This window comes from Carica papaya, chromosome 1, assembly GCF_054855325.1.
Source record: "Carica papaya isolate Zhongbai chromosome 1, ASM5485532v1, whole genome shotgun sequence".
Taxonomy (NCBI): Eukaryota; Viridiplantae; Streptophyta; class Magnoliopsida; order Brassicales; family Caricaceae; genus Carica; species Carica papaya.
In genome coordinates this window covers 16,959,667-17,086,140 of record NC_142309.1, presented here as the reverse complement: position 1 = coordinate 17,086,140, position 126,474 = coordinate 16,959,667, and the positions used below count along the sequence as shown (strand labels likewise).

The window sequence follows — 126,474 nt, the reverse complement described above, 5'->3', positions numbered from 1 at the left end:
ACACACTAGACTCGGGCTCCATTAGCGACCTTAAGCAATTTCACACATTCGTTGATTCAAGAAATACCGTTTTATCATTATTGAACTTTAATACCGTGATAGAAAATAGGGTGAGGGGTCCTTACTCGTTTCGGGGTCCGAACACGGCTCCACAGTGCGCCTACAGGCTGTCCCTAATTTTTCCTGAATTTTTTCCGGGAAACTGAAACGTACTACTGGTACCTGCACGTGTTCCAAAAAATCCCAAATTAGACCCAGGGCCCCTTTCGGCCAATATCGCAATTCTGGCACGGCGGCGATTCACCTCGGGTTGGCCGTTTTCGGCCGTTTCTGGCCGAATTCGGCCACACTTACATCGGTCCCTGTGATAAAACAACCCTAGGGCCCTTGGGGGGCCAAAAAATTGCGAAAAACTGAAGCTTACCGGCGGCGGTGTTCTCGGGTGCGGCGGCTCTCCGGAGAGGTTCTTGTTTTGGTGATTCGGCTCCGATCAACCTGTAGAGAAAAGAATGGTGATCACGGTGATATAAAAATTGCATCAAACAGAGGCTGGGAAGGGCCTCATCGGAGGCAAAAACCAAGGAGGGGCGCGGCGGCGCCGCTAGGTTTCGGCCGTGTTTTTCGGCCGTTTGGCTGGGATTTTGGCTCCAATTTGGCCACAGGGGAACTCAGCGTGGAAAAATGAGTCGGGGGTATGAAATTTACCTCGATCGGCGGTCGAAAAACTCCCCGGTGCGGCAGCGGGTGGCGGCGGCTGGCTCCTTCGGCGTCTGGTTTGTCTTCTCCGGCGAGGGCAGGCGGCTAGGGTTTTTGTGGTCAGGTGTGGGGGTTCTATTTATACCCTTTTACCTTTTGATCTCAGCCGTCCATTTTGATTGAATCTAGGTCGTCCGTGCGCGTGCATCTGGGCCGTCTGTGCGATTGCATCTGGGCCGTCCGTGCGCACGCTTGATCTGGGCCGTCCGTGCGCGCGGGGACGCATCTGGGCCGTCCGATCGCGCTCACGCGGATCGCCCATGTGGCTCGTTCCTTGGTCGACATGGTCTTGCCACGCGGCAGTTCCTGGTTGGCCAGGGCTGCTGACTGGACCGCTAACGTGGCTGCTGACGTGACTTTTTTTAAAATTAAACTAAATAAATAAAATTAATAAAAATAATAACAAAATGCTGAAATTATTTGGGCGTTACATAACATGAGAGTACATTGGTTTAGCTCTACAAAAATTTTGATCACATTATTTGGCATTGTTTTTTTAAAAAATTGTAACGGCCCTGAAAATTTAAAATGAAATATATGTATTAAAAATGTCAAATGTGGAAGCGTAATAAAAATTTTGATTAACATCCCTTACACAAAAACTAAAAACGTGCTCGAAATATAAAAGAACAAACTAACTAATAGAGAGATACTCGAAAATAAGAACTATAAATGTAGCTACGGAATCTTTAGGCGTCCCCTTCGCTGTCTTCCTACGGAACGGGCTCGGGAACAATGTCTTCCTGATCTGAAATGGTTAAATAAGGAATGAGCTACACCAGCCCAGTAAAGACATCACATTATCTCACTGCCACGGAGGTAAAGGTGGGTAGAAAATACAAAAAAGACCAATGGAGCATAATTTATAACAAATTCTTTTATCAGTAATAAAATCCTTTACTGTCCACTTACCTCGGTGAGATCCATAAAACAACATATGAAAGCAATAACATTATCATCATCATGAAATCATATGAACTGTATAACATAATACTTACCACACCTTTGCATTTCAATCATTAAACAACATATTTTCCTCATTTACCAGCCTACTGGTATCCATGGGGATCCATAGGGGTCCCGCTACCCGTGAACCCTTAACATTTATAACCTGATTCCAGAGCCGTCCCCATACCCTGTTCGGTATGGGCACCAAAACTATGAACCTCAATACCCCGTCCGGTATGGGCGCCAAAACACATAAGGTCTCCATACCCCGTCCGGTATGAGAGACCACGTTCCCGATAGGGTTCCCTACGGACCCGGTCCGTCCACCATCTCCCAAGATATCTAGTCAGGCTGTCCACATTATCCACTTATCAATTCACATGATCTTTTTACCATTTTTCTTAGTTTCAATCATCCAAGCACACACAACATGTAAACCAGTAATGGACACCAAACAAGACAACACAGTATCAGATTCATCATCATACAAACCATAATAAAAGAAACCACGATCCATACATACGAGACCATAACGTAGTTACATCAAACATCATGCTGCATTTAATACTGAAAATTAGATCAAACAATAACAGACCAACATTGTATCAGACTCGGGCTCCATTGGCAACCTTAATCACTTACACATTTATAAAGTCACACAGTACAGTTTAATTATTTATTTAGCTTTAATATCGTGATAGGAAATAGGGTGAGGGATCATTACTTGTTTCGGGGTCTGAATACGGCTCTACAGTGTGCCTACAGGCTGTCCCTAATTTTTTCTGAATTTTTTCCGGGGAACTGAAACGCACTACTGGTACCTGCACGTGCCCCAAAAAATCCCAAATTAGACCTAGGGCCCTTTTCGGCCAATATCACAATTCCGGCACGGCGGCTCCGCCGTGCTCCGGCGACGGTGATTCACCTCGGGTTGACTGTTTTCGGCCACGCTTGCATCGGTCCCTGCGATAGAACAACCCTAGGGCCCTTGGTGGGCCAAAAAATTACGAAAAACCAAAACTTACCGGCGGCGGTGCTCTCGAGTGCGGCAGCTCCTCCCGTGTGAGTCGCATTTTGATGTTTGGCTCCGATCAACCTCGATCGGCGGTCGAAAACTTCCCCGGTGCGGCGGCGGGTGGCGTCAGCCGGCTCCTCCGGCGTCTGGTTCTTCTTCTCCGACGAGCACTGGCGGTTAGGGTTTCTTTGGTCAGGTGTGGGTGGGGGTATTTATACCCTTTGCCTTTTAATCTCGACCGTCCATCAAGATTGAATCTGGGTCGTTCGATCGCGATTTAATTGAGATTAAATCTGGGCCGTTCATCGCGATGCAATCTGGGCCGTCCGTGCCTGATTGAATCTGGGACGTCCGTGCGCGTGAATCTGGGCCGTCCGTGTGCACGTTTGATCTGGGTCGTCCGTGTGTGCGGGAACGGATCTGGGTCGTTCGATCGCGCGCACGCGGATCACCCACGTGGCCCATTCCCTGGTCAACGTTGCCTTGCCACGCGACGCGTTCTGGTTGGCCGGGGCTGCTGACCGGGCCGCTGACGTGGCTGCTGACGTGGCACAACTTTTTAAAAAATCCTTTTGACCCACGGTTTCTGATTTTCTTTTCAAAAACACCCCCAGAATCTAAATTTTCACCCCTTTTTTCCAAAATCAATTTCAATTAAATCCAAATAATATTTTTACCCAATTTTATCATTATTTTTATTTTTATTTTTATTGAATTAAATTAAAAAAATTCAAATAAATAAATAAGAATAAAAATAAATAAATAAAAAAATTTTATTTTTATTCGGGTGTTACAAAAATAATTTTATAGTCAACAGTTCATGCATAAGTTTACAATTTGAAGTGTTATATGAGTTAGATGAATTTCCTATTTGATATTAATCATAATTTACTGACTTTTTTTGCTTATCATATTTTCTCAAATAAAATTTTTTAAAGATAAATCTTCTTATAAAATTAAATTTCATCTCCTTTTATGTTGAGAAAATTATACAAAGTCGATTACTTAATTTTCTTCCAAAGTTGTCAACAATTTTTACAATTTTGCTCAAATTAATTTAGATTAAAACATCAAAATTTACTTGTCTTATAGAAAGATATTCGGAAATTTTTTTGTACTATTTTTTTTATTTAAAATATCTATGGTATTCAAAATTGAGACAAATTTTTTTGTATTTTTTAATTTTCAAACATATTATTTTTCTATATTAATATAGTATGTATCATGTTAAATTAGTTTATATTTTTTAAAAAAAGATTATTGAAATAGGTGTCGTATTGGTGTTGTATAATTACTCATATCAGTGCTTTTAAATAATAATATCAAAATATTAATTAATTTTTAATTAATCTTCTTCTTTTTACTAAAAAATATGCATTATTTTATGTTTATTCTTATTTTTTATTAGAAAAATATAATAATTGTTATCTTGAACTCTGATATGAGCAATACTAATGTTTCTTTACTAAATTCTTACAAGTTCGTCCTCAAATTTAAGATGATAGTCTTTTTTTTTTTATCTATATCAAGAATTATTGTCGATTGAAAGTATAACAATTGTTTACGTCTTATTAAATAAAAAATTAAAATTAATTAATTAATTACTAATATTATTATTTTAAAAATATTGACTTGAATAAATAATGACTACAAATTAAAATAAATTTATACGTAGTTTGACATGTTACATGTGACATCAATATACAAAATGATGTGATAAAAAATTAATAAAGATAAAGAATTTTCTCTCTTTTTAAAAGTATAGATAAAATTTAGAAAATAAAAAATAATATAAGAGAAAGTTTTGAACATTTTCACATAGTACAAAGAGAATTTTAATATTATAAGTAATTTTTTTTTTTCACTTACATGTACTATAAGTGTATAATTATATGAATAATTATTTACTTATATACATAATAATTGTATAAATAATTATCATCAATATGATCATCTAATTTTTAAGACTATTATACTTTAATACATTCATCTAATTGGGACTGGGATTGAGATAATTATCAACTGTTGGAGTAATTTTAAATCAAATTGTATATATATTCTTTATTTTACAACCTCATTCAATTATCTTTTAATAAAAAATTTCAATTGCCATAAAAATAACATGGTTGGTAGGCCAGAAGCCTGCCAAGTTATAAAACCAATAATAGCTCTGTCACGTGTGATGATTGGCTACTCTTCAAATTTGGGTGACATAACTATTATTCTCTTTGCATTACTAAGTTACCACCCAGGTATTTTATTTTATTTTTTTCTTTAAATTTGTAATCTAATTTATTTTATCACCTTTTTAATGATTATTATTTTTTATTGATTAGAAAAATATATATTATTCATCACTCAGGATAAAACATTTATAAAATACGTTTATTTTTTATTTTATAATATTTGCAGCTATTTTTTAATAAACAAAAAAAATTACAAAATTTATCAAACCAGTTTTATCTGAATTTATTTAAAATATTAATTCTATCATTTATATCGTATTTGAAAAATAAATCCCGTAGAAGTTATTATTAGAATTAAATACAAGTAATTATAATTTTTTTTTTCTAATTATAAAAAATTGCATTAAATTTTTTAATATTTAGCAACTATTTTAATTTAAGAAATTTAATTGGTTATAGAATATATATATCATAGTTTATTGAGGTAAAATTTAAGGTGATGACTGAAGTTCAATAAATATATTAATAAATTATATTTAAATAAATTAATTATTATTCATTTATAATACATTAATAACTTTTACGTATTTAATAATGTAATACTCGGACCGAAAATTTAGTTTGGGATTAATTTTAAAGTTTTAAAAAAATGTATAAAAATATAACTTTTAAATTTATAAATTTTGTTTAATGTAAAATTAGGAAAAAATTAGGTTGAAAGTTAAATTGAAAATAATTTTGGAAAAAAAGATATGAAAATTTGGGTTCTGAAGTATTTTTGAAAGAAAAATCGAAAACTGGGAGTTAAAACGCAACTAAAGAAAATTACGCCACGTAGAACTTCCCAGTCAGCAGCCCCGACGAATCGGAGCGCTTCGCGTGGCAAGGCATGCTGACTTGGTACCACGCGGGAGGCCACGATGGCAATCCATGTACCCGCAATCGAACGGTCCGGATGCGTTCCTACGCGCGTGGACGGCCTGAATCCGTTCCCTCCTCAAGCGTGATTAGATGGTCGCGATTAAACGAGATGAATGGTTCAGATTTAAGGGAGACGGGTATAAATATCTCGCATCATACCAAACCCAAACCCTAATCGCCAACCTCCCATTAGAGAAGAAGAACCAGTTACTGGAGAAAAGAGCCAACTGCCACCACGCCGGAACTACCTCCGACCGTCAAAAAAGGTAAAAATTCTCTTATCCGTTCGAAATTTGATTCCAAACAACCTCATGGCAAAATTGGAAAAAAAAAACAGCAAATGAGCTGAAAATAACGGACATATTTTGGCGGTGCTGCCGCGGACAAAATCCAAAATCGCCTCTGATGAGCCCCTTCTCCTGTCCCGTTTCGTGCAATTTTTTCACCATTGTATTTACCATTATGTTTTCTATAGGTTGACCGAAGAAAAACGCCCAGCCACGAAAGTGAGCCGTCAGAGCTGCCACACCGAAAAATTCCACCGCTGGTAGGTTTTTGTTTTTTGACTTATTTCAGCCAACTAAGACCTCTTAATGTGTTTCTCGCATGAATTTGTATAAAATCGGTCGAAACCGGCCAAAATTGGCCAAAAACAGCCACTTCAATACAAACCGTTGCTGCAAACAGCAATGCCGTCATCGGAGCACAGCAGTGCCGCTGTGCTGAAATTTCAAAATTGATCGAAAAAGGGTTTTAACACTGATTTTTTATTTTTTTAGGTATTTTTAAGTACGTGAAACGTGTTGTAATCTCCGTAAGAAAATTCAAGAAACCCAAGGACCACCAGTAAGCGCAGTTAAAAGTTCGGTGTTTCAAACACCGATTCTAATAAGAATCTCTCACCTTATTATAACGATTCCATAAATTTCAAAGGAAATAAATTATAAATCTAGTGCGGAAACGAAATAAATAGTTAGGGTTCACATTTCTTACATATAAACTTAACGTCCCAAATAGTATTACGAGAATTACCCATTTGAAGGAATATAAAAAATTAAGGAAATAAACGGAAAACAAAATGAAATTGGCATCCTACTCGTAGCCCTCTTGCGGCTCGGGCTTTGTATCCTGGTCTTCTTGATATGAAATGGTTAAATAAGGAATGAGCTACACTAACCCAGTAAGAATATCACGCTACTCACCGACACAGAAATAAAAGTTGGTAAAAAATCAAAACAACTAATGGAGTACTTAATTAAACAAATACATTTATTAATAATAAAACTATTTACCGTCAACTTACCACAGCGAGATTTATAAAAATAACCTGTAGAGATAATAACATAGCACTTATCATGATTTTATATGCAATCGGTAACATGCACACATTACGAATCCATATTTAATAAATCAAACAACAACTGTCCCTTTTCACCAACTTGTTGGTATCCATAAGAGTTCATAGGGATGTTCCCGCTACGCGTGAACACTTTTTTTTAACATTCTTAATTAACGGGCCGTCCTCATACTCCGTCCGGTATGAACACTAAATTATTAAACCTCAATACCCCGTCCGGTATGAGGGTGAAATGGGTCGTCTCGATACCTCGTCCGGTATGAGTGCCAAATTACCAAGTCTCGATGTAACACCCACAAATTTTTTGTTTTAATTAAATAATTAATAAATATAATTTTTATTAATTTATTTTATTTTATTATATTATATTTTATTTTATTTGGAGTAAAAAAATAAAATAAAATTGATAGAGGATTAAATTAAAAATAATTTTGAGGAAAATATGTGAAAATTTGGGTTTTAGGGGTATTTTTAAAAGAAAAATCATAAAACAGGGGTTAAAATACAATTTAGAGAAGTTTTGCCAAGTCAAACGGCCGGTCAGCAGCCCTGACCAACCAGGACACGCTAAGTGGCAGAGACACTGACGCGGGAGGCCACGTGGGCGATCCACGTGCCCGTAATCGAACGGCTGAGGTTCGTTCCTGCGCGCACGAACGGCCTGGATGCGCTCCCTCCCAAATGCGATCGAACGGTCAGATTCAAACTTGATCGGACGGTTCAGATTAGATCGCGATGGACGATCCATATTGGATCGCGATGAAGGATCCATATTCACTCCCTATTTAATCGCGATCAGATGACCCAGATCAAATGCGATGAACGATCTAGATTAAAAGCAGACAGATATAAATAACCCCCATCCACACCAAACCCTAACCCTAGCTGCCAGACGCCGTCGCCAGAGAAGATGACCCAGCCGCTGAGGAGCCGACCGCCGCCACCCGCCGCCGCACTGAAACCCTTTTCGACCACCAAAAAAGGTAAAAACTTCCCCTTTTACATGAAATCCAATTTTAAGCTCACTCGTGGTCAAATCGGAGCAAAAAGACCAGCCAATTGGTCGGAAAACACTAGCGAAGCCCGACAGCGCCGCCACAGGCAATTTTATAAAATGCCTCCGATGAGGCCCTTCTCGATTCCCGTTTTGCACAAGTTTTCTACCGTTGTGATCAACGTTTTCTTCTCTACAAGTTGACTGAAGCAAAATACCCAACCGCAACGTGAGCCAGAGGAGCCGTAGCACCGGAGAGCCTTGCCGCTAGTGAGTTTCAGTTTTTTGTTTTTTTCGACCAACTAAGGCCCTTTAACGTGTTTTTCGCAGGGATTGATTCAAAATCGACTAAATTCGGCTGAAAATGGGCAAAAATAACCAACCCGAGATGGATCACCAGCATGAACAGCGGCACCCTCGCTGGAGCACGGCGGAGCCACCGTGCCAGAATTCCAAAATTGGCTGAGTGGGCTCTGAGACTGATTTTGGGTTTATTTAAAATATTTATAGGTACTATTAGTGCGTTTTGATTCCCGGAGAAAAATTCAGGGAACCTAAGGAGCCCCCATAGGTGCAGTAAACAGCTTAGCTTTTCGGGCATCAAAATTGAGTAAGGATCTCTCACCCTATTCTCTATAATATAACTGAAGTTTAAATAAATAATAATATGGTATTTTATGCGATTTTAGTAAACATGCATAATTAATTACGAATTACTAATGGAGCCGGAACCAAAAATTATCTACTGCTGTTGTTGATTTTTTTTACAATTTACCTGCATGATGGTATCTTATTTATTCATTTTATGGTTTTGAACACATGTATGGTTGGTTTTATGTGTTTATTGTTGAATCGAAAAAAATGAAGTTTAAACGGTAACGAAACTGTGTAATTAAATGATTAGATGAAACGGCAGCCTTACTGGATATCCTGTGAGATGGTGAACGGATCGGGTACATAGGGAACCCTATCATGAACATTATCTCATACCGAATGGGGTATGAAGACTTGATAATTTGGCGTTTATACCGGACAGGATATGGGGACGACCCACTTCACCCTCATACCGAACGGGGTATTGAGATTTGGTAAATTGGCGCTCATACCGAACGAGATATGAGGATGATCCATAATTGAGAATGATAAATAAAAGGGTTCACGGGTAGCGGGGGCATCCCTATGAACCCCCGTGGATACCAGCAAGCTGGTGAAAATAGTGGTAGTTATTGTTTGGTTTATTGATAATGAATATGGATTTATAATATGTACTATGATGGCTGATTATGCATTAAATGCTGATCTGCATGATATTATTATTCTTACAGGTTGTTTCCATAAAATTCCACTATGGTAAGTGAACAAGAAACGATTTTATGATTGATAAATGAATTTGCTAAATTTAATGCTCCATTAGTGGTTTTCGATTTTATACTAGCCTTTACTTCTGTGTCGGTGATATAGTGTGATATCTTTACTAGGTTAGTTTAGTTCATCCTTTATGTAACCATTTCAGATCAAGAGGATCAGGTTCCCGAGCCCGATCCGCAAGAAGATTGCGAGTAGATGCTAGATATTTTTTATTTTTCGTTTTTTTCCTTATTTCTCATGTTTCTCTTAGAGAATGAATTCTGTAATGTTGTTTAGTACTTTTAAGCTATTGTGTAAGGAATGTAAAGCTTAACCTTTTATTTTGCTTCCACACTTAAGTTATTATATATTTCATTTGGGTATTTTCGGAGTCGTTACACTCGATACCCTGTCCGGTATGAGATAACGTTCATAATAGGGTTCCCTATTGTATCTGGTCAGTCCACCATCTCTATTTTCCAATTCAATCGTAATCACATAAATAAACAAATATGCATCATGGAATGTAATCATCTCTCAGTTTTTCAATTTAACAGTAGTCACATAAGGCAATAATACATGCATTCAAAACTATAAAATCGATAAACTAGATATCATTATGCATTCAAACTGTAAAATAAATTGACAGACATCAATATAGAATAATTTCCGGTTCTGGATCCATTAGTAACCCCTAATTAATTATAGATATTTTATAAATCACACAAATACCGTATTATCATTTATTTAGATTTCAAATTCATAACAGAGAATAGGGTGAGGAATTTTTATTCAATTTGATTGCCGAAAGGCTAAACTGTTGACTGCGCCTACTGGCGGTTCCCGAGTTTCCTGAATTTTTCTTTGGGAATTAAAATGCACTATAAGTACCTACAAATATCCCAAAAAATCCAAAATCAACCTCAGGGTCTAATTTTTGCCAATTCTAGAATTCCAGCACGACAGCTCCACCGTGCTCCGGCGACGGCGCCACCGCTTGCGGTCCGCCTCGGGTCGGCTATTTTTGGCCATTTTCGGTCGAATTCAGCAGATTTTGCATCGATCTTTGTGAAAAAATATGTTAAGGGGCCTCGGTTGGCCCAAAAAATATAAAAAACTGAAACTTACCGATGGCGGGGCTCTCTAGTGTGGTGGCTCCTCCAGTTCACGTTGTTGTTGGGTGTTTTGTTCCGGTCAACCTGTAAAGAAGGAAACCGTAATCACAATGGTTGAAAAATTACGTCGAATGAGAATTGGGAAGGGCATCATCGGAGGCGTTTTGTGAAATTCCTCACGGCGGCACCGCCGAGCTTTGCCCGTATTTTTCGGCCAGCTAGTCTTTTTGCTCTAATTTGGCCATGAGGGTGTTTAAAATTGAATTCCGAGGAAAGGAAAAAAAATTTTAGCCGTTGGAAGTAGCTTCAGCATGGCAACAGGTGGCGGCGGCTCTCATTCCCCACGACTGGGTCTTCTTATCCAGCGAGAGTGGCTGGTAGCTAGGGTTATAGTTTGGTGTGAATAGGGTTATTTATATCCGTCCCCATTTAATCTGGGTCATTCATCGCGTTTGATCTGGACCGTCTGATCGCGATTAAATATGGAGTGAATCTGGGTCGTTCATCGCGATCTAATCTGGACCGTTCATTACGATCTAATCTGGACCATCTAATCGCGTTTAAATCTGACTGTCCGATCGTGTTTGGGGAGGGAACGCATTCAGGTCGTTCGTACACGCGGGAACAGATCTAGACCGTTCGATCGCGGGCACGCGGATTGCCCGCATGGCTTCCCACGTGGCACCGCGTCAGTGTCCATTGCCACGCGGTGTGTCCTGATTCATCGGGACTCCTGAAAATTCAGTGTTTCGAACACCTATTCTGATAAGAATCTCTCATCTTATTCTCTGTTATGGAATTGAAGCTTAATAATCAATAATATGGTATTTTGTGTAATTTAAAAAATTTTGAAAATAATTATAGGTTACTAATGGAGCCGGAAATCGGTTAGTCATTTATTTGTTGTTCTGTTTAACTAATGGTTTAATTTACAGCTTTAAATATATGATGATATTCTGGAATGGTTAATTGATTCGATTGTACTTCCTTGATATATATATTGTTTATCTTGCGTGATTACAGTTGATTGTAAAATTGGTAATTAATATGCAAACGAAAAATTGATTGGTCATGTGCATTAATGAATGGTACCCTTATTGGATATTTTCGGAGATGGTGGACAGACGTGGTACATAAGTAACCCTATCGTGAACGTTGTCTTATACCGGATGAGTATTGATGGATGATATTTTTGGCGCTCATACCGGACGGGGTATAGGGACGGCTAGTTAGTAAACAATGTTGAATATTGATTCACGCGTAGTGGAACATCCATATGGGCCCCTAATACCAGTAGGGAAATAAAAAGGAAAAGTTATTGTTATTTCTCACTTGAATATGAGATTGAAATGTTATTTGAGTTATTGTCTCTATAGGTCAATTTTAAAAATCTCGCAATGGTAAATACATGCAATAAATAGTTTTCCTTATGATAAATGAATTTGCTTAAATCAAAAGCTAAATTAGTTGTTTTTATGATTTTTACTAACCTTCAGTTTCTGTATCAGTGAGTAGTGTGATATTCTTACTGGGTTAATATAGCTCACCCTTTTATTAACTATTTCAGATCAAGAGGACCAAGACCCAGTTCTCGATCAACAAAAAGGTTGTGACTAGTTCACAACTCATACTCCTTCAAAAGCTAGTGAAGGTCGTTCTAAGATGTCCAGTTGTTTACTTTTCATTTATTCTTTTAGAAGAGACATTCTCGTAACCCTATTGAGTATTTTAAACTATTGTGTAAAGAATGTAAATCCTAACTCTATTATTCCGCTTTCGCATTCAATTTATGTCTTTTTTTTTTTAAATTTCGAACCTTTACAAATAAAATTATAAATTATAAACTTCAAACAAATAAATATTTATTCATTACTTGTAAACTAAATTATGATGTCTGTACTTAATTAATGCAACTCAGTAAATTAAGAAAAGTACAATATTCGTGGCTCCAACCACACACATATATATTTGATATATATATATATATATATTTTTTTTTTAAAAAAGAAAGTTTGTTTGTATTGATCAATTAAGTTGTTGGCTAAAATTATACACAACTATAATAGGACCAGTGTGGCAAATTAATCCGTGGCTAGTAATACTAAATACACATAATAGAAAACTATTATTCTTGGCTCCAAAATAAAAGTACAAACATTTTTTTTGTAACTTTTTGGTTTAATAGAAAACTATTATTGAAAATTAAGTTATAAATACTTGCATCTTATAATATAATCAATTTTAAAAGCACTTGAGATATCATATTATGTGTATATATAATATTGATGTGATGTCTAATGCAGATAAAAAGAATTAAAGATATTACTTTATATAATCCATAGAAAATTATATATGATTCAAAAATAAACTCTAATTAAAAGTTTTAGAAAATGTCAATAAATTTTGAGTTTTATTGTAATGGCCCCGAAAATTTAAAAAAGAAATGTATATAAAGAATATAAGTGCGGAAGCAAAATAAAAGGTTCTGGTTAATATCCTTTACACAATAACTTAAACGTACTAATAATACTGAAAATAAGTCCTCTAAAGGAAAATATTGGAAATGAAAGACTATAAAAGAAACTAATAAACATCTAGATATCTACTCGCCATTTTCTTGTATATCGGGCTCGGGAACCAAGTCCTCCTGATTTGAAATGGTTAAGTAAGGAATGAGCTATACTGGCCCAGTAAAGATATCACACTATATCACTGTCACATAAGTAAAGGTTGGTAGAAAACTAAAGACAACCAATGGAGCACAAGTTTAAAGTAAATTTATTTATCAATAATATTTACCGTCCACTTACTTCAGTGAGATTTATAAAAACGACTCATGGAAATAGTAACATCATAAATATCATAAATTCATATATAATCCGTATCATAGTACATGTCATACTTTTATATTTAAATCATCAAACAACAGTTACCCTCTTTTTATCAGCCTACCAGTATTTGTGGGGATCTATAGGGGTCCTTGCTACACGTGAACCATTTCTTTAACAAACTTAATTCTCAGGGCCGTCCCCATACCCTGTTCGGTATGGGCCTTAAATAATAAAACCTCAATACCCCGTCCGGTATGAGCGTTAAAACATTGAAAGTCTTCATATCCCATCCAGTATGAGACAACGTTCCCGGTAGGGTTCCCTATGGACCTGGTCCGTCTCCCATCTCCTAGGATATCTAGTGAGACTGTCAACTTATCCATTTATCAATTCACATACATTTTCTATTTTTTCCTTAGTTTTCCGTTTCCCACATAAACATGAATACTTAAACAAGTAACGAGCATCCAACAAAGGAAACATATCATCAAATTCACAAAATCAAGCCATAATGAAGTAAACAGTTATTCATGTATTCAAAACCCTAGAATAAATAAATCAGATACCATACTGTATTTAGACTGTAAAATAAATCAAACAGGAACTGACAGAGAAATATGTCCGATTTGGGCTACATTAGCGACCGTAATAATTATGTATATCTATTTAATTCATAAAAATACAGTTTTATCATTTATTAGACTTTAACCCCATGATAAGAAATAGGATGAGAGGTCCTTACCTGACTCGAAGTCAAAAACTGGATTTTTTCACTACGCCTACGAGCAGTCCCTAAGTTCACTGAATTTTCTATCGGGAACTGAAACGCGCTTACGATACCTACACATATTCCAAATAACTCAAAAATCAGACCCGAGGCCTATTCGGCAAATTTCAAAATTCCGGCACGGCAGCTCCGCTGTGCTTCGGCGATTGTGCCGCTGCTTGCGGCGGCGATCCGCCTCAAGTTAGCCATTTTCGGTCGAATTCGGCCGAACTTGCATTGGTTCCTGTGAGAAAACACCCCTAGGGCCCTCGGTGGACCGAAAAAATACCGAAAACTGAAACTTACTGGCGGCGGGGCTCTCCGGTGCGGCAGCTCCTCTGGCACAAGTCGTGATTTGGTGTTTTGCTCCAGTTAACCTGTAGAGGAAGGAACGGTGGTCACAATGGTGTAAAAATTACATCGAACGGGAATCGGGAAGGGCCTCATCAGAGGCAAAAATTGAGAAAATCCACGGTGGCGCCGCTGGGCTTCGACGGCGTTTTCCACCAATTAGCTGGTGTTTTGGCTCCGATTTGGCCACAGGTGGGTTTAAAATCGAATTCTGAGCAAAGGAGAGAATTTTTACCTCGTTTGGCGGCTGGAAAGTGCTTCGGTATGGTAGCGGGTGGTGGTCGTCGGCTTCCTGGTGGCTGGACTGTCTTCTCCGGCGAGGGCTCTGGCGGCTAGGGTTAGGGTTTGGGTGTGGATGAGATTATTTATAACCTTCCGCTTTTAATATAAACCATCTATCGTGATTTAATTTGGACCATCCGATTGCGATTAAAAAAAAAATGAATCTGGGCCGTTCATCGCGATACAATCTGAGTTATCCGTGCGCGATTCAATATGAGCCGTCCATGCGCATGCAATCTGGGCCGTCCGTGCGTGCTTTTGATCTGGGCCGTCTGTGCGCGCGGGAACGGATCTCAGCCGTTCTATCGCGCGCACGCGGATCGCCCACGTGACTCCTTTCCGAGTGGCCTCCCGCGTCAGCGTCTCTGCCACGCGGCGCGTTTTGGTTGGTCGGGGCTGCTGACCGGGCAGCTGGCGTGGTGTAATTTTTTTAAATTGTGTTTTAACCCCCGGTTTTCAAATTTTCTTTTAAAAATACTCTCGTAACCCAAATTTTCACTCATTTTTCTCAAAATTGCTTTTAATTAAATTTCTAAAATAATTTTACCTATTTTTATTATTATTAGTATTATTATTTCTATTTAATTAAATTAAACTAAATTAAAACCATATAAAAATTCATATATTCATATAAAAATTACAAAAAAAATCAAAATAAAATAATACTAATAATAATAATAATAATTGGGGTATTACATTTATACTATAACACCATTAGATAATTTTTTAAAAATTTATTATGCATTAATATAAGAATCAAAAAATATTTTTGATTAATGAGTTTGTTTTCAAAATACATTATTGAATTATAAAATGGATATATGTAAATAAAGTTTGTATATATTTTTTTTAAAATTAATTTGTTCGAAATTCCTAAAACCCCCAAAATTCAAGTTTCAACTTTTCCGTAAGGGTATTTAGGTAATTTCACTTTCCTCTATCGCTACCAGCAAAACCTGTCAAGGACTTTATACACTGGGCACCGCTTACCGACACGCGCCTTCACCTTTCTTCCCTAAATAAACCAGATCAAATTAAGTGAATACTTAATTAAGAACATCTTCTTAATCAATCCACTCTTCCCTTGGAAAGATAAATAAATAAAACACAAAAATTTCATTTTTCTTCCATTAACAGAAAAGAAATATATATGTAAAAAATTTCACAGTTCAAATTTCTCTGTATTCCTCTTTCGTCTCTACAGACTCTCCATTTATGTGTATATGGAGTTTCTCTCTCCTGAAGTGAGTGACCGATAAGAGAGAGAGAGAGAGAAAGAGGGAGTAAAATGCGAGAATGGCTCAGTACAGGCAATCGGGAAACGAGAGGTTTGTGGTCCGTGGAGGCAACCACGATCTCCACTACCACCAGCACCACCACCACGTTAACGGCGCATCTTCGTCGGATCACATCTCCATCGGGATTCGTGCCGCCAGCAGTGGTTCGTCTCAGCACGGCAAGCCCGGTCGGGGCCGCCGATCGGCGCGTTCTGACAAGAGCCGCGGCATCTCCAGCGCGATCGTCGTTGTCCTCTGCCTCGTGCTCGCTGTCACTGTCTTAGCGTACTACTATATTTCTGGTTACAATAATAATGACGATATTAATGATAACAGTAAAGGTCAGTTTGTTATTTAGTTAATTTGTTGATTTTTGTTTGTGAGTTTCGTTATTTGTTTGCTGAGGAAGTACGAGAAAGGGATAAAGAAAGACGAACAATCTCGTATTTTAACTTTGCTTGTACCTATTTTATTGGCATCAAGTCGGGTAATATTCATTCTTTGCTTCAGGGACTCAGGGTAGAGAGTGAAGGAAGCGCAAAAAGAATTTCTTCTGATTTGTGACTAATGTGAGAGCTAAATTTGTTTAGGCTAAGTTCACTTTGGAGAAGATGTAATTTTATTAAGGTGTGCGCTATGGAAATCCTGGGACTCATACACGTTGCATATTAGTTTGGCGTTTATTTGATAATTTGAGATATGATTTTATGAATAAAAACTCATGTAAGCTATGCATCAATCTGTCGTATTCTCATTTGAATGGATATGCTTATTAGTTCTTACAGCTACAAGATAGAAAACTTTGGTGTTTTATTTTCTTCTAGTACTGCAACTACTACTACTACTCCATAGAGATGGAGGGGGGAAACTGGCTAATCACTCTGTATATATTGGTGCAGAACTTAATACTTATCATGCTGATGATGATTTAAGGAACGATGGTGATTTTCTTACAAATGTGACAAGGATGGAAACTGTTAAAGTCCTTGGGTTTGGCCAAGGTTCAGTATCTCATGGCCGAGACTCGAGGTATTGGGATAGGGATGACAGGAGAAGGGATGATGACTACAATGAGGATGTGCTGGAGCGTTCAAGCATATCTTCCCATGATGTCTCTCAAAATAAGGACCATGTATTCAAAATGAGGAATGAAAATTTAGAGATCTCTCTTGATGATCCCGTTAAAGGTTCAGGCCGGAAAGGGGGTGGGTTGTACAATGAAGCTGGACGTAATGAACTTAAAAAATATGAAGCAGAGTATGAAGCTTCTTTGGGAAATGGGGTTCAAACCAGAAATGAGCATGGGAATAGTGATCAACTATTAGATGGCAAAAATTCTGAATCACATCATGAGGATGTTGATTCTGATGCTGAGTACAGTAATGCAATTGACTCCCATGACTTCCGAATGGAAGAATATGATGATTCTTCTAATGACAATGAGGAACACTTTGATGTTGCGAAAACTCTGAGTGAAAAGTCAGATTTGGTTCATGCTGGAACCAAGGATCAGAAGATTACAAAGGAGGCAGGGAAAGCTCTTTCTAAACTATCTGGGGAGGAAATTTCATCTGGTTCTGAAGGTTCTGGTAATTCTGATACAAATTCTCGACGTGTCAATGTCAACAGTAATCAGTCTACAAAGACATTGCGCTTAGATACCAAAAGAAGACCTAGACGCCGCAAATTTTCTGGTAGCTCTTCTTCTCCCTCCCCCGCCCCTCTATTGATCTATCATTATATATATATATATATATATATTTTTTTTTTTAATTTCTAAAATAGTTTTTTTGGCATTAGAGTGATTTGTCCCAGAACTTTTTTTTTTTAAGAAAATTCATTTTCCTGTTTGATCTCTCCATTGTCATTGGCAGATAATACTACCATTTAGGAGATCATGGATAATTAGGATAGGGTGAAAGGGATGTTGATTTCTTTACACCTTTATTACTTACATCTTCATTTAAACTTGACAAATGCAGATCTTGTTATGTTATGTCTGGGTACCAGTATTCACCAAAAATTTAAAAATAAGAATAATTTCTTTTCTCGAATAAGCATGTTTACTTTATTGGTGCAGTGTTGCATTGTTGCTTTCTTCTTTCTTTTGTTCTCTTCTCCTTGACTGACATGTCCTGTTCAAATTCATCAGGCTCTTGTGAGATGAAGCTCTTAAATTCTACTGCACATCTGGTAGAGCCTTTAGAAACTCGAAAGTTCGCTAGATTTTCCTTACAGTACATAGAGAAGGAGGAGAAACCTTTTGTTGAGGCAGAGTGGGAACCTAGATTTGCAGGTCATCAGAGCTTACAGGAACGGGAAGAATCTTTTTCGGCCCGTGACCAGAAGATAAATTGTGGTTTTGTTAGAGGTCCTGAAGAATTCCCTAGTACTGGATTTGATTTGGCAGAAGATGATGAAAATTACATCAGTAAATGTCACATTGCTGTGATCTCTTGCATTTTTGGAAATTCTGACCGGTTGAGGGAGCCTGCTGGTAAAATGGTATGTGATAATCTTTCTAGAGAAATATACTAATGGCCTATCAAGTTGTGTGCCTTATTTTTTCCCTGCCTGTTACCCATAATCAGCATGTTTCATTCTGACATGTGATGAATTGATATGTCCCAAATTTCATGTTGGACTTATATGGAACTTAAAAATATTTGTAGGTTATATTACTTCTATGTTATTGGTTGAGACATATAAAATGGGACATTGCATCATTATATCACATTCGCTTTCCGTCTTTGATCCATAACTACATATGTAGTGTTTGATATGCTTTCTATTTAGCTTACCTGGGAGCCAAGAAAATGTATTGATGCCTGACCTCCTTCTGTTCTTTGTGAGATGAATGAGATTTAGATGAAATTAGACCATTTATTACAAGGTTTTCTTGTTTGCTGCTGTATCTGCCTTAAATTACTATTTTACTGCAACTATACCCTCTCTCCTCTTTCACATGCACAGTGACATGCAGAAACAGAAATTCATGCATGCATGCATAGTCGCAGAGGAGGAAAAAGGAGAGAAAGCTACTATAATAACTGATTCAACAATTAAAGAAAACTTTTGCCAGCTTCCTTTTAGTTCCATTATGATTCTTGTTCTACCTTTTGGGGCTGGAGGATGGGTAGTACATAAAACAAAGAGTTCCTGAGTGACTGACAATCACTCCTAAATTTAGTTTTAACAAATCCGATTAGATTCTATACTTAAAAAAGATTTCAGAGGCATATTATTTGCATCTTCCATTGCCATGTCTGAACTACATGACCATTTTAAGGATTGAACTCCAAATCTAAACAAGCTGTATTATACCTTAATAACAAAAACGCAACTGCAAACCCATCAGCAAAACTTTCTATTCCTTTTTTGAAATTATGTTATTTTACTCTATGTGCCGGAAACTGCATTTTTCTTTTTTGCCAGTTGTATCACGTAATAAAGACATAATATGGGCATCAAATAAATGGTTGCAATTGACATAAATGTCAAGACCTGGGTCTCTATAATGGTGGTAAGTGTTTACTCCAGGGGATTGCATAATATGTTAATTTGGTGTAACTTTTCAAGCGCTTTGATTTTGGATAATGATTTTCTATATTATTAGCTACAAATCAGTTTTTTTTTAAAATTATTTTTTATTTTTTTTATTTTTAATTTCTTAGTAAGATTATGGACAGCTTAACTAAAATGATGTTGCTGACCTAGGAGATTGTTAATTTATATCTTAATTTCGCCCTGTGCATCTTTTTTTTAAAATAATCCACCCTGTGCATCCTGGTTAGTGTCTGTGTTTTCTTTTCTTCTATTATCTACTTGGGTGCTTTTTGGTGAGTGTGCCTGTACCATTTTGTTCTGTTGTTGATCCATTATGTCTGAGGAGGCCAAATTTGTTGCTAATGTTTGTGATGCAAGAAAATTGGTGCAATACAATGAAGAATTATAGATGCAAATTTGTTTTGTTTTTGTTAATACATCGATTAGTTTAGCTCCACAGACATGACACATAAAGTAATTGTGGGATCAACATTCATGCTAAAGTTCCTTTGGTGTTCTAGACTCTATTTCATAGTCATTGCATGTGTTTCAAATGTGTCAGAATAAATCTTTTCAGACTCTTTATGATAAATATTCATCAAAAGCCAACTTCTATCATGCATTGTCTGTATATATGGTTGATTGGATGCCATTTTATCATACTTCATAATATATATTTAGAATCACTTTTCGATATAAATGGTGAGTTGTAATTGCCAATAGTGGCTCAGTTCCTGTTTTCTTTTAAGTTTAGGTAAGTCGTCTCTCAAGGAAAAATGTATGCTTTGTAATGTTTATGGATGAAGTTACTCTGCAAACACTTTCTTCAGAAGGTCATTCGCCAGATAGAACGGGATTTATTGGTCTGTGGAAGATAGTAGTGGTGAAGAATCTTCCTTATTTAGACATGCGGAGAGTGGGCAAAATACCAAAATTGTTGCCACATCGGCTATTTCCTTCTGCCAGGTGGGATGTGAACTAGTATGATACATGCAATTTTTTTCTCCTATAAGCAGTTAATTTACATATACAGACGTGTGAATTTATTTATCATTAGTTTGTTATGTTATTTCTTCAAAACCACTTCATTGATTGCAATATAAAGGGTGAATTTTGCCATATCATCTCTTTTATTAGTACTCAATTATCTCTTTAAAAATAATTTAATAACTGCAATATATGGTTACATAAGCACTGTGAGTTTGCTATATGCTCTTTATTAAGAACAATTTTTATGTGGAAAAACTGTCTAGCAACAAAAATCTGTATATTTCTTTGTCTCATGATTTGCTATCTTATCTCTTGAAAACCAATTCAATGATGGTTATATATGGTTTGGAAAACCATTTTATTTTGCCATACCATCTTTGCTATTACTAATTTTGATGTGGAAAACAGTGTCTGGCAACAAACATTCTGTTTAGACCTTTTTTTTGTTGTTTTGGGAAATCACTACATAATATGTACTCAGATGTACTATTTGTTTCTTTCATCAGATTTGCTATATTACACCGTTTTCTAAAGGTTTCTTCCTTAGCTTGATTCTGGTTGTGAGACTATGTATGGAAACTTGCACAAATTCATAACAATTATTTGTTAGTTTGTTGTAGTTTCCAGCACGCAAGTAAGTTTCGGTGGTTTATCTAAATGTCCTGCATATTGGATATTTATCAGGTATTCAATCTGGTTAGACAGTAAACTGCGTCTTCAACTGGACCCACTGCTCATCTTAGAATACTTCCTGTGGCGGAAAGGGCACGAATATGCCATTTCTAATCACTATGATCGGCATTGTGTGTGGGAGGAGGTTGGACAAAATAAGAAGCTAAACAAGTATAATCATAGTATCATTGATCAGCAGTTTAAGTTTTACCAGGCTGATGGGCTGACAAGATTTAATGCATCAGACCCTAACAAGCTTCTTCCTAGTAGTAAGATGTTTTTTCTAGGATGAATGCAACTGTCAAAAGATGCACACAAACACAACAATTTAAAATTCAGTTGGAAAAGATTATATTTTCTTTTTTATAAAGATATGCTTTTTGCTATTCATAGATGTGCCTGAAGGGTCTTTTATTGTAAGAGCGCACACTCCAATGTCAAATTTGTTCTCCTGTCTCTGGTTCAATGAGGTTGACCGGTTTACAAGTCGTGATCAGCTAAGTTTTGCATACACTTACCAGAAATTGAGAAGAAAGAATCCTGAGAAACCATTTTATCTCAATATGTTCAAGGTAGAGAGCCTATTGTCAGGCAGTAAAAATTTTAAAATTTTGGCAATTTTATTTCTGTCATCAAGTCAAAAGGACGACCAGTTATAAGTTTGCAATTCCTTCGTATTGTTCTTAACCATTTCTTAAATATCAGGATTGTGAGAGGAGAGCCATAGCTAAGTTGTTTCGTCACAGATCAGAGGAGAAGCGGAACATCCGCCAGCAAGCAACGGAGTAAGATGTGATGTAATGACTTCCTGGGGAACAGGTCCATATTATATACTAATGCTCGGTCATGCTCATTCATCTCCTGGTGAGAAGGGATGTGCAATTGCGTTAATTTTACAAAGTACCGGCACTGGCACAATGGATATTCTATATTGCGGTTAACTCTGTGAATGTGGAAATCTATTTGCATTTGGTGGGGAGGTCAATATTCTAGCAGTCCCACCGATTCAAGTGGTTAGTTTTCTTCGGAAACATCTTTTATTGAGTTCATTCTGTTGTACCCAATTTATTCTTCATTAATTGCTTCTTGATTTGAGCTGAGGCAAGCGAATACATCCTACACTCTGTACCACTAGAAGAAGTTCCATTCTTTTGTTGGTATACTGTAAAAAATTTTTGGTGCATCCAAACTTGTAAGATTACATGGTCAACTTTATAATTAGTGATTTGTTGTGACATCAGATCACGTGTTCTGATAAAGAGCATGCCTTAGAAGGATCTCTTCTGACTGTCAAACAGTAAACTATTTGTGGCCTATTTTCTTGGTAGCTAATGCTAATGTATACTTTAAATCTTCCTTGTTTTATTCTCTTAACTAGATTGATTCTTTGTTTTGCTAGTCGTGTGAGTTGTGGATGTTTTGCCAATTTATCAACCAAACTAGTTTAACAGTGAACCGACTGGACATTTATGTTTCGCCACTTTGCAATGTAGGTTTTTTGCTACATGCCCTGTCTGTAGTGTGTTGTCTTCTCTTTTGTCCTTTTCTTTTGGGGTTTAGTTTGGCGTCATGAAATATTAGAAGTTGAAGAGAACAAAAGACCAGCTATTTGAGTGATGATCAAAGGCGGGGAGAGAGAACATGTTATCCTCTTGTTTAATCCGGAATTTGTATCCCCACTTCACAGGTGACAGTAGCCATTGTTTTAAGTAGCGTGGCTTATTATCTCAACTACCTTAATGGCCTTTGTTAGTAGATTACTCTTGTAATCTAGAATTTTTAATTTTAAAAAATAGCTACTATTTTGAAGAATCTTGAATAATAAGAAAATCTTTGTTTATAGTATTATATTACTTTACTACGATACAACTCAACGTACTAACTTCCAAAATATAGCCTTACACATGCCCTTGTACAGTACTTTGGTACAAAACTTGTATTAAGTAAATTCTGGAACCTCTGGAAATCTGGAAAATGTACTTTTTTAGTACTAGAATCTGGGAACTCTGGAACTCAAGAGCAATTCTAGAATCTCGACACAAAGTTTTTAGTAATCTTCGGATATGCTGCAGACCTATGTTCTCAGTTACCTTAGAACTCTGGCACTTTTATCTATAACCATCATAAGACTTCGGAACAATCTCAGGATCTCAGACTTTCGCACAGAACCCTATGCTGTCTCAGATCATAACATTATTCACATCCCTACGAGAACTTAGTGTAGTCTTGGGGTCCCAAAATGGTTAGAGCAGTTTTAGACGTCGGGCTTTGTCTCGGGATTCATAAGTAGTTTCAGTAGATGTTGCTTTGGAGTCTTGCCATACTCCTAGAATCTTGAAGTTGTCTTTTAAGACTTGGGCTCGTAGTAAAAATAAACTTGGGAGTTCAAATTGTCTAAAATTACTATTTATTACTACTTTAATATATAATAGATGAAAACAAATTTTATTTAGAGTTAAAATTTATTTACAAAAGTGAGGTTGCAACCCTTATTGGTTCTGATAAGTAGTTATATAGATACATCGACACACGCGTGCTCGCGAAGAAACTAAAGTGACTATTTAAAGCTAGAAATGAAACAGGAATTAAAACTAAACAGAGCCTATGAATATTACTCTATATATTCTGAAATACCTAGTTTTCCCTACCCAGTATCTTATTCCTCCCCTTTACAACTTCCCCAAACAACTCAGTAACTGCATCTTCAAATCTGTCCAAACCCTCTCTCAGAACCTCACATCTTCTTTTCATCAAATCAACACTCCTCACAAAGTTTTCCTTAAGCATTCCCTTCAAGACCTCTTCTTTTACGCCCAAAACTGCCCTCTCCGCCATTATAACCTCAACCAAAATACAACTCTCAGAAGAACAATTCTCACCACTATAACCAACAACAAGTCTCCTGAGCAAAACTGAAAGCATCTTCAACGGCGGAAACTTGATACTACTACTCGATAATAACTCATCGTCACCTCTCAGTGAAACTGGGTAAATCACTGCGGAGAAAAGAAGCCTACATATTATCTTCATGGAGCTTTGAATCATATAATGGCCATAGAGAAAAATACGATCAACACCTATCTTCCTCTTGGTAAATTTTGTCAGCTTGAAGAAATTCAGCACATCTTCAGGCTTCTCAATTGACTTCCGGAACTTCTCAGTGTCCCTTCCAATCTTGTCAATCTCTTCGGCAATGTTCTTGTCATCTAGACCCGGCAATCTTTTGGCAGCCAAATCAATAACCAGACAGTACCTGTTGATGGAACTGATGGCTTGCTTTAACCAGTTGCATAAATCAAGAAGACATAAAGTCTGCCTCATGTACTCATCTGTTAGGAAACATATGCTGCTTGTTAATGGCTTTTTTCCTTTCTGGTGAAGAAAGCCAAGTGACAAGCTGTGTAGTTTTCTGAGGAGATCGGTGGCCTGAACACACCATTGTAGAGAAAACAATCTGGAGGAGTACTTTTCTTGGTCGGCAATTAATAGGGTTTGAAGCTGTTGGATGTCCATGGCCAGAGAAGAAAATAACCCGCCACCCTCATCCTTGTTGGTGGTGGAAGAAGAAGAAGAGGAAGAAGAGGAAGGAGAAGAAGATTTTTCTCCAAAAAATGAACGAGGAAAACACTTGAGAAACAACCTTCCCTCCATGTTCTGAAAAAACTCAGATCTTATATATCTATAGAATATATATGGTATATGTGTAGCGTATGTACGTAAATGTGTATGTATGTATATGTAGGTAGGTACTCTGGATCAATCAAAAAAGGAAGTAGAGGATACGAAGATTTCTTTTTTATGCGTGGATCGTTTAGCTTTTGCCAAACACTTTTTCTCTTGCTAGGTGGAAAAGAATACGTGAAGGTAAAATATTTTAGTAGAATAAAAAGACTAATTTACGTATTGGGTCATCTAGTTTTAAACTTCATTTCAACTTAATACGTTGTTTAAATTTGGATTAATTATTTATTCCTGAAGTTTGGATGTCACAAATATTTCAATTAATTAGCTATTCCACTCAGCTAGCTACTATTGAGCCACAGTATCAGTTTACTTCCTAAACTATATAAAATATAAATAAATTAAAATTTTAATTAAGACTAGTATTTAATTTTTTATAGCTTCCAAACCATATAGAAAACAAAATATAAACAAAACTAAAAGAATTTAAGCTAAATTTAACAAGTCTAAAATTTGAAAGAGCAACTTTAAATTGAAATTGTTAAAAATAATTTTTTATTGATATATTTTGTTGAATATTATAATTAAAAGTATTCCAAAACAGAAAAAAAAAGGATAATTAATGATAATTAATTACAAAGATGTAATTTATTACATGTTGATTTTCTCTTCAATACATTGATTTATTTTGTCTTTAATGTCCTGATTTACTTCCTAATTAGTATCTTAATTTACATTGAAATATTTGGTAGGTAGGTTTCTATGTTAGAGAGTTGGTGAAGCATTTCTTAAAGTGGAAGGATTAAAAAGGAAAGAAAAGGGGTCTAAAACCACACCACTTCTACCAGAGTTTTAAGCTTCTAAAATGTTATTTTGTGTTCAACAATCTTTTCTTCTTTCCCTTCCCACCTCTTTTTTTAATTCGTTCTCGAGTGATTATCTTCTTTTTTGAATTAAAATTCAATCTCTCATAATCCAATTTTATATATTGATTTTATGAACTTAAAATTTTATTATTATCTTAGTAGAATAATACTACATAAGAATTAAATCAAGTATTGAAATACAATAAATCTTTTTTCATAGGGTTCATACTATTCAATATGATTAGATTAGCTCGTAAGATTCATTCGGGCACGAAATTTAGTAGGTATAAGTGAAATCGTATTATTTTAAAAACCATCCATCTTTCAAACATTTCTTGTTTTTTAAAAAAAAAAAAAAAAAAAACTTAAAAGACACAAAAAAAATAAAAATAGAGTAATAAACAGATTAAACCTTTTTAATCCATATATATATATATTGTTTATATAGATATAATATAGGTTAAACAAGTTAATTTGAATTTTATATTAGTGAATTCATTTGACTATTTACAATAAATATAAATTTATAAATAAATTGTATATTAGTTAATTCGTGTACAAGTTAAAGATATACTTTTTATAAGTTTATATTTAAGTTGTAAGTAATTTATTAGACGTAAGAGATTAAATTAAAAATGAAAGATTCTATCAATATAATTCATTCATTTTTATGTAGTTACAAAATAAAATTCTAAAGTAACAACGTGGATTAGAATATGCATAGTTGTACGTAGAGGATTCAATAATATTATTGATTACATTAAATTAAACGTGATAAGCATTCATTTACAATGATACCAAGGTATTTATATTCATTCATTTACAAAAATAATCTAAATTTAATTCATAAAACACTTCGTTTTGAAAATTAATGTAGTAATAGATTATTAAATTAAAAATTTTAAATATCTAAAAATCTCGACCTCCTGTTTTGATTCTAAAACATGCTATAATTGTTATATCCGATCAAAGGAAAAAATTAAAAAAAAAAATTCACATATATATATGTATGTATGTATGTATGTATATAACTGCTTATGAAGCATGTATGTACGCAAAGAATTACAAAATTTTTATCTAAGAAGAAAACTGATAATAAATTAATTATTCATAAACAGTAATAATCACACCACTATGTTTTTATATTATTATTATTTTAATAAATTTATCAATTGTCTCTTTTAAAACAATTAAGGATACAAGAGGACGGGGTTTGGAGAATGACACTCAAAATTGTAGAGACTGTCACTTACCAAAACAACAACTCTTAACTACATGCGTATATAATAGATATATATATATATATATATATATATATATATATAAATCCCACATCACAAATACTTTTATTTGTTTTAATTTTAAAATTATTTCTTTTAATTGTAGTGCATATATACGTATAAATATATATATATATTTTTTGTGTTTAATAAATTATAATTATGTTTAATTATAATAAAATGTTTATTAATTATTTATAAACATGTTTAAATAGAAATATCTCTTATAGTGAATTTTTATTTTTATTTTTTTATGTATTCAATTATTTTCTAACATAAATATTGTTATTAGTTTTTCCCTAAACTAAACTAATGACTTGTTACTTTTCTTCTTGTGAGAAAACAAGTATTAAAATGAATTAAATTATGGGGCAGATAAGAGTAGGGTATAACTTTTAGTGCAATTTGTTCTTTTTTATTTGGAAAAGAGGATGAGAACAAGTAATCAACGAATTAAGTATTACTTTTTGGATGTGATTATAAATACGAAAATTCATGTAAGTTTGAATCAATGAGCTTTTCCATAAGTAGAATTAGATGCTTTTTATCACTTCCAACTACCATTTTAATAATATATAAATATTAACAAATAATCTCTATTTCCAAATTAAGACTTAGCAATAGCACTAAAGAAATCAGCAAATTCACATCCCTTGCATCAATTGATGTTAGAAGGGGGAAAGTTTTTCAAGTTAATTAAACAATGTGCTTTAGAAGATGAAATGTTTCTTGAATCCATTTCCCTGCATACAATTCAAAGGCAATACAAATTCTGGAATTAACATTACAAATTCAGGAAGCTCCCAATACATTCTCAATTTTCATCACTAAAACAGACAAAAATATGGTTATCTGTCTTCCTTTCTATATATATATATATATATATATGTATGTGCAGTACTGTACAGTATATTTAACAGTGTAAATATATAAATAGTAATTTTTTTCAAATCACCAAGATTGAACCCAAATGCAAGGATAACTAAAATACATACCAAACTGCTGCTCAAATTAGATGAACCCTTCTTGATCTTTACCACAAATCAATCAGAATCCAAGAAGGCCATAATCTACAACTGAAGCTTTTCCCGGCAGTTATAAGCGCCATGCATTAGAGCGCTGAGAATTATGAAGCAAGAAAAGCTTCTTCATCACCTTGATAAAGACCAACAAGCTTGGCTTCCTAGGAGAAATCATGGCAGCACCAGCACCAGTTTTCGACAACTTCAAGTCTATGACGTTCACCTTCATATTCTTGTCCCCTCCAGATGGAAAACTGTTAGATTCCTTCCTTGAACTGTAACTTCTCTTCAATTCCTCATTGAAATCTTCCCACAACATGTCCATCTTTTCCTCTACTTCATCATCACTAACCATGCTTGAATACTTCCCAAAATAGGAAAAGCTTTTCCTTTGCTTATTACCCCTGGTGGGTTCTGAATTTGATGCAGCGAAACCATTGTTTTCCTCTCTTCCTGCTCTCAACTTATCACCTATCTGTTGATGGAAAGAATCAGGGGAGGCAGCAGGGGAGAGATGCCATAAAGGCGGGGAATCGATGCCGCAATCAGTGATTGTGGGGAAGCTAAACTCCTCAGTAGTGGCGGCCATGACTTGGTTGCAGAGGTGTCTGTAAAATAAGAGATGGGAAGGAGAGAGGAAGAAGCTGCCGTAGAGGTTGGAGGTTTGGTAATGGTGGTTGTTGCATTGGAAGCTTTAGTTCAACTGCTTTCTTACCGGTTTCTTGGTGTACAGTGAAGAGAATCTTATATGGGTTGGTTGTCCTCTCAACGTAGATGCTTCAGACAATTTTCTAGGCACCAGGCTCCTTGATCTGTCTTTTGGACCATCTATCAAACATTTGGTGTGCTAACCTTTTTTCTCACACCCAGAAGAAACCAACCAGAAAAATGAAGAAAATTCATTGGAAATCTTATACTGAGCATGATTAAGCTAATGGGTTTTTCTTCTTTCTTCTTGATTTTTAGTTTGGGGCCACAAGAATTTAATAGGTGGACTTTTCTTATATCATCCAAACGTGGCACGGAGTGTTTGGTAATATATTAAAGGTGATAAAAAAAAATATTTTTTCTAAAAAAAACCCATAAAATCTTCAAGTGGATAGTTAGCAGCAAAGCCAAAAACGTTTACATGTGAAAAAAAAATAGAGGTAAGGAGCATCAAATCATACATAGCGCCGGATTAGTAGGGAATAATCCACCGAGCAGCTTAATTTTTCCAAGTTGCTATTGACTTTGGATCTTTGAAAGAGGTTTACACAATAGACTTCTTCAGATAAGCCAGCAAAATTGCTCTTCTACTCCAAATAACAGTCAACATCTTATGCACAGAAATAATTGGAATCGTTTAACAATTTTATCATGCCATTATTCTCTTCTTCTATGTCTGTAAGACTTTCTGAAAATCATCTTATAAAATAAAGTCTAAAAAAACAAAGAAAGGACAATAATCTTATTGTACTTTTTAAACTTGGCACAATTCAAGATCACTTTCTTCCCCCCCCCCGGCGGTTATTTTACATAAAATTATTGATTTTTTTTATTTGTATGAGTAAATTTCTCAACACAAGCACAAAGAAATTTGAAATTAAATTACTCAAAATTAAATTATATACACATACACAATATGATAATGTATAAATCTATGATTTTATATACAATGACAAGAAGCACAGATATCAGAATTTTTTTTTTTTTTTGAAATGAAGAGATATCAGAAATTTTGAAACCGTTAGTTGACTTAAAAATTAATAATAAACTAAACTTCTTATCATAAAACAAAATGTTAATTCTGGAATCATTTTCTCTCTTTTTTTTTTTTTAAAAAAAAAAAAAAACAAATCTTGGCATGTGGGATATGGCTGAGGCTAGGAGGAGAGGGTAGTACATCAACATAACCAACCAAACAGCTAGAGTTTCTGATAACTCAGGCACAACAGCATCAGAATCCCGACAGATTAGACAAGACTGTTATCAATCACTAAATGGATATTCAACTATAGCATTCGAACTTACCAAAAACCAAAACACTAAATTTATATTAGAACAAAATGGATAAGAATACCTCTGCCTAAACGAAGCAGGTCCATTGTCAACCCTCTTTCTCAATTTCAAAGCCATGTTCAGAAGTGTAGGCTCATATTCCTATTTATAAAAGTGAAGCAAAGTTTAATCATATATAACAATATGCTCATGTTACAATTTTCTGAAGTAGATTCTTCCTGGGGAGAAAATGAGGGAGAAGTTGGAACAAAGTATACATTGCAGAAACTGAAGGTGATCCTCGCATATGAATAAAGGAGAGAGTCCTGTGATGTTCTTGTTCATTGTCTTCCTGAAGGATAAAAATGGGTCTAACCCAAGATGTCTAATAATATACAGATGGCGAATGGCCGCAAATCCTCCCTCCCCCAACACGAGCAGTAGAGCAGACCAATAAATCAAAGAATACACTTACGGTGATCGCAATGATTCTTGACGTCGAAGAGGAATACCATCAGAAATAAATTCATCATCTTCTGAATGCTTAGGAAGGCGGATTGGTAAACCTGGGGACGAACCTGTAAGAAGAGTGCAATTAAAGCATTCTTGAACTAAATCATCATGGAACCGTGATAGAATAAACAACTGACGGAAAAGGAGTGAACCCACCTTCAACCATATCTTTTGTTTTGTGAAGAAGAAATGTCCCTGCAAGAATTGTTACAAACCCACACATCTCGGTGACAATTTGAGTTGCATTTTGTCCATCCCAGTCCTGCGTAAGAAAAATATCATAGAATTTTGAGCCAACTTCATAATAAACCTAAAAGAAAACTAAACGGATTATCTGAAGTGTGAAAATGTAAAACTATCGGGAGAATCACATTCTTTTTTTTTTTTTGAAATAAAAGTATAAAATGTTGTTGCTATGTGCACCAAAAGGTGCAAATCATGTACAGTTATTTACAGCTTAATCCTCCAAACAAAATGTGTTCCTAAACAACTGAACCATAACCGGAGGATGACCCAAAAGCAAAAAATCTAGGGTCCTGAGCCATCTATTTTTCAGTACATCAAAACCCCTTATGTCATCTATCCCCTCAAAAGCTCTACAATTTCTTACCTTCCACACAAACCACAAAATACTTGAGAGGGATAACGTCTGTGCCAAAATACAGCAGCCTTTCAGACTCTCCCAAGTCCCAATCTCCTCTTTACCAAGCCCGAAATAACCCAGCTAATCCCTAGGCATCTGTACACCTCACACCACAATGGATAAATAGCAGGACAGTGAAACAGAAGGTGACAGCAACTCTCTTCGGCCTGTTTGCAGAGATAGCATGCATTAACCAAAGTAAATCCCCTTCTTTTTAATTTATCAATTGTTAAGATACACTCCCCTGCTTGCATCCAAGCAAAAAAAGAAACCTGAGGGGGCACCTTCACTTTCCAGGTCTGCTCGAACGGGAATGGATTCCTTGAACCATCATCATACAGTTGTGCTGTAACTTCATTCTGCATCAATCTGTTGTACCAAGATTTTACTGTAAACAAACTTTTTTTAGTGATATTCCACCAAGGCTTATCCTCATTATCGCCCAAATTAATTCCAGATAAGACCTTCATCAAGTTTTCATACTCCGACAGCTCCCAATCATTTAAATTACGGGTCACCACCACCTGCCATGTTCCCACATCAATCTGATTTCTCGTAAAACAATCAGAAACACGGGCTGCCTTGTTGGTAATTGCATAGATAGTGGGAAATCTATCTTTAAGCAGACCCCCTTCCAACCATTGGTCATTCCCGAAACTGATCCTATTTCCACAACCCACCTTCCAATTAATTTGATTCAGCGAGTTTGCTTGGGAGGACCACATTCTTATTTATTGACTGTGAGAATCATGCTTTAAAGTAAGTCAAGAGTGTGTACAAATATACCCCTTCTAAGAGCATGGGGTGTATTTAATACTTGTGTTCCTATTGGGAGCATATACAAGCTACTTGTGTTCCTATTAGGGACTTTAAACCTATTAGCCTAATTGGGAGCATATACAAACTCCTATCTAAAGTTCTTTTGCTAGGAGATTGTCTAAAGTGCTTGGCAAAGTTAATGGGGAATGTCAATACACTTTCGTCGAAGGACGACAGATTTTAGATGCTGCTTTGACAGCGAATGAAGTGGTTGATGAGTTGGTTTCGGGGGGTAAGGATGGTTTAATTTGCAAACTTGATACGGAGAAGGCATGTGATCACGTTAATTGAGATTTTGTTGATTATATGTTGAAGAGATTGGGTTTTGCTCGAAAATGGAGAGAATGGATGATGTTCTGCATTTCTACAACCTCATTCATGGTTATGGCAAATGGTGGTCCCTCAATATTCTTCAAAGCCACTAGAGGATTAAGGCAAGGGGACCCATTATCCCCCTTTGCTCTTCATTATTGTAATTGAAGCATTTAATGGTTTACTAACCAAGGCTTTGGAGCTTCAACTAATTAGAGGTGTAAAGGTGGGGCAGTGGTGATAATTCCACTGTGGTTTCTCACTTATTTTTTGCCGATGATACACTTATTTTCTGTCAACTGGAAGTTGGGATTTTAAGGCATTTAAGCTGCACCCTACTATTCTTTCAGGCTGTATCGAGGCTTAACATCAACTTGTGTAAATCGGAAATGGTGAGATTGGGTAATAGAATCGATGAGACTAGGCTGTCTAAGGTTTTGGGCTGCAAGCCGGTTAACCTTCCGATAAAATATCTGGGCCTTTCCCTAGGGGCCAAGTAAGGATATGAAAATTTGGGAGCCGGTCATTGAAACTTTTGAAAGAAGATTAGCAAGATGGAAAAAGAATTTTTTATCCAAAGGTGGTAGGTACACTCTCATCCGAAGTACCCTAACAAATCTCTCAATCTATTACTTATCCACCATCACAATACCAATTAAAATTGCTAAAAGGCTAGAGACCATCCAGTGTAGATTTTTGCGTGGTGATGAGGAAGGTAACAAAAAAAATATCACTTGCTTAATTGGGCTGAAGTTAAAAACCCTGTCCCAATCTATTTTCAATGTATTCAGTACTTATAAATAGGGAACCCTAACATAATTAGTTGATAGACTAATCATATGGTTATTATACAAACATTGAGTTATTGACTTTATTATAGGAATTGAGATCTACAATTTTGGCTTTTATAAATTTTCTCTAAATATGTGTTCGAGCTCTTCTTTTCCTATATCAATTGGTATAAGAGTCTAACTTCAATTTTTTTCACAGTACCATAATTCTTCATCCAAACTTCAAAACCTACTGCCAGGAAAGGAAAAACAGTAGCCTTGAAGACCGCCAGCTACAAGCATCGCTGGCTGCCACTGGAAGGTAGGCATAACTGCTAAGGCCAACCATACAGAGGCAACCGACCGCCCTACCTACCAATTTTCAGCTCTTAACTTCAACGGAAACAACAAGATTGGCCAGCAACACATTGAACCCTGCTGCCTTGGTGCAACTCAAGCTTCCCAGCCACCTAGACAACCACCAACCCCAAATCTGGGATCTCCATCAATGGACATCTCATATCCAGAAAATGCCAGACGATTGCTGAAAAGGTGTGCATGGATCTCATGTACCGGAGCACCAGTGAAACTTTCGTAAGCTGTTTCTGGAGCCGGCCACCACCTGAGTCAATCTGTTTCTGGAGGTAAGCAATATCTTTTCAGTGATTCATTATTGAGCTGAGCTGTTTCAAGCCAAAACTGAGCCAAAACTCAATTTCTTTGGTAATTTTCGAACTGTTTAGTTGGAGATTCATTTAATGATGGGTTGGATAAAATGTGTTCGGTTTTTTTTTTTTTTTTTTTTTAAAAATAATACTATAAAAGCGTCAAGAGGATGCATTCTGTATACAAAAATATTACATGCCAGTCAAAAGTGTGCTTGGATTTACTTTGTTAAACATTTTTCTTAACATATAAATAGGAACTATAGATGGATTTAAAACATGAGTGGAATAAACCGTGTTCTTTTAGTTACATTCCGTTAGTCATATGATTTAGTTACGCAGGATAATCTACAAGATGATTTATATGAAATTCTTGATTAATACATATATATATTGAGAAAATTAAAATCAATCAAAATTATGGAAAGTTGCAAGCTTCTGACTTGTAAATTTTGTGAAGATAATATTTCGGCATGAGGATGGAAAGGCTCTTAAATCTAGAAAATCTTGAATCTTTCTTATACAAGAACCTCACATATTTGAAATTTTCTATAGAACAAGATGAGCAAGTAAAGGATAAAAAGTTGAATGCATTAGTGATAGCAAAAGTTTATGAAATGGCAAGCAAGGATATTGCTCGGGGATAAAACAAGGATATTCTAATTGATTTGGGATTCTTCTATTTATAGATTTTTCATGCCAAATTGCTCTGTTGCTCCTTTGGTATCTATAAAATGTTCATATGTAGGAATGTATATATACATGTATACTTACATTAAGGACCGCTGGTGTTGTTAAGACAGCTGGGTGCTCTCTATACTAATTTTTTAGTTTTTTGTTAGCATCTTTTAACCGTTTTTATCTTGGCCAAAGGTCTTGTATCCATGTAAGATAGAAGAAAATTAGAAGATTTTTTCTCGTCACACAAATTTTCTCTCCTTGTTTTCTTCATGGTATCAGAGCCGCAACTCTGATCCAAAATTTTTCATCATCCGACTCAAGCCAAAATGGCCATGGATAAGCAAAACTCCTCTCACATTGATCATGTCTCGAGTTCCTTCAATCAAATACCTATCAACAATTCTCACATTGACTAGACACCTTCATTTGTCACTGGACACAGACTGAATGGGAGTAATTATCTTCAATGGTCTTCATTCGTTCTCATGTTCATCCGAGGGAAGAGCAGGGATGAATGACTTACGGGAGAAGCTTTTCAACTACCAACAGATGATCTAAGTGCTCGTTCATGGAAGGCCGAAAACAATCTGATAATGTCTTGATTAGTCAACTCAATGATGACAGAGATTGGAGAAAATTTTTTGCTGTATGAAATCGCACACGACATTTGGGTGGCCGCACGCGAGTTTTACTCCTACCGAGACAATACCTTTGCCACTTTCGAAATCGAGACTCAGCTGCACAACCTACGACATGGGGAGCTCACTATAACACAGTACGACAATGCACTCTCTCAACACTGGCAGCAACTCGATGTCTTCGAGGAACACCTGTGGAATTGTCTCGAAGACTCAAACTCTTCAAAACTTACACTAAACGTGAAAGAGTTTTCAAATTTTGATGGGACTCAACAAAAACTTGGATGAGGCTCGTGGTAGTTCTGGGTACAAAGCCCCTGCCGAATCTTAGAGAAGTTTTCTTTGAAGTACATCGAGAAGAGAGTAGAAAGAAGATCATGCTCGGTGATTTTTACTCTGGCACGAACCCGACGGACACAACTTCTGCTCTTGTTGCTCAGAGGAAGCAGTTGCTCAGTGAACCTTAGCCTAGTGCCCTAAATCACGAGCACGCCTCTGCTTTCGTCGGGTGTACTTCTGAAGCTGGAGGAGAGAAAGGGAGACCCTAGTGTGATTATTGTAAAAAACCGGGTCATATTAGGGATAAATACTGGAAATACATGGCAAGCCAGCAAATAGGAAAAATTACAAAAATGACACTCAGAACAACATGGTAATTTCAGAAGAATTATCCCCTGCAGCCAATACTATCGAGAGCTCTCCCTTCAGTCCAGCCCAATTAGAGGCCCTCATGCAAATGTTTTCTCAGAAGGGTATTCTTGGTAATGCTTCTGTTGCTCAGAGAGGTAATTGCTTACTCAGTTTATCTGCTTACTCTGTAAAAAAACAAATGTGGATTATTGATTCAGGAGCATCTGATCATATGACCGGAGGCATTACACTCCTTCATCGGTACAGTGAATGTAAGAAAATCTCATCCATTAGAATTACTAATGGAACAAGTTCTAGAGTTGTAGGAGTTGGCTCAACCACTATATCACTAAATTTGATATTGCAGTCCATCCTTTATGTGCTTAATCTAGACTGTAATCTATTATCTGTAAGCAAATTATGTAACGACTTGAACTGTATTGCTAAATTTAGCAGTGACTCTTGTGTTTTTCAGGATTTGACCACGTGAACGATAATTGGCATTGTTAAGGACTCAGAACTTTATCTTCTACCAGTCAAAATCTTATCTCCTAATAGATAAACTTGAAGTGCAGTATGTGCTAATTCAATATCTGTAAGATGTTCTAATATTGACGAATCTATTATATTATGACATTATAGATTAGGACATCCAAACTATATGTACTTAAAACAACTATTTCCTACTTTATTTAGAAATAAAAATTTAATTTCATTTCAATATGAAATATGTCAATTCTCTAAACATACTCACAATTCATATCCCAGTATTGCTTACAAACCCTCAAAACTCTTTGCATTGATTCGTAGTGATGTCTGGGGACCGGCACGGGTAAAAAATATTACTGGCACAAAATGGTTTATCTCCTTTATTGATGATCACACTAGAATAACCTGAGTCTATCTGATGAAAGAAAAATCTGAGGTTGGCGAAATCTTTCAAAAATTCAACACTATGATTCAAACCCAATTTCAAACAAAAATACAAGTGTTGAAAATAGATAATGCATGTGAATATTTTGCATCCAACCTAAGCAAATTCCTTTCTTACCAAGGTATTGTCCATCAAAGTTCTTGTCTCTATACCCCTCAACAAAATGGTATGGCCGAAAGGAAAAATAGGCACATCCTTTAAGTATCCATCTCACTCATATTTACCACAAATATCCCTAAGTACCTTTGGGGAGAGGCTATCCTCACAGCCACATACCTAATCAACAGAATGCCCTCCCGTATCCTTAAGTTTAAAACACCTTATGATTCACTACTTCAAACCTTCCCAACATTGCACATCCTTCACACAATTCCGTTTAAAGTCTTTGGTTGTTCTGCCTATGTTCACATTCACAGTCATCTCAGAGGGAAACTTGATCCTATAACCCTCAAATATGTTTTTGTTGAGTATTCTAATTCTCAAAAAGGTTACAAATGTTTTTGTCCTGTAACCTGCCGGTTCTATAACACTATGAATGTTAACTTCTTTGAGAACCAACCCTTTTATCCCACTCTTGATATTCAGAGGGAGACATCTGGAACTCAGGAATATCAATTGTGGGATGTGAATATCCCTCCTCTACAGACTCTGTTGACAACTTAAGAAAAAGATTCTGTCCCTGAAACCACCAAAGAATCTGAACCTATCACAGAGACTGATAACATATTACTTGAAGTTAGTGAGTTGCGTGTCTATACAAGGAGGAACAAAACTGAGATAAATATAAAGTACCTAAACCATCTATACTCTGCCATGACTCAACTCCTGGATGAAGCACCTAGAATAACACAGGTAATGAGATTTCTGACTCTCCTGATGATATTGGTTTACCTATTGCATTATGAAAGGGTGTTCATTCTTATACTATGCATCTTATGCAAGATTATGTCTCTTATGACAAGCTGTCTTCGAAATATCATGCACTTGTGAGCAAGTTTGATAGCATCCCTCCTGAACCAAGAATAATTCATGAAACTCTCAAGATTCATGAATGGAATGCTGCTATCCAAGAAGAAATTTCAGCCCTTGAGAAAAATGGAACATGAGAATTATATGATCTACCTTCAGGGAAGGCTCCTGTTGGATGCAAGTGGATCTTCAAAACCAAGTACAATCCTGATAGTAGTGTAAACCGCTACAAAGCTCGACTTGTTGCTAAAGGGTTTATCCAATCATATGACATCGACTATCGAGAGACATTTGCTCTTGTTGCCAAGCACAATACAAGTCGGGTATTATTCTCTTTAACATCTAATCTTGATTGACCTCCCTATCAACTTAATGTAAAAAATGCTTTCCTTAATGGTGACCTTACAGATGATCACAGTAAAGAAATTCAGAAACTGAAAGACTTTCTAGTTAGAGAATTTGAAATCAAAGACCTTGAGTTGCTCAAGTATTTCCTTGGAATGGAAATTGCCAGATCCAAGAAAGGAATTTCTATATCTCAACAGAAGTACATCTTATATTTCCTGAATAAAACAGGTATGCTTGGTTGTAAACCTGCTAAGATTCCTATGCAAACAAATACTAAACTTGGTTCCACAAGTAACAGTGAACCTATTGATAAAGAAATGTATCAAAAGCTTGTAAGCAAATTTATCTACTTGACTCATACAAGACCTAACATCTGCTTCACTGTTAGTATTGTAAGTCAGTTCATATCTCAACCTACAGAAAAACACTTGTGTGCTGTTTATCGTATTCTGAGGTATCTAAAGACGATACCTAGACAAAAATTATTCTTTCAGAAGAATATGGTCAGAAATATTGAGATCTATACTGATGTTAATTGGACTGGATTTGTGACAGACAGAAGATCCACATCTAGTTACTGCTCTTATATTTGGGGTAATTTAGTCACTTGGCGTAGCAAGAAGTAATCTGTTGTATCAAGAAGCAGCGATAAAGCTGAATTACGATCACTTACACATGGAATATGTGAGGGAATATGACTCAAAAAGATTCTACTAGAACTAAGATTTTCTGCTTCTATTGCAATGAAGATTTGGTATAACAATCAATCAACTATTAGCATAGTCAAGAATCATGTGCACCATGACAGAACTAAACATGTTGAGATTGATAGTCACTTCATCAAAGAAAAAATTGAAAATCCGAATGTGTCACTCCTATACATCCTGACTGGTCAACAAACAGCTGATATACTCACCAAGGCACTACCAAAAAAGGAGTTCAATAATCTTGTATCCAGTTTAGGGTTACTTAACATTTATGTAACTTAAATTGAGGGGGAGTGTAGAATGTTCATATGTAGGAATGTATATATACATGTATACTTACATTAGGGATAGCTGGTATTGTTAGGACAACTGGGTGCTCTCTCAACTAATTTTTTAGTTTTTTGTTAATATAATTTAACTATTTTTGTCTTGGCCAAAGGCCAATATATTTGGCACATTTTTACCCATCTAAGATAGAAGAAAATTAGAAGATTTTTCCTCGTCACACAAACTTTCTCTCCTTGTTTTCTTAAGTATCCATGATTTTAGAAACATTCTTGTTTTCACACCATAAATCTCAACTTTTGCAAGCATTCTTGTTTCTCATGATAATTCCAAAAGATTTGGGAAGTTAATGCCTCCCCTAGAGTGGCTTCTTTTTTGTGCCTGGAAACAAAGGGAAAGTGTACTTACCCTAGAGAACCTTATTAAAAGAGGGAAATCATTGTGAAAGGGTGTTATTTTCACAAGAGACCAGTGGCTTCTTTTTGTCTATGGACTATGCTGTATAGCCTTTTAGGACTGAGTTGTGGGAAGATAGGTTCTATAAAGGATGAGATACGAACTTGGTAAGGCATCAACCGTGATAAGTGTTACAAGACCATAGTTCTTATCCCCTTAGTTGGCTTATGAGTGATAAGGAAGGAAAGAAGTAGCAGAACATTTGAGGATATAGAAACTACTTTTAACAGGTTAAATATTTGTGGTCGCAAATGATGGGCTTTTTGATTATAAGGTAATCTTCTTTCTTCTTTTAAGGATATTGGGGAGCTTACTAGTATTTTGATAGCATTGTAAAGTTCTTTTGTACATAGGTTGCACTCCCTTGTTGCATATTCATATTCTACTCCTTTTTCCCCCCAAAAAATCCCAACTTTCACAAGCTTCAATTGTAAGGAAGAAAACTTCAATCTTCATATTCTTTCTATTTTGAAATTTCAAGAGGCCAAGTTTTCACCATGTGGTTGTGGAAAAAAGGGCCTGAAGTGGTATATGTTTAATAGTGAAAGATATTTATGCAATTGTAATGTTTATGTATTGTTAAGTTATTTAGCTTATTTACGAATTAATGCTTATAAGTTTATTACTACTGTGAGTTTAATATTTCATACTTAGTTCGGATCCTGTTTGGTTATTCTCTATTTTAGATTATCCCAAATTAACTAGCTTACTTTCCTATTAGTAGAATCTCTAGATATATTTAAGAATTCCTATTTTGATTGTATTCTGATACCTATAATAGCGTAACCTAGCTTGGTTTTTTGATAGACTGTTTCAATGAGTATTATACAAATATTGAGTTCTCGAATGATTATTAAGATTCCAAAACTCCAAATTTGGTTCTTCATAAATTTCTGCAAGTATTGTGTCCAAGTTCTCTGTGTACTACATATTTTAAAAAAAAGTTCTCATTGTACTACATTAGATAGCTTGGTTTAAGGTAATTTATGACAGGTTAAGTGCATATGGTGTATAATCTACAGCTTGATGGGGAGTATTATAGGTTAAGAAGATATTTCCTGCTTAGTTTTTTTCCTATTTAATTAGTTTCTAAAAAATTTCTCAATTCTCCAACGATTTTCATAGATTTACCCTATAAATATCCATATATATTTTCTACATAACACAAAACAAAGTTACAAGATTTATTTCGTCACTTACATCCTACTATGATATTACAGTTTCATTCCCTAGTTATGTTATTTCCAAATACATTGTAAAATGTCAAAATTTATCAAGATAAAACCAACACATAGAAAACAATTTGAGATGTAATATCAGGAATCAATTCTGAACAAACATTTGGAAATTATCAAGATAAAAAACAAGCTCATTTAAGAAGCATATAGTCAATATCCCCTTTTAAATGGACATTCGAAGATAAATTTAAAAATAAGTACCATACAACAAAAACAAATATAAGGTAAGTGCATTCAACCAGCTAAAACACTAAAATGTAAGAGACTTTCCTTTTCTCTAAGTTCAATATCTACTCAGTTGAAAAATTAAGGATCTATTTAATTCTCCCAAGCATATTACCTTAAACATGATGACACTAGCCAAAATCGTAAGTGATGTAAACATCACATAATATATAGGAGATACAACAGCCGTGTTGAATGTATCAAGAGCCTGCAAGTTAAAAAAAATTGCCAGGTTGATTTCCTTTAAGTTTCACAAAAACTAGAAGCATGAATTTAAATGCGCATACAAACATGCACAAACATCTTTATTCCTTCCCTATACTGTGTATAAAGTAATCCTCGAGTAACATATTGCGCTAATAAAGATAAAAAATAGAATGACCATTCTTGTGATCATTGAAATTTGTGTTGAAAATAGTGAAATTCGAAAGACTTCCAGCATCAAGGAACAGATTAGCCCAATGGTTATCTCTTGTCCTCTCTAGGAAGGGTCATATTCTACCATTGATTCATGCAAGAATTTACTCTACTAAAAGGGGGGAAAAAGAAAAAGAAGTTCTCTGCAAGAAGTCAACAACTCTCTTGAAGTGGCTTTGGAAATTTATGTATCTTGAATGATGCTTGTTGAAGGCCATTATTAGCCTTATACGAAGAGGACGGAAAACTGCTACAAATAGGGAAACCTATGCTACTAGTGTATGGAATTGGATCAGCAGGGGTTGGGATTGAGTGCTTAACTCGTGAATTTCAAGGTTGACAACAAGCATACATTTCTATACTTCTATTTTAAAAAAAAGGGTGGGCAAAAGTTGGTTTTTGGCATACGGTCTTCAGTATGGGCCAATTCCATTGAAACAAAAATTCCAAAGGCTGTTTTATCTTGCTAGAGACAGACACTTCAATCGGGGACCTTGTAACACTCAATTACTCCTCCACTTTGTCCTGGAATATTTCTTTATCTTGCGACCAGTCGATTGGGAGATTATTCACCTGGCCGCCTTATTGCTTTGTTATTCTATAGCTTGATGCAGATGCGTTTGAAAAACCAATGTAGTCAATTACAAAACATAGATTTCTCTGTCTGTTCCTTCTACAGCAACTATCTTATCCAGTTGAAAGTAGATTTTTTATTTCAATGGAATCAAATTTTGAAGAAAAAAGCTTCTCCTAAGGTAGAATCCTCATCTTTGACAATCAAAAGCGAGGGACACTCATAGTTGATGGTTGTCCATTGTGCCTTGGGAGAATGAAACCCCTAGTCATCTTCTCCTCCGGCATCCTGAGCCTAGAAGATTATGGTTTTACATTCTTAGCCTTCTCAATGTTTCTCAAGTGGTCAATGGTTCGGTGGCAGAAGAATTTTGGGCCTATGGTGACATTTTTTTCAATGAAGAGAAGAAGAATCTCTTATCCCTCATCCCGTTAGTATCATGTGGGTGATTTGGAAGGAAAGGAATCAAAGTTCTTGAGGACACAGCTTATTTTCTTAGCATCAAAGATCACCGGATCTTGAGTCTTTTACATAGAGGTTGCTCCACTTGTCAAAGGAGGACCTTGGAGCCTTTATTGATATTTTCTGTTCTTTTAGATAATTTTCATTCTTTTCTATATGGCTAATACTCCTTGGTGCCTTTTAATACATTTTCATTTTTACATAAAAAAAAGGGGAAATGATGCTACAATCACTCTTTCTTTGGTCATGATTGTGGATGACAACATCCTTTTAGAATATAATAGACCCAAAAGGCCATCCCAAAACAACCACATCAGGTATTGGAAAACTTGCACAAATTTCACAAAAGAAATCAACAATCCCTAAGCATGTAAATTTCAAAAGATTTATAAAGTCTCCTAGAATTTGAATTACCTTGTTTAGATAGTTCATTTGAGTTATCACACACGTAAGCACAATTGTAGTGAAGACCCACGTTTGAGGATATAGTAACTGATTCATTCCAGAGAATGTTAACTTCAAAGCTATTCCAAGTGCCTTAACACTCATAACCTGTCATTGTGCTTGACAATGTCACTCTCATAGCAAGAGAATATATGAATCACTAAATAGAGCGGCAAAAACAAATATAGATCAATACTTAGATTATGTATTAAGAAAAAAAGTTGCAGCATACCGATAATGAACCTATTAATGAACAAACCCCAATATAGACCATGACGTGTGTATGTCCATACTGTGGTATAAAATGGATTATGAGTATAAAAGCTGCTGCTACGACCACAGCCGCATAGAAAAGAAAAGCTGCAAGAGAGCTGATGAAGTTATTACGTGAAGGAGAACAATTTGCAAAATGATTGGATGCCTTCAACTGAGAGGTACTAACCTGGCTCTGTTGCAAGATTCCACACTTCAAAGACGGAATGAATTTCACGTTCTTGAGGAGCATGCAAAACGATTGTCGTTGAACCGACAACACATAAAATACAACCAAGAATTCCAAAAATGTGCAACTTCTCCCGTAAGATAACATGAGCTAGTACAGCGCTGAAAGACAATACGGAAGTTGATGTTAATGAGTGAAAAACAGAGATATAAAACATCATGCATATCATTCTCTTGCCTGATAATAATACTGACTGCACCAAGGGGGGTGACCAAAATAGCTGGTGCAAATGCATAAGCGGCGAAATTAGCTATTTCCCCAACAATCACTGCCACGTTGTCAAATACCCATGTTACTCTTGTACCCACTGTTTCTGTGCTTATAAGTTAAAGAGACTTCTTAAGGTGAAACAGGTCCATCTTAACATGCTTGCAGATCATATATCATGTGTGCATGGATGCATGGATATCAGGTCAAGAGTGCACTTGTCAACAAGAATATGTGCACAATAAGCTACCACCTACCGCTCTCTGCAGTATGGCACAAACCATAGATAATAGCTGAATCACAGCATCAAGACGTGACAGTTGATATACCATTATGGTCTTCTTTCTCAATAAAAGGCGAAAAATACGAACCATTATAATAAAATGTAGCTAGCACATATTGTAATTTCTTTCTAAAGGATGCTGTCATAGGATAGTCGAGATAACCCATCAACCAGAAAGAATAACTTACTTGTTATCATGCCTACCCACCAAAGAGGCTCAAGAAGGTAAGAATAACCTCCAACACCTACACAATATCAGAATTTTATTAACATCACAAGAAACAATACCACCACCATATCCTGAGACCTGTAGGAAATATTTGTATAGGATAACGTTTCAGTCACCATCGTGCAAATAAAGTTATATCTCTAAAATTCAAAGTAGAACAACAGCAAACTTATCTAAACTTCTTCATTTGTCACATCCCAAAAAATTGTTGCCAGTGTTGTTCCCATCATAATGGAAAACAGAAATAGTTAACACATCACATAAAATTAATTTCATACATTTGTCGCTACATAAAGAATTGGCAACTGGGGAAAATTTGAGAAAAACTGACCTCAGTACCTACAGGGACGAAATTATGTCATTCAGAAGGACCTCATTAAAGTGTACAGTGAATTGTACCATAAACTTAAAATCTTTTCCAAAAGCAGTCAACAACTAGATCAACTCAAAACAATCGATCAACTAAACCCGGTGTTAGGTAAACCATGCAAGTAGAAATGAACTCACTCTATGACCCGTTGTTAGGTAAACCATGCAAGTAGAAATGAACTCACTCTATGACCTTCAATATTAAGAAGCTCGCTGGATGGCAGAATGCCACACCGAACACTCGTAAGTGGACTTCACCAGTAAAATTACCATAAATAAAAACCAAATTACCATCTTGAAAATACTAATTTGATCTCACATAAATGTTATTCCCTTCCAAATATTTATCACTTATTGATAGCAATGTTTTACATCAGCACCCCTAAATAGCTTAGCTTGATCGTAGCCGGTATTCACTTGCAGTTTACCCACCACATAAATGAAATAACCAAATGCTCATCACTAGCCCAAAGTTGAACAACAGTAAAATTTATCAGGAAAATGCCAAACGATCTATCAAGATTCCGATCTTGTTCACATCCAGACAAAAAATCGAAGCTTTAAAAAGAAAATGAAACAGATAAAAAAACATTAATCCCTTCAAAAATGCATTATCGTTCCACCAGCCCAAGTGGGAAGAATGCTACACCGCAGCCATTCCATGAACTGATTAAAGCATATGGAAGAAAGAAAACCATGAACGAGAGAATCAAGAAACCCGAAATCGAAGCAAAGTACCTGCCCTGACACCAGAAGCACCAGCTTTCTTAAGTCCCTTCTTTTTCACAATGAAACTGGCACCGATGAAGAAGCTGGAAGAGAGAGCCAACACCAATCCCTTAATGTTATCCGAGGACATACCCCTGTACGAGTCCGCCCAGCTCCCATCCGTAGCCGCCATTCTTGCCTCAATACCACTGATCCTTTCACTTCTTCCCCCCAAATCTTTAGGGCCACAAAACCTTCAGCTTCCGCCATTCCACATCATCATCCAAAAGCAGGTGAAACACCAAAGAAATTAAAACTCAGAAGCCTCTTATCAACGATTTACTCTTCCCTAATTATTCTTCACCAGCAATAACGAAGTCCGATATGCAACATCAATGTATTCGAACAGAGAAGGCGAAGAAGAAGTATGAGTAGGTTTTCAAAATGGAATTGCAATTTGGGAGCTCGGTGGTGTGAAGATCTAACACAGTCACAAGCACAGAGAGGGAGAGAGAGAGAGAGAGAGAGAGAGATGGAGAGAGAGGAAGAAAGAGAGGATATAGGGATTTGCGTTGTCTTTGGGTAGATCGCGAATGAGAGAAAAAGCGACAGAGAAACTGTGAGAGAGGGTTTACTTTCTCATTAAAAAAGGTTTAATTTATTTTTTGGGGGTTTCTGATCTCTCGCTCCAGAAGTGTATATACTGTGCACGACAGTAAAAATATAATGTGTTACACATATATATACACACACACACAGAGTATATCAGTGAGCAGATCAGTAGATTTCTAATAAAAATCAGGAAATCTCCATAAAAGAAAATGAGGAAGATGAAATGATTATGTGCTGGCATTTTCAGATCAGGGAAAAAAACAAGCTTTACTGCCAACAGCGTGGACCCTTTTCCTATTTGTTGTCCTGCTTGCTTTCCCTCCGACCCAAGCATTTTCCTTGAAAACTCTGTCTTATCTAATTACATTTATGAATTTGTATTTTTTTTTAAATACTTAAATTTTAGAATAAACAATTAATTTGTATTTTCAAACAATTGAAAAATTAGTACTTTATTTTTAAGTTTTTTTATTAATTATTGAGTATTTTTCAGCATCTTTATTTTTAATATTATATATTTATGATTAATCATAACAAAATCATTTATCATTTATGGTTACAGTTGTTTGTATTATTACTTGTGTTTCTTAAATAAATTTATTTCGATCACTTGATAAAAAATAATAAAAATTAACATAGTAAGTATTAATGATATTTTTTAAAAATAAAATTTTAATAATTTTTTATTCTCTTATATAATTTTTTAAAGTTTATATTGTATAATCATAAATGATAATAATGATTAGAACACTTAATGACTTCCTGTTCCAAGTGGATAAAAAAATCGATTACAACTTTAACTATGCCAGTAAAATACTTGCAATTATTATCCATCTCATCACTTAATTTTACTTACTCAAACTTGTAAAATCCATTTAATTATATAAATTTATTCTAACTATACTATATTTTAACATATAAATATATGTATAAGCATATATTTTTTAAAAATGTCATAAGATCTATTTAACAAAGTATTCAAATAGAGCAACAAAATTAGCTCATAGGATAAGTTTTTTTTAACATTAATTTGTTGGATTCAGTTTCTTTAAATAAATCAAATTTATTTTATAAACAACACCGTTAAAAAATGCAAAAAATTAAATTTGAATATTAAATTTTTTTTTAAAAAAAAATTGTTTTAAAAAAAGAAAACCCATTGAAAGTTTAGAAATACAACATATGGGAATTTATAAAAAAAAAAAAAAAAAAAGAGTCAACGGGAAGAATGTATTTTGTAATTGTGGATTTTTGTCACTATAAAATTTTACTGGTACAAAAATCTGGAGGACTGAAATGACGATTAGGCCCCTACATACAAAAATCTTAAAGTACAGACAGCTCGAGCGAGAAGGAGGAACAGATAAAACGCGTTTCGCATCAAGTGGGCGAACTCACCGAATTTAGTTGGTAAATTTTCATATTTAAATGTTAATTAAATTATTAAAAAATTTATCATATAATATAATAGTTAAATATTATTTTATGTTAATTGAACCATAAATATTTAAAGTTGAAAACAATTTTAGGGAGAAATTATTTTTACCGGCACTCAGCTAATTAGAATATTAGAAGGAAAATATTATTGTTTTGTAGAAATAAAAATATTTTAGAACATTATTTTAATTAAGTAAAGTACTGATGATACCCTTTGATCACTTAAATTTTGACCTTAAAGTCTATCAAATTAAACATTAACTAGGTTCTTATTTTGTCCAAAATTAATTATCTTGTTTGCTTCTTATTTTCAGGAAAAAAAAAAAGAAAAACTATGTTTTGTTGTACTTAATAAGCATAAATTCACAAAATTAAAAATATGCAGGCAATTACTTAAATATACCCTCAATTTTGAGACAAAATACTAATAATTCCGTGTTTTATCAACTATCTCCGAACCAGACAAGAATAATGATCACCATCTTCAACCTTCTAAAAACACCAGCTTGGGATGCGTCCAGTAAATAGAGCCCCAGTTTGGTGGAAAGGCATGACTTGTTACTCCCAGCAACGGTTCTGAGTTTGGTCTCTGTAGCTCTGATTTTTTTGACCTTTTCCTTGCCAGATTGATACTCTGCAGTCTATCGATCTCTCTAACAACTTCTTGAGCTCCATCCCGCATGGGTTCATGGCTGGTTGTGGAAAGATTGATGGGTTGAGGTTGTTGAATTTTAGTGGGAACCGGTTGGTTTCTTTGCCAACTTTTCATGGGTTTGTTGGGTTTAGATTCCTTGGATTTTTCTTTGAATAGAATGAGCGGGAACATTTCTTTAGTTTGATGAATTAGTTCGACTCAAAAGTTCAGTTCTTATTTTCAATAATTTATCTGTTTCATTCCTATCCACCTAGGAAAATCCAAGGTCTTGGAGAAACTTGAGCAATCCACAAATTCATTTATTGGTAGCATCCTGAATAAGTCTTTGACATATCAGCAATTGGTTCTGATTGATCTTAGTGAAATATCAGAAACTGGAGAAACTTTAAGTGATGAAATTTCATTTTAACAATCCGAGTGGGGAAGTTCCTGTTGAAATTCAGTTGGTGCGTTCAATATCTGGTTCCATATCAAACTTGGTTAAGCTTACCAATTTGATTTTGCAAAGCAACAATCTTGTAGTCAAATACCCGAAGCTGTTTGGCAATTGAGTCTGCTAGAGCTGCAGCCTGGACAAAATGAGCAAAGCGGGATGTTTCCAACAACGCCAAGGACTTTGCAGATTGCTTTGAATATCAGCAGCAACTGTTTCAAATGACCCATTCACTTTCTCAACTTACTAGATTGGATGTTTTGTATCTCTCAAACAACCAATTCTCTGGCCCAGTTCCTAATATTCTGACTTAACTTGTGTCACTTAAGCAGCTGTTATTTCTAGCAATAGGCTCTCTGGTGTTCTCGCAAAAGTTTGGTGGACATGTCTTGCTCCATTTGAGTGGAAAGCCTGCGCTTCAGAATTCACCCTTGACATCACACTCCAGCATCAACAAAGAAGAGTAAGTCAGTTGCCATGGCAATTGTCATTTCACTTGTGGCCACTGTTGTTGTCGTGGAGATTGTCACACTCATTACTCTACCAATTGCCAGATGCTTTTACAGGATTAATGATGAGTACAGTCAACTGAAGTTGTTCCTCTTTCCCAGGTCGTTCAAGGAAATCAATCTGACTGTAAGTGGGTTCCACAATACAAGTATTGACTCCCATAAAGCCATGGAAATTGTTTCTGATAAACAAAATATTTTCCTGAAAACTAGGTTTTCTACCTATTATGAAGCTATCATGCCTTCAGGAACAAGTTACTTTGTCAAAGAGCTTAACTGGAGGGACAAGATATGCCAACTGGGCAGCCGGGATAAATTTTAACAGGAGCTTGAAATCTTGGGAAGGGTAAGAAATTCTACTGTCATGACCCCTTGGGCCTATGTTTTGTCTGTTGATAGTGCCTTCCTATTTTATGAATTTGCTCCAAAGCATACCCTCTTCGATGTCCTCCATCATAGCAAGAGAAATGCTATGAACTGGTCTAGTTGCTACAGTTAAGGAGTTGGAGTCTCTGAGCTTGCTTTTCTGCATGGATGCACCTCTACTTCCATTCTCTTTCTTGATCTTTCAAGCGGAATGCTTAAATCCCTGAAGGAGCTGCAAGTTGTTGAAATTTCTCAGTTCAACATTCACTTGGTCATCTCTTTCAGTTTTCTGGAGTTAATTCAGCCGTTTGTTCATGAGTATAGATTCATATGTATTTTTCTTCAAAATCCAAGTTTAGTATTTCTTTGGGAAACAAGTCAAATTTAGTACTCATTATGAATCTAAACCTTTTGAATATTTCTCGGTTCATGCAGAATATGCTTACACCATGAGGGTAACCATGGCTGGGAATGTGTATAGTTTTGGCCTAGTTATGTTGGAATTGCTGACTGGAAAGCCTGCAGTCAGTGAGGGAACTAAGTTGGCAAAATGGGTATTAAGTAACTCAGCAGGACAACAAGCTAAGTGGGATCACATTCTTGATTTCAACATCAGTGGAACATTAGTTGCTGTCAGAAGCCAGATGCTGGAAGTTCTGAAGATGGCTCTTGCTTGTGTTAATGTCTCCCGGGATGCCAGGCCAAAGATCAAAAGTGTGCTGCTGATGCTGCCCAAAGTGGTATTAAACCTCTCCTCACTGTAGAAACATGGTACAAAAGCATTTCAAGCATAAGATGATCTCCTGTATTCTGACGGTTTCTTTTATCCCACTCCAGTAATATATAAGGAAGTTTTTTCTTGCCATATATATAGAACGAATGGTAACGGCTGAAGCCAACTTCATCTAACCGTAGTTAATAAATGATACTACGAAATGTGTATACATGTAGGAATCTCGGTTATGGTTGTTATTTTAGATTTTCTTTACTATTACCCTACCTTCTGTCAGGCTCCTTCAGAAACATACACTTATAGAAGCATCTGCTTTATGCTTGTAAGTAGAAAAAAGAGATCACAAGAACAAAGTATTCTGGGATTGTATTCAAACTTATGAAGTATATCACTGACAGGAAATCTTATTAATAAAACAACACTTGAACCAAAATTTGATTGATAACACAAAAGTTTACAGTCAGCTTCTATTATCCTGTTAAATAAAAGAAAAAAAGAACAAAAAAGACAACAAAAAAACAGGCAGATCACTAGAAGAAATCATAACTCAAATAAATACTGCTGCCCAAAATTCTGATTCTGTTTTTCTCTAGAATTTTGAATGGGTAGCAAACAGCTCCATTGATTTTCCTCACAAGTCTGCTCCACTAAGGACTGGTTGGATAAAGAAGTAAGCTTTGGCCACGGTACAAGCAAAAAGATCTCAATTGGTTATAAGGATGTAAAGATTAGAATGTGAGATCTTTGGGGTCCTCAATAATCTTCGCCAAGGTTTGCAAGAACTGAGCAAGATCAGCGCCATAGATGACACGATGATCTGCTGTAACGTTTACCTAGAGATGTTGCAAGTTGACAGATGTTAAATAATTTGTATTCTGCGCATGGTTGTAAAAAAGAAACAAAAACTCATATTTTACCTGCATCTGGTTCTTCATGCCAATCCGGCCATCCTTGCTAGCAACTACAGTAGGCTGAGATGCTCCAACAGCCATAATTGCTCCCTGCATCAATGAATTCCTGACAAGTTGTAATTTCTCCAGTAACCCAAAATAGCTCAGGCGCACAAAAGGATCATATAGTTTGGAGTTAAATATCTTACGGTTCCAGGTGGCAAAATGGCATCAAATCGGTCCACACCAAACATCCCAAGGTTAGAAAGAGTGAATGTTCCTGGCAAAGGATCAAAATAAATTTAAGAAGCAGAGATGACATATTTGATAAATCAAATATTGACTTATTATTGAATAGTGAGTGATCAAGAAATAGTAATGACTCCTAATATAGAAGGGGGAAAAAAGGCAGTTTTGCTCTTGCCAGGAACCTTCACTCATACAAAACTACTTTCTCAGAGAGAATCTGCATCCATCTAGAGGGGATAGTGGTTTCTTCAGTGTAGGACCATTTATAGTATTTACATATCAATCACTCAGTAATTCAGTAACTACGTAAGGCAATTACCTTGTTTTGTCAGATCTCAGTATTGATATATTTTACTAGATTGCCTTCTCATAATTTCCCCAAACTTCTTGTGTCAGGATATGAATCAAATAATTTAATTAATATTCTTTTTTAGGCGGTCTGTTAGCTACTGCCAGGCTATATTAGTTATGAAAAAGCATGTCAATATTATTCTCAATTTCTCTATAAGACATAAACCTTTCCTTATTCCTTTTATTCTAGAAAAAGAAGTTAATTTAAATTGAAAGAATATCTTCATTCGTCATCTTTGGGATTAATAAGTAAATTATATAGTTACATGAGACACTATTAGTGAAAGAAAACAGGTTAAAAAACCAAAGTAAGAAGAAAGATTTTACTCTCACTTCCCAAGTACAAGAGTTAAACACACATCCGAATACTTTCAGTCAGTGCAAAAGTATAAAGAGATTCTATGCAAGCGGCAAACATACTTTTGCAAGGTAAAATGAAAATTTCAACAATTGCTATAAAAATTGAAACGCTATACTAGTATTAATTCCAATTTAGAAGATATGATTTCAATTTGAACATAAAATTTAAAGTTGTGCAGCACAAACTTTACATTTACCCATCAATTATAGTTGATAAAGATTACAGCTAAAGTTCATAGGGATGCAATTTCATGTGCAAGAGGAGCAATACAATACTTCTCTCTCTGTCACAACCTATATATATATCCACTGCTTATTTTACAGTCTAATGCAAGCTAAATTCTACCTATGTCAGAGAGTACCGAGTATTAGGGTAAAAATCAGCCCAAAATGACCAATTATCTAATGAAATGCTGTTGATCTGACAAACACTATTCTTCTGAAGCATTTCTACAGGTGTGACTTCACTTACACTTAACTCTTTCCTTAAATGTTAAGTGCATCCAGACTTACTGTCCAATCATTAATATTAGCTGCTGCTGTTAAGAGCTTACATTCTTTGCAAGCCTTTTTAATCACCAGTTTTTTATTTCATGTGTTCACCAACAACCATCAACACAATCTGTAAAAAGTTAAAGAGAATAACCTTCTACCTCATTTTAAATGCAATGAAACTGGGGAAACCAGCAGCTTCTCCATACCAACTGATCTACAAGAAAAGTTACAAAAAAAGCATAAAGCCATAGATCATGCAATTATTACCTGTATTGTACTCATGAGGTTGCAGCTGCTTTGCTCTGGCCTTGTCAACTAACTCTTTCCATTTTCTTGACAATGAATATATATCAACCTACAAGGAACACAAGAAAGTCCCTTAGCTTATGAATACTAGATATAAGTAAAAATAGGCTTAGAGAAGCAGAAAATGCAACAAAAATAACCTTATCAGCATCCTGAAGCACTGGTGTAATTAGTCCACCATCCATTGCCACAGCAACCGCGATGTTGATGCTACTGTTATATGTAAAACTGTTACCATCTCTGCAGGAAGAGTTTACAACATGATGTTTAACTAGTGCAAGCGCCGTTGCCTTTGCGAGTAATGCCGTCATTGTTACCCCCTTGGACTTGATCTAAAACAAATAAAATAAATTCTACTTTAATCATTCTTCACAAGACGTCAGTGGTACTATGAACAGTATGTAAATTTGAACTCTCAATTAAAAAACTCTAGATTAATATTCTCAGTCTTGGAGCATAATGATGCCTCTCCTGCAAGGAGCAAGCTTCGCTGATATTTCATGCAAGAAGGCAATAAAAGACAGAAGCTTTCAAACTCGAAATACCTCATCTTCGTTAATCCATCATTCAAAATCCAAGTTACCTTTTTGTATAGGGCATCGAGCGCATCCGTTGTAATAGTGCACCCAATTCTAAAAGTCGGGACAGCCAAACTCTCTACCATATTTCTGCTCACAGCCGCCTGCATTGTGGTGAAGGGCACAACTGTCCCCAATTCAATTCCCGGTGCAGCCGCCGTAGTTGCTGTGTTCAGCGCCGCCGCCGGCACCACTTCAGCTGCCGCAGCAGCGGCCGCCTCAACATCCTTAGCCACAATCCTTCCCATGGGCCCACTCCCAACTATACCCGCAAGCTCCATTTTCAACTCCTTAGCCAGCTTCTTTGCGTATGGTGACGCCACTATCCTCTTCCCTCCTTCGGATGCAGGGTGCACAGCGGATGCCGCCACTGCCACTGGAGTTTTGGGTCCGACAAATTTCTCCTCTTTAGTAACAGTTGTTGTAGCAGAAGAGACAGTGACAACAGCAGGATCGGGTGCAGAAGCTGTGGAAGTGGAATTGTTAGTGTTGGCCTTCGATCTCGCGAGGGCGATCTCATCTTCAGTCTCGGCCAAGAGTGCAATGGCGGATCCGACGGGGGCAACGCCACCTTCCTCCACCATGATGGCGGCAAGAAACCCGTCGTGGAAGGTCTCAACGTCCATGTCAGCCTTGTCGGACTCGACAACCACCACACTCTCGCCCTTCGAGAGTTTGTCGCCCTCCGACTTGATCCAGGAGACGATCTTACCCTCTGTCATGGTGGAGCTAAGCGCCGGCATAAAGATCTCCCGGATCTTGGCCCGAATTGGACAGGCTGACGTCCTGCCCCGGTGACCTGGAATGTGGAATTGCGGCACGGAGGCGTTAGGGTTCCTCCGTAAAGAGGGAGAGGAGGGCAGAAATGAAGTTTGGAGAAGGTGAGACATGGCTGCCAACAAGCAGTCAACCTCTTACGAGTCTGGGTGAGAGAGAGAGAGAGAGAGGGGTTGAAGGAGAAGGAAATGGAGAATGGAGGAAGGAGGAAGAAGAGAAAAGGGACTGTTAAGGGTATTATGTGACGTTGGGTTCCCTCGAGAACATCGAAATGGGCGGAGGTTTCAACTACCTTACCGGTGCTTGTGATGGTCTCGACGTGTTTGTTCCTTATTACTTTTGTATTCATTTAAAAAGGTTTCATTTTTATTATATTGTTTTCCCTAATTACTTTTTATTTATTTAAAAAGGTTTCATTTTTATTATACATTTCAATTAGTGGTTAAATTTCTATTGGTAAAAATAACTATATGATCCAGTATTCATTTTATTTTAGTACATATATATATGGCTACAGAAATAAACCATATCCTATACCGAAAGCTACAACAAAACAGCAGCTGGACCAAATACCCCCTTCATCTTGTTTAAGGCTTTTGGCCTATGGCATTTCTTGTTCTTGTTTTATTACAAGCAATCTAAAGTGTCACTAAGCAAGTAGCATCCGCAGGCAGCCAGACTATTTTGGAGATGATAATGGCAGTTTCGATGCCTAACCATTTTCAGTCCAAGCCTCTTACCAAACCACGTTTTTTCTTGAATCAAAAAACGAAGAAAATATATTCGCTGAAACTAGAAAAATGGTCTTCTTGGTCATCGTCTTTCTGTGCGTCTTTTAATCAAACAGTTGGTAGGCAATTCTCTCCAAGATGCGATTGCCATAAGGACGGCGAAGAGAAAAGCAAAAGCAAGAGCAAGAGCAAGAGCAAGAGCAAGAAAAGGGTATTCTTTCTGGATGTCAATCCACTTTGTTACACAGGAAGTACACCCAGTTTGGGCTCTTTTGGTCAATGGGTGTCTCTTTTATTCTCGCAAGTCAGCCTTCACGAACCTGTTATTGGTGTAAGCTCTTTCCTACTCTCCCCTTTATATGTTCATGTATGCGCGTTTTATTAAAGCAAATAATCAATTAATTCGCTGGATGAACTGAATTGCTTTTCTGCTGTTCTCTGTTTATGCTTTGTTAGCTGCCTGTAGTAATATGAACTCGTTTGGTGTCTCAGTTGTTAACACCGTACGGTGAGACTGTAATTCTTCATCTTTCATGGCTTCCAAAATCTCAGGTTATTCTCAAAGTGTGTTTATTGTGCTATCCTAGTTGATCATGACTGTGGTAAGACAATACAGGTAGAGTCGGGATTGTCTCTTTCCTACTAAAACCACCATTTATTTGTTACGTTTTTTTTTTTTTTTGTAAATACAGTTTGGCCAACCGGATATTTCTCTGGATGATTCCATTTACAGTATACCGGTCTTTAGATAGAAGTGTCTACTGCTACAAGAGGATAAGCATAATTCAGATATATAGTATCAGATGAAGATATGCTTATAAGCTACATGAATTTAAGCAAAGAAATAAATAAACCTTTATTTCTATCATGTCCTTGCAAGATGGAGTCTTTAGTCAGAGCTGAGTAGTTGAGTACGAAGTCAGTGGAGATGTGTTTAATAGGGTACTGTAGAACCAGATTTGCAAAAATGTAATTCACTCTAAGCTTGTCATGGTAGATTATGGCAAGCTGAGAGAGTTTGCACAAATTTTGAACCCATAGCAGACTAAGCACAGATGAGGCAACAGATCTGTACTCAGCTTTGCCATTGACAATGACCTTGTTGGGGCTATCATAGTCCTAATGACTGGGCAGGTTCTTCAGACTAGTGGTATTGGTGTTGACACCAGAATCCATCAACCAAGACTTCTTTGATGCAAGCTCCGAGTTTGCATATTAGCTGCAGGGTCAGAAATTGGAATTGAAGGTACTTTTTACTTTTATAGCATGGTCTAGAAGTGTGCCCACATTTCTCACAAATATGGCAGATTGATCTAGAGGTAGCACCTTGAGTTATCTGGGAATGATCGGAGTGAGACTGTTGGCGGCCAAACTTCTTAGCTCCATGAACAGAAGGATGCGGCTTCCTGTTCAGAAGCAGAGCTGCGAAGCTGCAACTTGAAAGCTATGAATTCATTACTTGTGATAGCATGGGTGATCAGTCTGTCCTAGTGCACCCAGAGAGCATGGGCAGGATTTGGTATGGTTTTGTCTTCCTGTTGCAGGTTTAAGAGGAATGGAAGTGGAGTCATCGACAACCCCGAGAGGTCATAGCCAGTGAGAAGTGCATCAAACTTGACTCATGAAGATGAGAAATTCTGAGAGGTTAGTTTGACAGGGAGTTGAGCTGTGGCATTAGTAGAGGAGATAGATGTTTGATTTGGAGATTTCTTCCAACATGATCAAAGGAAGGAAACATACTGGAACTGGACATGACAGCAGAAGAAGAGAGAAGATATGGACCGCATTACTTAGTTGGAGCTTATTGCTTTGATATCATAACACATTTGAGCAAGACAATATTTTATGAATGAATTTATTCAAGTTCAGGGGCTCTCTTTGTGTGTAAAGCAAAAAGTGACAGCACCCTTGGTTACTGTTAGTAAAAGCAACCAGCCCTAGCAGATTGTCCTTTCTCTGCTAGTGGACAACTATGATCTTGTTGCTTGCTCTCTGGTGCTCGTGGTCACACGAAACTCTTTCATTGCGTTAGTTCAAATCTATTTTATTCCCATTTAATTTTTCGATCTTAATTATCTTATTATGTAAAATTAGTTACAACTTATATATACAACACATAATGGAACTGACCTTATTTCTTTTGACAAAAAAAAAAAAAAAACCAACTTTTCTTCAAATCTCCATCACTAAAGGAAAATCACAAAAATACCTAACTTGAATTGAATATGGGAATAAATTGAAACTAAAATATTATTATCATTTAAAAATTTTATATCATCTATATTTTATTTTTATTTATATTCCATAAAATTAAAATTCAAACTAAATTCAATCTTATGTCTTTCAGTTGTTGCTCTTTTTTTGTAAGATAGAACAAAGAATATCCAGTAGGCCTGAAAACATTTTGTCAGAAAAATTTCTGTTGAATTCTATGGGCCAGGAGAATGAATGTATAGAGAAGCTTATGTCTGGTAATGTGATTTGTATCTTCAGCATTTAAGATTCCATATTGATTGCTAAAGCCGGCCCTGGATTGTTTGCAACAATTTTAAGATTCAAGGATCAAGAAGATTATTTATATGATTGAAGAAGATTTTGCTTACGAAAAATATTCAGAGGTGTCTATTTTCATTGACTATCTTATTTTCTTGGTGGTTGTATGATGTGCTCTGAGGATGTTTTTATCCATCTTACGGCATATTAAAGAAGTCCTAGCTCAAAATTTGCTAATAGTTTTGCAGGTTCTTGATGGGGAAAGGGGTAATGACCATCGTAGAATGTTGCTGCCTTCGTATAAAGCACATAGAAAGAAATTCTTAGGGCGGTCTGCAGCTTCAGGAAGATCCCCAAGGGGTGGTAGGAGGTTACACCAAGTTATCATCAATGTTCTTAACAACTGCAATGTGCCAGTGGGTGAAACTTCTCATAGTCTTTGTTATTGTTAATCTCCTGCTCCCTAATTAGTTCCTCTTTCCTCTATTTTCTTTTTTTTTCTGGCTCCAAAAGTTTCACTCAATAAGACATGCATAAACATATAGGTTAGACACTTAGATTTCCCTATTGATTAGTGGCTAACTTCATATTTTCAGCATTTATCAACTGTCTTATTCTCTAAAACTTCTGAAGGAATCCTCTTTTGAAGACTTTTCATGGCCACCATAGCTAAATTAGGTTGGAAACCAGATTCTGGTGCCATCAGTGGCTTGGGGGTTGTTGAATGAGATTGATTGATTGTAAGAAATTCTGACTTTAGAAGTGATTTCTTCACATCTTAGGTAGGAAAAAAAGATAGCAGAAAGAGATGCTTTGCTGCAATTCTATCCCAGGTGTTTGAAAATTTCACACTTGTGGCCTATAACAATATCAAAAACTTGGATAATAGCAGAATACTCCTATCCTGGCTCTTGTTATTCCTAGAAATTCTCACGAGTGTCAATCCTGTGGGAAAATCTGCAGCTATTCAGTTTTATTTGAATCGAAGTAGTTTTAAATAATTAGCACCAAACTGATTTTGATGAGTCTTACTACCATAAATAAAGAAAGTGATGAACCCAAACTTATTTGGAAAAGGAATAAGGGAAAGAGAGGAGAGGATTGGAAGTTTCTTTGATTTATGATTTTTTCAGATGGCTTAAATTACGTTAGTTTCCTTGTTCTGCAAATAAAAATTTTACGCAGGTCGTGCAAATTGAAGGTCATGAAGCAGATGATGTTGTGGCCACACTTGTGGAACAAGTTGTACAAAGAGGATACCGGGTTGTTATCGCATCTCCTGACAAAGACTTTAAGCAATTAATTTCTGAAGATGTTCAAATGGTTATGCCATTGCCAGAGTTAGGAAGATGGTCCTTTTACACCTGCAATCACTACATTGCTCAATATAATTGCAATCCACACTCTGATTTGAGCCTTAGTAAGTATTGAACAAAGGTTTGGTTGTTTGTGATAATTTATACTGCATAACATTGGTACTTCTTGTGTCATCTTTTTAATAAATCAAGGTTTCCTACACAGTCTGGGAGTGGATAACTTAAATATAGTCCACATGAACAAATTCATGGGTGGCTGCCAAAGTAACCATTCCAGGAACAGCTATCTTGTTAGAGCATGATTTTGTTTGTTGCTACACTACCAGCTAATCTCAATTGTGATAATGCAAAAGTTAAAGGTGGAAGAACACTTGCTTAAATATTTCTCCTTCAAAGTGCTGCCTATATCTGAGTAGGGATTTGCCCCAGAAAAGAAGAGAGAGATTCTAGGTCAACAGCTGATTAGAATTTAGTGCTCTTGATGTAGTTTAATTTTGTTTTACCCCCATTTTAAAGCTTGAAAATTAGCCATCTATTTTTTGCTTTTTTTGATTATGCTAAATGGAATTATAAATTTTAGGATGCCTCATGGGTGACGAGGTTGATGGTGTTCCTGGAATCCGACATTTTGTTCCTGGATTTGGTTGGAAAACTGCAATAAAACTTTTAAAGAAGCATGGTTCACTGGAAAATTTACTAAATGCTGCTGCTGTGAGAACTGTGGGCAGACAATATGTACAAGAGGCACTTACGAAGCATGCTGGTCATCTGCGAAGGAATTATGAGGTTCTTGCTTTGAGAAGGTCATCTATTTCCTTTCTTTTACTCTGTATGTGTGATTGTATCTTTTTCTATTCCACGTGCACCTGCGGATGGACTTACTCGTATCATGAGATACTATGTTCTTCCTTCATAGGTCATCTATTTCCTTTCTTTTACTCTATGTGTGTGTGTTTGTATCTTTTCCTATTCCACATGCACCCATGGATGGAATTGTATCATGAGATACTATGTTCTTCCTTCATAGAGCCTTAAGCATTGGAAACGCTCTAGTGTCAAATCTTTCCATCTATATAAAATTCTTGACGAGCCTGTCTCAAAGTTGTTATACAGGGATGTGGATGTTTGCATTCGAGATGATTGGTTGGCTGACAGAGACACAAGCAATGATTCAATTATTTTATCGAAGTTCCTTGGGTCATTGAAAGAAATCCAAGAGGGCAGTGATCCAAATATTTCTAATTTCTCAAATGGGTGAGCTCCAGAAGGTATGCTTCTTTAACTTCTTAATTTGACGAATTAGATCAGAGTCACCAGACTCTTATTGAATTTGACTTGTTTGTTAGATCAGGGTCGCCATACCCTTATTGGATTTTGACTTGCTTCCGAAACACTTTGAAACAAGCATCCCCTTCCTTGTTCTTGTAAGGCTCAGCATCAAGTTAACTATTATGCAGGCTCTGTTGTTCCATAAAGCTCATAAAAGTTTTATTGGGATTTAGGTGGTTACTGCCCCATGCATGATATGGAGTGATAAAAGAGACCTGTGTAAGCTAATTTTTGTATAGAGCTTACCATCACTAGGAATAGAAATTGTTTCCATATTAGGGAGGGAAGGCTAGATACTTCATGGACTGCCATTAACTACATATCTCATTTAATTTGCAATTTATGCTTGCTTGCCAGATGTTTGAGATTTAACATCTGTTTAAACAGTTTAATTTCTAGTATAGCCGTAAGTTATCAAGTAAGAACTTGAAAACCGAAGATAAGCCATTAAAGACCTGATTCTTCCAAAATAAGTAATTACAATATGCTAATTACTTCTGAAAATGTAAGTGTTTAAGTTTAACAATCTGCCATCCATTTCTTTCTTTGTTCTTTTTCTTCTGGGAAGTAATTGGATTAAGAGAATATATTATCATATATATATACATATATATATTGGTTTCTATACATGATGGTTTGTTTTTTGTATTTTACTATAGAAGTTTCTATAGACCAAACCAAATAAGCATGCCTTTAGAAGCTTGATAGATTTAATTTCAGAACAAGAAGAAAAAGTTTGTTCCCTTTTTAATTAAAGAGGAAACTGCACCTGAGACTCGTTGACTTGAAGTTGACAAAAATAGCATGCAGTGCCATTTTTTTTAATACTTTAGAGACAATCCTTACTTGGAAACTCTAAATATAAAAAGTTAAAAGTAACTGCTGTTGCAGTTTCCTTCTATTCAAATAGAGTTAAAACTATATGAACATGCAGCCTGTTTATTGTGAAAGCTACTAGTATTTGGCATTTGATGTAAATTACTGACTGGGCCTTCAGTGACACATAAATCATCTCCTAAGTGCAAGGGCTCACAGCCATATGAATAAAGATCCTTGGAGACATCTGTATGATAAATTTGTAAATCTGGTTCTTGACCAACAGGTGCTGCTTTGACCCTAAACAAATTACTTCACTGAAGGAAGCACTGGGCAGTAACTGGGGCATGTGGACGTGGTATGTTTTACTTTAATGGAAATTAGCATGTAAAGCGCCTCTGCTGGTGGACAGAGGAGCAGAAGCAGATGCTTTGTCCATATAAATCTGCTATGGTTCTGGCACCTGAATAATTGCGGTGCTTCATTTTGGATGAAAGTAAGAGTTCTTGTCTGCTTTAAGTTTGCTTATATTGTTTAGTTACTCCAAACTTCTGGATTCTTATGTACTTCTTAGGGCATCTTGTCCTCATGTTATTTAACACCAAGTCCTTTGTCATAATTGTCTGCAACTGCAACTTAACTTCTGGATTCTCATGTACCTTGTTGAGAAATGTTTTGGAGATGGGATTTCTGAGCTGGTTCCTAGGAAAACATTCATCAATAAATTATGCAGTTTGAATCCAGTTACTTAGCTAACAATGAAGAGTATGATTTGGCATTTTCTTTTTAACTTTAAAGCTTTTAGGGGTATGTTTGTTTCCGGATCCTTCCTAGGATATGTTTCGAACAATTATTTCCATGTAAGTGCAAAATTTTGTTTGTAAAATCACAATAACAACGGTCTAAACACAAATTTGCATTGGTAAATGAATTGTGCTGTATATATTCTTAAATCTATATTAAAAACGTAGTGTATTCAAGCACATAACTCATAAACATGGAAAGAGAGCATGAGTACTTATACATGTAAGTCCTTTCTTCAAAGAACTTCATAATCTTGTAATGTGAGATTTTTATCAGTATTTTTTAGGAGGTAAAATTCCTCTGTGAGTAAAAGGTTTTGCCTGAATTGCACATAATGACTTGTTTGCAAGCTCACAAGCAAATTCTGCTCTCTTCCTAGATATGTATGTCATGTGTTGAATCCTACAATCACTTTTCTTTTTTCCCTACATTGTGATATGGCTTGAAAATCGCACAATCATTTTTTTCTCGATGAGTTCTTCCCTTTTCCGCTAACATTTTTATAAGTGTGTCAATTGAGAGAGTCGGGGCAAAGAAGTAAGCTGGTATTGTTTGGAGGAGACTCTTTTTGCTAGTTTTTTTGAGATTTACAATCGAAACGTAATGCTAGAATCATTCAGTTGCTACTTGCCCATTTGTTTTTTTGGGATAAAACCACTTTCATAACTTTTTTTCGGGGCCAAGCTTTATAGATATTTACTGATGTTTATTTGATCTTGTTAAAAAGGAATTTGGGTGCTGTTTTATATTGCCTCATTTGCGTATTATTCTCTTCTCTTTCTGTTGATAAGATTGCGTTAAAAAGGAATAGTGTATTCAATGTCGTCAAAGTAGATAAATGTCATCACAGCGACTGCATCCAAATAGAGATTCAGAAATGAAATACTCGGCAACTCTTATCATATTGAACTTCAAAGGGTCCAATGGTTGCCTTTGGTCACAATAGAATAAGGCAGTGGAATGTAAGATAAACATCTTTTCTGGTTATGGTAAAAGGAAAAATATAACGGTAAAGAGGCAGGTCATCTTTTCTTTGATTTGACAGGAACTCCCTTGTACATTTGAACTTGATCCTTCAGGGCATCTCGCCTAGGCCGCGCCACCTTGTTATTAGGATCAAAGAGTAGCACTTCTTCAAATGCCTTCAAAGCAGATTTCAGATCTTTCTTCTTCTCATATGCATCACCGAGGTTGTTCCATGCTGTAACATAACCCGGCTGCAGCTTTACAGCAGTTTCAAATTGACTTATTCCTTTATCGATTTTTCCATCACGAACATAAGTGACACCTAGTGCATTGTACACCTGTCAAAGTACAAGATAATAAGAAACTTATTTATGCCAAACTTGCTATAAAAAGAGATTCTTTGTTTCGTACGACTTAAAACCTGTAAGTTCTTTAGCACTGCATAAGGTTATAAAAGTCTTTTTGAAGAAAAAAAAAATATTGGACTATTTATATGACAAGAATTTATAACTTCTAATTTATTTACTTATTAGATAAATATATAATTTACAAACTGTTTAATTTTTCAAAATGACAAAAAATATTCAAAATGCAAAATGAAGCCTATAATATTCTTAAAATTGTTTTGTATTTTCTAAAAAAAAATTGAAAAAATTAAAAAAATATATACATTAATAGGAAAAAAGACACGTACAAGAAGAAACAAGAATCCTTCCAAAAACAAAAAGGTAAGAGACCAGCTACTCAAATACATTTTTAAAGTTATTAAGGTTTGTTTATTTACTTGGTCAACAATGACACTTTTAAGAAAGTTTGTGGTCTTTAAAATAGAAGTTATTACCTCAACATCTTTTTGAAATGCTATTGCTTGAGCTTGTAAGGTGTTCAATTTATAAGCTTTGTCAATTGTTAAACACATGATGAAATTTAAACTGTCGCTGGAGAATTTACAAGTTCACATTAACTGAAATATAAGTTGACCTACACACTCTCTAAAGCAGAAGACATCTAAGATATTGAAACTTTTCTAATGTATTAACTGTTTTCAATCTTACCCTTTTCTCATACAATCAATAACATGCTTCCGCCACAAGGGAAGGCATGTAGGTCATGCTAAAAGTATGCTACAAGAAAACCATATTGCTTGAGAGAGATGCAAAAGGCTAAGGATTTTATTGTACCTGCGCAAGGTCTTGATCTTCTCCATCCCACTTCTCAATTGCCTGAAGCAAGTATTTAGTAGCTGCAGGGTAAAATTTTCTCCTCAGCATTACTGCACCAAGTTCAAATAATTCAGTAGCACTGGCATCACCACTCCGTACTTGCTCCTAAAATTTAAGAAGCAAAAGAGAAAGGATCAACAGGATGATTAATTCATTACAAGCAGCACTAATTATCCGCCCTGCAGGAGGTAAATAAAGATGAAGAAATGAAAGATATGCTAACTTGTCTCCTTTTTCATATTATCTTTAGTGGACTCAAAATGAAAGAAAAGTAGAAGCAGCAAAACCTATTTAAGGAGCAAAATAGAAGAAAAAAGCCCTTACCTGCAATTCTTTAGCAGAAAGGTCAAGTTCTCTACGTACAAGGACTTGACGGATTACAAAGAAAGTTCCTACACCAAGTAAACCTAACAGTAAAAGCAGGTAAGATAGCTGGATCCCTAACTCAAATATCTCTCCAATCTCATAAACAGGATCTATTCTGATATTTTCATTTGCATATGCTGGTAGTGCAGAAATCATCCATGATGCTTGCCCCAGAAAAAATGCAGATTCCACGATTATTGGCTTCTTCAGGGGTAAATTATCAAGTAGAAGATTCCTCGAGGACTCTGTAAGGAACAATAATTATTGAAATGATTTCAGTTATTGAAGTAATTGTTGAGGAAACTTAGAAAGGAGGTAGAAGTGATATAAGAGAAAGGTTGCATGTACTCAATCATAGTATTGCTGAAATGACGGTCTATTAAGATAACTATCAGTACTTGCAGAAAATCTTTTCTCCCGTCATGTTCTTTTCATAAATAAAATGTCTACTAGTAATATGGAAACAGGAAGTACTATTATCTGCTATCAATTTTATATGATAGAACAAATTTTTACATCAGATATTTTTTTTTGTGCAGTTAAAACAGAGGAAATAAGCCACAAAAAAAAAATCAGGCTGAACAACTGACAATATGGCTGTTGATTATATGATTCTTTAGCGGCCAGTTGTTTAGTTATTAACTTTAATGGGAACTTCTCTTTCATGCATGCATATGTGTGGGTGTATATATATTTAACAGACAAATGCATAAATAAGATCACTTTACAACTGCAGGTTTAAGAGTTGAATTCCAAGACGAAGGGGCTTAGCCTTGCACACAGAAACCACTGGGTCATGACAACCATCAACATATTTTAAAATCTCAAACTGACAGGCAGAGCTTTCTGATCTTTCAGTGTGAGCAATTTCAAAATAAATAAATTGACATGGGCAGTGTTCATGAAAGACCTAGTTTATGAAACAAGTAGAAAACTGCTAAATCCCCCTTTCGTATATGAATTTTGTCCCCTGCACTACTAAGGCAAACTAAAATCAAATTACACTAAGAAGAATCAGGAAATTACTCTCCAAATTTGTCGAGGTGGATGATCGCATTGCCAATTTCTTTCCAAATATCTGCCTTCATCCACAATTGTTTAAGAAAAACAAATTAGCGCCTGAATTACAGGAAGCCCAGAATCAGGAGAAACTTTTCGAGCCACTCTATCAAAAAGGATAATCATATAAAAATTCAAGAAGATGCTTAACATCTCACCATAAATTCTAGAAGGTTGTCGCATACATTACGAAAGCATTTTAGAAAGGGAGAATACTGGACCACCAGAGCATCTCAAATAGGAAAAACACAGGGATTGAAAGAACAAATTATGGTTAGAAATTTGAGAAATAAAAAACCAGTTCAGTTCAGCTTGATCCATTTTCTGCATCCTAGCTAAAAGAACCATCTCCACCTCATTCAATTCTTTGCCACAAGGCAAAAAGTGGAAACTTCATATAAGAGCTACAACCCACAAATTTTTTTTTTCCAATTTTCAAACACAGCTAAACCCTGTTAGAATCATCCATTTTGGTTTCCCCAAACCTTAGAAAAAAATTCTTCTGCCCATAATTTCTCCACTAAATCTGGCTACAATTCTCCATTTAGCTCTAACCAAAGAAGCAGATTTAGATCGAAACTACAAATCCTGCAACTCTAAATCCTCCTCCACTTCTACCAAAACTTAAGAAAAGCACTAACGACTAGCCAAAATACGCCAGATTATAATACAGCAACCAGAAAATAGGACAATGAACGTGCCGATTGACAAAAAAGGGCTTTTTACCCGAAGAGAGAGCTTCCCGCGCCTGAACTTGAGAGAGCCAGATGAGAGAAGAGAGAGAGACTGACAACCCGTTGGAGCCAGAAATATTTGGTGAGAAGTTGGAGAAGAGATGATGGCGGTTTGAAGGAGCATTTTATCCTCGAACATCTACCAATAGTCTACTTGAAGTGTAAAAATTTCAGGTCTCCAAAGATGAAGGAGTCGAGAGAGACTTCGTTACCGGTGGAAGATAAAAGATAAAATGCTTCTGTGCTGTGTGCAGAAGGTTCATGCCATGAGAGAGAAGATAAGGCCGCGTTTGGTGATCTTCAAATTCAGTGTTAATATTGCAATTTATTAAACTATTATTATCATTTTTATTATTAAGTATAATATTTAAAAATATATTTTTTTAACTCATAAAAAGGATCCCCCTTCTCTTTTCTATATTTTAATTAAAACTCTCTTTTAAAATTCCCTAAAATTTTTATGAATATATATATATATATTTAATTATTCATATTAATAATTCAAAATTAAATACAGTTAATCAAATATAATTAATATTTTTAAGAGTTTATAAAATTTATTAACTTATGACTTTGTATTCTTACAAATCTTAAAAAAAAATGCCATAAAAGATCAAAATCAATTAAATGGAATTGATGAGTTATAGATTTATTAGTAGGTAATGTAGTAATACTTGGGTCTAGAAATTGATTCGAGATAATTATTTTTTTTCATTCAATAAATATATAAATAATAAAAAATTTATTTTTAATTGAATATTATTATATTTTTAAGAAAAAATAAGTTAGAGACAGAAATTAAAAATAATTTTGAAAAAAAATAAGTGAAGTTCTGAATAAGGAATGTGTTTTTGAAAGAAAACTTGAAAGCATATGATAAAATCGAAAAATTCAGCCATGTGGGATGATCCAGTCAGCAATTATGGCAAATCAGAGTACACCGCGTAACAAAACACTTTGACATTGACACTACACAAGAGGCCACGAGGGTGATCCTCGTGCTTGACAATCCAATGGTTCAGATCACGTCCCATGCGCACAGACAGCAAAGATACATTTCTCATTCAAGCACTATCGAACGGTCAGATTCAATCTAATTATACGATCTAAATTCATTTTTCGAATAGGAAAGATTCAACAGACAAGAGAGAACCACGTATTCCTGCACGTATGGTCTAGATCGACATAAGGAGGGTATTTAAGAATCGCGTTTTAAGGAACTCTAACCCTAACCACACTAGTCCTTACCGAAAAAGGGGAAGAAGAGTGGTCGAAAAAGAAACCAACCGTCGTCAATGTTGTATCAGGGCCATAGTCGAAATCAAAACAAGTACTTTCTTTCATCTCTCGCTCGAAATTCCATCCTAAGCCTCCCTGTGACCATATTGGAGCCAAAGAATCGATGGGTGAGCCGAAAATCGCAAGCAAAGCTCGGTTGAGCCACCGCGACCAAAACCCGAAACTCTCTCGGATGACTCCCTTCCCGTTTTTCGTTTCACACAATTTTTTAATTATTGTATTCACCGTCATTTTTTGGTGCACATTAGTCGAAGAGGAACCCTAGCCGTGAAGGAGGACTAGTGGAGCCGCTGCACCTGGAGACCCCCCCGCTGGTAGGATTCAGTTTTTTAATTTTTCCAACCAATCAAGACTCCCTAATGTATTTTTTTCGTAGAGATACATATAAAACTGAGTAAAATTTCGACCAAAACCGACTAGACTGATGCGAAATGCCATCGTGGGCGGCAAAGTCGGCGTTGAAGCATAATGACGCGGCCATGCTGGAACTCTAAAATTTGCTAAAAAGGTTTTTCAACACTGATTTTGGCATTTTTGGGTATTTTTATGTATGTGACGAGTATTTTTATTTTTACAGGAAAAATTCAAGAAACTTGGGAACCGTCAGAATGCGTAGTAGATGGTACGATATTTCAAACACCGATTCGAGTAAGAATCCTTCACTCTATTCCCTATTACGGTAAATTGAAGCTTAAATAATCGATAATCTTGCATTTTGTAAAAATTAGAAAAACTCTAAAAATAATTACAGGTTATTAATGGAGTCGAAACTGATCAGTTCATATTTATCATAATTCACTGTTTATTTTTCGGTACTGATTAAATTATTTACGATATTATGCGTACTAAATTGATAGTTTTGATCGTTTCCTCGATTGTTTGATTTACTTCATTACACATTTCTTTTTTCTGTTTGTCTTGTAATAAATGTCTCAATTATGTTCTTGATGTACGTATTGGCTATTTGCATGATTTATCATTAATGTGGAAACATAAGATATTGGTACGTAACTGATAATCGGTTTGTGGTGTGATCCCATATAAGTAAGACTTATTGGATACCTTGGGAAAAAGTGGACGGACTTGGTACGTAGAGAATCCTATTGTAGACATTATCTCAGTCGGACGAATTTAAGAAGTCCTATACCAAAAGGGTTAGAAGGATATGGTTTATCCTCATATCGGATGGGGTATCGAGATTATGATATCCTTGGCGCTCATCACCGGATGAGATATGGGAATAGTCGGGTTAGTTGATAAATTTAAATTTAGGTTCACGGGTAAGAGAATATCCCTATGAATCCTCAGTGATTCCAGTAAACATATAAAAAAAATGAGAATTGCTAATCTCGTTAACTTGTACATAAAGTCATAATATTATATGAGTATTTATTTTATTAAGTTGATTTCGGTAAACTGGTAACGGTATATATGAAATAAACGTTTTAATGTTAAATGAATTTACTTAAATTAAAGATTCTATTAGTTATTTTGTGATTTTCACTAACCTTCAGTTTTCCGTATCAGTAATTAGTGTGATATTTTAACTGAGTTAGTATAACTTATCATTTTATTAACTATTTCAAATTAAGAAAACTAATATCTAAATCTCAATCAATAAGAGAATTGTGAATAGTTTACCTTCCGAACTCCATCAAGTGCTAGTGGAGATTAATTCTTTAAAACATTTATTTATTTATTTTCAATCATTGATTTACCTTTTTTTTTTATGAACCGGTGTAAAAAAAATATTTCAGTAGTATTATTGAACATTTTAATTTACTGTATAAGAAATATAAATTTTAATTTTATTATTTACTTCTATATTTAAAATATAAATTTATTTTCTTTAAATTTTAAACGAATATCATCTACTATTTCTATAAAAACATAAATATATATATATATATATATATTTTGATCGTTTAGAATAAACTAATGTCATAAAATAGGTGAAATTGGGAATCTCTCTTTGGAAAGAGACGAAAAATAAAGGCAAAGGGCCTTTGCCACTTTATTTATAGAAACAGGATAAACTTCGTAAAACTTTCTTTGTTTTTTTACTTTGAAATGTCAAAAATTTTTAGTCAATTTCATCTTTCTTCAGAAGCAATGGTTTTCATTATTTTAGATAATTACCCCGGTCATACTTGGGGAGACCATCTATTTCCTTATTGAGAAATCAGATAATGAAGACCTGCAGAAGGGCTGCAATGGCATCCAAGAAATCTTCATGAAGTGTTAGGCCTAACCGAACAAGTCCTTCCCAAAAAACAAGCTTTTATTCAAGTTACGGAAGTTACAAATACACAAGGTAGCTCTTGTGACGTAAACTACAACCACCTGACCTAGCAAGACTGCTATAGATTGTCTGAGTTTGACGCTCCTCCACTTTTCTGACTGTAATTCCCTGAAATAAGTAAAGAGAAGGAGTTCTCTGAATCATCAAATGGGGGTCTAGGGAATTCATGAAATCCATCAAAGTTACACGTATCAAAATTCAAAGGCGAAAAACAGCTTGCTGGATCTTCTACACTCCCTTTCACATCCATAATAGTTTGAACACAGCTAGCACCAGGAGTGTTGGAAGCAAAATTGAAATTTATACTTCCAACCTTGTATCTTGCTTCGTTGTTTTCTCCTCGACCAGATGGCCCAGCAGATGTTTTAGTTTCATCAAGGGGAATGGCAGGAGTGTGACCTTGGAACAAAGCAATGTGTCCAAACAGCTTGTCTTTCCTTGAGAATGTTGTGCCACAGGAACAAAGCCATTTATCCTTGCCACAATGCTTTTCATGAGTTTTTAAGTCTGCAATGACTGAGAATTTCTTAGTGTTACACCGACTGCAAAGGAAACTCTTATCACAATGTGTTCTCTTGTAGTGGTTTTTCACACATAAGATTGTTTTCAAAGGCTGAAACTTTTTGTGATCCTTGTTACGCTTGCAGCCGGGAAAAGGACAAGAATACCTCTTGATAAGTATTGGCTCAGAGCTTGATTCTTTAACAGGCTTTGCCAGGGCAGCTGCTGTCTTGTACTCATCTCCATGACCTCTCATGTGCATCCGTAAATTGGCATCTCTCTTAAAACCCTTTCCACATATTGTGCAGAAGTGGGTGTGAGGTGCAAGGATTTCATCTTTTTCTAACTGCAAAATCTCATAGGAACCAGGAGGAAGACTTTCCCCTTCATCGACATCTTCCTCTTCTTTCAACTCATGTTCTTCAACAATGTGGTTTTCATCAACCTGATAATTAGTAGGAGGATCAATCTTGGTGGAAGAATCAGAAACTTTGCTTCCACAATTATTTTGTGTTTGCATCTCACCATGAAGGCCTCTTGCATGAGGGAAGAGAACTCCACCGAGCTGCCCAATTTGTGCCCCAGATGGATTTGCTGCAGAAAGTGAATGCCTTGCCGATGGGAGAAGACTTCCAGCAGTAGAAATTAGCTGGACAATAATTGAAGTGAGATCAGCAGTAATAAGATGCTGTTGCTGAGTTATAAGTTGATCTGGATGCCCTAAAGTCTGCCCTCTTCGACCAACAATCAAATGCACCAAATCCTGTAGCTGATGGATCTTTTGTTCCAGGAAAGACAGATTGTTAAGTGTTGCCCTTGGATCCCAATCTTGGATTTTATTGGATTCAAGCATCTCATTCTCCTGGCCATTTTCTTGAACCAGAATTCTCATTTGATCATTTTGGTTGCAAAGCGAAAACTGAGTTTGAGAAGGCTGGTTGAATTCTTGGAATGGAGGTTCAATCCTCATGGCATATTCTAAGAAGGAGGGATCTTCCCATTTCTGGTGATTTTGCTGCAAGCCGAAACCAGTAAAAGACCTGTGATCCGAGGATACTTTTTTGTATAGTTCGTTCCCTGAGGAAGAAGAGTTTCCCCAATTGTCCGGACATAATCTCTCTTTAGTATCCATTTTCAAATTCTTCTACATCCAGTATCAAAATCCAACCAAACAAACATGAAATTTTAGTCCATCAAACATGAAGCACAACATGGAAAAAAACCAGCTTCTGAAATCAAATTATATGGTGAAGTTATGTTTGGGCACACATCTAGAAACTTGTGAAATTTATCTAGAAAATTCATACTTAATTCACTAGAAATGGTGAAAATACTCCACTAAATAACGTTAAATTGATCTTGTATAGAGTTTAATGTGTTTGGATCAATCTATATTCTAAATTCCACCAACTTTATAAAATCTCGAACGCATAACTCCTATCCTACGTATAAAGTTCTATATAAGGTCAAAATCTATTAATTTCTGATAGATATTTTTTCAACAAAAAAAAGAAAAAAGCTAGGCTCTCTAGTAGAATTTACTTCCTGTAATGACTTAATACAAGTGAATTTGTAAATAATTTTCATGAAATTTCTAATTTTGTTCCAAAATAACGATCACCATCAAAATTGAAACTATTTTGAGTCAAACATCTTCCTTGGAACTCTCAGAAAAAAATTGAAACTTTTTTATGGTCTATGAATTTTCTTTTGGAAACATTTTTATGGTTCAAGAATTATCCAATAAAATCCGAAAGCCCTACTTCAGTCAAGATCAGTTTAGATCAACCGAAACTACAATCTCCCTCCTTCCCTCCACCCAAAAAAAGAAAAGAATCTCATCTTTATATTTTTGAAGTCAATTTAGTATCCCCATAATTCTTAAAACCGGTACTAGCAGAACACTGTAGCAGCAAAAAAAAATCGAAAGACCTCAAATTTCTCCATAACCATATCTGCAACACTCGAAAATTCGAAGCTATAAAACTAATCCAGACAAGGGGATAAAAATAGAAAAGACCTAGAACAGGACAACAATACCCATAAAATCATGGCTGATAAAACCCAGAAGAACTCAGTACAGAGAGAACCTTACCAGGCTGAAGATAGTTCAGATGCTCCTTGTTTCATACCCAGAGAAGAGGAAGGAGAAATGAGGAAGAGAAATGAAGGTTGAGTGGATGAATTCATCAGCAATCTCGGTGCAAGAAGGACACTCCTGTGTTATCTCAGTCGGAATATGAGAAGTCAACTCTAGCAATCACCACCGTCCGTTTGGTTGAATCACTGTCTTCAGTGACGATTCATGATTGCAAATTTCTCGCTTGACGATAGCTGATGGGCCAATCAATCGCAGCCGTTGGTGGGTCAAAATCAATACCGTCTGATTAATAAGGTGTGTATAGTTGGGTGGTTTTGTCTACATATGTATGGGAAACGAACATGAGGGCACAAGGAGACCCAAAAAATTATCTGAAACATGATTGGGCGACGGTGGGTCCCGCACAACTAAGATGATGCTCTCTCTGCCTCCCTTAACATGAATAATTTGTTAAAATTATTATATGACTAGTAATAATAATTGTAAATGAAATGTAACATTTTTACCAAAAAACTAAATGATATATAATTTTTTAAACATATCTCAATACCTTACATATAAATATATCAAATAAAATATAATTATGTTTACAAATAATTAAAATATTTAAGCATATCTATAAAAAAAAAAAATCTAATACCAAATTAATTAATAAATTATAATTATTATATTGAATAAGTAAATATTTATACACCAAAATTATGGAATTGTTGCATTGGGGGGTGGGGAGTGCGAAGCGGAGAGGTAGGGTAGGTACCAGGAAGCTGCGCCACCGCCGTGTTCGAAAATATCAAAAAATATATTTATTATTTATTTTTTTAAAAAAGTAAAGTAGATCTTATCAATAATGCAGATTGTTTTTTAATAAAAATCTAATATTTTATTTACAAGTCGTAAGATTATTTTTAAGGTAAATATTTAAATAAAATTTTATTTGTTATATCTGAATATTTATAATTATAAAAAAATAAAAAATATTAGCGATGAAAAGGACCAGACGAAAATGTGGAGAAGTGAGTGGCCATGAACATTTTCCGATTTCTTTTTTATTTCATTTATGCTAAATATAAAATAGCTTCTGCTGTACAATAACTCCACTAAATATTTTCATTATTTTAACCTTGAATTTATTATACAAAAACAAAAATAAGTGCTAAGTTTATTCTATTTATAATTTTTTATTATTATTTTCTCAATTTATAATTATAAATTAAATAGTCTGCATATAAAATAATTGAATAAACTATGCTATATATATCTCACTTAAAACTACGACTTCAGATAAATAACTCATAACGTTACTGACGCTGCTGGATGTTTACTTAATAGTATAATCTTCCGTTGATCTTAAATAGTTTGAACAAGAATTTTATCTTTCCTTACATATATATAATATTTATTTAATATTAAAATAATGTATCATTTATTAATTTAATTAATAAAGTCAAAATTTTGTTAAATTTAATTGAAACTTTCTTTGAGAAGATATGATTCTTCTTACCAAGTTAGCTAAATATTTTGTTTCTTCAAATGTATCATTTGAATGAAAAAAAATATGTGACCAAGTTTTACCAAATCTAATATTTAATTAATTTAGAAAGAGAAATTCAAACATGTTTTTAAGTTAAATAAGCCATTATTAAAATTTAAAGAAGTAACGGATAAAATCTAAACGATCTAAATTTAAGATTGAAATCCCGTCAAAAATCTTCTCAACCTAAGAAACAGTTATAACCTTTTCAATCATCATTTTTGCCCAAACCCAACCAAGTGAAACCAATATACATGTATACTAATTGTTTTATTTTTACCTGACACAAGTTTAGATATGCCCATAGTGAGAGTTATGGAGCAGAATGAGCTTCAGACCCTTTGCACCTTCTCCCTTTGATGACTTCTTTGCAGGGTAACGACTATACTTCTCCCTCAACACTATATCATCTAAATGAGACCAAGTAAGTCCTCTAGGAGAGCTCTCTGCCCACAAGAACCTCTCAGAGAAAGGGTTCACCAGGCTCTCACGGAATTGCTCGGCTGTTTCACATATTAGACCCTGCAACAACAAAACAGATCACATGTCTATTACCACTGAGGAAAAAGATAGTGGGAAGAAGCCCCTATTTGCACTTTTTCGTTTATACATGTTAGATCCTCAAACTTGGTAGATTTCTTCAATTAACATCCCCAAATAATTTATAACTTACATGATATATGCTAGCAAAAGTACGAATATAAATTGTGAAACCACAGTGAGATACTGTTGACATTTTTTCTGTCAATCCTCAAATAATGTTTTAACCATGATTTGATCTTTTATCTTTTGGTTTAGAATTGTATAGGAAACTTGTGTTAATGATCAAGTTCTTTTTTTAGCAATGTTTATTTAGAGTTCTAATGAAGCCAGAAGAATAAGTTTTTTTTTTTTTTTTAAACCTAAAGAAATTGTTTCTTCTTCCTCTTCTCTCTCTGCTGCCTTCGTTCTCTGTTTTCTACGTTTTTTTTCCAGATCTCAGTTCTCTCTCCAGTTTTTCACATTTTTGGTCTCCTAAACAGACACAAGGCCACCAAAACAATACATAAAGCCAACAGATACTAAGAGAGAAAAATGGTACCTCTGCTATGGCCTTGATCTTTAAAGTGATATCATTGCTTAGAAGGACGAGCTGTCCATCACTCTTCATCTTCCTATAGAGGAGGGCGCAGTCGAGGATGTGGTCTTTTGCTGTTGGTGAAACAATTTCCGTCATCCCATGCGCTGAGAATGGCCCCGAGCTTGTTGTCCAACCTGAAGATCCCCCACCACTGAATCGAGACTCTGGAGAAGCGGGAGGGGTTGGCGCAATTGGCCTTACATCCTCCAATAACTTCTGCACATGAATCCACCACTTTGTTTTCATCATACACTCTTCAATCCATTCTAAAACAGTAGAAGCCTCAGTGGTTCTTCTGAACAAGCTACCACGTTGCTTCAAACAATCTAGTTCCCTTATAACTGGAATAAAGAAACCAATCCGCTGGTTGTCAGGAAAGAAAAGGGAGCAGTTGAGATGATATGAAGCTATTTTAGAAATTCGATTAACTAGATTTAGCAAAATGGAACAAAGGGCCCTTTTCGAAATTTCATTACCCATTCTTGGAACAACTAGTTCGGTTCCTCTCAGACCTTGTAACAACTTCAGAGACTTTCTTGATTCCTTGTCCAAAAGACTAGTAGTGTCGACTATTATAGTCCAGCTCCTCTTAGCCTCTTGAACATAGTTTTTCTACAGAATGAACTTCAATTAATTTATATACATGGTAAAACTACCGCTAAGAATTACAAGAATGCAATCTTATAAAGTAGAAAGATTTTTTATCAACTTACAGAAGAGGGGCAAGTGACCCTTTTCTCCGTTGGTTGAGAATAATTGACAGAATTGCTGCTATAAGAAGGGGCTGTAGTAGCTGGTCCATGTCTCCCTGCAGAGTCCAAAAGTAAAGACTGAAATGGCACCCTTTCTGTTCTTTTCTTCATTGTCACTACTTCTTGCTCCAAAACTGGCTTCCTTGAGGAGTATTTTGATGGTTTATGTTCGCGCAGAAGCTTAAGTGTCATGTTTTCTTTGTCTGAAAATGCATTACTCTCTTCAAGCCTTCTATTCTTTTTTGAGAACTTTGAAGGTGTCTTGTTTTCTTTCTCTGAAGAGGCATTCATGTCTTCTTCTAGCTTGATACTGGGGTTGAAAGCTGCTTTTGAAGAGATTGGTCTGTATGCCTTGGGGGAAGGTTCTTCCAGCTTTCCTATCTCTTTTAAGAACTTCAGTTGACGAGTCCTTGGGGTTAGATTCTCCTTATCTGGAGTATAAATCTCTTCTTCTACCTCTAAGCTAGAGAAAAGAGCCTCTGAAGCTATTCCTTTAACAAGACCCTCTTGTTTTTGGAATTCAACTTCACCGTTATTACCACCTCTGATCTTTCCTATACTCCTGCTTGTTTGAATCTGAAGAACAGCAGGTTTACCTGTTCTGGACCGAACGCCTCTTGATCTTTTCTCTGACCTTAATGTTGAGCCTTCTAAATTTTCTATTTCAGACAGTGCAGCAGCAGTGGCGTGAGACTCTGGGGTCTGGCTCTCTTTGTTTTCTGTTGCATCAGGAACTTCCCCCACTGGAAAAGATGAACTCACAGACTCTGCTTCAAGAGGTGCAGAACACTGAATCCTTATTTTCCTCTGTCCTTTACTTGTCGAGCTCTGGTTTTCCACAGTTTCTTCAAATTTTTTGACATTTTTTATGCTCCCCGGAAAGTTCAAGTTTTCATTTATTGCAGAATTTCCATTTTTCTCAATTTCAGATGGCTGTTCCAATGCAAATTGTGTCGAGCTCTGCGTCTGGTTTTCTTTGCTGAACTGTGTAGTTTTCACTTCTGAAAGAAGCTCCTCTTCTGTCAAAAATGAATTCACAGATTCCGTCACAAGCAACATAGATAAAGGACTTGAATTATCCCAGGCATGTTCATTCCGTTTTTGTCTTTGGCTTTCATTTTCAGTTGCTTTAGCTGCCACTTCTTTAGGCGATTCAGAAGAGTCCAAGTTTGACAAGAGGTTAGCATCTTTGTTCACTCTTCCGAATAAACTTTCCCTTTCAGATAGGAGTTCTGGGACAGACTCAACTGAGCTCTTGTTATTCATGTCAAATTGCTGATTTTGGGGCTTCAAGGCAACTTTCTCCCCAGGCTGTTTGCAGGGACTTGAGCTCTCCCTTGATTCATGATCATTATTAGGTGGGCTAACATCTCCTTTCTCGTCCAAGACTGAATCCCATTTGGGCATCAATGGTGCTGAGAGGATCTCTTTCTTCAGAGTTATTTCTGAGCTCTGGTTATTCATGTCAAATTGCTGATTTTGGGGCTCCAAGGCAACATCCATCGCAGGCTGTTTGCAGGGACTTGAGCTCTCCCTTGATTCATGATCATTATTTGATGGGCTAACATCTCCTTTCTCGTCCAAGACTGAATCCCATTTGGGCATCAATGGTGCTGAGGGAATCTCTTTCTTCAGAGTTATTTCTGAGCTCTGGTTAGTCATGTCAAATTGCTGCTTTTGGGCCTCCAAGGCAACATCCACTGCAGGCTGTTTGCAGGGACTTGATATCTCCCTTGATTCATGGTCATTGCTAGGTGGGCTAACACCTCCTGTCTCATCCAAGACTGAATCCCATTTGGGCATCAATGGTGCTGAGTGGATCTCTTTCTTCAGAGTTATTTCCGAGCTCTGGTTATTCATGTCAAATTGTTGATTCTGGGGCTCGAAGGGAATATCCACCCCAGGCTGTTTGCAGGGACTTGAGATATCGCTTGATTCATGGTCATTACTAGGTGGGCTAACATCTCCTGTTTCATCCAAGACTGAATCCCATTTGGGCATCAACGGTGCTGAGGGGATCTCTTTCTCTAGAGTTACTTCTGAATTCTCATCAGCAAACAAGGAATCCGTATCCTCAAAAGTAATATCCAGAGATTCAAAGTTTTCACTTTCATTAGGCACGGAATTTCCTTCCTCCACGATCTGCCAAACCAAGAAGGAAAACCAAAAAAATAAGAATAAATAAGTAGAATACCCCTTTTACAGACACCTAGATAATTTACATATCTACAGCTTTTTAACCCATTTTTACTTTGTATTCTGATCCTTTTCCCTTCTGTTTCTACTACTGATAAATCTCTCTTCAATATATTTGTTTGACAAATCAAATTACCATCACTTTATTTCAATTAACGAACAAAAATCAAAATCAATAATCAACCATCACTGCTTAACGTTTCAACATTTATTCTCTTTCTATAATGTTCAACCACAAATCACCAGTACATGCGGTTGTTCTTCTTTTTCAAGGACCTCAACTGAATCTTTCCCCCTGGGGATTTAATTTTATTTTCCACTACACAAAACTACAATAAGAAGAAAAGAGTAAATGGATTACAGTTTGCCTAACAAGTTAATCTACATAGTAATACTTCAGTTCTCGTTTCACAGACTTGCACAATCTTGTTGCCATTCTCAGATTTCTTCTGGAGAAAAGCACAAAAAAGAAAAAGCTAACCTGATTTGTCTCAGTTGCAATTTCTGGCACAACCACTGGATTTTCTTCTTCCCCCAATTTTTCCGTGGACAAATCCATTTCCGGTACAAATGGGTTCTCTATGTCATATGCACGGACCAAAGGAATCCAATGCAGCCTGTAAACCCTTGTCGAGCCACCAACCCTTAAGGTATCACCCTCTTTCAGCTCCACTCGAACCCCCGGTTCGATCCTCTTCTCCGAAACCCAGGTCCCATGTACTGCAGCACGTCAGATTTCCAATCAAGAAACGCAAAACTAAATTCAAGAACCTATTAAAAGGAAACCTAAATGGAGAGTGAATCCGATCAACCCCAAAATGAAATAAGAAACAAAATTAGTGATTACCAGATGACAAATCGATTACAGAGAGCTTCTGCGACGAAGGCCTGGAGTGGAGTTGGAGGTGGAATCTACTGATACTGGGGTGGGTCAACATAATGTTGCAGTCAGGGTGTCGACCGACGATTAGTGTCTCCTCCATTTGTTGATTAATCTTGTCCTCAATTTTCGCTGAATTGATCGATTCCGGGTTGGAAGTGAACAATGGCGATAACGGGAATCGTGGCTGGTTGATGACGAAGATGTTCTTGAGAATTGCACCGTTCTTCATCACTGTAAACACTGGGATTTTCCGTTCATGTTCCTCCGATTCAGCTCCTTTTTCTTGTCTGTCTGCCATCGTCGAGAGGGCGAGAGGAGGAGAAAGGAACGATCCGTGTGAAATGGGGCGAATGGAATTTGAGAGATCTTGTATACTGTAACGTTTTTTTGAGAGAGAACAAAAAGAAGAAAAGAAAAAGAAAAGATTTTATTATTTTTGTTTTTCTTGGTGGAAGGTAGAATTTTGATTTTAAATATTTGAAAAGCTGACCGTTAAAGATTGCACCTCCTGTTTACAACGGCTATTTAAAAAAAAAACAAAAGAACAAAAAATTCAAATGCAAGGATTAACCAATTATAGCTTTCCAAGTCAATAAATTAAGGAAATCATTTTCCCTTTGCATTTCTACGAAAATGTGAACATCATTTTATTTTATAAAATTAATTTGAAAATTTTATTAGTTTAATCTTTTAAATTTAACAACAAATAAATGACAGTAAAAAAAAAAGAAGTAACATGAAAAAAATAAAATTTATAAGTTCTAACTTTTTTTTTATATTTTCTTATTATTAGAATAAATTATTAAATTAATAAAAAATTAAAATAATTAAATTATATTTGAATACTTTAAAAAAAATAATTTAAAAATAACTTTGACTAACTAATTAAATTAATGAGTGAAGAGCAATAAAAAAATGGTGTAATATTATTATCAATATATTAATCTATTAATTTAATTAATTATTTAATATAATTTATTTAAACTATTTTTTAATATATCCAAATATAATTGAACTATTTTAATTTTTTTTTTTATATTGAAAAATATAAGTAAATTAGGTATTTAAAATAAATAGAAAAAATCAGAAACTAAATTATAAAGAAAAAAACATTAGGGAGGTGATTGTGACGAATACCAAATTAATTTTGACGTATTAATTTGATAATTTGATGTCATTATTATATTTTAAAAAGATTGTATATTTGTTTGCTTGCTGTAGAGAGAAAAGGAAATACAATCCAAATCTACAGCATTATTATATGTTGTCGACTTTATTCCTATGGTTGGGGACTAAGTTCTCAATGTGAAACATTTTGAACATTTCTCATTAGAGGATAATATTGACAAAGGTCCTTGACGAAACAAATTTATCATCTTTTACAGGTTCTAAGAGTAAGACTACTCCTCAAGACAGCAATAAATTTAGTATACAGAATATTCAAGGCTCTATATCAAAGAATCTTTCCAACCATTGACTTTCTATATTTGCACATATCAAATTTCATCTCATTTCTACTAGAACTAAAGTTTAACTGTATCAAACCTGATCCAATTTTAGGTTTGGAAGAAGCAGTCGTTTCTATCTGTATTCTCTACAGAGAATGTTGTATAATCTTTTATAATTTGATAAAATGTAACAAAGAGACCAATAAAATTTGTTCAAATAAAAAAAAAAAAAAAAAATTTATGACCAAATGAATTCCTCCCATATTGTGGTGATAGATGTGTGCATCATCTTTGATCTACATGCATCCTTAGGATGATGGATTCCCAAACCCTTCATGTGTTATGACAATCTCTTAATAACATGTATGGAAGTATCAGACCTATAGGCCACAGAATACACCAGTTCCCTCGATGCAATGATGGTTCTGTCTTGGTTTATTCATAGAGAGTCTGTTATGAAAAACAAGTCTTTGTTCCCCTTATCCCATGCTCACTACATCATAAGCACATTTACAATAAAACAATCGTGTTCATCAATTCCCCAAAATACATTGATCAAATGTATCTAAATTAGCAGGGAGCAAGGTTGCAAGCACTAATGACCAAATTGTAGTAGACTACTGTGATTTGATTTTTGATAACTTGTCATCAACTCATTTTCATCCGGATGGGATGACAATCCATATAGTGTGTATAAGGGTTGGTCGCCCACTAATCGTTCCCCAGGGATACATGCACTCTATTTCTGATTCTCTATATAGTATCCCTCTTATTAATTGGCCAGATTTTTTTTAAGTTTAAATTCTATCAGAACATTAAAGGAAAAAAAATATATATATAGTTTCAGTATCTGCTAACGGATGATCATAGGCCAATTCTCTCCTTCAATAAAAAAGGTGTTTTAGTCCAAAAGCAAACTTCCAAAAATTTGCAGAAGAATCAGCACACAGCAAAAAGATGATCTGGGATTTGCTCCTAAACAAAAGGCAAGTATGATCTACAAGATTTTGTGTTTACAGTCGGAGAAGATAGCTCTAACCTCCAAAAAAGCCTATCAGGCATCTGAGTTACATAACCTGCAAGGCTATAACAAAGGAATAAAGAGAACTCATATCAAGGCTGCCACATGATCGAAGCCAGCTAGAAGAGAAACACCTAGATCAGCAAATTTATGGATTTGAAAATTAATCCTGCTTGTTACGTGCCAGCCTTGCCCGGTGCCTGAGTTCAGCTTTTTTCCATTTAACAATAAGATTACAAAGAGAAAAAAGGGTGTTTACCTGCAATAAAGAAAGAGAATTCAGTTTAAAAGCAACAAATTCAGAACAGATAGGCAAAAAGACCAAAAAACTAACAACAGCATGAGCACTGACCAAGATAAGGATTGCAACAATGAGCAGAGGCCCAGACCAGAGCACCGAAAGAAAAATTCCATGTGAATCGAAATAATTTTGAGTTGCAAATCTCTTCCAGTTGCTACCCAGCAATCTATTAAGCCTCTCCGCGAAATACACTCCAGCCACTATAGACCATTATCAATTGAATTAAATAAATTGGCCGTAAAAGAATCTCCACATAAAATGCAATTTCAAATCTTCAAGTTACTCGTAAATATATGTGCGTGCATGTCTACACGCACAGGTTTGTAATAGAGGGAGGGAAAGGTTTCACTTTCTACCCTTTAGTTCTTTAACCTCTTTTGTTGGGCTGGGGGATGGACTGGGGGTAGTGGATTGTAGGAATCAGCGCACTAAACGGACAAGAAATAAATTGAAGAAACAAGTGGAGGAAAAGTATTGAAGGGAATATTAAAATGGGATCAAAATCATAAGTGTTTCCAACTCACAAAACACTTTGATATTCCAAAGAGATCATGTTAATTTTTTTATATAGATTTCTAATCAAGGGGAACCTATTAAACCTTCATTTTAAGGTGCAAGAGGAACATGATAGGTAAAACCAGGAGATGATATAATATAATTTAGGGCATACCGAGGGCTATTAATGAGACAACAACTGAGGAACTTTGATAAAATGGTGGGAAAATATGTGAACAGCAAATGGGTAACATATGCTACAAATCAGAGCCCTCAATTAGCAAAGGAGGACTAAGTTTCTGTCAACTTAAACCTAAGAAACCAGTGCTCTATGCTTCAGTTACCAGGGACATCACAAGAGAGACATTTTGCAGAGTTATTACCATTTTAGCAAATAAGGAAACATGTTAATTAACAAAAAAAAATCTTGTAACATGTTGAAGATGGCAGCGCACGAGATGAGTAAACTTACATGCCAGGAGGAACAACAACATTTGGAAGTTGGTGTTTCTCCTAGAGGAAACTGTTACTAACAGCAAGAAAACATGGAATGCCAGCAAGCACATTAACCAAGGTTCCTGTAGAAAAAAAGAGAGCAGGGAAGAGAATCTTACATGTCAGATTACAGGACAACATCTAAGGCAAAAAATAATTCTAACTGAAAAACACCTTGCTAAGTTCTTAGAAAAGCAGGTCCTGGCACATAGAAGGAAATGGTCATGATTAAAGGAAATCAGTTGAAGTTTATCATAGAAGAGAACATATCATGTTATATGTGGCTCTTCAGCACTATAAACTTCCAGACTTTGCAAAAAATAAAATTTCTAGATGTACATACTTAAAAATTTTTAGAAGTTAATGACCCAGGACCTGCACTCATATTGTGGACACAGCTGAATTAGAAAAGATCAACCAATCTCAAAACATTTAAGGAAACTAAAAAATAAATGTATAAGCCATGTAACTGAATCATCACCGAAAGTAGCAAATTCTGACTGAAATTCCAACACAAATTTTCCTGCAAACTACATTCTGTATATATGTCTCCAGAAATAACTGCTTTGTGACATACAAAATTAAGATGCAACTCTATTGATTCAATCTAGGAACCCTGAACCCAATTTTTTAGTATCAGATATTAGGGGTTTATAAAAGAAACTGAGTTCTACCGATACTTATACAAAATTCTTAAGAAAATAAAATTAAAAAATGGATCTTAACATATGAATTTGCAATTCTATTGATTCAATCTAGGAACCCTGAACCCAATTTTTTAGTATCAGATATTAGGGGTTTATAAAAGAAACTGAGTTCTACCGATACTTATACAAAATTCTTAAGAAAATAAAATTAAAAAATGGATCTTAACATATGAATTTGCAATTCTACTAAAGATTGGCATGTGTCGACATTTTCAAAAAAAGAAAAAAGAAACTGCCATGTGTGTACTTTGAAATTGAATCTTGACCGCTAAAAATGGATCTTCACATATGAATCTTGTCAGGATTTCACTTCACAGAAAAAGACTTAGTAGAAACCATACAACGAATGCTGATTCTTTTGCATTGTACTAAGTTCACCTCACACTACGGATTTAAAATCAATCTTCCATGATTTCGTTTTAATTAATGCAACACAAGAGTAAATAGTACCAAAGAGAAGCAAGACTTCCAAAACCAGCAGCTAAATCTACAAAACCAAACACATCCTCACATATACATGTTAATAGTCACAAGGAGTTAAGCAAAGAAATTTTTTTTATCTTGGTAGTTATAAATCATGATTCACACGCTTCCAACTTTCCATACCTTACTGAAGGAGAAAATCACACAACAATGTCAAACCACCAAGAAGTTTTCTTTTCTTCTTCACACTTTTCCTCCACTAGTTTCTCATAAGCAAATAGAAACAGATAGAAAGATAATAAAGCAGAGGAGTAAGGAAGGAGTAATACCTTCCAGTCGATGGCGTGGAAGAAGCCCATAAGATTATCGTATGCGGGTCGGAGACCCGAGCGGAGGTCTGAGGAGAGCTTCTGTACTAGATCTGCCATTTGGTCCATGTGCTGCTCCAAAACTGATCTCAGCCTCTCCATTGCGTTTCAGATTCCTTTACTACTCAGATCCAAAAAGAGAAGATTGTTACTTCCAGGAAAATGTTCTATACGGAGGAAAAGATAGCTTGACAAGTCTTTCCACAAGCTTTTCTCTTTCGTTTATGGCGTCTCTTTGCAACTGGCGACGTCTATAGAAGATGAGTTCGCGACTGCTCTGCGATTGTATTTTGCACGAAGTTAATGGCGTCTCCTCGTTCTTTAATTCTATTACCTTTGTGTCCCTGGCGGGGTGACGTGGAAATTAAATCAAATATATAATGACATTTTCTCATTTCTTTAAAATAACTTTTAAATTTTAAATAATTTTTTAAATAAAAATTTAACGTAAAATATACGAAATAACTTTATTTCAATTTTTTGGACATAAAATAGAAAAAATTATACAATAAATAATTTTAAATTTTGAAACAAAAGTAATATGAAACTAACAAACTTTAATCAATTACAAAATTTAATTATAATTTAATAAAAAAATTTATCATACTTCAATAAAAAAATTTTAATCAGCTATTAACATATCTTTATAAAAATAAATTTAATTTTTAATTAACTATTAATTTATGATAACTATCTACATAAGCTTTCAATTGATTATAAACTTAGGAACTATACACTACATAAGTTCTTAATTGTCTATTTATTTCTCACACATCATTTATCGTACTGATTTTCTATAAAAACATAATGCATACATTCTTTCTTTTACTTTTTATTGTAAACCATTTTTTCAAAATTTTTTGTTTATGTAAAATAATATTCATAATATTTTTGTTATAATTGTAAAAAGCTTTCATAAATTATATTATATGCATAATATAAACTAAAAACTAATATGACGTATACAAGTATTTAAACTATTAAATTATAAGTATTTCTATAGTTTGCATTTTCTAAATAAGTTCATCCACTAATTTTTTGTAACGACTCGAAATTTTAAATAGAGATAAAGACATAAATTGAATGCAGAAGCGAAATAATAAAATTAGTATATATATTTCTTACATAATAATTAAGAATACTCAATATGAATACGAGAATGACTATTCTAAAAGAATAAGCGAAAAATCAAATAAATAAATGAAAAGTAAACAATTAGGTATCCTAGAACGATCTTCACTAATCTTTTGAACGGAGTTCGGGTGGTCAACTATTCATAATCTCTTTATTGATCGGGATCTGGATCTTGATTCTTTTGATCTGAAATGGTTAATGAAAGAGTGAGCTACACTAGACCAATAAGAATATCACACTACTCACCGATATAGAACTGAAGGTTAGTAAAAATAATAAAAACAACTAATAAAGCTCTTAAATTTATTAAATTTATTTATCATAAATAAAATAATTTATTACATACTTACTGTAGTGAGATTTCCAAAACCGACTGATAGAGACAATAACACAAACAACATCATAATCTCATATTCAATTAACCAGAACAACAATTTTCTCTTTTTATTTACTTACTGGTATCCCTAGGATTGCATAAGAATGTCCCACCATACGTGAACCCATAATAAAACTTGTCAACTAACCAGTTGTCCCCATACCCCGTCCAGTATGAGCGGCAATAATACCATCCCTGTCTGGTATGAGGGTGAAATGAGCCGTCCTCATACCCCGTCCGGTATGAGCACCAAAATACTAATTCTCAATACCTCGTCCGGTATGTGGCGACGTTCACGATAGGGTTTCCTATGTGCCCGGTCTGTCCATCATCTCTCAAGATATCTAGTAAGACAATCGTTTCATTCATTCATTTAACCAAGTAATTTTCCGTTTACATTTAATTTTCAATTTCACAATTTAACTGTAAATCACGCAAGACAAGCAATACATACATCAAGGAAATATAACTAAATTATCTTACCAATTCCAGTGTATTATCATGCATTTAAAACTGTAAAATCAAACAATCAGTTAAAACAGGACAAACAGTAATAAATAATCGGTTTCGGCTCCATTAGTAACTTATAATTAATTGTCGAAATTTTCTAAATTACGCAAAATATTGTATTATTTATAATTATATTTCAATTCTATAAAAGGAAATAACGTGAGAGATTCTTACCCGAAACGGTGTCCGAAATACTAAACTTTCTACTGCGCCTACTAGCGGTCCCCAGGTTTTGTTGAATTTTTCGGTGGAGATTAAAACACACTTCACGTATCTAAAAATACCCCAAAAAATCTAAAATTGGTGTTAAAAATATTTTCTGACTAATTTTGAAACTCCGACATGGCGGCACCGATCTGCTCTGGCGACAACACCGCTGCCTATGGTGGCGGTTTGCCTCGAACTGGCTGTTTTTGGCAAGTTTTGGCTAGTTTTGGCTGGTTTTATACCCATTCCTGCAAGAAAACATGTTAAGGGATATCGGTTGTCCGAAAAAAGTCGAAAAATAACAGCTTACCAATGATGAAATTTTTTGGTGCGGTGGCTCCGCTGGTTCACCTTCACGGCTGCGGATTTTTCTTCGCTGTAGAAAATAGAATAGTGAACACAATAGTGGAAAAATCGCACAAAACGGGAAACAGGAAGGGGTTCATCGAGGGCGATTTTTGATTTTTTTCGCAGCGACACCGCTGGAATTTACCCTTAGTTTTCGGCTCATTTGTCGTTTCTTTTGCTCCGATTTGGCATGGGGGTATTCAAAATCAAATTTCGAGCAAAAAAGAGAATTTTTTCCTTCTTTGGCGGTCGGAGGTGGCTGCAACACGACGGTAGGTGGTGGTCGGCTCCCTTCTCTGGCGACTGGTTCTTCTTCTCCAACGAGGGGCTAGCGGTTAAGGTTTGAATTCGATGTGAAGTGAGATATTTATACATATCTTCCTTAAATCTGAACCGTTCATCGTATTTGATCTCGACCATCCGATCGTGTTTAAAGAGGAAATGAATATGAACCGTTCATCGCGATTTGATCTCGACTGTACAATCGCATTAAAAGAGAGAATGAATTTAGACTGTTCATCGCGTTTAATCACAACCGTTGGATCGTGCTTGAAGAGAGAACGGATCCAGACCATCCACGCACACGGGAACGCATTTAGGCCGTTCGATCGCGGGCATGAAGATTGCCAGCGTGGCACTTAGTCAGCGTGTCTTGCCACGTGGCGCGCTACGATTCATTCGGACTGCTGACTGGGCAGTCCTACATGGTGCATTTTTCCTTAATTGAGTTTTGACCCCCAATTTCTGATTGTTCTTTCAAAAATACTTCCCGAACCCAAATTTTTATCTCTTTTTTCTAAAATTATTTTTAATTTCATCTTTCACCTATTTTTTTTCTAATTTTTCGTTAAATAAAAATTTATAAATTTAAGCATTATATATTTATATATTTTTTTTAATTTTAAAATTAATTTCGGGCCAAATTTTGTGTCCGCATATTACAACTCTTACCCCCTTAAAAAAAATTTGGTTCCTCAAATTTATTCATCTCTCACTCAATCAAACAGTTGGGGATATTGGCTCTGAAGTCTGATTCTATCTCCCATGTGACCTCTCTCTGTGTGTGATTTTTCCATAGGACCTTAACGAAGAGAATTTTTTGATTGCGGAGTATTCTACTCTTTTGGTCCACAATACCCACCGGTACCTTCTCGTATGACATATCCTCATGGAGTGAAAGAGTTTGTGAGCAAAGATGTGAGAGGGGTTCGGGTTGTACTTGTGTAGCATGGACACATGAAACACATTATGGACCTTGAATAGTTCTGGAGGTAGTGTCAGTCTGTAGGTGGCGGTGTCAATTCTGTTTAAGATTTTAAATAACTCAATAAACTGAGAATTTGGTTTCCTCCTCTTACCAAACCTACTGATTCCCTTAAAAGGAGTGACCTTAAGGAACACCTGATCACCTATCTCGAATTCCAAATCCTTCATCCAGGTATCCGCATAACTTTTCTGTCTGCTCTGAGCCGTCTGAATGTTCTTCTTGATCTTAACTATTTTGGTTGTAGTCTCTTCCACAAGATCTGGACCAAACAATTTTCTATCACTCACCTCTTCCCAACAGATAACAGCCCCAGAAATTCATAATGGAATGTATATTAAAAATATCAAATGCGGAAGCGAAGTCAAAAATTCGATTAACATCCCTTACACTAAAACCAAAAACGTGCTCACAATATAAAAGATTAAACTACCTAAAGGAGAAACTTGAAAGTAAAAGCTACAAATATGACTATAGAGTCTTTAGGCGTCCCCTTCGTCGTCCTCCTGCGGAACCGGCTTGGGAACAATGTCTTCCTGATCTGAAATGATTAAATAAGGAATGAGCTACACTAGCCTAGTAAGGACATCATGATATCTCACCGTCACGGAGGTAAAGGTGGGTAGAAAACACAAAAAGACCAATGGAGCATAATTTGCAATAAAATCTTTTATCAATAATAAAACCTTTACCATTCACTTACCCGGTGAAATTCATAAAACAATATACGAAAACTATAACATCATTATCATCATGAAATCATGTATAAACTGTATAACGTAATACTTATCAAGCCTTTCAAAATTCAATCGTTACACAATATATTTTCCTCATTTACCAGCCCACTAGTATCCATGGGGATCCATAGGGGTCCCGCTACCCGTTAACCCTTAACACTTGAAATCATATTCCAGGGTCGTCCCCATACCCCGTCCGGTATGGGCGCTGAAATCATAAACCTCATTACCCCGTCCGGTATGAGGATGAAACGGGCCGTCCCCATACCCCGTCCGGTATGGGCGCCAAAATACATAAGATCTCCATACCCCGTCCGGTATGGGAGACCACAATCCCGGTAGGGTTCCCTACGGACCCGATCCGTCCAGCATCTCCCAGGATATCTAGTCAGGCTGACCACATTATACAATTACCCATTTACATAATCTTTCATTCTCTTTTTCCCTCAGTCAGCATTATCAATACACATACAAACAAGCAAGAGGATAATTTATGGCAAACAGACAACATACAGTATCAATATCCCAATCATTCAATCCATAGTCAGTAAAATAGTAAAATATGCACACAAAACTATAAAATGAAAACATCAAACCTCATGCTGTATTTAAAACTGTAAAACAGGACAAATAACAGTTAACCGACAAATACACTAGACTCGGGCTCCATTAGCGACCTTAAGCAATTTCACACATTCGTTGATTCATGAAATAGCGTTTTATCATTTATTGAACTTTAAGACCGTGATAGGAAATAGGGTGAGGGGTCCTTACACGTTTCGGGGTCCGAACACGGCTTCACAGTGCGCCTACAGGCTGTCCCCAATTTTCCCTGAATTTTTCCCGGAGAACTGAAACGCACTACTGGTACCTGCACATGTTCCAAAAAATCCCAAATTAGGCCCAGGGCCCCCTTTCGGCCAATATCGCAACTCCGGCACGGCGGCGGTTCGCCTCGGGTTGGCTGTTTCTGGCCGAATTCGGCCACACTCGCATTGGTTCCTGCGATAAAGCAACCCTACGGCCCTCGAGGGGCCGAAAATTTACGGAAAACCGAAGCTTACCGGCGGCAGTGCTCTCGGGTGCGGTGGCTCTCCGGTGAAGTTCGTGTTTTGGTGATTCGGCTCTGATCAACCTGTAGAGAAAAGAATGGTGATCACGGTGATATAAAAATTGCATTAAACGGAGGCCGGGAAGGGTCTCATCGGAGGCAAAAACCGAGGAGGGGTGCGGCGGCGCTGCTGGCTTTCGGCCGTATTTTTCGGCCGTTTGGCCAGGATTTTGGCTCCGTTTTGGCCACTGGGGAAATCAGCGTGGAAAAACGAGTCGGGGGTATGAAATTTACCTCGATCGGCGGTCAGAAATCCCTCCAGTGCGGCGACGGGTGGCGGCGGCCGGCTTCTGGTTCGTCTTCTTCGGCGAGGGCAGGCAACTAGGGTTTGGGGTCTGGTGTGGGGGTCTTATTTATACCCTTTTGCCTTTTGATCTCAGCCGTGCATTTTGATTTAATCTGGGCCGTCCGTGCGCGCGATTGATCTGGGTCGTCCGATCGCGCGCACGCGGATCGCCAACGTGGCCCGTCCCCGGTCGACGTGGTTTTGCCACGTGGCAGGTCCTGGTTGGCCTGGACTGCTGAGTGGGTCTGCTGATGTGGCTGCTGACGTGGTGCGCACCCTTTTTTTTTTCTTCAATTTCCCCGGGCGCTACATCGGTGCTCTGCATGGACGACTATATAACGCCTCGTACAGAGCCATGCCGATACTTGCTTGGTAATTGTTATTGTATGCGAACTCTATTAAGGGTAAATGATCATCCCAATGGCCCCCAAAATCAAGAACATAAGCTTGAAGCATATCCTCTAGGGTGCGGATCGTCCTTTCTGATTGTTCATCAGTCTGATGGTGGAATGTGATACTAAGAGACAGTTTTGTTCCCATAGCTTACTGAAAACTTAAACAGAATCGAGAAGTGAATCTGGGGTCCCAATAGGATACTACTGCCATTGGCACTCCATGTAATCAGACTATCTCCCGAATATACATTCTTGCTACCTTATCCAATGGGTCGGTCATCTTAATGGCCAAGAAGTGAGAAGACTTAGTGAGTTGGTCAATAATTACCCAAATGGCATCATGTCCCGAGCGTTCCTTAGACAATCTTATCACGAAATCCATTGTGATGTGTTCCTACTTCTATTCCGAAATTAGTAATGGCTGAAGTAGCCCACCTGAGCGTTGATGCTCTGCGTTGACTTGCTGACATACCAAACACTTGGACACAAAGTCAGCCACCTCTTTTTTCATCCCGTTCTACCAAAATCGGGGTCACATACTTTGATACATCTTAGTGCTTCCGAGATAGATGACAAACTTTAAGTTACGAGCATTTGTCATGATGTCCCTTTTCAGCTCACTATCATATGGAACACACACCTTATTCTGAAATCTAAGCAATCTATCGGCAGATACTCAAAATTCTGAATTTACTCCCTATTCTGCATCTTTCTTGAGGGCTATTAGGGTGGAATCGGCGGATTGGACTTCTTTTATTCTCTGAATCAACTCAAGTTGAACTGTTAGGTGGGTCAAACATATAACTCTCTTCAGGTCCTGAAGTCATACCTGTTGTGCGACCCCTATTACTCTGCATTTTGAAACCATTAGGTGAGTTAATATACCTACACTTTTTCTGCTGAGTGCGTCGACTACAACATTACCCTTGCACAGGTGATACAAGATGCTGCAATCGTAGTCTTTGAGGAGTTCTATCCATCTTCTGTGACGCATGTTGAGATCATTTTGGGTGAATATGTGTTTCAAGCTCTTATGATCAGTATAGATCTGAAAAGTCTCCCCATACAAGTAATGATGCCAGGTCTTCAAGGTGTGGATAATCGCAGTAAGTTCTAAGTCATGGGTGAGGTAGTTTTTCTCATGACTTTTCAACTGTCTAAATTCATAGGCTATGACCTTCTCATGTTACATCAAAACATAACCTAACCTCAGGTATGAGGCATCACTATAAACTGTATATCCACATGTCCCGCTCGGCAAGACCAACATAAGTGCAGTAGTCAACTGCTTCTTTATTTCTGAAGAACTCCTTTCACAATTCTCGTTCCACTCAAACTTGACATTTTTCTTTGTTTGCCGAGTTAGAGAAGCAGCTAGGATAGAAATCATTCCACAAACATGCGGTAATAACCTGACATCCCCAGAAAGCTACAAATTTCCTTGACCAAGGTTAAGTTTTTCTAATCGAGCACTACTTCAACTTTTTCGGGGTTCACTGACACTGCATCTCTTAATATGATGTGCTCTATGAAGGTAGTCTGCTCGAGGCAAAACCCACACTTACTCAACTTTGCATACAACTTCTTTTCTCTAAGAACCTGCAAAACTTGATTCAGATGGTGAGTGTATTTCTCTCTTCTTTTTGAATAGACCAGGATATCTTTAATAAAAACAATGACGAACTGATCCAAAAATTATCTAAAAATCCTATTTATCGAATCCATGAAGATGACTGGCACGTTGGTTAGTCCAAATAGCACAACCAGGAACTCATAGTGTCCGTACATAGTTTAGAAAACTGTTTTAGGAATATTTTCTGCCTTTGAAAAACTGTTTTAGGAATGTTTTCTGCCTTGATCTTTACCTGATGGTAACCTGAACGCAGATCTATTTTAGAGAAGACTTGGGCACCCAACAACTTATCAAAAAGGTCATCGATCATGGGGAGAGGGTACTTGTTCTTGATCATGATAACCTTAACGTCTCATCCCCCCTTCCTTACAAATGTGACTCCAACACCCCAAAGAGACACACTATATCGGATGAATCCACTATTATACAATTCATTGATCTGTTTTCTCAACTTTTCCATATCTACATGACTCATGCAGTAAAGAAAAACTAAGATTGGTTGTATGTCAGGCTGACAGTTTATGGTGAACTCAACTTTCCTATCCACTGGTGGTCTGTAAAGTTCATTAGGAAACACGTTCAGAAAGTCTCATACTACCAGAATTTCTTGAATGCAAATTTCTTTCTTAAGTTTGCCTAGTTAGAGAAAACAACCGAGTTAAAACACTATGTAATAAGAAAATTGCTATAAGGGAATAATATTCAAAACCTTTATTAGTTTTTAAATGACTCTTCGTTAGGAGGCTTAAATACAATTTTTCTCGCGAAAAAAATTCACAGTGATGTGATATGTTACTAACCAGTTCATTTTTAAAAATATATCGGGGTCCCTTGTGTCAATTTCTATCGGGTCCATCATGGGTGAAACCGAGTCTCATGGAAGAGGGACCAGATGTTATTGGGGAGGGATCGAGTGGCCCTGTAACAATGCCGGATGATACGATGGGGGCTTCAAATTGTATTGTGATGGTATTGGATGATACGACGAAGGAGCAGGGTTGCATTGAGGCGGCATTAGATCCTCTCGTTGTAGGGATGACTCATATTGTGGAAGTGATGGAGGGTCAGACAGTTCCCTTATCTCTTCCTTAGCTTACTTGACAAATATGAGTCTCTCTAAAATCTTCAAGAGTTAATCGACATCCTCTCGAAGCGACCCGTATCAGGTTGCCCTGTTTAGTAAGGGGCCTCATCTTCTCTGTCTTTGTACTTATTTTTAATAAGGAAAGGTTGGGTGATAGTTCGTATTTGGTATTTTTAAGTTTTTGTGTAAGGAATGGTTCCGAGGAACGCGGATCTGATACCAACTGTAACGAACCAAAACTTTAAAAGGAGATAAAGACATAAATTGAATGCGGAAGCGAAATAATAGAGTTATGGTATACATTTCTTATACAATAATTAAGAATACCCAATATGAATACGGGAATGACCCTTCTAAAAGAACAAGTGAAAAATCAAAGAAATAAATGAAAAATAAACAATTAGATATCCTAGGACGACCTTCACTAGTCTTTGAAGGGAGTTCAGGTGGTCAACTGTTCATAACCCCCTTGTTGATCAGGATCTGGATCTTGGTCCTCTTGATTTGAAATGGTTAATGATAGGGTGAGACACACTAGAACAGTAAGAATATCACATTACTCACCGATATAGAAGGTTAATAAAAATCATAAAAATAACTAATAGAACTATTAAGTTTAGTAAATTCATTTATCATAAATAAAATCATTTATTGCATACTTACCGTAGTGAGATTTTTAAAACCGACCTATAGAGGCAATAACACAAACAACATCATAATCTCAAATTCAATTAGTCAGAACAATAACTTTCTCTTCTTATTTGCTTACTGATATTCCTGTGGGTCCATAGGGATGTCCCACCACGCGTGAACCCATAATAAAACTTATCAACTAACCAGTCGTTCTCATACCCCGTCTGGTATGAGCACTAAGAAAACCATCCTTCAATACCTTGTCCGGTGTAAGAATGAAATGGGTCGTCCCCATACCTCGTCTGGTATGAGCGCCAAAATACTAATTCTTGATAGCTCGTCCGGTATGAGGTGACGTTCACAGTAGGATTCCTTATGTACCCGATCCGTCCACCATCTCTCAGGATATCCAGTAAAACAACTGTTTCATTCATTCATTTAACCAAATAATTTTCCATTTATATTTAATTTTTAATTTCATAATTTAACTGTAAATCACACAAGACAAGCAATACATGCATCAAGGAAACACAATTGAATCATCTTACAAATTCCAGTGTATTATCATGCATTTAAAACTATAAAATCAAACAATAAGTTAAAATAAGACAAACAGTAATAAATAATCAGTTTTGCCTCCATTAGTAACTTGCAATTAATAATAAAAATTTTTTAAATTACACAAAATATCGTATTATTTATAATTAGACTTCAATTCTATAACAGGGAATAAAGTGAGAGATTTTTACTCAAATTTGTATCCGAAATACTGAACTTCCTACTGCGCCTACTGACAGTCCTCGGATTTTTTGAATTTTTCAGTGGAGATTAAAACACGCTTCATGTACATAGAAATACCACAAAAAATTCAAAATCGGCGTTAAAAATCTTTTTGGTCAATTTCGAAACTCCGGCACGGCGGCATCGTTGCCTACGGGGATGGTTTGCCTCAGACTAGCCGTTTTTGGCCAGTTTTGGCTTGTTTCGGCCGATTTTATACCCATCCCTGCGAGAAAACACGTTAAAGGACATCGGTTGGCTGAAAAAAAGTCAGAAAATAAAAACTTACTGGCAGCGAAATTTTTCGGTGTGGCGGCTCCGCCAGCTTACCTTTACGCTGGGCATTTTTCTTTAGTCAACCTGTAGAAAACATAATGGTGAATACAATGGTGAAAAAATCGCACGAAAAGGGAAACGGGAAGGGGCTCATTGGAGGCGATTTTTTATTTTTCTCGCGGTGACGTTGCCGAGCTTTACTCGCGATTTTCGGCTCATCAACCGTTCTTTTTCCTTCAATTTGGTCATAGGGATAGTCAAAATCAAATTTCGAGCGAATAAGAGAATTTTTATCTTTTTTGGCGGTTAGAGGTGGCTCCAACACGGCAGTGGTCGGCGGTCGGCTCCCTTCTCCAGCGACTGGTTCTTCTTCTTTGGCGGGGGGCTGGCGGCTAGGGTTTGAGTTCGATGTGAAGTGAGATATTTATACCAGTCTCACTTAAATCTGGCTTATTCATTGCGTTTGATCTCGACCATCCAATCGCGTTTAAAGAGAAAATGAATTTGGACTGTTCATCGTAATTTTATCTCGACCGTATAATCGCGTTTAAAGATAGAACGAATATGGACCATTTATCACGTTTAATCGCGACTGTCTGATCGCACATGAGGAGGAAACAGATTCTGACTGTCCACGGGCGCGAAAACGCATCCGGATCTTCCAATCGCGGGTACGCGGATTGTCAGTGTGACCTCCCACGTGGTGTCGAGTAAGCGTGCCTTGCCATGCGGCGTGCTCTGGTTCGTCGAGACTGTTAAATAGGCAGTCCTACGTTGTACATTTTTTTAAAATTATGTTTTGACCCTCAATTTCTGATTTTTCTTTCAAAAATACCCCATAAACCTAAATTTTCACTAATTTTTTTCAAAATTATTTTTAATTTTAAAATTAATTTCGAAACAAATTTCAGACTCGAGTATTATATTTTCTATTTTATTGGTTACATAGTTTATTTTATTTTTTAAATAATTACTTTTGATGACGTGATAACTTAGTTGGTATTTTGGTGCTAATATGACATACACATGTAATATATATTTCTTTTCTCTTAATTGTTAAGAATAAAACTTTTAATATAAAAATTAAAAATATCATTCTTTCTTTTTCTCTTTCTCTCCTCTTTTTTTTTTTTTAATTGGAACCAAATCATAATGAATTCATAGTTTAGTCTCTAATCTATTAAAGCGAAAAATAGGTTTTACTGGTTTGGTTTAGTATAAACTGAACTAATTATTTAGTTTAAACAGAATTTTTTTCAACCCTAATCATATGGGAGAAATAGTTTTTTACCCAGAGTGATGAATACTTTATAGTTACATATAAACCTTCAAAAGCTTCAAAACATACCTAAAGGTCATCTTTACATGGCTTATGAGAGAGATTTATATATGGTGACTCGAGTCCAAGAACTATTCTGTACAACTGTTTTGTAGGACTTCTACTTAAACCTCGGCACAAAAGTCATAATCAAGTTAATTTAATAAACTCATTTTCTAATGATCACTTCAATACTTGCCAATAAATATACAGGTGATTATAAACTCGGTCACACTCCTTAGATTTGATAACCTAGATTAACAATGTACCTTATTAATGATTATATGAGTAGGGGTATCTAAAGATAGGTCCCTTATTATTGAGAGCTTCTCTCTAACAGATAAAGAAATTTCTTAACTGATTCACTACTAGGAGGTGCAAATAGAGAGATTGGAATATATAAATAACAATAATTAGATTAGCAAATTGAGATATATATATATATATACACATATACATATATCTGCATATAATTTGAACATATTTATTAAATTTATTTGAATGAAATAACAAAAGTCACGAATGTGTTAGAAGAGCAACTACGTACATCTAGTGCAGTGTCATGATTCTCATACACAACGCCATGCAGAGGCTGTGAGCAAACATCTACCTTGCCAACCTAAAGAAATGGCCTTCCCTTCATCTCTCCCAAAAACCCTGAACCCACCGCCATTTATGTAATTATTTTCTCCACCAAATTGCAGAGGACAATAATGGGTCCTCATCTTCAACAGCAGTTTTGCCTGCATCATAGACCTTGAGCTTACCTCAACCCCTGAAAACCCATGGCTCTCCATCCTCCCCTTCCATGTCTCTATCTTCTCATGATGATGATCATCTCCATAGTTGAGCATGCTCTTGATCTCTTTACCAAGATGGTTCTTCTCTATGCTCAACCTCTCCGCACTTTCCAATGGCAGACAATCTTCTAAAGAATCGAACATGGCTGCAAAGTATTGCAAAGACTCCATGAATAGGGACAGGAAGCTTCTTGGAGTAGACCGGCTGCACGATTCGTGCTCCACCAAAGTGACAATGGAGGGGTGAAGAGACCGGACTGATCTTAACGTGTCAGATATCTTCATAGAAGAATCCAACGTGTTGAGATGGAAAACTAAGTTGACAGCTACTGTTTCACTTCTCTTTCTTTTTAGACCGAGGAGTTTGGAAGGCGACGATGGAGATGTTAACAGGCCACGGAATTCAAAGACCAAGTTGTGAAAGCCCTTTGAAAAGCTTACTAGTCTGGTCTCGGTTTCTTGAAGCTCTTCAATGGATCTTCCAAAGCCTGTGATTCTTAAATAGATTTTGTTGGCGCTGGTGGCTTTTTCCGATAAAGATTGGATGAGAGACGGCCATTGAAACCCATAGGAAACATCTAAGTCGATAACATGCAGAGCTCGGTTGTTGTCGTCTTGTTCCTTGTTGAACGCTTCAAAAATGGCTTGATTTGCAGTGAAATGAGCGAACTGGTAATAGGGGGAAGCTCGGTAAAGGTAAGTGAAGGACAAGAACTGTTCTTCGCTTGTGGGGTCCTTGAGAATCATGTCGTAGAAGGGAGATTTTCTGGTTAGCAGCCTGGCCGCCAAGCCATCGGAGAAGTAAGCGACGACTCTCTGCACTGAGTCGCCCGTCAGAGACACGGCCTGGTAGAGCTCGGTGAGGTTGCGCATGACTGAGTCAGCATTGTTCTCGTCGACGGCGGTGGCGGTTAGGAGAAGCAAACGGATCAAGCGGAGACCGCCGTAACGATCATCATGTTGTTTCCTCGTCTGGTCAATTAATATCTTCTTCAACATCTGTTCTCTGGTTTGGAGAAGCTTGAAAACCTTACCTTCTTCTTGATCAGCAGCTGATGAGGTGCTGAAGACAACCCTTCTCTTCTTCTTTGATCTTCTCTTCTGATCGTGGTCTGTAACGATTGCAAGACTTAGATTCAAAAGCTCTTCCTGATCATGATCATCATCAACATCTTGATCTGCAACCATATGATTTTCCATCTCATTGATGGTTTAATAGGCACGCCCCGAAGAGACCCAATCTACAGAGAAGAAATTGAAAAAGAGAGGAAGACGAAGAAGATTAACTAGAGGACGTCGGCCACACACACATATACATATATATACGTATATAAAGAAATTAAGAAGAATAAATAGTGGCATGAGGGAATATATTTTCATGAAAATTCCTTTTGTGTCGTTACATGAGAAAAGAATCAAAAGGGCACTACAAGAAGATATTTAGTCTTGTATTTTCCGGACCTGATCATCCAATGAGTATAATATAATGTACATGTGCGTGCGGGAGAGTGTATATATATGTATATATGTATTCCAGTGAGAGACCAGAAGGGTATTATTTTCTATACATATTCTCTACGGTTTTGGATCAGTAATGAACAGGATTATCTTTTGTTTATACCCTCAATTAGGAGATCACTGTCTTAAGATTAAAAAAACATCTTGACCCATTTGTTGAACAATTGAATCATTAAATATTAATTTGGTGCTTTGGAAAATTATCGCAATTAAAGGAGATTAATATTGGGGTGTGAATTTGGTAGATTGGAAGGCTTGAAAGATGCCATTTGAAGTCGACAAAAAAACAGCCGGAAAAATGAGGGAATCCAGACCTACTCTCCTGATCTTGCAAAGACTTGTCCTTACTCTTTCTTCCTTCTAGATGATTATATATATATATATATATATATATATATGTACTCTAAATATTTAACAATTGCTTTAATTTTAAATAAAATCTCATTTAAGAAAGATATTTAATTACTTAAAATTTAAATTAAAAATAAAATTTTAAACTGGTTAAATTAATCTTGAAATCCTATAACGTGTTACTTTAGGTTACCATCTCAATAAGTATCTCTGAATTAATTCATAATTGTAAAAAGAGAAAATTAAATGTTCAAAAGCAGAAATTAGTTCAGAAGATTTCAGAAATGTGATTGATAAATTTTAATTTTTTATTTAAAAATAAACATATAAAATAAAAGAATTATACCCAATTGATTTAATTAATTATTAATCTTTTCGTTGGCCATGGTTTTGATTCCGTTCAGACTGCAACCATTTGTCGACATTCCACAAATCTGAGGAGTCTCTCTAGCATCCTCAGATGTTTTCCTTGAAACATCCCAAAATCCAAATTTTGTCGAACGCTCATTGTTCTAAATAATAAGATATGTAAATATTTATAAACTGGGTCTGTCTCGGTTATATGTGCATATTACAAAGAATCCCATTGATCATTAGTCACTATAACTACATTTTGGCCTTCATATTCTTGTATCTCTCAATTCCTACAAATACCGCACTAAACTGAGAATATTCACTAATCTCCCATTTTGATTTAGTAACCAATCCCAAATCACTAATGTTTTCTACCCATTAAATCTGTAGAAATATTAATATCTCGTGCATAGTTAGTGTATTCGTGTTCATATTTGTTGATAATTTTGATAGTTTTTAATCCTTAAATAAATTACAGCTTCTTATATTAATATTATTTTTGGGGTAACATCCCCAAAAGACAAAAAAATATAGGAAGATTTAAGTAATGTGGTGTATATATATATATAGGAAGACTAATTTGGACTGCATTGGAGGAGCTGTCTGAACATGTCTAAAAGAAGCCCTATCAATCTTAATAAAACACTATAATTTTCTTGTATGTGGAGAATATGTTATCGATAATATTGAATTACGTATATATATATGTATGTATGTAGAAAACCCATGATCCTTTTATATCCTGTGAATTCGACATATGGCAACTTCTCAAAAAACAGTCAACATATGAAAATTAAACATTGATGGTATTACATTGATCTTATCATATATGTCCTAATATATATACGTTAATAATAATTAAATAGTATAAAATTATAAATGAACTAATAAAGTCTATAAACATAATTGGTTTGTTCTAAATTTTTATTAGAAAGTTTCAAAAATAAAAATCTTCAAATGAAATCATGGTACTTAGAGGGTCTACAAAATTATTTGTTTTTCAATCAACTAATAATTTTTCATGACATACAAATGTGTATTATACCACCATATACATATGTATAAAAAGATTAATTCTTATAATCAAATATGTATCCGCACATGCAAATATAAATATATATTGTCGACATTGTCGGCACATATCTACGCATATGAATTACTGAAATATGAAATCCTTCAGTATTTTTCTTAAGAGTCTCCAAGGGAAAAGATGAGAAGCCAAGATATCATCATAACTTCCTGGTCAAATAAAAACAGCTAATATTTACACACACACACACAATTTGATCTTTGCAGTGAAATTTATTGAAGAATTTAATAATTATAATTAAATCATGTGAAAACTAGGACACCAACCCAATCGTCAATGTCTTTGAAGAGAAGAAAATGACTTTAACAAACTTAATTATAATGACCAATGTCATATTCACACCTAGTTTCTTTTACTTCAATGACCAATGTCTACAGTAGCATCATATTTCATAACCCTAATGGATTTAGAATGAAAAATTTATCGAATCAGCTGATGGAGTTAACAAGAGGAAATGGATAATGACTGAAGTCTCACAAGCCATGCTAATGAAATCTTGTCTCATCGAAAGTCTTGTTTCTAAAAATGTTGTCACTTAAAAACCAGCATATATATAAACAGAAGCTCTCAAATTTATTCTATGAAAAAATAAATTCTTCTTGCAGGGAAACATAGAAGTTCACTAAATTTGATGTCATTAAGTCCCACACACAGCTATATAAAGCTGAATAAAAAAAGAGAGAGTACTTTTGTAGCAGGATAAGAGACCTGCAAAGTCTTTAGATACATCGGCTAAGATTACAAATGTGATCCCGATACTGTACCTTTTTTTTTTTCCCTCTTTTATACTTGTCTTGGGTTTTGAATATTCTTCGCCATTAAAGTAGAAAATGATGACTTATACATATAGGTTGCCTTCAAGGTTGTACTAATTTTCCCTGGTCTGAGTTTGGTATGAAAAAGGGGCATCGCGCTTTTCTTTCAATTGCTTTGATTCCTTAGGTGCAGATTTTGTTAATCATCAAACGGCAAATCTGTAAATATGATACTCAAAGAGATATGCTGTGCCTATTGAAATTGGCATTTAATGCAATTTTGGTCGAGCTCAGTCTTCTGCACAAATTATGGCTTCTCACAAGTAATAGATTTTTTTATTTTCTTTGAAGAAAAATGGTGAGAAAGGAATATCAACTCAATAATTTTTTTAAGTACAACGATAAAATTGAAGTATGTTAGGTTTACATATTGCTAAAGTTCCAAAATGTTTCTTACATATTTATTTTGGCCAACATATTATCTATATTATTTTAAAATATTAAATTAGTTCATTTATTATTTTTTTTCATTTGTAGTTTTTAAAAATTTTTATCAACACATTAATAACAATACTACACAGATTCAAATTGGACATTTTTACATTCTGATTAAATTATTGTCCATGTCAAATGATAACGTTTCAGATGATATTTAATCTAACATGATAAGTTTTCAATTCTTATAACAAATAAGTTGGTTCAGGTGAAAAACAAATTCATTATTTTAAATCTAAATCCGAAAATAAGGGATTTTTCCTCTTTGTCATCTTCATTATCAAACCAACCTAAACCATCATGGGTGACGAGCAGGCAACCTTCACATAGACCCATATTGAAGGCACCAAGTGAATGATCCCAAACCTTGGTGGTATTGAAATGATCCTAAAGTCTAGCACCGTCTTCTTTAGCAATATGCCTTTGATGGCACAGAGTTTTCCGAGCTTTCAGATGACGAAATCATTGGAGGAGACACCCTTTTTTCTCTCCTTTCATACAGTCATTCACCAATTCACTCTCGTACAATACTACCATCACATTAGCACCAATGTTGTTGATTTTTATCCCCAGTGCTCCAGTTAGCAAAATTTGCAACTCCTTCATCTGGTATTTGGTTTGGTTGACTTGGACTTGGGCTTGATATTTGCATTTTTGCTGAATAAGATATGAGCTTCGAGTATGCTTGGATAATTAATAAATTTCACATTGAAAAGTTTTGGAAGTTTTTATTGAAGAGCGAAGGGAATAATTTTTCAATGTACAAAAGATTAGGATGCCCTAACATTTTTTTAGCACAATCATTATTACTTCTAGCACTAAAGATTACACAAGCATTCTTTATGGATTATCTTTAGGATTCATCAGCTTTTAGGAGCTATAGTCTAGCACACACCTCAACATTGGAAATCGTCTTCTCTGGATCCAAACCTAAAATTTATGTATGAAGGAAAAAATTAATAGCACAATATGTTCCTGTATCAACCTACTTATGGATGGTAAATTATAATCCAATCTTTGAACATAAAGCACAAAGTGAAGTGCATTATCCTTGGAGATGATGACCTAACTATGTTAACTACCGTCGAGAGGGTTCCATCCGAATAATTACTTTACTATGAGAAGTGGTATTCATGGAAAATGAGATATTTCCTATCATATGATCCATGCTCTAGAATCCATAATCTATATGTTGTTGTTTTCCTTTTTATGCACTGAAAATATGACAAGAGTTACATTTTGTGTTACTGAGGCAGTGTCAATTGTTGCTCTTGTGGCTTAGAGGATTTGTTGGAGCATTTTTTGTAGTTCCTCCAATTGCCCTTGTTGAGTGGGTTTATTTTGGGGTGTTTGATAGGTTCATGCACCTTGGTTACAACATTGTTACCACGAATTTCTTTAGGTTGCTAGAACCATGGAGGTTTTCCCTAAGTTGTTTTACCATGTATGTGTTGTAGATGTTTTCTTCAGGAAAGCTTATGGTAGGCGTTTTAAGGAAAAAACTGCATAAAAGGCAACTTATGGGAGAGTTCTAATTAGGAATATTCCAATACTAGCTAGTTTCCTTAATAATGTAGGACTTTTATTTTCAGTACTTGTTTCCTCTTTCAGTTTATTGTTTCCTATCTAGTTAAGATTCCTAAATAAACAATGTAACCGCTATAAAGAGGCTTTGCTTTATCAATAAAATAAATCAGAATTTATACTCTAAAAATGGAATCTCCCTAAGCATTTCAAGGTGACAGCTCCCTCTTGATGAGCTGTAGGTATTCTCAAAGATAAGCCATAACAAGAATACAAACAAGGGTGTTAACCCCTTGAGTGAAGGAGACTTTGTAGTCAATCGCCCGACAATAAGGTCTTGGGTCAAGGAACACAACAATTTGATATCATAGTAAGACACCATGGGTGACTAAAGTCTACACGAAGATTTGCAGAATCTAGAATCTTGGATGACAACTTCCAAAGATGCAACGAAAGAAAGCCTACGCCTTATCACGCAGCAATTAAAACTTCTTCTCAGCCAAACTATCCAAATCCAAGACAAAAGGGTAAGTGATAACATAGATGTTGAAAACAGTGGATCAAATCAATTTCCAAGAGGAGGAAAATGACACAAAAGATTAGGGTGCGAAGAATCCGACATCAACTCCTACAATAGTGGTTGGGTCCCTCGATATAAAAAACTTGATTTTCCCACCTATGATGGGATAAACGATCCATTAGCTTGGCTCCATCGCTGCGAGCAATTTTTTCTCAATTAAAGAACAGCCAACAATGATAGAGTTGGATTGGCAGCATTCCATATGTTAGGCAACACACAATTATGGTATTACAAATTGCATCAGGAAGAACCAAGAATATCATGGGGTAGTTCGTTGAGCTCTGCACATTGCGATTTGGTCGGCCCCTGTAAAATAACTCACTAGGTGAGTAAATTAACCTAATACAAACAGGTATAATGAAGGATTACATACGGCAGTTCTAGAGACTCTTGGCCCGCATCCACAAAGTACAGCAAGAACAACAGGTTGACATGTTCACTACAAGCCTTATGGATTCAATCAGACTTGAAGTCGAAATTCAAGAACTCATTACCCTAGCACATGCGATGAGTTTAACTCGATTATTTGAAAAGAAATAACAAGCAATGCCAGCCAACCGATGCATTCTCCAACCACAATTCATGACAAAGACAAACGGGTGGACGCGCAAGATAGTTCCAACTGCAAGCAATAATAGCTCCGCTCAATTCAATATTTCATATCTGACCATCAAGAGACTAACAAGGGCCAAGATGGCAGAACAGAGAGCAAAGGAACAATGATTTAATTGCAATGAACCTTTTATGCCTGGAAACCAATGTAAACAACTATTTTAGCTAGTATTAGATGGCGACACAGAGTGATACGGAATCCAAGATCAACCAGCGTGATCAGAAAGTCTCATTTAAAGACATTAAAAGAATTGATCATATAGAAACTCTGCGTACTTAACCCACTATCAAAAATGATAAGAACTAAGATAACTGGAAATGAAAGAAATGGAATATAAAAACACTACAAGGTCGTACCTTGATAAGTAAATCCACTAGTTACTTAACAAGATGATAGAAGAATCTCTCTTGAAAAGAAATATTTTTAATATTATTGAAATAATTTCTGAATGTCTTACGATAAAGACTTTGTGGCCTATTTATAGGCTAAGCCAAGTAAATAAAAAAGTAAATAAAATCTCTTAATTTAATTTGTAATTACATAGGAAATAAATTAAAAATTAAAAATTAAACACTAATTTTCTAAATAAAATAGGTTTAGTCTTTCCTTTCAATTAAAAGAGATTGTGGTCAAATTAAAATGGAAGACATATAGAAATAAATTAAAAACTAAAAGCTAATTTTCTAATTAAAATAAATTTAGTCTTCCCCTTTAATTAAAAGAAATTGTGGTCAAATTAATGGGAAAATATATGAAACTTTAGGGCCGGCCATAAGATCTCCCTTCGGCCTATTTTCTCTTCTTTCTTTAATTGGGCCTTCTCTATCTGGTTCATGTCCATGCTCACATCATCTTCTCCCCCTTTAAAAATGATTTGTCCTCGAATCAGACACTTCTTACGTAGGAGTTTCACCAATCTTATTTTCTTTGAGAAAATATTCTGTAAAACAACACTATTTAACAAAGAAGATTTGATGTAAGTTAATAATTTTTTCTTGAAAGATGGTCTCCTTAGCTCTTGTTCCATATAATAACATTCTCTTTTCATGTTCCTCAATCATTTATTTCCTCCAGACTTTATAGAGTTTTTGAGTTGTTATTGATCTTTGAATACCTCCTCAGGTGATAGCAGTGCAAGTGGTAAAATTCTGACCACTCATGCTAAAGGCATAACGATTCCCATAGCTATCATGTGACTAGCATGCATGGACACAACATCACAATGTATTTTATCAATGTATTGCCTAATAGAGAAAAAAAATTAATACCTGCTTAATCATTTTCATCTCTCCACAATCAGTCAACCACTGCAAGTTGTAAGGGTGAGGATGGCGCGTGCATGTCAACCAAAGTTTATCAAAGAGCAACGTTGGTGCAACTACCCCCATCTATAATGAGACTATATATTTTCTCATTTATAAGACAACGAGTGTGGAAGATATTCTCTCTCTAATTACTTTCTTCCGACTTGACTTGGACGTTTAGAACTCTCTAGAAAACCAAAGCTTCCCCCTGAGCTGGATATTTAACACTTTCCTCAACATCCTCTAGTGGTGGCATGCTATCATTATCTTCGGTCTCGCAATCACTAGCACTATCAATTCTACCATCATCTCTCAGTAATATGATCTTCTTATTTGGGCATTGAGAAACGATATGTTCCGTTCCGAGAGACCTAAAATATTTAATTGTACCATGCTTTTGAGATGAATTAGTATTGATAAGGATTTCATGCTAAGTAGAATACTATATTATTTGGAGTTCTAATAATTATATATCTATCTTCTAAATATAAACAAAACATAAGAAATAAAAATTAGAAGTTTATTTTCTTCAAAAACTTCATGCTATCAGAGCGCCGGTAAAAAGTTACAGTTGCACATTTGCAAGCACCGATAAAAATTGAAGCTGCACGTCCACATACATCGATAAAAAAGTGCAGTCGTACATCCGAAAGTGCCGGTAAATATACACAACTGCACAACCGTAAGCATTGGTAAAAAGTTACAGTTGCACATCTTTATGTACTGAAAAAAGTACTACACATCCCAAGCGCCAGTAAAAAGGTGCAACCGCACATCTGGATACGCTAGTAAAAAGTTAAAGTCACACATCCACAAGCGCTGGTAAAAAATTATAGCCACACATCAACAGATGCCGGTAAAAAAGACCACACCATTACTTTTTTCTACGCACGTTCAGAGATCTATCCGGAGAAGACGTGTCAAGCTGACTTTGAGTCATTTTAGAACTGAGTCTGAGCCTTTTTAGAATAAACCTGAGTCATTTAGAGTCGAACCAAATCTGGTTTTATTTTTTTTTTGTCCTTTTTTTGGTTCCTTGGTGCAAATAGGAGGTTCATTTTTCATTATTAGGTATTTTTTTTTCTTATTTTTAGCATTCTAAAATGACAGAAGTAAAAAATATGAGTGTTACTACTTTTGATAATCCTTTATTACAAATCAATCTCATAAAATTTGATGGAACTAATTATCTTACTTGGTCGAGATCTTATTTATTGTTCATCAAATCTAGAGGATTGCAGAGTTACATTACTGGTGAGGTGAAGAAACCAGATGTTGGTAGTTTAGAATATAATAGATGAGACTTTGAGAACTCATTAGTAATGTCATGACTCATAAATTCCATGCAACTCTATATTACCAGAACATATCTGTTGCTTAACACTGCCAAAAAATATGGAATGCAGCATCTCTTACATATTCACATATGGGTAATGAGCCCAGATTTATGAACTCCAAAATAAAGTTCATAGCACAAAATAAGGAGAGATGATTATTTCTCAATATTTTTCTAAACTAAATGGAGTATGACAGGGGTTAGATTATTATTAAGATTTTCAAGCAGAGTGTCCTACAAATACTGTAGCACCCGGAAAGGAGGAGAAAAAAAAAAAAAAAAAAAAAAAAAAAAAAGGCGGCCACGTCAGCAGCCACGTCAGCAGGCCCAGTCAGCAGTCCCGGCCAACCAGGGCCTGCCACGTGGCAAGACCGCGTCACTCCAAAAGGAGCCACGTTGGCGATCCGCGTGGGTGCGATCCGACGGCCCAGATCAATCACGCGATCGGACGGTCCAGATTCAATCGCACGGACGGCCCAGATTCAATCAAAAACGAACGGCCCAGATTAAAACAAAATGAACGGCTGTGATCAAAAGGCAAGGGGTTATAAATAGAACCCCCACACCAGACCACAAACCCTAGCCGCCAGCCGCTCGCCGGAGAAGACGAACCAGAGGCCGACCGCCGCCACCCGCCGCCACTCGCCGCCGCACCGGGGAAATTTCCGACCGCCGATCGAGGTAAATTTCATACCCCCGACTCGTTTTTCCCCACTGATTCCTCCTATGGCCAAATCGAAACCGAAATCCCGGCCAAACGGCCGGAATACGCGGCCGAAGCCCAGCGGCGCCGCCGCGCCCCCTCTCGGTTTTTGCCTCCGACGAGGCCCTTCCCGGCCTCCGTTCGATGCAATTTTTATATCACCGTGATCACCATTCTTTTCTCTACAGGTTGACCGGAGCCGAATCACCAAAACACGAACCTCGCCGGAGAGCCGCTGCACCCGAGAGCGCCGCCGCCGGTAAGCTCCGTCTTTCCGTGATTTTTTGGCCCCCCGAGGGCCCTAGGGCTGTTTTCTGACAAGGACCAATGCGAGTGTGGCCGAATTCGGCCGAAAACGGCCGAAAACAGTCAACCCGAGGCGACTCGCCGCCGCCAGCGGCGGTGCCGTCGCCGGAGCACGGCGGAGCCGCCGTGCCGGAGTTGCGATTTGGTCCGAAAGGGGCCCTGGGCCTAATTTGGATTTTTTTTTGGAACACGTGCAGGTACTGTTAGTGTGTTTCAGTTCCCCGGGAAAAATTCAGGGAAAATTAGGGAAGGCCTGCAGGCGCACTGTGAATCGTATTCGGATCTCGAAAACAAGTAAGGACCCCTCACCCTATTTCCTATCACGGTATTAAAGTTCAAAATGATGAAACGGTATTTCTTGAATTAACGCATGTGTGAAATTGCTTAAGGTTGCTAATGGAGCCCGAGTCTAGTGTGATTGATGATTTACTGTTATTTGGCCTGTTTACAGCTTTAAATGCAAAATGAGGTTTGATGTGTTCATTTTACAGATTTGTGTGCATGTACTACGTTTTTATTAATTATGGGTTGAATGACTGAAAAACTGATATTGTATGTTGTCTGTTGGTATGAATTACGATTTGCTTGTTTAAATGTGAATTGATGATGTTGATTGAGGAAAAGGAAAATGAAAGATTGTATAGACTGATAATTGTATTATGGGGGTCAGCCTGACTAGATATCCTGGGAGATGGTGGACGGACCGGGTCCGTAGGGAACCCTACCGGGATTGTGGTCTCACATGCCGGACGGGGTATGGAGATCTTATGGTTTTGGCGCCCATACCGGACGGGGTATGGGGACGGCCCGTTTCACCCTCATACCGGACGGGGTATTGAGGTTTATGGTTTTGGCGCCCATACCGGACGGGGTATGGGGACGGCCCGTTTCACCCTCATACCGGACGGGGTATTGAGGTTCATGGTTTTGGCGCCCATACCGGACGGGGTATGGGGACGGCCCTGGAAACTGATTATGAATGTTAAAGGTTAACGGGTAGCGGAACCCCTATGGACCCCCACGGATACTAGTAGGCTGGTAAATGAGAAAAAAGGATATGTTGTACAATGATTGAATTACAAGAGGCGTGATAAGTGTTATGTTTTACAGCTTAGATTATTCAATGATTATGATGATGTTATTGTTTTTCTCATATTGTTTTCATAAATTCCACCAAGGTAAGTGGATGGTAAAGGTTTTCATGTTAATAAACGAGTTTATTGTAAATTATGCTCCATTGGTCTTTTTGTGTTTTTCTACCCACCTTTACCTCCGTGACGGTGAGATATCGTGATGTTCTTACTGGGCTAGTGTAGCTCACTCCTTATTTAACCATTTCAGATCAGGAAGACATGGTTCCCGAGCCCGTTCCGCAGGAGGACGACGAAGGGGATACCTAGAGACTCTGTAGTCATACTCATAGTTTTATTTTCGAGTTTCTCTCTTAGTTAGTTTAATCTTTTATATTTTAAGTACGTTTCTGGTTTTTCGTGTAAGGGATGTTAACTGAAATTTTGATCTCGCTTCCGCATTTGATATATTTAAATACTCATTTCATTTTAATATTTACGGGGCCGTTACAGTTGGTATCAGAGCCAGGTTTCCTCGGACCCATCCCTTACACTATAGTCCTTTAAAGAAATACTCACCGATTGGTCGTTACTCAACCATTCCTTGTAAATACAAGTACACAGAAATGAGGAGAGGAAGGCCCCCACTAAACCGAGCGGCCCAAGATAATTCGCTTCGAGAGGATTTGGACAGATTATATGAGATGGTGGAAGCTCTCGTAGCTGCCCAGCGAAGGCAATAGGAGAGAAGGGAGTTACCCGGACCTCCTCCGCTAGCGCAGGTTGAGCCCCCGTCACAGCAGGCTGATCCCGAGCCACCCCGGCAGGAGCCTGTTCCTCCACAGTACCACCCGGCACCACAGCCGCGGTACGACCCGGTACCACAGCCACAGTACCAACAGGTACCGCCACAGCATATTCCAGTGCCCCCACCCCATCAGCAGGCGCCACCACAGGGTCCCCCAGTTCACCCTCAGCCGGCCCCAGTTCCTTTACCTCGGGACCCCGCTCCCTCCTTGATCGACCCTGGCTTCATAGAGAGGTACAGGAGACTGAACCCTTCTACTTTTTCGGGGGGATCCTCTTTCGAAGAGGCCCAATACTGGCTGGCGGAGACTGAGAGAGCATTTGAGACCTTGGGAGTAATTCCTGAGCAGAGGGCTGCCATTGCCTCCTACATGCTGGTAGGGGAAGCAGTACGCTGGTGGGAGCTCAAGCGGGCCACCTTGCCTGTACCAGTTACTTGGGAGCAGTTCCTAGCGGCTTTCCATGCGGAGTATCTCCCTAAGCACATCCAACATTTAAAGGAAATTGAATTTGCTCAGTTGGTCCAGGGTAATATGACAGTGTCGGAGTATGCCCGCAAGTTCCTGGAGCTGGGTCGACATGCCCCGGAGACATTGTTGGATGAGGGCCGAAAGGCCAGGAAATTCCAGTGGGGTCTCCGCCCGGAGATCAGACAGCACTTGTTGGTGATGGAGCTCGAGACATATTCGGCAGTCCTGGCAAAGGCGCAGATCATAGAAAGGAGCTTCGACACCCGCCCTCAGCTAACGGGAAGTTCCCGACCTTCAGCCCCGCTCCGCAGGCCAGCGCCTACCATGCCTGTCCAACCCAGTAAGAGACCCAGGCCTGCCGTTCAGGGCCCTCCTCAGGCTATGGGGGCAGCTCGAGGGAAGATCTGCCAGTACTGCGGCAGGGGTCTTGGGGACCGACCCTGCTACCGCCTCAACAACACCTGTCGCATATGCGGCAGTGCCCAGCACTATGCGAGGGAGTGCCCTAGGAACCAGAATCAAGGGAGGCCTCCAATCCAGGGCAGAGTTTACAACCTTACCCAGAAGGATGCCGATGCAGACCCGGACGTGGTACATGGTAAACCCAAGAAGGAAGTTTGTATCCAAGAGATTCCAGTAGTCCGAGACTTTCCAGACGTATTTCCGGATGAACCGCCCGGTCTACCAGGGGACAAAGAGGTCGAGTTCACCATAGACTTACAGCCAGGAACCCAACCCATCTCGGTAGCTCCTTACCGAATGAGCCGCATCGAAATGGAAGAGCTAAGGAAACAAATCACTGAGCTACAAAACAGTGGCTTCATTAGACACAGCATTTCCCCATGGGGTGCCGGGGTTACTTTTGCAAGGAAAGGAGATGGAACGTTGAGGCTGTGTATTGATTATAGAATGATAAACAAGGTAACAATTAAAAACAAGTATCCTCTCCCCCGGATTGATGACCTTTTCGATCAGTTGCAGGGTGCACAGGTCTTTTCTAAAATAGATCTACGATCAGGTTACCATCAGGTAAAAGTGAGAGCAGAAGACATCCCCAAGACGGCATTCCGAACCAGGTACGGACACTATGAGTTCCTGGTTATGCCGTTTGGGCTAACCAACGCCCCGGCCATCTTTATGGATCTAATGAACAGAATCTTCAGAGAGTTCTTGGATAAATTTGTCATCGTGTTCATCGATGATATCTTAATCTACTCAAAAAGTAGAGAAGAACATGCTCATCATCTTGCCCAAGTCCTCCAGGTACTCAGGGAAAAGAAGTTGTATGCAAAGTTGAGCAAGTGTGGATTTTGGCTCGAGCAAACCGCCTTCCTAGGACATGTTATATCGAAGGAAGGGGTGTCGGTGAACCCCGAAAAGGTTGAAGCGGTACTTGGTTGGAAAAGGCTGACAACAGTTAAGGAAATTCGCAGTTTCCTAGGGATGGCGGGTTATTACCGCCGGTTTGTCGAAGGGTTCTCTAGTCTAGCGGCCCCTCTAACCCGACTCACAAAGAAGAATGCAAAGTTTGATTGGAATGAGAACTGCGAAAGGAGTTTTTCGGAATTGAAGAAGCGACTGACTACTGCACCCGTGCTGGCTCTACCGAGCGGATCAGGAGGGTATACAGTTTATAGTGATGCCTCCTATCTGGGCCTGGGTTGTGTCCTGATGCAGCATGGAAAGGTTATAGCATATGGGTCTAGACAGCTAAAGAATCATGAGAAGAACTATCCTACCCATGACTTGGAGCTTGCCGCAATCATACACGCCTTGAAAATCTGGCGCCATTATTTGTATGGAGAGACCTTTCAGATCTACACCGATCATAAGAGTTTGAAGCACATCTTCACTCAGAAGGATCTCAACATGCGTCAGAGAAGGTGGATGGAACTCCTCAAGGACTATGATTGTGACATCCTATACCATCCAGGTAAGGGCAACGTAGTAGCCGATGCCCTCAGCAGGAAGAGTGCAGGCACCCTAGCCCATCTGATGGTTTCGGAATGCAGGTCCACTGGGGCTACGCAGCAGGTTCGACTGCAAGATCTGAAAAGGGCCACATGTTTGAGCCACCTAGCAGTCCAACCCGAGTTAATCCAAAAAATAAAGGAAGCCCAGTCAATCGACCCCGCCCTAGTAAACCGCAAGAAGGATGCAGAACAAGGAGTGAACTCAGACTTTCAGATCTCCGCCGACGGATTAATTCGTTTCAAGGACAGAATGTGTGTCCCAGACGACAATGAATTAAAAAGAGACATCATGACAGAGTCCCATAGTTCAAGGTTCGCCATGCATCCAGGAAGTACAAAAATGTACCAAACTATGCGACCCCGATTCTGGTGGAATGGGATGAAGAGAGATATAGCCGACTTTGTATCTAAGTGCTTGGTATGTCAGCAGGTCAAAGCAGAACATCAACGCCCAAGGGGGTTGCTTCAGCCTTTACCGATTCCAGAATGGAAGTGGGAACACATCACCATGGACTTCGTATCGGGACTACCCAAGGCACGATCGGGACACGATGCCATATGGGTAATTGTTGATCGACTCACTAAGTCTTCCCACTTCCTGGCCATCAGAATGACTGATTCGTTGGACAAGTTGGCAAGAATGTATGTCCGGGAAATAGTCAGACTGCATGGGGTCCCAGTAACAGTGGTATCCGACAGGGATCCCAGATTCACTTCTCGGTTTTGGAATAGTTTCCAGCAAGCTATGGGAACAAAGCTGTCCCTCAGTACTGCCTTCCACCCCCAAACCGATGGACAATCAGAGAGGACAATCCGTACGCTGGAGGATATGCTCCGAGCTTGTGTCCTTGACTCCGGAGGCCATTGGGACGACCACCTACCCCTGATAGAGTTTGCCTACAACAACAGTTACCAAGCAAGCATCGGCATGGCCCCATACGAGGCGCTATACGGTCGTCCGTGCAGGTCACCGATTTGTTGGGAGGAAGTGGGCGATAGAAGATTGTTTGGCCCGGATTTGGTGGAAGAAACCACGTCCAAGATAGTTAAGATCAAGAAGAACATCCAGACGGCTCAGAGTAGGCAAAAGAGTTATGCTGATACCCGGAGGAGAGACCTGGCCTTTGAGAAAGGTGACCGGGTGTTTCTTAAAGTCACCCCCTTCAAGGGAATTAGTAGGTTCGGCAGAAGGGGAAAATTAAACCCCAGATACATTGGACCCTTTGAAATCTTAGACAAGATTGGTACCTGCCTACAGACTTGCACTGCCCCCTGAGCTCTCCCGGGTTCACAATGTGTTTCATGTATCTATGCTGCGCAAGTACAATCCGGACCCTTCTCATGTCGTGGCTCATGAACCGCTTTCACTCCGAGAGGATTTGTCTTATGAAGAAGTACCGGTCAGTATCACAGACCGAGAAAGCAGAATACTCCGTAACCGGGAAATATCATTTGTAAAAGTCTTGTGGCAGAACCACACGCCTAGGGAGGCGACTTGGGAGCTGGAATCAGAATTTAGGGCCCAATATCCTCATCTGTTTGATCAAGAGTAATGAGGCAAATTTGGGGACCAAATTTCTTTATGGGGGGGAGAGTTGTAGCACCCGGAAAGGAGGAGAAAAAAAAAAAAAAAAAAAAAAAAAAAAAAAAAAAAAGGGCGGCCACGTCAGCAGCCACGTCAGCAGGCCCAGTCAGCAGTCCCGGCCAACCAGGGCCTGCCACGTGGCAAGACCGCGTCACTCCAAAAGGAGCCACGTTGGCGATCCGCGTGGGTGCGATCCGACGGCCCAGATCAATCACGCGATCGGACGGCCCAGATTCAATCGCACGGACGGCCCAGATTCAATCAAAAACGAACGGCCCAGATTAAAACAAAATGAACGGCTGTGATCAAAAGGCAAGGGGTTATAAATAGAACCCCCACACCAGACCACAAACCCTAGCCGCCAGCCGCTCGCCGGAGAAGACGAACCAGAGGCCGACCGCCGCCACCCGCCGCCACTCGCCGCCGCACCGGGGAAATTTCCGACCGCCGATCGAGGTAAATTTCATACCCCCGACTCGTTTTTCCCCACTGATTCCTCCTATGGCCAAATCGAAACCGAAATCCCGGCCAAACGGCCGGAATACGCGGCCGAAGCCCAGCGGCGCCGCCGCGCCCCCTCTCGGTTTTTGCCTCCGACGAGGCCCTTCCCGGCCTCCGTTCGATGCAATTTTTATATCACCGTGATCACCATTCTTTTCTCTACAGGTTGACCGGAGCCGAATCACCAAAACACGAACCTCGCCGGAGAGCCGCTGCACCCGAGAGCGCCGCCGCCGGTAAGCTCCGTCTTTCCGTGATTTTTTGGCCCCCCGAGGGCCCTAGGGCTGTTTTCTGACAAGGACCAATGCGAGTGTGGCCGAATTCGGCCGAAAACGGCCGAAAACAGTCAACCCGAGGCGACTCGCCGCCGCCAGCGGCGGTGCCGTCGCCGGAGCACGGCGGAGCCGCCGTGCCGGAGTTGCGATTTGGTCCGAAAGGGGCCCTGGGCCTAATTTGGATTTTTTTTTGGAACACGTGCAGGTACTGTTAGTGTGTTTCAGTTCCCCGGGAAAAATTCAGGGAAAATTAGGGAAGGCCTGCAGGCGCACTGTGAATCGTATTCGGATCTCGAAAACAAGTAAGGACCCCTCACCCTATTTCCTATCACGGTATTAAAGTTCAAAATGATGAAACGGTATTTCTTGAATTAACGCATGTGTGAAATTGCTTAAGGTTGCTAATGGAGCCCGAGTCTAGTGTGATTGATGATTTACTGTTATTTGGCCTGTTTACAGCTTTAAATGCAAAATGAGGTTTGATGTGTTCATTTTACAGATTTGTGTGCATGTACTACGTTTTTATTAATTATGGGTTGAATGACTGAAAAACTGATATTGTATGTTGTCTGTTGGTATGAATTACGATTTGCTTGTTTAAATGTGAATTGATGATGTTGATTGAGGAAAAGGAAAATGAAAGATTGTATAGACTGATAATTGTATTATGGGGGTCAGCCTGACTAGATATCCTGGGAGATGGTGGACGGACCGGGTCCGTAGGGAACCCTACCGGGATTGTGGTCTCACATGCCGGACGGGGTATGGAGATCTTATGGTTTTGGCGCCCATACCGGACGGGGTATGGGGACGGCCCGTTTCACCCTCATACCGGACGGGGTATTGAGGTTTATGGTTTTGGCGCCCATACCGGACGGGGTATGGGGACGGCCCGTTTCACCCTCATACCGGACGGGGTATTGAGGTTCATGGTTTTGGCGCCCATACCGGACGGGGTATGGGGACGGCCCTGGAAACTGATTATGAATGTTAAAGGTTAACGGGTAGCGGAACCCCTATGGACCCCCACGGATACTAGTAGGCTGGTAAATGAGAAAAAAGGATATGTTGTACAATGATTGAATTACAAGAGGCGTGATAAGTGTTATGTTTTACAGCTTAGATTATTCAATGATTATGATGATGTTATTGTTTTTCTCATATTGTTTTCATAAATTCCACCAAGGTAAGTGGATGGTAAAGGTTTTCATGTTAATAAACGAGTTTATTGTAAATTATGCTCCATTGGTCTTTTTGTGTTTTTCTACCCACCTTTACCTCCGTGACGGTGAGATATCGTGATGTTCTTACTGGGCTAGTGTAGCTCACTCCTTATTTAACCATTTCAGATCAGGAAGACATGGTTCCCGAGCCCGTTCCGCAGGAGGACGACGAAGGGGATACCTAGAGACTCTGTAGTCATACTCATAGTTTTATTTTCGAGTTTCTCTCTTAGTTAGTTTAATCTTTTATATTTTAAGTACGTTTCTGGTTTTTCGTGTAAGGGATGTTAACTGAAATTTTGATCTCGCTTCCGCATTTGATATATTTAAATACTCATTTCATTTTAATATTTACGGGGCCGTTACAAATACAGTCAAATTTCAGAAGTTGATAGAAAAGAGCGATTTATAATTTTTTATCTGATCTGAACATCAAATATGATCAAATACGGGTCTAAGTGCTTGGTAAGGATCATTTTCCTTTGTTAGAACAAACTTATTCTTATATTCAATAAGAAGAGAGTAGAAGAAATGTTATACTTCACATTACACTAGTTGAAAAGACTAGATTAGTTGGTCAGTCTGACCAATCTAGAGATATATGGAAGTATGACCATTGTAATAAGTCAAGACACACTAGGAAAACTTACTGGAAGTTGCATGAATACCAAATAAAGGTTAGGGAAGAAGAAGAGGTGAAACCACAAGAGTTCAAGCAAATTTTATTGAAGCTAGGGAAACACCTGGTTCACCATCCGTTGAAGCCTTTTTCACATAAGAAATTCAAAATATGAAGCGCCTTTTGAGTCAACTTAACTCTCCATCAACTGTTGGCACATCTAATATGGTAAGATCAGGTATTGTTCGTCCTATTTTCACTCATAATAATTGGATCATAGACTTTGAAGTTAACAGATACATGACAGACTTTTCTAAAAAAAATTTAATATATTTTTCTTGTACTGAAGGAGATAATATTCGTATAGCAGATGGGTCATACACCCCCATGTCGGTAACATGTTCCATTAATTGTACTCCTACTATTATATTGTCTTCAGTTTTACATATGCCTAATTTTTCTGATAATTTTTTATTTATTAGTTTCATAACTAGAGATCTCAACTGTAAAATTAAATTTTTTTCTGATCATTGCATCTTTCAGGATCTTCAAACTGGGAAGAGAATTGACACTGATATATTGCAAGATGGCTTATATGTCTTGGGTAGACATCTGAATTTAATTGGAAATCAAGCAACCACTGGGAATAAAAAAGTCAATATAGAGATACTACAATGACACTAACAATTGGAACATCCTTCTTTTTTATTTTAGAAAAATTATAACCTAAGTTATTTAAAAGAACTTCTATGTAGTCTTTATTTTGTTATGCATGCGAACTTACCAAACATAAGAGAAGTTATTATCATTTAAGTAATAATAGAAGTATTGATCCTTTTATGACTATTCACACTGATGTGTGGGGACCTACTCATAATACCTCTATTTCCGGTCATAGATGATTTATTACTTTTATTGATTATTATACTAGATTAACATGGATTTATCTATTAAAAGTAAAAGGTGATGTATTTTCATATTTTCAATCTTTTCACAAAATGATACGTACACAATTTGGTTCTAAAATTAAGATTCTGCAAACTAACAATGGTAAAAATATATGGATAGTGGGTTTCGTGCATACTTGAAGTCAAATAGGATAATTCATCATATGAGTTCTGCCTACACCAGTGAACAAAATAGGGTTGCTGAACAAAAAAACGGACACATACTAGAGGTAGCTCGGTCACTTATGTTCACCATGAATCTACCAAAGAGTTACTGGGGAGATGCAGTTCTCTCAGCTGTTTATCTTATCAATAGAATACTTTTGCAGATCCTGAATTTTAAAAGTTCTAAGGAGGTTTTGCAAAGAAAAAATTCTTACATTGTTTCCCCAAAAGTGTTTGGATGTGTGTGTTTTGTTCATGCTATAAATGTGGGTAAACTAGAACCTAAAGTTCTTAAGTATGTATTTGTTGGATATTCTTCTACCCAAAAAGGCTACAAGTGCTATCATCCACCATTTAGAAAATACTTTATAACTATGGATGTTACCTTTATGGAGAATGAGTCTTACTTCAACACCTCTTCAGGAGGAGAATGAAAAGGAAGAAGTGATACTTAATTGGGCAACGATTAAAAATCATATTAAGGAGGAGAATTCTATTACAAAAAGTCTTAATTAAAAAAATAATGTTGGATGACTAGATAAACCAGACTTGAAACGGTATTCAAGGAAGAGATGTCTGAAAAAGCCATCATGTAGTCTGTCTCAGGTCAAGAATCTTCTTTGATTCCAGAAGATACTGGTGAGTTATCTTTCTCTTATAATTTATTAGATAAACCTACTGCTATTAGAAAGAGAATGAGAACTTGCACTAAACACCCTATATCTAACTTTGTTTTCTATGACTCTCTATCTCTCTCCTATAGAGTTTTTGTCTTATTTGTTTCATCTGTGTCTATTCCACAGAATTGGAGAGAAGCTCTAAGAGATCCCAAGTGGAAGAAAACCATGATTGAAGAAATGAGAGCATTGACAAAGAATAAAACATGGAAACTTGTTTCACCTCCATAGGGAAAGAAGATAGTTGATTGCAAATGGGTGTTCACCGTAAACATAAAATAGACAGATCGATCGAAATGTACAAAGCTAAATTGGTGGCTAAAAGATTTACTCAAACCTATAGAATTAACTATCATGAGACATTTGCACCTGTTGTGAAGATGAACACAATTAAGATACTTTTATCTTACGTAGCTAACCTTGATTGAGATTTATAATAGTTTAATTTAAAAAATGCATTCTTCCATGGAGACTTAGAGGAAAATGTATACATGAAAATTCCATATGAATTTGAAGATGAGAGGATGCAAGGAAAAATTTGCAAATTAAAAAATACCTTATATGAATTGAAGCAGTCTCCAAGAGCATGGTTTGAACGGTTTAGAAGAGTTATGATCTCTTTGGATATCAATAGAGCAATGCAGATCAACTTTATTTATTAAACATCGTGAGGGTAAGACCACTCTTCTCATTATTTATGTAAATCAGGTTGTGGTGACTGGAGATAATACAAAAGAGATGACTCAGGTGAAAGAACTTTTTACTCAAGAGTTTGAAATAAAAGATTTAGAAAAATTGCAATATTTTTTGGGAATTGAAGTTGCTAGATGCAATAAAGGGATCTTCATTTCTCAAATAAAGTATATCCTAAACTTATTAGAACTTTTTACTCAAGAGTTTGAAATAAAAGATTTAGAAAAATTGCAATATTTTTTGAGAATTAAAGTTGCTAGATCCAATAAAGGGATCTTCATTTCTCAAATAAAGTATATCCTAAACTTATTAGAAGAGACTGGTATGATGGATTGCAAGCCAGCAAAATTACCTATTGAGAGTAACCACAAATTGCAAGCAGGTAATGATACATTAGTTGACTTAGAAAGATACTAGAGACTAGTTGAAAGACTCATTTATCTCTCACATACTAGACCTGATATAGCATATATATTTATTTGTGAGCTAGTATATGCATGATCCTCGTGAGACTCATTTACATAGTGTCTTCCGCATATTACGATACCTGAAGTCCGCAACAGGAAAAAGTCTGCTCTTTTCTAAGCATGGTCACCTTAAAATAGAAGTATTTATAGATGCCGATCAGCCTGGGTCCCTAGATAATAGAAGATCAACTACAGGTTACTGCACACTTGTAAGAGACAACTTAGTTATATAGAAAAGTAAGAAACAAAGTGTAGTTGCTCGTTCCAGTGCTGAGGTAGAATATAGAGCAATGGGCCAAGGAGTATGTGAAGTACGATAGTTGCAAAAGCTAATGAGGAAGTTAAAACTGCTTAAAGATGAGAAACTATCCCTATTTTGTGACAATAAAATAGCAATTAACATTGTTCATAATCTATTTCAACATGACAGGACAAAACACATTGAAATTGATCGACACTTCATAAAAGAGAAGATGGTTAGTGGCGCTCTATGCTTATATCATGTATTGTATGGCGACCAGGTGGCTGACATTTCACTAAAGGACTATGCAACAAATCTCTTCAAAACCTGATTTGCAAGTTAGACATGTATGATATTTTTGCGCTAACTTGAGGGGGAGTGTGGATAAAGATTTCATGCTAAGTAGAATACTATATTATTTAGAGTTTTAATAGTATAATTATATCTTATAATTAGAGTCCAAATAGAATAAGGATAATCAGTCTATATATATTTTTTAAACGTAAACAAAACATAAAAAATAAAATTAGAAGTTTATTATCTCCAAAACCTTCAGTTAGGTGTCATACCTTTTGTATCATGCAGTGCAGATTTTTCCTTCTTCTCGTTTGTTCCCTTGTTTTCTTCTTTTTAAGGTCATTCTGAGCTGTAGGTAGGGGTGACATATGATGTCACCTGCCTTTTATACTTGAATTGTCTCTCGATTTTCATAGTCATGTGCACCATGTCTTCTACCTCCATATAATGCGGTAATTCTACCATGTTCACGATGTTTCTATTGAGACCTCCAAGGAATCTCGTCATTGTTGCTTTGGAATCTTTTTTTATATTGGCCCTGATCATAGCCATCTCCATCTCCTTGTGATAGTTTTCAACGGATATAGACCTTTGCATTAAGCGTTGAAACTTTTGATACGTCTCTCTATAGTAGTAAGAGGGTACGAACCTTTTCCGTATGATTGCTTTCATCTCTCTCCGAGAGGAAATTGGTTGCTCTCTATTACATCATCTAGTGAGGAGTAGTTGATCTCACCATATTAAGGCGTAGTTAGTGAACTCTACTGTTGCTAATTTGATCTTCTTTTCTTCATGGCATTTATGGCAATCAAAGACTAGTTCTACCTTCCTCTCCCACTCCAAGTATGTTTCAGCATCATTCCTACCCATTAAATGTGGTATTCTCATCTTTATGGAGCTGATAGTACTATCCCTCCTTTCTTCTCTCCTCTCCACCCTATCTTTCCCTTCATCATTACAGGACCCAGCTATATTTTCAAGATGTTGAGTTTTAGGCCGCCTTGTATTAGGGGTGTTGTGTCTTGCTTCACTTCGACCACTACTCAAGTTATCTACCTTCTGAATAAGTCGTGTCAATTCTGCATGCATAGCCTCCACAATGAGCATTATGTTAGCAGGGCTTTGATGCTCACTTGACATTTTAAGAAGATTTCCTACAAAATGGTTAGTTCAAAAAAAGTTTTTTTTTTTCATCAGTTCTCTCATATTTCACTCACTTGGCTTTTATCCTCTAATAATCTCACACACTCTTGCCTTTTACCTTTTTATCTCTCACTCTCAAGTTGAGTGTCGGATAGATCCTCTTGAATCAAAGTATTCTCAAGTATTGTTTTAAGACATCGCAAGGAGTACTATAGCTTAGAATAATACACAGAGAAAGAGGTAGTGTATTATCAATTATGCTAAATTCTTAGATACAATTTAGACGCTCAAATGTATCAAAGAACTAAATTTTAGAATAATAAAAGAATATGAGAGTAAAAAAAATTGACGGTTTATAGAAGATGTAGGGATTTGATATTGCTCCAAAGGGAAATCCGAAAGATATTCCTATCAATCTATTTCTGATGTACGTTACATTCTATATAAAAAAAAAATGTAGCCTTTAATGAACTATGTAAGTGTAAATGCACGTGGTTGTAAAAAAATTATAAAATAAAAGGGACTTTTAACTTAAGTAAAGGTGGTTATTGCACCGTTTCAAAGAATGAGATTTCTTTCCTTTGTTTCCTTTCTTTTCTCTCCTCTTTCTTTTTTTCTTTTTTTTTTTTACACAGGAAACAAAATTGCAAGAAAAGCATATTAAAAAAATTGGTACTCAACAATGATTTTATCAAGCCAAGAAAGCGTCAATTAACGTTATGTTTTGCTTGGATCGATATATGAGATAATTTTTTTTTTTCAATAGATGAACAAAAAAATAAATAAATAAACAGTAAAAGAATTTAAAAGTACAAAAGTAAAAGATAATAGGTCTAGATAGAGCCAAAGCTCTGATACCAAATGATCCAGAATCCAAAATCAACCAACGTGATTAGGAACTCACGTAATTTCATTTAAAGGCATTAAAGGAATTGATCCTATAAAAAACCTTCTTACTTAACCCACTATCAAAAATTATAGGAACTAAGGTCATTGAAAATTAAAGAAATAAAATAGAAAAATGCCACAAGGTCGTACCTTGATAAATAGAACTACTCTTTACTCAATAAAATAATAGAAGAACCTCTTTTGAAAAGAAATACTTTTAATATTATTGAAATAATTTCTGAATGTCTTACAATAAAAACTTAGTGGCTTATTTATAAGTTAAGCCAAGTAAATAAAAATAAAATAAAATCTCTTAATTTAATTTGCAATTATATAGTAAATAAATTAAAAATTAAAAATTAAAGACTAATTTCTTAAGTAAAGATAGATTTAGTCTTTTCTTTTAATTAAAAAAGATTGTAGTCAAATTAAGAGGGGAGACATATGAAAATAAATTAAAAATTAAAAGTTAATTTCCTAAATAAAATAAATTTAGTCTTTCCCTTTAATTAAAAGAAATTGTGGTCAAATTAATGGGGAGACATGAAAATTTAGCGTAGGCCATAAGATCTTCTTTTTGGCCTATTTCCTCCTCTTTCTTTGAATTGAGCCTTCTCTTTCTAGTCAATGTCCATGCTCACGTCACAAAGTCTAAATCACTTGAATCAAAGAAAGAGTCGGCCATATCCCTGCATGCTCTCACGGGCACTCAAGGTCCCAATACAACGCAACTTCAGGTAAGATGAGCATATGAAAACTTGATCAGTTTGGTTGATTCAGGGAGTACTCACAACTTCATAAGTAAACATGTTACACGCCGATTAAGTTTATCTATTCAAGCACATTCCAATTTATCAATTTCTATAGCTAATGGCGAAAAAGTGGCGCGTTTAGGCATTTATACAGCCCTGTGATTTACAATTAGTAGTGACCCCTTCATTGCTGAATTTTTTGTCATTCCCTTGGATTAGTTTGATATTGTTTTGGGGATTATGTGGTTGTGTACATTAGGACATATCATCTGGGACTTTGATGCACTAACTATGAACTTTACAATCATAGGATCACAATTATTATTGTATGGCCAACATTCTCCATATCAGTCACACCTACACTCACTCTACACCTTTCCACCGCAACATTAGCTCACGCAGTTGTTAGACGAGTTTGTTGATCTTTTTCATGAACCACAGAGGTTATCACCGGTCCGCAACTGTGATCACCAAATCTACTTACAACCAGCATCCAAACTAATGAGTGTTCTCACTTACCGCTACCCCCATCTACAGAAAAATGAGATAAAACGCCAATATGAGGTAATGTTACAATAGGGCATTATCCGCACCAATACATCCCCTTTTTCATTTCCAATGCTACTGGTCCGCAAAAATGATAACAGTTGGCGTTTCTGCATCAACTGCCAGACCCTTAATGTCTACACTATTAAAGATAAATTTCTCATTCCAGTTGTAGAAGAAGTACTTGATAAACTCCATGGCACCAAATTTTTTACCAAACTAGACCTACAATCAGGATAATTTCAAGTACGCATGGATGCTCGAGATATAGAGAAGACTGCCTTTTGAACTCACCACGGCCATTTTGAATTCCCCGTCATGTCGTTTGGTTTGATTAGCGCGTCGTCCACCTTCTAAGCACTCATGAATCAGGTATTTCAGAAGTACTTACACAAATTCCTTCTTATTTTTTTTTGACGATATTTTAATTTATAGTAAAACTTGGGATGAGCACATGTGACACTTGCAAATCGTATTTGAGTTGCATCGAAATCACCATTTGTACCTCAAGCAATCCAACTGCATGTCCAGCCAGACACAGGTTGTGTACCTTGGCCATATTATCTCAACAGACTGTGTCGTGGTTGATCCCTCCAAAATTCAAGCTGTAGCTGACGAGCCATCTCTTAATCAGTGACTACAATGCATGAATTCTTTGGGTTGACGAGTTACTATCGTCGCTTCATCTAGAATTATGCCTCTATCGCGACTCCCCTCACCTCCTTGTTCCGACACAATGCTTTTCAATGGACATCCGAGGCTACTCAAGCATTTCAGACACTCAAACAATCACTTACCACTGCCTCCATCCTCCAACTGCCTGATTTTGACATAGAATTCGTTGTTCAATATGATGCCTCTGACAATGGAATATGAGTTGTCCTACACCAGCAACGACACCCTATTGCATTCTTCAATCGTACTCTAATAAGTCAACATGTGAAGCTACCCGCTTATGAGAAAGAATTAATCACGTTGGCCAATATAGTGTAACATTGGCGACCTTACTTATGGGGTCAAACTTCCTTATTCAAACTGATCATTTTAGTTTGAAATATTTACTAGAGCAAGACCTGACCACTTCCCCGCAACAACATTGGGTAAGCAAAGTGATGGGCTTTTCATTCCAAGTAGAGTATAAACCCAGTAAGTTGAATGCTACCGTTGATGCTCTGTTGCGCAGGGATGAGTCTCATGGCTGCCTCATTGCCATTTTAATGCCTCGTGCCTCACTACTTGATGAATTGAAGGCTGAAATCCATAAATCCACAGACTTGCAGCAGATAGTAGCTCGCATCGAGGCTAGAGCCTTGGGTGATGCATAGGTAGTCAAAGATGGATTGATTTTCTATAAGAATTGCTCATTTCTTCTTCCACAATCCTCTCTGATAAACACCATAGTCGTTGGCATTCACGATAGTTCTTATGAGGGAGTTCAGAAAACACTTCAACGCGTTCGTAAGGATTTTTACTGGGAAGGGTTGCGATTTTTCATCCATAAGTACGTCACCTCCTGCTCTATTTGTCAGTAGAACAAGGCTACCTACTAGAGTCCCATTGGATTACTACAACTCGTCCTTGCCGGATCATATTTGGACTGACCTGTCCATGGACTTCATCGTGAGCCTCCCTAAATCATAAGGTAAATCAGTTCTTTTGGTCATCGTTGATCATTTCTCAAAGTATGACCATTTTCTCCCAATTGCCCATCCTTTCACTACCACCACCGTCGCACAAGTATTTTTTGAGCATATAGTTTGTTTTCATGGGTTGCTTGCATCTATTGTTTCTTATTGTGATATTGTGTTCACTACTTATTTTTTGGAAAGAGTTGTTTCGCCTTTGTGGAACAAAGCTGGGTTTCTCCTTGACTTATCATCCCTAGTCTGATGAACAAACGGAGGTACTCAACTACACCATTAAGATGTACTTACGCTGTTTTGCATGTGACAAACCCAAAACTTGGCCGCAGTGGGTTCATTGGGTATTGTTATAACACATCGTTTCACACCACCTTGCAAACATTGTCATTTTAGGTGGTTTAGGGATGACCCCCACCCCCTCTATTGCCCTACACTGCAGGGACAACAAAAGTAGATGTTATTGACCAGGTATTGCAAACTTGCTACAAACTCTTATTCTTCATTTGCCGTCGCTTGCAACAAGCACAACACCGCATGAAGGCCATTTATGATAAAAATCACCGTGAAGTAATTACTTATCGACAGGGCGATCTCGTGTGGTTTCGACTACGTCCTTATCAGCAACAAACTCTTTAGGGTCCAACCATACATAAGTTTGCCCCAAAGTACTATGGTATTTTTGAAGTTGTCAAGTGTATCAGTTTAGTAGCATATCAGCTCGACCTGCCCCCGGAATATCGTATACATAATGTGTTTCATGTCTCATTGCTCAAACCATTCAAAGGTTTCCCTCCAACTACACCAGTCCAGCTTCTCCCTATCACTGATGGTCGTGTCAACTTCCAACCTCAATTGGTGCTTCGTTCCCGCCTTAACCGGGGCAAAACAGAACTCTTGGTACAGTGGACTGGTCTCTCACCAAATGATGCCACTTGGGAGACTCTGGATCAATTTCAAAATCCTTTCCTTGTTTCAAGCTTGAGGACAGGCTTGTTGACCAGGTGGGGAGTAATGTTGTGGATGTTTTCTTCGAGAAAGCTTGTGGTAGGCACTTTAGGGAAAAAATTGCATAAAAGGCAACTTATGGGAGAGTTTTAATTACGAATATTCCAATACTAGCTGGTTTCCTTAATAGTGTCGGACTTTTATTTTCAGTACTTGTTTCCTCTTTCAATTTATTATTTTCTATCTAGTTAAGCTGCATAAATAAACAACGTAACCTCTATCTAAAGATATTTTTGCTCTATCAATAAAATAAGTCAGAATTTGTACTGTAAAATGATGGGATCTCCCTAAAAGATTCAAGGTGACAGCTCCCTCTTGATGAGTTATAGGTATTCTCAAAGATAGATCGTAGCAAGAATAAAAACAAGGGTGTTAACTACTTGAGCGAAGGAGACTTTTGCAGTCGACCGCCCAGTGACAAGGTCTTGGGTCAAGGAACACAACAGTATGTATCAGCAAGTCTTCTATGTGTGGCTGGGCTTTCTGTAATGCTCGCACCATGGTCAGTTTTTCTTGAGTGAGTTGTTGCTGCTGCCAGATTGTGATTTATGTATGGCCAGAGCAGAACTTTCAGAGTTTCGAGAAGGGAGTTAGCTACCCAGCATCACCTTTTGTCTCCTTCTTCTCTGCAAATTTTAGAGAATGCCTCTCGGATTGTAGGTAAAGATTTAATACTTAGCATTCTTCCTCATACCTCCTCTAGGTTTAGATTGAGGTCAAGCAAGAATTTATGAACTATTCCTTTCCAACCACCCTTTTATGTAGCTTAGCATCCTCTAGATTTTTCCATTCTAAGTCTTCGTATATGTCGAGTTGCTGCCAATGTCTCATAAGCACATTGAAGTAGTTTGTAATGGTTGATTCTCCTTATTGCAGGTCATGGAAGATGCCTTTGATTTAAAAAATAGCCAAGGTATCACCAAC

General features: G+C 36.8%; 10 protein-coding genes across 29 annotated transcripts; 2 read left to right on the top strand and 8 right to left on the bottom strand.

Annotated features, from left to right (window-relative positions):
- Nucleotides 1-15,932: 15,932 nt before the first annotated feature.
- Nucleotides 15,933-22,719, top strand: EMB2756 (transmembrane protein (DUF616)). Of its 2 annotated transcripts, none has more exons than XM_022040299.2 (7): nt 15,933-16,487; nt 17,046-17,840; nt 18,299-18,651; nt 20,447-20,658; nt 21,367-21,623; nt 21,748-21,926; nt 22,060-22,719. In XM_022040299.2, the coding sequence occupies exons 1-7, from the start codon at nt 16,166-16,168 to the stop codon at nt 22,141-22,143; spliced, it is 2,202 nt and encodes a 733-aa protein (XP_021895991.2). In that variant the 5' UTR covers nt 15,933-16,165; the 3' UTR covers nt 22,144-22,719. The 2 variants fall into 2 exon arrangements, with proteins under 2 accessions (XP_021895991.2, XP_088077239.1); XM_088221113.1 differs by lacking the exon at nt 15,933-16,487 and adding an exon at nt 16,658-16,773.
- Nucleotides 22,720-27,890: 5,171 nt separating this feature from the next.
- LOC110813247 (uncharacterized) lies at nt 27,891-29,686 on the bottom strand. Its single transcript, XM_022040302.2, has one exon. The coding sequence runs from the start codon at nt 28,790-28,792 to the stop codon at nt 28,277-28,279; it is 516 nt and encodes a 171-aa protein (XP_021895994.1). The 5' UTR covers nt 28,793-29,686; the 3' UTR covers nt 27,891-28,276.
- Nucleotides 29,687-30,212: 526 nt separating this feature from the next.
- On the bottom strand, nt 30,213-46,010 carry LOC110813246 (putative magnesium transporter NIPA4). 2 transcript variants are annotated; one of them, XM_022040301.2, is made up of 9 exons: nt 45,242-46,010; nt 44,094-44,150; nt 43,593-43,683; nt 43,356-43,516; nt 43,146-43,273; nt 42,884-43,021; nt 41,132-41,224; nt 30,853-30,958; nt 30,213-30,749 (listed from the first exon to the last, which is right to left on the bottom strand). In XM_022040301.2, exons 1-9 carry the CDS (start codon nt 45,402-45,404, stop codon nt 30,655-30,657), a joined length of 1,032 nt encoding a protein of 343 aa, XP_021895993.2. In that variant the 5' UTR covers nt 45,405-46,010; the 3' UTR covers nt 30,213-30,654. The 2 variants fall into 2 exon arrangements, with proteins under 2 accessions (XP_021895993.2, XP_021895992.2); XM_022040300.2 differs by having other exon boundaries at nt 30,213-30,761; nt 45,242-46,005.
- Nucleotides 46,011-47,688: 1,678 nt separating this feature from the next.
- On the top strand, nt 47,689-61,390 carry LOC110813326 (5'-3' exonuclease family protein). Of its 10 annotated transcripts, XM_088221049.1 has the most exons (9): nt 47,689-48,811; nt 48,903-48,984; nt 49,071-49,576; nt 49,659-49,963; nt 57,435-57,602; nt 58,339-58,606; nt 59,083-59,305; nt 59,616-59,770; nt 60,934-61,390. In XM_088221049.1, the coding sequence occupies exons 3-8, from the start codon at nt 49,435-49,437 to the stop codon at nt 59,758-59,760; spliced, it is 1,251 nt and encodes a 416-aa protein (XP_088077175.1). In that variant the 5' UTR covers nt 47,689-48,811; nt 48,903-48,984; nt 49,071-49,434; the 3' UTR covers nt 59,761-59,770; nt 60,934-61,390. The 10 variants fall into 10 exon arrangements, with proteins under 10 accessions (XP_088077175.1, XP_088077178.1, XP_088077206.1 ...); XM_088221080.1 differs by having other exon boundaries at nt 47,691-48,984; nt 49,071-49,541; XM_088221083.1 differs by having other exon boundaries at nt 47,692-48,984; nt 49,071-49,203.
- On the bottom strand, nt 50,302-54,313 carry EMB3003 (2-oxoacid dehydrogenases acyltransferase family protein). 2 transcript variants are annotated; one of them, XM_022040406.2, is made up of 6 exons: nt 53,191-54,311; nt 52,748-52,939; nt 52,569-52,656; nt 51,056-51,126; nt 50,874-50,957; nt 50,302-50,789 (listed from the first exon to the last, which is right to left on the bottom strand). In XM_022040406.2, the coding sequence occupies exons 1-6, from the start codon at nt 54,073-54,075 to the stop codon at nt 50,685-50,687; spliced, it is 1,425 nt and encodes a 474-aa protein (XP_021896098.2). In that variant the 5' UTR covers nt 54,076-54,311; the 3' UTR covers nt 50,302-50,684. The 2 variants fall into 2 exon arrangements, 1 of the variants encoding a protein (XP_021896098.2); XR_002539462.2 differs by lacking the exon at nt 50,302-50,789 and having other exon boundaries at nt 50,891-50,957; nt 52,460-52,656; nt 53,191-54,313.
- Nucleotides 61,391-62,329: 939 nt separating the features above from the next.
- On the bottom strand, nt 62,330-66,101 carry LOC110813256 (Tetratricopeptide repeat (TPR)-like superfamily protein). 4 transcript variants are annotated; one of them, XM_088221088.1, is made up of 5 exons: nt 65,792-66,101; nt 65,033-65,084; nt 63,965-64,251; nt 63,599-63,745; nt 62,330-62,755 (listed from the first exon to the last, which is right to left on the bottom strand). In XM_088221088.1, exons 1-5 carry the CDS (start codon nt 65,936-65,938, stop codon nt 62,474-62,476), a joined length of 915 nt encoding a protein of 304 aa, XP_088077214.1. In that variant the 5' UTR covers nt 65,939-66,101; the 3' UTR covers nt 62,330-62,473. The 4 variants fall into 4 exon arrangements, with proteins under 4 accessions (XP_088077214.1, XP_088077217.1, XP_088077215.1 ...); XM_088221091.1 differs by having other exon boundaries at nt 65,033-65,125; nt 65,792-65,930; XM_088221089.1 differs by having other exon boundaries at nt 65,033-65,088; nt 65,792-65,925.
- Nucleotides 66,102-69,361: 3,260 nt separating this feature from the next.
- Nucleotides 69,362-72,147, bottom strand: STOP1 (C2H2 and C2HC zinc fingers superfamily protein). Of its 2 annotated transcripts, none has more exons than XM_022040293.2 (2): nt 71,997-72,147; nt 69,362-71,045 (listed from the first exon to the last, which is right to left on the bottom strand). In XM_022040293.2, exon 2 carries the CDS (start codon nt 71,031-71,033, stop codon nt 69,459-69,461), a length of 1,575 nt encoding a protein of 524 aa, XP_021895985.2. In that variant the 5' UTR covers nt 71,034-71,045; nt 71,997-72,147; the 3' UTR covers nt 69,362-69,458. The 2 variants fall into 2 exon arrangements, with proteins under 2 accessions (XP_021895985.2, XP_021895986.2); XM_022040294.2 differs by having other exon boundaries at nt 69,362-71,042; nt 71,997-72,140.
- Nucleotides 72,148-72,295: 148 nt separating this feature from the next.
- Nucleotides 72,296-78,952, bottom strand: LOC110813240 (forkhead-associated (FHA) domain-containing protein). Of its 4 annotated transcripts, none has more exons than XM_022040290.2 (6): nt 78,449-78,949; nt 78,083-78,321; nt 75,367-77,547; nt 74,615-75,265; nt 73,814-74,055; nt 72,296-72,434 (listed from the first exon to the last, which is right to left on the bottom strand). In XM_022040290.2, exons 1-5 carry the CDS (start codon nt 78,780-78,782, stop codon nt 73,825-73,827), a joined length of 3,636 nt encoding a protein of 1,211 aa, XP_021895982.1. In that variant the 5' UTR covers nt 78,783-78,949; the 3' UTR covers nt 72,296-72,434; nt 73,814-73,824. The 4 variants fall into 4 exon arrangements, with proteins under 4 accessions (XP_021895982.1, XP_088077144.1, XP_021895983.1 ...); XM_088221018.1 differs by lacking the exon at nt 72,296-72,434 and having other exon boundaries at nt 73,665-74,055; nt 74,615-74,994; nt 75,130-75,265; nt 78,449-78,941; XM_022040291.2 differs by lacking the exon at nt 72,296-72,434 and having other exon boundaries at nt 73,665-74,055; nt 78,449-78,947.
- A 1,841-nt stretch (nt 78,953-80,793) lies between these two features.
- On the bottom strand, nt 80,794-84,038 carry LOC110813232 (Tmem18). The gene is made up of 4 exons (XM_022040274.2): nt 83,704-84,038; nt 82,222-82,327; nt 81,306-81,454; nt 80,794-81,212 (listed from the first exon to the last, which is right to left on the bottom strand). The coding sequence occupies exons 1-4, from the start codon at nt 83,842-83,844 to the stop codon at nt 81,117-81,119; spliced, it is 492 nt and encodes a 163-aa protein (XP_021895966.1). The 5' UTR covers nt 83,845-84,038; the 3' UTR covers nt 80,794-81,116.
- Nucleotides 84,039-96,252: 12,214 nt separating this feature from the next.
- LOC110813257 (scarecrow-like protein 23) lies at nt 96,253-98,133 on the bottom strand. Its single transcript, XM_022040313.2, has one exon. The coding sequence runs from the start codon at nt 97,832-97,834 to the stop codon at nt 96,404-96,406; it is 1,431 nt and encodes a 476-aa protein (XP_021896005.2). The 5' UTR covers nt 97,835-98,133; the 3' UTR covers nt 96,253-96,403.
- Between the last annotated feature and the right edge of the window lie 28,341 nt (nt 98,134-126,474).

Bases quoted from the DNA above. Each gene is read 5' to 3' on its own strand.
- LOC110813240 (XM_022040290.2), bottom strand. From the start codon at position 78,782: ATGGCAGACAGACAAGAAAAAGGAGCTGAATCGGAGGAACATGAACGG. The intron at 78,322-78,448 runs GTAATCACTAAT...GACGTGCTGCAG, and splicing joins TGTAATCGATTTGTCATCTG to TACATGGGACCTGGGTTTCG. The intron at 75,266-75,366 runs GTAAGTTGATAA...TTCATTCTGTAG, and splicing joins GGGTCACTTGCCCCTCTTCT to AAAAACTATGTTCAAGAGGC.
- LOC110813232 (XM_022040274.2), bottom strand. From the start codon at position 83,844: ATGGAGAGGCTGAGATCAGTTTTGGAGCAGCACATGGACCAAATGGCA. The intron at 82,328-83,703 runs GTATTACTCCTT...TTTTTTCTACAG, and splicing joins TCCACGCCATCGACTGGAAG to GAACCTTGGTTAATGTGCTT. The intron at 81,213-81,305 runs GTCAGTGCTCAT...TCTTTATTGCAG, and splicing joins TTGTTGCAATCCTTATCTTG to GTAAACACCCTTTTTTCTCT.
- LOC110813247 (XM_022040302.2), bottom strand. From the start codon at position 28,792: ATGGCCGCCACTACTGAGGAGTTTAGCTTCCCCACAATCACTGATTGC.
- EMB3003 (XM_022040406.2), bottom strand. From the start codon at position 54,075: ATGTCTCACCTTCTCCAAACTTCATTTCTGCCCTCCTCTCCCTCTTTA. The intron at 52,940-53,190 runs GTAACTTGGATT...TATTTGTTTTAG, and splicing joins TCGATGCCCTATACAAAAAG to ATCAAGTCCAAGGGGGTAAC. The intron at 50,790-50,873 runs GTAAAATATGAG...CAACATCTCTAG, and splicing joins GCATGAAGAACCAGATGCAG to GTAAACGTTACAGCAGATCA.
- STOP1 (XM_022040293.2), bottom strand. From the start codon at position 71,033: ATGGATACTAAAGAGAGATTATGTCCGGACAATTGGGGAAACTCTTCT.
- LOC110813246 (XM_022040300.2), bottom strand. From the start codon at position 45,404: ATGGCGGCTACGGATGGGAGCTGGGCGGACTCGTACAGGGGTATGTCC. The intron at 43,517-43,592 runs GCAAGAGAATGA...ATTGTCTTTCAG, and splicing joins GCAGTCAGTATTATTATCAG to CGCTGTACTAGCTCATGTTA. The intron at 43,022-43,145 runs GTATGCTGCAAC...GCACAATGACAG, and splicing joins CATTAATAGGTTCATTATCG to GTTATGAGTGTTAAGGCACT.
- LOC110813257 (XM_022040313.2), bottom strand. From the start codon at position 97,834: ATGGAAAATCATATGGTTGCAGATCAAGATGTTGATGATGATCATGAT.
- LOC110813256 (XM_088221088.1), bottom strand. From the start codon at position 65,938: ATGTTCGAGGATAAAATGCTCCTTCAAACCGCCATCATCTCTTCTCCA. The intron at 63,746-63,964 runs GTAAGGGCTTTT...CTTAAATTTTAG, and splicing joins TTTCTGCTAAAGAATTGCAG to GAGCAAGTACGGAGTGGTGA. The intron at 62,756-63,598 runs GTACAATAAAAT...GTACTTTGACAG, and splicing joins AAGATCAAGACCTTGCGCAG to GTGTACAATGCACTAGGTGT.
- EMB2756 (XM_022040299.2), top strand. From the start codon at position 16,166: ATGGCTCAGTACAGGCAATCGGGAAACGAGAGGTTTGTGGTCCGTGGA. The intron at 17,841-18,298 runs GTAGCTCTTCTT...CAAATTCATCAG, and splicing joins TAGACGCCGCAAATTTTCTG to GCTCTTGTGAGATGAAGCTC. The intron at 18,652-20,446 runs GTATGTGATAAT...TTTTAAGTTTAG, and splicing joins GGGAGCCTGCTGGTAAAATG to GTAAGTCGTCTCTCAAGGAA.
- LOC110813326 (XM_088221049.1), top strand. From the start codon at position 49,435: ATGCTTAAATCCCTGAAGGAGCTGCAAGTTGTTGAAATTTCTCAGTTC. The intron at 49,577-49,658 runs GTTTAGTATTTC...CGGTTCATGCAG, and splicing joins TATTTTTCTTCAAAATCCAA to AATATGCTTACACCATGAGG. The intron at 58,607-59,082 runs GTAAGTATTGAA...TATAAATTTTAG, and splicing joins ACACTCTGATTTGAGCCTTA to GATGCCTCATGGGTGACGAG.